Raw genomic sequence first — 131,459 nt, forward strand, 5'->3', positions numbered from 1 at the left:
TCCAACTAAATGAGAACCAAATGCCCTAGGTATTTGTTATAGAGACGGGCTTGCCCTTGGTGTAGACACTTGCCTCAAACCCCATTGGCACATGCTAGCCCTTGCTATAAGCTATTCCCTCGAATGCCATCGAAAGCATCTGGCCCTTGGTTAGTGTAGGCAATCGCATCCAACACCATCGATAAAGGTTAGCTCGTTGTTGCCTCGTATACCATTAGTATATGTTGGCCCCTTGGTGTAGGATGTTGCATTAGACACCATAGCTATATGTAGCACTTACTGTAGGTGTCACAGTCTAAGAAAAGACCAGGCCTAGGGGTCTTTGCCAAAAGAGGGAATGGTTTTAAGACCACCAAGACCAAGTTAGAATGCAAGGGAGACCATGTCCAAAGACGTAATTGCAATGCTAGGGGCAGAACCATGACCCAAAATGGATGCATGGGTGCTAAAACAAGCTTAAGAAGCTTAGGCTAGGGGATGTAGTTTGACAACTTCAGACAGACCCAAGCGTAGGCACAGGAGTAAGCCTAGGCGTGGGCAGAATCGATCTAGATGATGGCTTAGGGTGTGGCCTCACACATGCACTAATGAAGAAGGTGTTTAAGTTGGTTCAAACTCTTTTCCTGATAGAGTCCATGTAAAATCAAAATCTCCAATGTAATTTTATTGTAATCTTCTATATATATTAGACTCTTAGTGAGCCCTAAGATAAGGAAAAAATCAACCATTGATTCAAGGGTGCCTTAGCTATAAATAGGAGGTGCCCCCACCCTCATTGTACACACCACAACTTGAGTAATACAAATTTACTCTTGCCTATCTTTGTTGTTCTCTTTAGCTTTCCATCAAATAGTTTATATGTAGCCTTGTCTAGTAATAGCTTAGGGTGGTTGGCCTTGGAGCGTTGAGTTTCTATGCACTGATCTAGTTGAAGGCTGATTTGGGACATTGAATGAGTCCATTCTTGGTCCTTGGGCCACATGAGTTGGAGCTTGAGTATCAATCCATGACAAGTGGTATTAGAGCATGTTTGAAGCTAGTTCAGAGTTGGCAAAAGTTGTTCTAAAGGAGATGATCAGTGTTGGGTGCTATTGGAACTAGAGTTAGCCTGAGGAAAGGGATTGAACATATTGGTATAGGCATCCTAGGTTGTTTATATGCTTGTGTACTGGTGGGATGGCCCTTAGTGTACAAGGTGTGAGTTTTCAAGAGTGTGATCAGATGTTTGACTTATTGCTCTTGTGGTGCTGTGGGAGTGCTAGAAGTGCTATGCAGGTGTACAGATTGGTGCATGACTGAAAGTGCAAGGCATGTTGAACCAGTGTGTAGGTTGGTGCCTAACAATATGTGCGTACTGGTGTGTTGTGCCGATAGATAGTTTTGCTAGTTCGTGGAGATGAGGACTAGATCATTGGAGTACGTAAAAGGTTAAGGTAATCTCTTTGGTTTTTTGCATTCATGATTGATAGTGTGCTTTAGGTCTATGGCTTGGCTTGGGATAACCACACCAAAGGACAAACCAAGGGCCTTGATAAGTGCCTACCTACTAACAAAAGAAAAAAGGCTAGATCGAGATGCATGGTGATGCCCTTAGAGACCCGACTATACAAGTGCGAGGTGACTATTGCTAATTTGAGGAATGGGTTTGAAGACAAGGAAAGACCCTTGAACAAGGCATTGGAGGTGCTTATGCAGTAAAATGAGGCATTGGAAGCCATGGTGTTAACATTGCAAAAAGAGCTGGCAAAGCTCAGGGTTGATCACGCTGCGTTGCAAGTTATGATAGTTGCTGGTGTGGGCTTAGGACCCAAGGTAGTTGTACCTAAGCATATTTTATATGGTCAAAAGTTGGGAGTAAAAACCATGCTACAACAGAATGGTGAGCAAAAGTCAAGTTAGGCTAGTATTACTGCAGAATCAAACAATCAAGCTGAGTGCACCAAGTCTCCAAGGCCAAGGGGAAATGGCCAGAGTGAGGGAGACATCGGTGTTTGCTCCTCTGAGAAGGGGCTGGGGGAAAGCCTATATTTTGCAAGGCCAATAACATTAACAGGGGCAAGGAGAAAAAGCCCATGGTTGCTTTTTGTGTGGCTATCAGCATAGGGTCAAAGAGTGCCTAAGGCATGCAAGACTTTCAACCATCAATTAGGTGGAGAAGTTATCTGTTGATAAGAGTAGTAATGGTGATGAGCACTAAGAGGAGCCCAAGGCAATGCGGCTTGGTGGCTTTTGATTCTATCAAGAGGGCTGAACCTCTCTAAGAAATGAGGGCAAAGTGGCAATGGAGTGCCATAGCATGAGTCCTATTATGTAGCCAGATCCTTTTCAAAAAGAGTGCATAGTGAGCAACTTAAAGGAAGTAGTGGAAACATCAAACATGTAGGTTAAAAGGAGTAGTGTAGCACGGGGCTAATGATACTTAAGAGAACAACCAACAAAGTATTTATTCGAGTATGGGACTGACATATGGGAAATATAGTTTGAGGGGCAGAAGATGAAGTAGACGTGCATAGAGGCATACAGTCTGGGCGTAACATCCCTTAGCAACGGGGATGTTACCAAAATGAGTGGGAGAGAATGTAATGGTCTACGAGAAGACCAAGCCTAAGAGTTCCCATTAAGATAGGGAACAATTCCTAGGCAACCGGGACCAAGTTAAAATGCAAGGGAGACTGAGTCCAGAGGTGTAATGGCAGTCCTAGGGGTAGAACCATGACCTAGAATAGGTGTACGTGTGTTAAAACAAGCTAAGAGAGCTCAAGCCAAGGGATCTAGTTCAACAGCTTTTAGATAAACCTAGGTGCAGGCACAAGAGTAAGTTTAGGCACATGCCTAGGGCAGGGCGTCGTACAAGCACTACTAAAAAAGGTGTCCAAGCTGGTTCAAACTCCTTTCCTGATAGAGTCCATGTAAAATTAGAACTCTTCAATGTAATCCTATTGTAATCTCTTATATATATTGGATTCTTTGTAAGCCCTAAGATAGGGACAGAGTCAGCCACTGATTTAAGGGGGCCTTAACTATAAATAGGAGGTGCCCTTACCCTCATTGTACACACCACAACTTGACTAATACAAGTTTACTCTTACCTATCTCTGTTGTTCTCTTTAGCTTTCAATCAAACAGTTTATATGCAACCTTGTCTAGTAGTCGCTTAGGGTGGCTGGCCTTGAAGCATCGAGTGTCTATGCAGTGATCCGGTTGAAGGTTGAACTATATGCTGAATGAGTCCATTTCCAATCCTAGAGCCATATGAGCTGGAGCTTGAGTCTCAACCCATGACAAGTGGTATCAAAGCAAGTTTGAAGTTGGTTTAGAGTTAGCAGAAGCTGCTCCAAAAGAGGTGATCAATGTTGGGTGCCACTAAAACCAGAGTTAGCCTCCGGAGAGGTTGCAGACGTGTTGGTGTAGGCATCTTACATTGTTTCTATGCTCATGTGCTGGTGTATGCCCTTTAGTGCACAAGGCGCAAGTATGTAAAAGTGTAGACTAAGTGTTCAACTAATTGTTGTCGTGGTGCTACAAGAGTGCTGGACGTGCTGTGTAGGTGCATAAACTAGTGCTTGACTGAGAATGCAAGGCATGCTAAACCAATGTGTAGATTGGTGCTTGATAGTGTGTGTGTGCTAGTGTGTTGTGCCGGCAAATAGGTGTGCTAGTTCATGGAGACCAGGATTGGATCATTGGAGTATGTAAAAGGTTGAGGTAATCTCTTATTTTGTGCATTCATGATTGATAGTGTGCTTTGGGGCTATGGCATGGATAGGGATAACTACACTGAAGGCCAGACTGAGAGCCTTGATGAGTGCCCATCTACAGACAAAGGAAGAAAGGCTAGATCAAGATGCATGGTGATGTCCTAGACATTTGAGTATACAAGTGCAAGGTAACCATTGTTGATTTGAGGGATAAGCTTGAGAACAGGGAAGGATCCTTGAATGAGACATTGTAGGTGTTTATAGAACAGAATGAGGCATTAGAGGCCATGGTGTCAACCTTGCAAGAGGAACTAGCAAGGTTCAAGGTTGATCATGCTATGTTGTGAGCTACCGTAGTTGCTAGTGTGGGCTTAAGACCCAAGGTAGTTATGCCTAAGCATTTTTTAGATGGTCCCAAGTCCAGAGTAAAGATCATGCTACAACAAAGTGGCATGTAGGAGTCACGTTAGCCAGTATTGCTGTAGAATCAAACACTTAAGCCAAGTGTACCAAGTCACCAGGGCCTAAGGGAAATAGCCAAAGTGAGGGAGGCATCAGTGTTTGCTCCTTAGAGGAGGAAAAGGCTACGAGAAAGCCTATATTTTGTAAGGTCGATAGTGCCACCAGTAGGGGTAAGGAGAGAAAGCCATTGAGTAGCTTTTTGTGCGGCAGTTAGCATAGGGGTAAGGAGTGCCCAAGGCATGCAAGGCTTTCAACCATCAGCCAGGTAGAGAAGCTATCCATCAACAAAAGTAGTAGTGGTGATGAGCACCATGAGGAGCCCAAGGCGATGTGACTCAAAGCTTTTTGATTTTGTTGAAAAGGCAGAACCTTTCCAAGAGATGATGGCAAAGTAGCAATGGAGTGCCATCGTATGAGTCCTATTATGTAGCTAGATCCCTTCAAAATGAGTGTGTAGTGAGCAACTCGTGGAAACAGAGGAAACATCAAGCATGTCAGTGAAAGGGACCAGTGTAGCATGAGGTTGATGATACTCGATAGAATAACCAATAAGTACTTATTTGGGTTTGGGACCGACATATAGGAAATCTAGTTCGAGGTGTAAGTGATTAATTAGATGTGCACATGGATGTGTAGTCCAGGTGTAGCATCCCCTAGCAATAAGGGCGTTACTAGAATAAGTGGGGAAGAACATCACAGTTCGCGAGAAGGACCTGGCCCAAAAGTTCTCGCTAAGATTGGAAGTGATTCTAAGGCAACCGGGACCAAGTCAGAATGCAAAAGAAACCAAGCCTAGAGGCATAATGGTAGTCATAGGGGTAGGACCATGACCCAAAATGGGTGTGTTGGCACTAAAATGAGCTTAGGAAGTTTTGACCAGGGGATCTAATGTAACTTTTAGACAGACCTAGGCATGGGCGTAAGAGTAAGCCCAAGCGTAAGTGGAATCGATCTAGGCACGGTCTTAAAGAGGGGCCACATGTAGGTACTATTGAAGAAATAGTCCAAGCTAGTTCAAACTCCTTTCCTAATAGAGTCCATGTAAAAGTAAAACTCTCCAATTTAATCCTATTGTAATCTCTTATATATGTTGGACTCTTTGTGTGCCCTAAGATAGGAACAAAGTTAGCCATTAATTTAAGGGGGCCTTAGCTATAAATAGGAGGTGCTCATATCGTCATTGCAAACACCATAACTTGAGTAATACAAGTTTACTCTTGCTTATCTCTATGGTTCTCTTTAGTTGTCCATCAAGCAGTTTATGTACAGCCTTGTCAAGTAACAGCTTAAAGTGGCTGGCCTTGGAGTTTTGATTATCTAATCATCGATCATTTTAAAGGCTAATTGGGATACTAGATGGGTCTCTTTGTGCATCTTGGAGTCACACAAGTCTCAACCCATGACACAGGCACTTACCTTGACCACTATCGACACAAGTGGGCCTTTAGTGCAAGTTGTTACCTTGGACACCGCTTTGGCAGATGTTGACACTTGTTATAGGTTGTGGACTCGGACACCTCTTTGGTAGCTTCTGGTGTCATGGGCTTAAGACTTATGCTAACTCTCTATATGGCCTTAGGCTGGACTCTCTCTTTGTATGCCTAAGTTAGTTTGAAAGCACCCTAAAAAAATGAGCACTCAAAAGAACACTAAAAGGCGCTCTAAAGCTAGAAAGGGTAGAAAACAAAAGATGCTTGGAAATGCTGTAATTTGTATTCACTTAAGTGTTTTTGTACATCAAATGAGGGTTGGGAGGCCATCTATTTATAGTTGAAGCCCTCATAAATCAATGGAAAAGATTGACTCAATCCAATGGCTATTATAGAGTTCAAGATTATAAAGAGATTAGATGAGATATACATCAGGAGTTCAACTTAGACAATGAACTATACTATCCTTGGGAGTCTTCAAATCCTTCTAGAAAGTTTATCTATTGGGTTTACTTGGGCCTGGTGCTCTATTAGGTCTACTATGGCCTGGTGTGCTCACACCTGGTTCTGGTCTGCCTGTTCTAGGGCCTGGTCTATTTAAGGCCCTTCTAGAAGTGTTAACCTTGGTCTTGATTGCACTCATGTAGGCTGTGACACTCTCCCCAACTAATTTTATGATGCCCTCATCATGTGCTCAAAATGAAATTGGTTGATTTGGTCCTCAAACTGCCAAAGATCTTTAGCTGGTTCCAAACTTGCCTCATTGTTGGAAAGCCCCTTCCACTGCACTAAATACTCATGCCTTGACTTGTAATTCTACCACCTCAGATCCCTATCAACTAAAATGCACATATCGCTTTGTCATATGAGGCCTTTATCCCCATAGGTGCACGTTGTGACTCTGCCCATGTTGGATCCTCTTAATCTTTGTGAAATGGCTTTAACATGCTGACATGGAAAATTAGGTGTACCTTGGGCTTTGGTGGCATTTCCAGCTTGTAGGCTACATTGACTCCTCTATTTAAAACTCTAAAAGGTCCATCATATCTTTGGACAAGGCCTTTATACATGCCTTTATGGCACAAGATTGAGTGCAACTTCACCATCACCAAGTCTCTAACCTGTTGTTGCACATCTCGTCTCTTTTGATCTGCCCACTTCTTACACTTCTTGGCTTTTTAGTGTAGATAGATTCTTGTAAGGTCTACTTGCTCCTACCAAGCCTTGGCAAATTATAAGCTATTGGATTAGGTCTAGCGTAGCTTGTTTTAATAGCTCCTGGAGTGAGTGTTTGCCGGCTTGTCACTATCTCAAATGGACTCTAGTTTATTACCTCACTCCATTGCAAGTTATAAGAAAACTGGGTAGCATCCAACAACTTGGGTCAGTCTTGCTATGTTACACTAACATAGTGCCTAAGGTAGAGCTCCAACAAACCAATAACTCTTTCAGTCTGCTCATCAGTTTGTGGATATATGCTAGTGGAAAAGTTTAAGTCTGACCTTAATAGCTTGAACAACTTTACCTAAAACTACCTAGTAAAACACCTATCTTGATCACTAATTATGGTTTGTGGTATGCCCCCAATACTTCACCACATTTTTTAGGAATAAGAGGGCTACCTTCTCAGTTGGGCACTCCTTGGTTGTTGGAATGAATGTACCATACTTGGAAAATTTGTCCACCACTACCATGATGCTCCCAAACCCATCTGACTTAGGTAGTTTGATTATAAAATCCATGGAAAAGCTTTCTATGGGTGCTCCAGTATAAGCAATGGCTCTAATAGATCAACTGATAACTTCTACTCCACCTTGTCCTGTTGGTAGAGAAGACAAGTTTGACATAGGCCTCAATGTCATCCTACATGTGAGGCTAATAATATTGATCCTGCACTAGTGCTAAGGTGCAGTGCACTCTAGAGTGGCTAGCCCACCTTGAGTCATAACCTTCCAACATAACTTCCTTATGGAGTTTCCTATGCTGTGACACAAATATCCTGTTCCCCTTGGTGAAAAGTAAGTCTTCTTGCAACAAAAAATGTCTAGTTTTATCTTGTTGGGTAGACTCAATAAGCATTTTGGCTATAAGGTCATAGGCCAATCCTTTTTTAATGTGCGGCACTAGGAACTATCAAGTCAGTTGACGGTAGCAAGCATCACCTTCCTAGTGAGTGCATCAGCCACTAAGTCAGCCTTCCCAGACTTGTACTCCATGCTAAAATCAAACTCTACAAGGAAATCCTACCATCTAGCCTACGTAGGAGATAGCTTTTTCTAAGTCTAGAAATAGCTTATCACAACATTATCAATTCTAAGCAAAAATCTGGATCTCAGCAAGTAATGTTTCCATGCGCACAAATAGTGCACCATCGCTATCATCTCTTTTTCTTGGATCGTGTACCTATGCTTAAATGCAATCGGATGGTTTTTCTGCACCAACACCCTTCCAATGGCAAAGTCTAATGTGCTTGTATACACCTCATGCAGCATAGTGTGATCCTGCAAAGCAAGAATAAGCTCTTAGTCACTGCATGCTTCGATTGATCAAAGGCTTGCTAGCACTTCTGACTCTAATCCCACAATCTCCTTTTCTTAAGCATGTCTGTCAATGGTATGGTGGTGGTAGAATGGCCTTTGATGAAGCACTCATAGTAGTTCACCAATCCAAGGAATGATCTTAGCTCCATGACCTTTGTTGGTGGCTCCCAATCTAGTATGGCTTGGACATTGCATCCATCCACCTAGATCTTGCCACCTCTAGCAATGTGGCCTAAGAATGGCACTTTCATCCGAGCAAAGGAACATCTCTCCTTCCTTATGAATAGCTCATTTTCCTATAATAATTGGAACACTTGCCTAAGGTGCTCTACATGCTCCTCCAATAACTGATAGTAAATCACAATATCATCAAGATAAACCACAACAAAACGATTTAAGAATGGCTATAGTACTTTGTTCATTAAGATGCAAAATGTTACCATCACATTGGTCAAGCCAAAAGGCATGACCAAGAACTCATAAGATCTATAGTGGGTAACACACGCTATCTTGGGCTCATGCCCCTTAGCAATTCTAACTTGGTAGTACCCTGACTGCATGTCTACCTTAGTGAAACACCTAGCATCTCCAAGCTAGTAAAAAAATCTACAATGAGTGGGATTGGGTACTTGTTCTTCACTGTTAGCTTGTTTAGTGCCTTGTAATCTATTCATAGTCGCAAGCACCCATCATGCTTCTATTACAACGACATTAGGGCACCAAATAGGGCTTTTGATCATTTGATGTAGCCTACATCAATAAGCTCTTTAAGCTATTTTCACAACTCCTCCAACTCCAAGGCTGACATTTGATATGGGGCTTTAGCTAGTGGGATAACATTCGACACCAACTCGATTATGTGATCCACCTCTCTCTTTAGTGGTAGCCTTTTAGGTGATTCAGTGGGCATCATGTCTTTGAATGACTCTAGCACCTCTAATACTTCTAAAGGGGTGTCAACACTGCTTTGCTTGGACTCTTCCATCTTCAAGGTTGCAAAGAAAGTGTTTTCATTTATGCTCACTCTCTTGGCCAACTATATAGTCGACAACATCTTGGTCTTTGACCTCAATTCTCATCTCATCAACACAATGCATAGGTATCAGTTGTCCAATATCCAAATACAATTGGTAAAAGACACCACAAGTGCACTAATATGGTCAAGGAATTCTAAACCAACAATAAGATCACAATCATCTAGACGAATTACCTTCACTGATTCCTTGCCTTTCCACTCACCAAGTTGTAGCTCCACTCCATGTGTTATGCCAATTGTTGGGACCTCTTTAGAGTTTACTGTTTGGATCATACTAGCCCCTATCAACACTTTTAGGTTTAGCTTCTAGGTAGTATCTCTAGATATGAACAAGTGAAATGCTCTTGTGTCCACAAGTGCATTTAATTTTTTTCCCCTAATCATCATGTCTACAAATATTAGTCATATCTGCTTGTGGTACCTTTTGGCCTAGACTAAATTTGGCACAATTGAGCCAAGCTTCATGGTCTCCTTCTCTGACCCCTCACCATCCTCTTTGTTGATGGTAGATAGCTTGGTTTTCTCAGGGTAGTCTCTTGACATGTGTGGACCTTCACAAATTAAACAAGCTAATGGCTCGTGATCTTTATTGTTCCACTACCTTGGCTTTTTTTTCCCAGATGGTGGCTTGCCTTAACCATTCTTGGTCTGTTGACCTTTTTCCCCATCCTTGGACTATCGATCTTTATCTCTCTAATTGAACTATTAGTCTCTATCATTACCTTTTGGCTTGAATGACTTAGACTTTTTTTATAGCTAGATCTCCACCAAGGATTCAACAGCTATCATAGCTTTGGCCAAATCTTTGACACCCTTTCACTGCAACTCAATCTTAGCCCATGGTTTGAGACCATCCATGAAACAAAAGAGATCTTCCTCCTTTCCAAGGTTTAAAATCTAGAGTATCAGTTATAAAAACTCATGAACATACGCTCGTACCTCAGCTCTTTGACTGAGTCTATGAATTTTCACCCTTGCCTCATCATTACCATACTTAGGCTAGAAGTACTACTTAAACTCTGTCTTAAACTCCTCCCAAGTCCAAACAATAGCTTTACCATGGCTCACATCATTACACATATCTCCACCATAATAGTGTATTGTCAACCAAATAAATTGAGGCTGTGCTTACCTTAGTGGCATCTTAGTTGATGCCCATGGCTCAGAAGTACTGCTCCATTCCCTACAGTACTCATTTGAGCTTGGGAACTTCCAATCGAGTCTTAGTTGTTATAGCTAACACACCATTTCCAATGGTTGCCTAGCATGCCATGAGCTCCCTTTTGAGCTCATTCATTTTCTTGTGCATCGCCTTAACCAAGGCCCCTAAGGCTACATTCTTTTAGGTGAACATGTCAATGGTTTTGTTGAGGGCACAATGGAATCCTTTCTTGATCTCCTTTTCAGTCTCTTTGAACCTTTTCCTAAAGTCTGACATTGTCACCTCCACTTTGGCTAAGTGGCCATCCAAGGTTGACATATTATCCCTTGAGGTAGCCTTCTTTCCCTTTCAATGGGCTAGCTCCTAGACGTCTAGCTGTTGGCTACCAAAATCACTTTGAGATGTCATTTTCTCAAACACCTTGAGTGCGAATTAAACACAACTTGCTATGATACCAATTGTCATGGGCCTGAGACTTAGCCAACGCTTTGTGTGGCCTTAGGCTGGACTCCCTCATTGTATGCCTAAGTCAGCCTAAAAACACTCTAAAAAAGTGAGCACTTAAAAGAATAATGAAAGGCCTTCTAAAGCTAGAAAAGGCTAGAAAATAAGAGATGCATAGAAATGCTGTAACTTGTATTCATTCAAGTGTTTTTATACATCAAATGAGGGTGAAAAAGCCCTCTATTTATAGTTGAAACCCCCATGAATCAATGCCCAGGATTGAATCAACCCAATGGTTATTACAAAGTCCAAGATTACGAATAGATTACATGAGATATACATTAAGAGGTCAAATTGTATAGGGAATTATACTATCCTTAGGAGTCATTATATCCTTCTAGAAAGTTTTATTTATTGAGTATGCTTATGCTTGGTGCTCTATTGGGTCTACTATGGCCTGGTATGCCCACACCTGGGCCTAGTTTGCCTACACTAGGGCTTGGTCCATCTAGGACCCTTCTAGAGGTGTTAACCTTAGTCTTAGTTTTACTCGTGCGGATATGACATTGGCACTTGGTGTGGCATGTGTACTGTGACCGTTCCACCTAATGCACCTATCAACCTCTCGATCATCATTGACACTAAATGTTGCTCAGTACATGTGTCATGGGCTCTAATCTTAAGCGAAACTCCATGTGGCTTTGGATAAGGGATTGACTTTGTCTGCCTAAGTAAGCCTATGGAACTCAAATGCTCAGCATAATTCTAACTTGTCAAAGATTGTGTTACAAGACTAGGCCTTCTAGAAGCCCACAAATTTACTCCTTTCAGGACGTGTATAGGTGTGTTTGCACCTGTACCTCGATCATTAGTGTTTGCACCTGGGTCTGATTGTGTGCTTACACTTAAGTCTAATTGTGTGCCCACACATCACTCACCAATGCTCGCACCTGACCTCGATTCAATTATGCCAAACCTGAACACCATGCTTTAGTCTTGGAGTCTTAATCACTGCCCATAGCACTATTCTAGGCTAATTCCCTTCAACTTAGGATTCCAGTAGGCCCCAAGGCCTAGTCCCCTTGGCTGTCAGGCCTTGTTCTACTAGAACTAGAACTGCTTCTTACTTAGAGAGAACCCCTGAGCTTGAACCAACTTTCAGACTATGACACATGCACATGCCTCGACCACCATTGGGACAAGTTGGCCCTTGGTTCGACAGATGCTTTGACCACCATCGACACATGCTGGCCCATTTTGAGGATAGTTTCCTTGAACACCATCGACACATGCTGGGCTACACACCATGTGCGGGTATCTTGGTCCTACGTCATGCACCATCAGCATCATGATTAGGCAACAGGTGGGTTCAGGTAGATCTACATATTTCTATCATGCCAACGCCATTTTTATGTCTTGTAAATTTATATAAATGCTCATCAGTGCTCATACTCGGGCCTAGCTTAATTCTACCAAACTTGAATACCGTGCCTATGCCTTTGGAGTCTTATCACTACCCATACCATTGTTCTTGGCTAGTTCCTCATGACCTAGGCCTCCAGTAGGCCTCAAGTCCTGGTTGCGCTAGTAGTCAGACCTTGTCCCGTAAGAATTGAAACTATTCCTCAACTTAGAAAGAACCTCTGGCTTAGACTAGCTTGTGGATCGTGACACATTCACATGCATCGACCACCATTGGGACATGTTGGCCCTTGGTCTTGGCGTATGGTTCGACCACCATCAATAATGCTAGCCCTTTGTGGGTGTAGTTCCATCAAATAGCATCGACACATGTTAGGCCATGCGCCATGCATGAGTATCCTAGCCCGAGCCCTGTACCATGCATGCCATGATCGACAATAGGTGGGTTCAAGCATATTTTCATATTTCTATCATGCCAATGCCATTTTTATGGCTTCTAAATTCATATAACGCTCACCAATGCTTGCACCTGGGCCTAGCTCAATTTTATCAAACTTAAACACTAGGCTAGAACCTTTGGAGTTTAATCACTGCCTATACCACCGTTTTGGGTTAGTTCCCCTATGACCTAGACCTCCAGTATGCCTCAAATCTTGGTCCCCTTGGCTGTAAAACTTGATCTTGCTAGAACTTGAAATGCTCCTTGACTTAGAATGAACCTTTAGGCTTGAACCAGTTTATGGATCATGTCACATGCACATGCCTCAACTCTATCATGCTAGAACTGTAACTACTACTTGACTTAGAGAGAACCCCTATGCTTGGAGCAGCTTGTAGACCATGACACATGTACATGCCTCGACCACCATCAGCACATGCTAGCCCTTGGTGTGGGCAATCCCTTCGAACACCATTGGCACATGTTGGGCCATGTGCCATGCATAGGCATCTTAGGTTCAAGTCGCACACCATGTGCACCACTTTCGAGTAGTAGGTAGGTTCAAGCATATCTTCATATTTTTGCCATGCCAATGCCATTTTTATGGCTTCCAATTCCATATAATGGTCCCCTAAGCCTTTATGTGAAGATTCATGGCAAGATGACTCATTTTCTATTTTTCACAATTTTTCATGGCATGCCTTCTAGCTATTTTTTATTTTTCATGGCATGCCTTCTGGCCATGTTGTTCGGTGACTTGTTGCTTTGGTGTGGCCTCGATCAATTGGTGTGCTTGCAGAAAAAGGGAGCTAAACTCAAACACGTGCCTATAGTTGATGTTGCCCTAAACCCTAGACCAAATCCCTGAATTGGACAATAGCTCCCTGCAGTGATGCAAGCAGAAGTTGTAGTCACTAGCTTGGTTTGGCCAAGTCTCTCAGGTATTTGGCAACTTGTGGTCCTTTCTCATCGACAAAAAAAAGCCTTGGCTTGGCAATGCTCGTGCATGCAGTCGATGTTGCCTAAAACCCCAGGAACAAGTCTCTGAATTGGGCAACGTCCCCTTGGGGAGGTGACAATAGAGTTTGCTTGTACAATCCTGACTAGACCAAACATTGTTGGTGTCATACCATTGTTGCCTATTGGATGGTAGGGGCAATCTCTTGGCCCTTGTGTTTCTCCCATGCCAAGCAATTATGGTGTGGCCACGTACATCGTTTCCTATGCTTGCTCATTGAGTAATCAATTGGGTGGGTTGTGGACTGGTGTCCATGGATGCTACCACTTGTATGCAATGGGCATATAAGTGGTGCTATGGTTGTGCATGTTGGTAGGCTCCATTCTTGATGCATCAAACTATCAACCCATCGTCCTCTTTAACCTCCCTTTATGTGGTCATCATATGGGGGGTTCAATCAAGATCCTATGCCACATACCTAAATCAATAGAAATCAAATGTCTTGCCATCCTGCATCTATCTTGTGTCCTTAAGGGTTACGATTTGGACCTCAATCATGCCCTGTGTCCCATGTGTCCCACCCAAAGCTCAGGGGTTGCATGGGTTCATTAGTGTTCGATCGTGCTCTTGGACATGAAATGTTTTATAGGTACGAGCTCTTCTCCTTTGTTCATTCCATGCTATGCATTTTACGTGCTCGACACAAACAACACTTGTGTTCCATGTTTGCTCTCTCCACCTTTCAGTTGGTGTGTTGAGGCCCATACGGTGCCAATGTCCTAAAGGAATGCTACCTAGTTGATTCCACTTGTCATCATATGCTTTTCTTAAAGATTAAGCCATGTATGTGTAAGTATGAACTAATTCAAATTATGAAACTATGAATGGCTTATTAAATTGGTTATAGTTTGTTTGATGGTATCGCTTCTTAGATAACCATAGTAATTCTAAAGCTAATATGTGTAACAAACCTCGACTTCTGGAAGGGATGCATTTATTAGATAAAAGGTCAATGCTTTGATGATTCATGATAACTCGTTGGATCACACGTCCTTTGTGCCAAAGATGCATCATTCAAATTTCTACCCTATCAACTTTCAGTAGTAAGATAGTGGCCTCCTATAGTGGTGACTGGTGATGGAGAATTAGGGTCTGATTCCAAAAAGAGAGCTTGAAAAATGGCTACCACACCTAATGAAGGTAGTAAGCATGCAAATTACCCAATCCTGACATGGGGAAGTAATGATAATAAATAGCAATACTAAGCTCTATGAGTCTGTAATTGGAATGAGTACAATCTAAATCCCTTAATGAAGATCCATTAGAGGGCAAGTTTGGTCCCAAAAGCCACAGTTATTCCAACTCCAATAGCATATATTTAAGTTGTTATAGTTAAAAAGCTTGTAATTGAAAGTAGGGTAGTGTCATCTAGTCCACCTTACGATGAGCACTACTATACTCATCCCTACTGCTGATGATCCATTCCTGGCCTTAACTGACTGGGTTGTTACTCCGATGTTGTCACTTTGAAGAAATTAGAGTGCTCAAAGTAGGCCTATGCTTGTATACATTAGCATGGGATAACATCATAAGATTTTGGTCTTATTGTGCTAGCCTTTAGGATTAGAGTAATGATTAATAAGGATAGTCGAGGACATTTGTATTTCATAGTTAGAGGTGAAATTCTTGGATTTATGAAAGACGAACAACTGCAAAAGCATTTGCCAAAAATGTTTTCATTAATCAAGAATGAAATTTGGGGGCTTAAAGTCGATCAGATACCATCCTAGTCTCAACCATAAAAGATGCCAACTAGGGATCAATGATTGTTACTTTTAGGACTCGGCCTACACCTTCTAAGAAATCAAAGTCTTTGGGTTCTAGGGGGATTATGGTTGCAAGGCTGAAACTTAAAGGAATTGATGAAAGGGCACGACCAGCAGTGAAACCTATGACTTAATTTGACTTAACACTAGGAAACATACTAGGACTAGACATAATGAAGATTGACAGACTAGGAGCTTTTTCTTGATTCTATGGATGGTGCTGCATGGGTATTCTTAGTTGATGAAGTGATTTGCCTAGTTAATTCCATTAACAAAAGAGACCTTAACCTACTAACTAGTTACACAAAGGTGATCCTTCATGGCTAGCATTTTAGAGGGGTTATGGCCACTTAGGCCAAGGAAGTTTGAGGTAATAATAGGTTTGTGCTGCCCTTAGATGTTATAGGCTACAGTGCGCTACACTGATGCATTCAATGAGTCTATAGCCTAGGTCGACAAGCCTAGGTAATCTTTGAAATTACATTATGATGGGGATAAATCATTGCAATTGTTGGTTTTCAATAAGGAATTCCTAGTAAGCATCAGTCATTAGCTCATGTTGACTACATCCCTACCCTTCGTACACACTGCTTGTCCCTCTTATTAATTGAATGGTTTGATGAAGTATTTGGATCACAGTAATGTGGATTGTTTGCTACCCGTGACATCACGAGAAGTCCACTAAACCTTATCATTTAGAGGAATGAGAATTCATAACAAGATTTTTATAGGTGAACCTATGAAAGGATCATTGTCAAAACCCATTCAATGAATGACCCACAAACACATTAATGAAACACCAATGGGATAAGGGTGCCTCCATGCCTCGAGCCTTTTCTGGCCCCGAATGGGTGCGATGGTCACTTCATTTTGCCTCTTAGGTGGGTGAAACAATTGACATCATCACCCATGACCAAATAACAAATCCCAGGCATGAATTACAACAAGGAATAGGAATGTAAAAGACCACTTGTGCCATCACCATCTCATTTATGGTGCATGTGTGGGTGTCACCGTGACTTCTTTTGTCATGAAAACCAAAATGACTCTTGGCAATGGATATCTTGACTCTCACATCAATGAAGAACATAGCAAAATGCGATAATTGGTGTGTATTGTAGAATCCCATGAACTGTTGAGTCTTTGAATGCAAGTTGAGCCCCAAGCTATTAGGCCGAAGGCATGCCTACCTGAGTGTCATGCATCGTTGCCTCTTTCAACCACTCATCCATTAAACTTTAGGTGAAGGGGCAGAAGATGGCCTCCTATGATCTCATCAATCATGGTTGGCCCAAAAGTGAGTTGCTGGCAATAATAGTGCCATGACTGTTTGTGGTAAAGCTCCCAACATGCCTCGTCTTTAGTGACGCATGCTCATTGTCCATTCGGACCCCATTAGACCACCCATTGCACTCGATCGATGCTTATATCATGAACCTAGGTCAGGTAAGATCACCCATTGAGCTTAAGCATATCAGTAAGTAGAGGAAAAGAAACTTACCAAGATTCCCCTAGTAATGATGAGTGAACCAGAAAAAGCCAAGCTTGAGAATTGGGCACCCACAGCATTCAAATTATAGTCTGGAAAAGCATCCTTAGTGGTGGATCGAGCCCAAGTCCCCTAGAAAGGGAGTCCCATTGTGCCTGGAACTTGTCGTACCATTACATACTGTCTACGAGTTGGGTTGTATGGAAATATAGCCCTAATCAGTTGGTAAATTCCATCCAAGGTTGAATATGGGCGAAAGACCAATAATGAACAAGTATTACGAGGGAAAGATGAAAAAAACTTTGAAAAGAGAGTCAGAGAGTACATGAAATTATCAAGAGGGAAGCAGATGGGGGCCAACAATACACCCTAATGGGATGTGGAATGGTGATAGTCGATCCGTCGATCAACTTGAGGCATGGATCAACGGATATGACCCAAGCTTGGGCTTTTGATATACCTATAGAGATGTCATCATTGTGATTATGGAATGCAGCACGTACCATCTTGGCATGCTCTTGGCATCAGCCTACGGGTTCCCTATTGGGCTCATCTTGAAATAAGACTAAGAAGTCTAACATATGTGTAAGAGAATGGGTAAAAAAATGTATAAGGTAGAATAAAGCTAATTAGTAGGATCCCTTATGGGTGAACCACTGATCGACCTTGATATTTTGAGAAAGGTTTGAGTGTGAGCATGCTTGTTAGGACCTGAAAGATGGTGAACTATGCTTGAGTGGGGCATAGCCAGAGGAAACTTTGGTGGAGGCCCATAGTGATACTGATGTGCAAATCATTCGTCTAACTAGGTATAGAGGCAAAAGACTAGTCGAACTATCTAGTAGTTGGTTTCCTCTGAAGTTTCCCTCAAGATAGCTAGAGCCCTTAGTGAGTTCTATCAAGTAAAGCCAATGATTAGAGGCATCGGTACCGTAATGTCATCATCCTATTCTCAAACTTTAAATTGCTAGGATGGCATGGCTACTTCATTAAGCCACACTAAGGAATCGAGAGTTTCAAGTGTGCCATTTTTGGTAAGCAAAATTGACGATGTAAGATGATCTAAAAGTGGGGCTATGATCCCTAACAATATGCTAACCTAGAACCCATAAAAGGTGTTGGTCGATTAAGACAGTAGGACAGTGGTCATGGAAGTCTAAATTTGCTAAGTAGTGTGTAACAACTCACCTGACAAATCAACTAGCCCAAAAAATGGATGGCACTTAAGAGCGCAACCTATACCCGACCATTGGGGCAAGGGCTAGGCCTCGATGAGTAGGAAGGCATGACAGTCACTACAAAACCTAAAACCTAAGCCTAGGCAGAGTAGCCGTTAATACAGATCTTAGTGGTGTAGCAAGTGTTCATGAGAACTTTGAAGGTTGAAAAAGGGAAAGGTTCCATATGAATAGCACTTATACATGGGTTAGCCGATACTAAAAGACGAGGCAAGCTCATTCGATAGTGCGTCTATCATGAGCTTCGAAAAGGAACTGGGTTAAAATTCTTGAACCAAGATGCAGTGGCTAATGACAATGTTAAGGATTTTAGAGACTTCGGTAGGAGCCATAGGAAGAGTTATCTTTTCTATGTAAGGCCTGCCTACCGTGGAAATAGCTCAGTTAGAGATAGGGTCCAATAGTCGAAAGAGCACCACATGTCACATGGTGTTCAATGAGCCCCTGATTACCCCTGAAAATCTAGAGATTTAAGTGCCGTTTGTGCCTAGTCATACTCATAACTGCATCAAGTCTCCAAGTTGAACAGCCTCTGGTTGATGGAAAAATATAGGCAAGGAAAGTTAAGAAAATGAATCTGTAACCTCAGAAGAAAAGATTGGCTTTGAGGGCTAGGCATGGGGGTCGTAGTCTCGAACTCATTGGCTATCGATGCATTGCTTAAGCTACTCCTAGGATGAGAGTGAGTCACCATATGTTGGCTAAGGGACGGACTGGGAATGGCTTCATTAAGGGCCTTCCCCATATGACAAATAATTGACTCAAAATCGATATAAACAAGGGAATCTGATTGTTTAATTAAAACAAAGCATTGCAATGGTCTTGCGGATGGTCATGTAATGTGATTTCTGACCAATGCTTTGAATGTTAAAGTGAAAAAATTCAACCAAGCGTAGGTAAATGGCAAGAGTAACTATGGCTCCCTTAAAGTTGCCAAATGCCTCATCATCTAACTAATGATGAGTATGAATGGACTAATGAGATTCTCAATATCCCTATCTACTATCCAACGAAACCACAACCAAAAGTATGGGCTTGACAAAATCAGTGGGGAAAGCAGACCCTATTGAGCTTGACTTTAGTCCAACTTTGTGAAATGACTTGAAAGGTGTAGGATAAGTGAGAGCACTTGGGTGAAATTGAAATACCACTACTTTTAATGTTATTTTATTTATTCCATGAATTGAAGGTAGGGCATGGCCTTTTTTTTTAGACCTAAGGTAGGCCTCAATTGATTGTTCTGGGTAAAAGACATTGTTGGGTAAGGAGTTTGGCTGGCATAGCATATCTGTTAAAAGATAATGTAGATGTCCTAAGATGAGCTTAACGAGAATGGAAATCTCATGTGGAATAAAAGGATAAAAGCTGGTTTGATTTTGATTTCTAGTACAAATATGAACCGTGAAAGCATGGCCTATTGATTTTTCGGACCTCTAGAATTTGAAGCTAGAGGTGTCACAAAAGTTACCACAAGAATAACTGGCTTGTGGCAACCAAGTGTTCATAGTGATGTTGCTTTTGGTCCGTTGATGTTGGCTCTTCCTATCTTTATGCAGCAGAATTCACCAAGTGTTGGATTATTCATCCACTAATAGGGAACATAAGCTGGGTTTAAACCATCGTGTGATAGGTTAGTTTTACCTTACTAATAGTAGCATCATAATAGTAATTCAACCTAGTATTAGAGGAACCATTGATTCGCATAATTGGTCATTGCGCTTGGCTGAAAAGCTAATGCATGAAGCTACCATATGTTGGATTATGACAGAATGCCTCTAAGTCAAAATCTAGGCTAGAAGTAATGCATATGCTTATTGCCTGATTGCTAACCATAATTGGGGCCCATCGCCTCTAAGGGCATGTGTCATAGGTGCAGCCCTCGTGATGGACAAGGACATGTGTCACAGGTGCAGCCCTTATGGCAGACAAGCATACGGGCTTCGTTGGAGCTCAATTCCTATTGAGCAGGGGTTAAAATCCTTGGCAAATGACTTAAATACACAATCGGGTATTATAAGTGGTAGAGTGACATTGCTGCCATAATTGACTGACATTAAGCCTTTTATCGCTTCAATTCATCCTTCCCCCGAACACTCACTGAAGTCCTCTCACTTTATTTTTTTACACTACACACCCTAAGGTTGAGGATGAATGGTGTTCTCCATTGTAACCAATTCGATCAAGCGATGACATCCCTCCCTTGAGCCCTTAACTAAACGACAAACAAATGTCCTTAGTATTTGTTATAGGGATGGGCTTTTTCTTAGTACGGGCACTTGCCTCGAACCCTATCGACACACGCCGGCCTTTAGTGTATGCTATTGCCTCAAATGCCATCGACAGCATCAGGCCTTGGTTGGTGCAGGCAATCACATCCAACACCATTGATAGATGCTGGCCCATTGTTGCCTTAGACACCATTAGCAAATGTTGGCCCCTTGGTGTAGGATGCTGCCTCGAACACCATTGCTAGATGCTGACATTTGGTGTAGGCACTTGCCTCAACCACCATTGGCACAAGTAGGCCCTTGAGGTGGGTTGTTACCTCAAACACCTCTTTAGTAGATGCTTGTGTCATAGATTGTGCATGAGTTTGAGACCAAAAAGGTCATGTGAAGAGACTTGCTTGAGATGGTATGGGCAATAGACCATGAAAGATGAAAATTGAATCCTTCAAGGCAAACGCTTTACCTAAGTGTCTAGGACAAGGCTAAGGTTGGAGTGTAAGAGTATAGCTAAGGTGAGCTATATGGTGCCAAGGATGAGGACAGCTCGTTGGAATGTTCTGGAAAGCCCTAGGATGTGGTGTGGGTAGTTAGGCGTAGAAAGGCCTAGAATAACTTGCAGATAGGCTAGGCACAAAGGCATGAATGGGTCTATAAAAACCTAGAGGTAGGTAGGCATGTTGATGTAGAAGAGTCTAAAGAAGCCTACAGGTAGGCTAGGTGTAGGGGCATTAAAGGTTCCAAAAAGGCCAGGTCCAGGCACAATGATGGGCACTATTGCACTCAGACAAAGAAGCCTTTAGAAGACCCTAGTTGTGGGTAGAGTGGCACCAAAATGGAGAAGGCTCTAAAACCTACTAGGCTTAGGCACTTAGTGGAAGTGCCTAAGCTCTTCAAGGCCTAAGGCTCGACAAGGAGCCTAAAACCAGCAAAAATCTAAAGAGGTCTTAATTGAGCTTGTTGGAGCTTGGGCACCCTAGAAGTAGAAAGCCCTTAATGGCCATATACTTGGATTCATTGTAGCCATAAGTACCAAGGGGGCTCAAATAACAAATGATAATAAGGGCTCAAATAACAAATGATAATAAGTAAGGGAAGCAAGAGTGTAAAGCATTAGGGACTTAGGCCTTGAGAGCCTTTGTAGAGAACACATAGGGACTGCATTCCAAGAGCAAGTGTACATACCCCATTAAGTAAATAAACTACTCTTGCCTTAACCATTTCCCTCCTAGCTTTCTCCTAAACTCCTGGTAGGTTAGTCGAGTTCTAGCACAAGTGCATGATACAATCAGTTAGTGCATGACATAGAGTCTGTTTAAAGGCTAACTTAAGCATATGGATTGTAGTTTCTTGCCTAAGGCCGCATGATAACTAGGCTTAAGCTCCTAGCCTATGATAATTGGTATCAAATCCAATTCCAATCGGAGTTGGTATTAGAGCAAGTTCTGACTATGGTAGGCTTCGAACCTTGGTGATAATCGATGTTGGCATTAGTTTGACGAAGCATGCGATTTGCATGCTAGTGTGCCAGTTATGCTATTGACTTGCAGTAGGAAGTGTTATGTAGACGATTGTTGGTTCTCGGTGCCAAGAGTAGGGCATAAAGATGCTTGAGTGCTCCTAAGAAAATTATGGGGAAATCCTTAGTTCAAGCTTTGTGATTGTGGTAAGTGTGCAAAAGCATGGCTAGTAACCTTCAGGCAGAGTGCATGAGTGACGTGTAAGAGGGCCACCCACCCACAGGCATAGGGAGAAATGATAGTTCAAAGGATCTGTTGTCATCCATGGACTCTTGGTTTGCAAAATGTGAGTTAGCCATGGGAGATTTGAGGTATCGATTTGAGGACGTCAAGGATTGCACCTAAGAGTTGGACTCAGTGCATGAAGAGCTCAAAGAAAAGATGCGTAGTGCCTGGACTTGAGAGATGGAAGTGCTCATGCAACACAACAAGGCTCTAGTGGCTCAAGTTTTAGCCTTGCGGGAAGAGCTAAAGCAATTCAAGTAGGAGTTTGCTACGTTCCAAGCTACCATAATTGTAAATAGGGTTAGGGACTGAGGGTGAAGGTACTGAAACCAAAGCCATTCATAGGAAGCCACTTTGCCAAAGAAGTTGACAACTTCATGTAGGACATAGAGCAGTATTTTTGAGTGGCTAGTACAATGGAAGAAGCCAAGGTAGCCATCGCTGCCATGTACTTCACCAATATGGCCCTGTTATGGTAGTATTGAAGGTGAGATAGCATGCAACAAAGGGAGACTACAATCATCACATAGGATCAATTTGTGAGGGAACTAATGAGATAGTTTAAGCCAAAATATGTAGAAGAAAAGCTCAATCGAAGCTTCACTAGCTCATTAAAAAGGGAAAAGTGTGAGACTATTGTTAAGAGTTCTCAAAACTATTACTTATAGTTCCCAGCATGGGCAAGTAGGAAGCCTTGTTGTACTTTCTTGACGGGTTGAAGCCATGGGCAAGAATCTAGTTGAAATGGTAAAGGGTTAAGACTTGAGTTAGGTAAGTGTGATTGCTAAATCGTTGGTCGAGTTGAGCGCACTATGTCTCCCTAGCCTAGGGATAGCGGCTTAAGTGGGGAAGAGGTTATGATAGTAACCACTCTTCATTAGAGGATGAGGTTAGGAAGAAGCTCTAACATCACAAGGCGAGGGTCGAGAAGCCTAGAATGGATAAATAAGAAAGACATTACCTTTAGTTGCTTCTTATGTTTGAGATATCATAGGCCTAGGGATTGCCTAAAATAGAAGAAGCTTGTAGCCATTGTGAAGAATTATGAGGAGTACAATGGCAAGAATAGCGATAATCATCAGCACCTTGAAGACTCTACAAGAATGTTAAGGCTAGGTGCTACTTGGTTGAGCCAAGATGAGTGGACCTCTCAATCTTCTAATGAAGGCGATAATGATGTGGCCATGTAGAGCCACTAGTTAAGCCAACAAGATCAAAGAGGTGTGGCCATGAAGAGCCACCAACCAAACCAAAGAGATCAGCTAGATCCTTCTCATTAGAGTGTGCAGTAGGTAACTCTTAAAAGGAAATCAGTTTGGTAGCAGACACATTGGTCTCAAGGTAAGAGAAAAAGATGGTCACTAAAGCATGCCACAAACCACCAAGATGAGGGACGATCATCAATCCAATGTGCACTTGTGATGAACGATCGACATTCCCCTAGCAACAAGGCACTGCCAGAACTAGTGGGGGAGAATGTCATAGACCGTGTATGAGTTTGAGACCAAAAGGGTCATATGACAAGACTTGCTCGAGATGGTACAGGTAATGGATAAAAAAAGATCAGAACCAAGGCCTTAAAGGCATGTACTTTACCCAAGTGTGTGGGCCATGGCCAAGGCCAAGTGCAAGAGTACACTTAAAGGGAACTACAAGGTGCCAGGGAAGTGGACTACTTATTGAAAGGTTTTAGAAAGCCCTAGGACATTGTACGGGTGGTCAGGCACAAAAAGGCTCAAAACTACTTAGAGCCAAGCCAGGCACATGGGCATGGAAGGGTCTAGAGAAGCTTGGAGGTAGGCCAAGTGATCATGCATAGAAGACTTTAAAAAAGCTAAGAGGTAGGCCAGGAGCACGAGGATTGAGGTTCTAAAAAGGCTAGGCACAAGTATAGTGATGGGCATTGTAGCGCACAGATGAAGAAGCCTTTAGAGGACCCTAGTTGCTGGCAAAGTGGTGCCCAAATGGAGAAGGGTTTAGAACCTACTAGGTGTGGGCACTCAACAAAAGTGCCCCAACTCTTCAAGACCCCTGGCTTAGTAGGGAGCTTGAAACTAGCAGAAATCTAGAAAGGTCTTAACCGACTTTGTTAGAGCCTGGGCACCCTTGAACTATCCAAAAGGCCTTTAATGGCCATACACTTGGATTAATTGCAACCATAAGTACCAAGAGGTCTCAAGAATAAATAGTAGAGCCTCCCCCTCATTCATACATAAGCAATAAGTTGCAACAAGTAAGGGAAGCAATAGTGTAAAGCATTAGGGACTTAGGCCTTGAGAGCCTTTATAAAGAACACATAGGGACTGTGTTCCAAGAGTAAGTGTACATGCCCCATCAAGTAAATAAACTACTCCTGCCTTAACCATTTCCTTCCTAGCTTTCTTCTAAACTCATAAGAGGTTAGTCGAGTTCCAGCACAAGTGCATGACACAATTGAATAGTGCATGGCACAGAGTTGGTTTAAATGCTAACTTAGGCATGTGGATGGTAGTTGTTGCCTAAGACTGCATGGTAGCTAGGCTTAAGCTATCGACCCATGACATTAGCACTTGGTGCAGCAAGTGTGCTGCGACCCTCCCACTTAAGGCATTTGTCTACCCCTCAATAGCCATCAGCACCAAATGACGTTCGATGCAGGTGTCATGGGTTTCGGTCTTAAGCCAAATTCTGTGCAACCTTTGATAGGGAATTGGATCTGTCTACCTAAGTCAGCTTATGAAACTCAAGTGCTTAGCATAATTCTAGCTTGTCAGAGATTGTGCAATAGTACTGGGCCTTCTAGAAGCCCACAAATCTGATCCTCTCAAGGCTATATTCAGGCATACCCACACCAATGTCTAAGCATGCACTCGTACCTTAACAATCAATGCCTGCACCTAAGTCTGACTATGTGTTTGCTCCTTAGTCTAATTATGTGCTCGTGTATCCCTCACTAGTGCCTACACCTAGGCTTGGTTTAATTCCTCCAAACTTGAACACCATGCCTGAGTCTTTAGAGTCTTGATCATAGCCCATACCACTGGTCTAGGCTAGCTCCCCATGACCTAGGCCTTTAATAGGCCTTATGGCTTGGTCCCTTTGTCTATCAGACCATGTCCTACAAGAACTAGAATTGTTCTTTGAGTTGGAGAGAAGCCCTGGGCTTGGGCTAGCTTGCAGACTATGACACATGCACATGCCTCGACCATAATTGGGGCATGTTGGCCTTTGCTCTTGGCATATGCTTTGACCACCATTTGCCTATACTAGCCTATTGTGTGGGCAGTTCACTCGAACACTAGTGGCACATGCTAGGTTACACACCATGAGCAGGTATCCTAGGCTCAAGCTACCCACCATGTGCACCACAACTGGGCAATAGGTAGGTTCAGGCACAACTTCATATTTCTATCATGCCAATGTCATTTTTATTGCTTGTAAATTCATGTAAATGCTTACCAACACCTGCACTTAGGCCTCGCTCAATTATGCTGAACCTGAACACTATGCCTGAGCCTCTAGAGTCTTGATCACCACCCATACCACTATTCTATGCTAGTTCCCTATGACCTGTGACTCTAGTAGGCCTCAAGGCATGGTCCACCTAGCAGTTAGACCCTGTCTTGCTAGAACTAGAATTGTTCCTTGATTTAGAGAGAACCCCTGGGACTAGACCAACTTATGGACCATGACTCATACACATCCCTCAACCACCATTAGGACATGTTGGCCATTGGTCTCAAAAAATGCTTTAACTACCATTAGCACATGCTTTGACAACCATTAGCACATGTTGGCCCTTTGTGCAGGCAGTTCCCTTCAACACCATTAGCATATACAAGGCCATGCACTAGGCACGAGTATTGTAAGCTTGTGCCAGCACCATGCATGCCACGATAAGTAGCAGGTGGGTTCAAGCACATCTTCATATTTCTATCATGCCAATGCCATTTTTATGGCATGTAAATTCATATAATGTTCACTAGCATTCTCACCAAGGCTTGGCTTAATTCTACTGAACTTGAACATTGTACCTAAGTTGTTGGAGTCTTGATCACTGCTTGTACCATTATTTTGGGCTAGTTTCCCGTGACCTGGACCTCCAGCATGCCTCAAGGCCTGGTTGCCCTAGTTGTCAAATTTTATCCCATTAGAATTACAAGTACTCTTTGACTTAGAATGATTCACAAGGCCTAGACTAGCTTTCGAATCATGACACATGCACATGCCTTGATCACCATCATGACATGTTGGACCTTGGCCTCAACACATGCTTCAACCACCATCCACACATGCTGGTCCTTTGTGTGGGTAGTTCCCTTGAACACCATCAATACATGCTTGGCCATGCACCAAGCACTAGTATCTTGGGCTTAGGCTATGCACCATGAATACTAAAATCGAGTAGTAGGTGCGTTCAAGTACATCCTCCTATTTCTGTAATGCCAATGCCATTTTTATAGCTTGTAAATTCATATAACACTCACTAGCACCTGGACCAGGGCCTAGCTTAATTCTACCGAATGTGAACACTAGGCTTAAGCCTCTAGAGTCTTGATCACTACTCGTACTATGGTTGGGGCTAGTACTTTGTGACTTGGACTTTTAGTATGCCACAATGCCTGGTCCCCTTGGTTGTCAGACTCTATCCCACTAGAATTGGAACTGCTACTCAGCTTGAAGAGAACGCTTAGGCCTAGACTAGCTTATGGATTATGTCATAAGCACATGCCTTGACCCCTATGAGGACATGTTGGCCTTTGGTCTTGGTACATGCTTTGACCACCATCGGCACATGCTAGCCCTTTGTGTGGATAGTTCCCTCAAACACCATTGGCACATGCTGGGTAGCACACTACGTACGAATATCTTAGGCCTGAACATGCACTATGTGCAACATGATCGGGCAACAGGTTGTTTCAGGCACATCTTCACATTTTTGCCATGTCCATGCCATTTATGGCTTGTAAATTGATATAACACTCACCATCGCTTGCACTTGGGCCTAGCTCAATTTTGCCAAACCTAAACACTGTGTTTGAGTTGCTAGAGTCTTGATCATTGCTTGTACCACTATTTTGGGCTAGTTTCTATGACTTGGACCTCTATTATGCCTCAGAGCCTCGTCCCCTTAGTTGTTAGACTTTGTTTTGCTAGAACTGGAACTACTCCTTGACTCAAAGAGAACTTCTAGGCCTAGACTAGCTTGGTGACTGTGACACATGCACATGCCTTAACTACCATTGGAACTTATTAAGCATTGGTATTAGCACATGCTTCGACCAACATAGGCATATGGTGGCCCTTTATGCGGATAGTTCCCTTGAACACCATCAACTTTTGTTGGGTCACACACTATGAGCACTGTGATCGGACAGTGGTGGGTTCAAGCACATTTTCATATTTTTGCCATGCCAATGCTACTCTTATGTTTTGTAAATTCATATAATGCTCACTAGTGCTTGCACTTCGATATGGCTCAATTTTGTCAATTGTGAACGCCAAGATTGAGCCTTTGGAGTCATGATCACTGCTTTTACACTATTCTGGACTACTTCCCCATGACCTAGACCTCCAGTACGCCTTAAGGCCTAGTCCCCATTGAGGTTAGACTTTGTCTTACAAGAACTAGAATTGCTAGTCGACTCAGAGAGAACCCTTAGGCCTAGACCAGCTTACAAACTGTGACACATGTACATGCCTTGACTTCATTAGGACATGTTGGCCATTAGTCTTGGCACATGCTTTGACCACCATCGACTCATGTTAGGCCACACACCAAGAACGTGTATGTTGGGTCTAGCTTGAGAATCTGTCACCTTCAGCTTCCTAATTGTAGTATGGAGAAGTGGCCCTAATGGTGAATCGAGCCCTAATCCCTTGGAAAGGGGTGCCAGAGAGGGTGAGAGCCTTGTTGTGCTTGGACTTGTTGCATGCACCATAAGGCACTACCTATGAGTTGGGTTGTTTGGGAATTCAGCCTTATTTAAGTAATAAATTTCATCCAAGGCTGAATAAAAGCAAGAGCATGATAGTGAACAAGTATAATAAGGGAAAGATGAAAAGGACTTTGGAAAAAGAGTCAAAGAGAGTTTGAAATTGTCAGAAGGGAAGTGGATGGGGGTCAATGATGCACCTCGATCAGATGTGAAATGGTGAGAAATGGTTAGCCAATCAGCTCGAGGCATGGAACAACGCAAGTTGCAATGATGGTCCAAGCCTAGGCTTTTGATATGCCCACAATGATGTGATCATGATGATCATGGAATACAACACACATCATCTTGGCATGCCTTGGCATTAGTGTGCTCCTAGCATTAGTCTGTGGGCTCCCCATTGGGCCCATCTTGAAACATAAACCAATGAGCCTAACATGTGCATGAGTCAACGATCTAGATAACCTATATGGTGCAAGAAAGCTGATTGGTAGGATCTCTTGTGGGTGCACCACCAATCGACCTTGATCTTTTGAAAAAGGTTCGAGTGTGAGCATGCCTGTTAGGACCCAAAAAGATGGTGAACTATGCCTAAGTGAGGTGAAGCCAAAGGAAACTTTGGTAGAGGCCCGCAATGATATTGATGTGAAAATCATTCATTTGACTTGGATATAGGGGTGAAAGACTAATTGGACCATCTAATAGCTGGTTCCCTCCAAAGTTTCCCATAGGATACCTGGAGGCCTTAGCGAGTTCTATCGGGTAAAGCCAATGATTAAAGGCATTGGAAGCGCAATGCCTTTGACCTATTCTCAAACTTTAAATAGGTAGGATGATGTGACTTCTTTATTGAGCCATGCCATAGAATCGAAAGCTCCAAGTGGGCTATTTTTGGTAAGTAGAATTGGTAATGCAGGATGAACTGAAAGCTGGGTTACGGTGCCTAGCTGCACGCTAACCTAGAACTTATAAAGGGTGTTGGTCAATTAAGATAGCAAGACGATGGTCATGGAAGTTGAAATCCACTAAAAAGTGTGTAACAACTCACCTACCAAATCAACTAGCCTCGAAAGTGGATGGCATGACGGTCAGCACAAAACCCGAGGCATGACTCCGATGAGGCAACCATTAGTGCAGATCTTAGTGGTAGAAGCAAATATTCAAATATGAACTTTGAAGGCCAAAAAGGAGAAAGGTTCCATGTCAATAGCACTTGCAGATGGATTAGTCAAACCAAAGAGACGCGAAAAGCCTATTCGATAGCACATCCAATGTAAGCTTCGAAACCTAATTAGGGTAAAATTTTTGAACCAAGATGGGGTGGCTGATGAAAACATTAGGCAGTTTGGAGACATCGCTAGGGACCTCGAGAAGAGTTATTTTTTCTATTTAATAGCCTACCCATCCTAGAAATATCTTAGTCAAAGGTAGGATCTAGTGGCTTGAAAAGCACCACACATCATGTGGTTTTTGGTGCACCCTTGGTGGCCCTTGAAAATTTGGAGGTCCAAGTGCCACTAATGCCCAACTGTACTTATAACTTCATTAGGTCTGCAAGGTGAATAGCTTTTGGTCAATGGAACAATATAGGTAAGGGAAATGACAAAATGGATCTGTAACCTTGAGAAAAGGATTGGCTCTGAGGATTGGGCATAGGGTCCCAGTCTTGAACCCATTGACTGCTAGTGCACTACTTGAATTGCTCTCATGATGAGAACAGGTCACCGTGTGCCAACCAGGGGATGGACTAGAAATGGCTCTCTCAAAGGCCTTCATTGGGTGAGGAACAATCAGCTCAAAACTAGTATGGACAAGGGAAATCTAATTGTTTAATTAAAACAAAGCATTGCAATGGTCCTTGCGGATGGTCACACAATGTGATTTTTGCACAGTGTTCTAAACGTCAATGTGAAGAAATTTAGCCAAGTAGGGGTAAATGGCTAGAGTAACTATGACTCTCTTAAGCTAGCCAAATGCCTTATGACTACTATCAAACAATCAGTGATGCCCATGAATGGATTAATGAGATTCCCATAGTCTTTATCTACTATCCAACAAAGCCAAAGCCAAGGGAATGAGCTTGGTAGAATCAGTGGGGAAAGAAGGCCTTTTTGAACTTGACTCTGGTATAACTTTGTGAAATGACTAGAGAGGTGTAGGATAAGTGGGAGCCCTGGTGCAAAATTGAAGTAACACTACTTTTAAGGTTATTTTACTTATTCCATGAATTGCAAGTGGGGCATTTCTCTTTCTTTTGGACTCAAGGTCAGCCTCAGTCAGTTGATCTAGGCAGAAAACAATGTCAAGTGAAGAGTTTGGTTGGGGCGGCATATCTGTTAAAAGATAATGCAAGTGTTCTAAGATGAGATCAACAAGAATAGAAATCTCATGTGGAACAAAAAAGGTAAAAGCTTGTTTGATTTTGATTTCAGGTATGAATAAGAACCGTTAAAGCATGGCCTACAGATCTTTTAGACCTTCAAAATTTAAAGCTAGAGGTGAAAAGTTACCATAGGGATAACTAGCATATGGCAGCAAAGCATTTATAATAATGTTACGTTTTGATCCTTCGATGTCGACTCTTCCTACCATTGTGAAGTAAAATTCACCAAGAGTTGGATTGATCACCCACTAATAGGGAATGTGAACTAGGTTTAGATCATCATTAGACAGGTTAGTTTTATCCTACTAATGGTAGTGTCACAATAATAATTCAACTTAGTATGAGAAGAACAGTTGATTCGCACGATTGGTCATCGCCCTTGGTTAAAAAGCTAGTGGCACGAAGCAACCATGCCCTGCATTATGACTAAATGCCTCTATGTCATAATTTGGGCTAGAAGCGATGCATGTGCCCATCGTCTAATTGTCAACCTATAGTAAGGGCCTATGGCCCCTAAGGGCATGTGACGTAGGTGCAGCCACCGTGGTGAACAAGCCACGTGGGCCTTCTTAGAGCTCAATTCCCACTAAGCGATGAATAGAATCCTTCACAAAAGACTTAAATATGCGATGGTGTATTATAAGTGGTAAAGTGGCCTTGTTGCCATGATCCATTGAGATTCAATCATTTGTCACTTTGATTCATCCCTTCCTTCTTACATCCACCAAGTCCCTTCACTTTATTTTTTTATATCGCACCCCCATAGGGTTAAGGATGAATGGTGTTTTCCACTCCAACCAATTCGATTGGGTGATGACATCCCTTCTTTAAGTGTCCAAGTAAACAACAACCAAATGCCCTTGTGCAACTAAACAACTAAACACACGCTGACCCCTTATGGAAGCTATTGCTTCGATTGCCATCGATAGCATCTGGCCCTTGGTTGGTGTAGGCAATCTAATCCAACATCATTGGTAGATGCTGGCCCGTTGTTGCCTTAAACACCATCAATAGATGCTGGCCCATTGGTGTAAGATGCTACCTCAGACACTATTGCCAGATGTTGGCACTTGGTGTGGGCACTTGCCCTGACCACTGTTGACCCAAGTGAGCCCTTGGAGTGGGTTGTTGCCTCGAACACGTCTTTGGTAGATGTTGGCACTTAGTATGGGTTGTTGCCTCGGACACCTCTTTGGCATATGCTAGCACTTGGTATGGGTTGTTTGCCTTGGACACCTCTTTGGTAGATGCTGGCACTTGGTATGGCATGTGTACCATGACCTTCCTAACCAAGGCACTTGTCCGCACTTTGATCACCATTAGCACCAAATAACGCTTGGTGCATGTGTCATGGGTTCCGTTCTTAAGCTAAACTTTTTATGGCATTGGATAGGGAATTGACTCTGTCTGCTTAAGTTAGCCTACAAAACTCAACTGCTCAGCATAATTTTGGCTTGTCAAAGATTGTGCTACAATATTGGGTCTTCTAGAAGCCCACAAATTTGATCCTCACAGGACTCTATTCAGGCCCACACTTAGGCCTGACCGTGGCCCACACCTCGATCATTGGTGCTCATTCTTAGGTTTGATTATGTGCTTGCGTAAAGCTCACTAGTGCCTGTACCTAGGCTTGGCTCAATTTTGCCAAACTTGAACAACACGCTTGAGTCTCTAGAGACTTAATCACTGGATATAGCATTGTTTTGGGCTAGTTCCATGAACGGGGCCTTTAGTAGGCCTCATGGCCGAGTCCTATTGGCTGTCAGACCCTTCCTGCTAGAACTAGAATTGCTCTATGACTTAGAGAGAACCTCTGGGCCTGGACCAGCTTATGGATTGTGACACATGCACATGGCTCAACCACCATTAAGACATGTTGGCCCTTGGTCTCGACACATGCTTTGACCACCATCGGCATATGCTAGCCCATTGTGCGAGCAGTTCCCTCAACATCATTGGCACATGCTAGGCCACACACCACATTGGGTATACTAGGCCTTGGCCACACACTATGCATACTACGATCGGGCAGTAGATGGGTTTAGGCACATCTTCATATTTCTACCATGCCAATGCCATTTCTATGGCTTGTAAATTCATATAAGTGATTACCAGTGCTTGTACCTAGCCTTGGCTCAATTTTATAGAACTTGAACCTTGTGCCTAAGTCTCTAGAGTCTTGATCACTACCATACTAGTATTCTAGGTTAGTTCCCCTTGACTTGGACCTTCAGTACACCTTAAGTCTAGGTCCCTCTGGTTGTCAAACTTTATCTTACTAAAATTGGAACTGCTTTTTGAATTAGAGGAAAGCCCTAGGCTTGGACCAGCTTGCAGACTGTGACACATACACATGCTTCAACCACCATCGAGACAAGTTGCTACTTGATTTTGGCATATGCTTCAACCACCATTGGCATATCCTGGCCTTTTGTGCCTGCAGTTCCCTCAAACCTCATCGGCACGTGCTGGGCCATGCACCAAGCATGGATATCCTAGGCTCAGACCATGCACCATGCACACCACAACTAGGTAGTAGTTGGGTTTAGGCACATATTTAGATTTCTATCATACCGATGCCATTTTTATGGCTTGTAAATTCATATAATGCTCACCAGTGCCTGCACTTGGGCTTGGCTTAATTCTACCAAAACCTTAACTCTGGGCCTAAGCCTTTGGAGTCTTAATCGCTGCCTATAAAGCCTTTGGAATCTTAATCACTGCCTATAAAGCCTTTGGAGTCTTAATCACTGCTTATACCACTATTTTGGGCTAGTTTCTTGTGACCTGGACATCTAGTGTACCTCAAGGCCTTGTCTTCATGGCTATCGAACTTTGTCCTGCTAGAATTGGAACTGTTCTTTGACTCAAAGAAAACCTTTTGGCTTGGACCAACTTGCAAATTATGACACATGCACGTGCCTCTACTTTGTCCTGTTAGAATTGGAACTTCTCCTTGACTCAGAGACAACCCTTAAGCCTAGACCAACTTGTAGACTGCATCACATGCACATGCCAAGACAATAAATGGGACAAGTTGGCTTTTGGTCTCGGTACATGCTTTAACCACTATTGGCATATGCTGGCCCTTGGTGTAAATAGTTCCATCGAACACCATTGGCATATGCTGGGCCACGCACCATGTGCATGTATCTTAGGCCTGGGCCACACACTATGTGCACCCTATCGGGCAACAGGCGGGTTTAGGCACATCTTTATATTTTCGCTTTACCAATGCCATTTTTATGGCTTGTAAATTCATGTATTGGTCCTCTAAGCCTTCATGTGGAGTTTTATGGAAAGTTGACACATTTTCAATTTTTCATGATTTTCAAAATTTATTCATTCAAGATTTTTCAAAATTTTTTTAGAAGGGGTTTTAGCCCCAAATTTGGTATACGTGATCGTTGTATTTTTATTGGCATCCACAAAAACATTTAGCTAAAAAATCAAAGTGTAGAAGATTTTGTGGCCATTTAAAAATAGCATCCCTATTTCAAACACTTGAATGGCTACTGGCTATGAATCTATAAAAGCTTTTACGCTTTTTAAGAGGGTGTGAGTTGTTGAGGTTCCTTGGAGGATAAAAGGCCAATATAAGGGCCAAGGACCAGCACCCATTGCACATCATATGTGCATACCCCCTGGCCCCCTCCTCTAATCACTGGAAGCCCCAATGTTACCGATCAAATTCTTCGGTGATGCTCTAGTGATGGTGCCCTAGGCAAAAAAATGCAGCTTTAGCACATGCCCAAGCGTCACATGCACACCATCGCCTAGAATGAAACTTCAACCAAGGCCTCAAGCATTATCATCATAAGCTGGCCTTTGGTATGGGCATCTACCTTAACCACTATTGGCATAAGGGGGACCTGGCTCAACCACCATTGGCACATGCTGGTCCTCGATGTGGGCACAATGCTCGATAAGCATCAAAATAATCTAAGCCTAGTGTGGGCACTTGCCTTAATCAACATTGGCAAAAGATGGCTCTTATTATGGGTGTTGCCTCAAATACTATCAATTGGATTATTCAGCCATCAATAGAGAATGTGAGCTGGGTTTAGACTATCATGAGACAGGTTAGTTTTACCCTACTGATGTAAGCATCACAATTGTAATTCAACCTAGAATGAAAGGAATTATTGATCTGCATAATTAGTCATCGTTCTTGGTTGAAAAGCTAGTGGCATGAAGTTACTATATGCTAGATTATGACTGAATGCCTCTAAGTAATAATCCAAGCTAGAAGTGAAGCATGTGCCCATCACTCAATTTTTGACTAGTAGTAGGGGCCCATGGCCCTCAAGGGATGTACCGTAAGTGCTACTCCCATGGTAAACAAGCCATGTGGGCCTCTTTGGAGCTCAATTCCCACCAAGTGATGGTTAGAATCCTTTACAAATGACTTCAATACGCAACGGGGTATTGCAAGTCACAGAGAAGCCTTGCTACCATGATCCATTAAGATTCAGCCCTTTGTCGATTCAATTCGTCCCTCCACCCCCACACCTACCAAATTCCTCTCACATCATTTTTTTATACCACACCCCTTGGGGTTAGGGATGAATGGTGTTCTCCATTTCAACTGATTTGGCTAGGCGATGACATCCCTCCCTCGAGCATCCAGCTAAACAAGAACCAAATGCCCTTCGTATTTGTTTTAGGGACTACTTGCCCTGAGTGCGGGCTCTTGCCTCAAACACCATTGACACATACTGGCCCTTGGTGTGGGTTGTTGTCTCAAACGCCATTGATAGCATCTGGCCTTTGGCTGGTGTCGACAATTGCATCCAATTCTAATAGATGTTGGCCCATTGTTGCTTTGGACACCATCAACAGATGTTGGCCCTTGGTGTGGGATGTCACCTTAAACACCATCACTAGATGTTGGCACTTGGTGCAGGTGTCACGCCCTGGGCGGGCATGCCAGGCACATCAAGTGCACCAGCACGCGAGGCAGAGGTTGAGGCCTGCACACCAGGCGCGCTGGCGGGTATTTACGCGCAAGGCCTAGGAGACAAGGTCAGAATGCCCGGCCAGCTTACAGGCCAGCCCATGAGGCCAAGGCCTAGCATGCAGGCTGCCCGCACCATATCCAAAAGAGCCCAAGGTGCTAGATAGGCAAGTGAAGCTTCTGGAAGCTTGTAGGATCAGCAGGAGCCTCCTGGTAGATTTGGTTGACCCTAAAAATCAAGAGTTAAAATCCTGATTGATTGTAATCTGTGTAATCTCATGATTTTAGCCTTTATTCTAGGGATATTGCCATTAAGTGTAGCTAGAGCCTCAACTATAAATAAAGGGTTGCTCCACCCTCATTTGTACACCATCAAACACTTCCGTTTCAATGAATACAGAGCATATTCTAGCATTCTGCCTTGTTATCATGTTTCTCTTTAACTTACGTAATCAGCCCTTCCCATTGTTCTAGTGCCTGCACGCTTATGTTTTAGGCTGACTTAGGCATCAATGAAGAGATTCCAAGAGTAAAGCCGCACGGATTCTGAGTCTAAGGTCAGAGTCTGTGACAGTTGGTATCAGAACAAGGTCGATTCTGCATGTTTGTGTTGTGCAGGTTAGATCGTGATTAAAGAGATGGCATCCCAAAGTGACGTTGCTAACCAATAACCAGAGGCACAAAAACAGGGGCATGGAAGAGGTAGGAAAGCCAGTTCAAGAGATATATGGTCTACCATGGACGGTAGGCTGGCCAAGGTGGAGGTGACCATGGGCGACATAGGGGAGAAGCTTAAGGAAGTGGAGACTCACATTGCATCGCTAGACTCCATGGGGGAGGAGAACCAAGGTAAGCTACAAGCTGCTCTCAATAAAGGCATGGACGTGATCACCCAAAAGAATGAGGCCTTGGAGGCTGAAGTGCTGACCTTGCATGATGGCATGGAGGCCATGCGCCAACAAATGGAGGAGCCTACCAGTGAGCTCGTTGCTTGCAAGACTGCCATTAGGAATGGCATGCTTGCTGGACTGTCCAAGTCCAGAATGGATGTCCTCAAGCCTAAGGAGTTCAAGGGGACTAGGGCGGCCAAGGAAGTAGACAACTACCTATGGGGTATGGAGCAGTACTTCCAGGCCATGGGCATGCAGGACGAGACCATAAAGGTAAGCACCGCTGCTACGTATCTCACTGATGTAGCCCTATTATGGTGGAGGTGCAGGTGTGATGATGTCAGGCGTGGGAGTGCCAAGATTGGAACCTGGGCAGAGTTCCAAAAAGAGTTCAGAGAGCAATTTTACCTGGAGTATGCCGATGATGAGGTACGGGCAAAGTTATGCAAGCTGAGCCAGTAAGGGGACATAAGGGAGTATGTCCAGAAATTTTTTGAACTAATGCTACAGATATCGGATCTAGGCGAGAAGGATGCCTTATTTGCTTTCACGGAAGGGCTGAAGCCATGGGTGAAGCATGAGCTACAATGGAGGAGAGTTCATGACTTGGCTAAAGCCATGATTACTACTGAGTCCTTGATAGAGTTCAAGCCTCTGAACAAGTTCGAGTCTTCCAAGCCCAAGTGCAAGGGCAGGGATGATAGGGATCGGAAGAAACAGTCCAAGTGGAAAGATCGTGACCAAAAGTCCAAGGATGGGGATTGAGACCGTTCAACCAAGGATGGCGAAAGAAAGCCACCAGCAGGCAAGTGAAAAGCAAAGGGGGACCGAGAGCCACTAGTATGCTACCTATGTGGAGGGAGCCACATAGCGTGTAATTGCCCGTAAAAGGGCAAGCTAGCTACTATAGACAAGGAGTCTGACGAGGAGCCAGAGACAGGGGCAGTAAAGCTTGGGTCATTGGTGCTCAATGCTGTCCAGAGTAAAGGGAGCCGCAAGCCAAAGGGCTTGATGTTTACGGATCTGATGGTTACAGGTCAGAAGGTAGGCGCACTGGTGGACACAGGTGCCTCATATCTTTTTATTTTAGGCGATGGAGCCTGGAAGCTCGAACTAAAGGTGCAGAAAGGGACTGGTACCATTAAAACGGTGAACTCCAAGGAAGTTCCAGCCATTGGAGTAGCACAGGGAGTGGAGTTACAGCTTGAAGATTGGAAAGGTAAAGAGACCATAGAGGTTATACCCCTTGACGACTATGAGTTTGTGATTGGGTTGGATTTTTTTGTTTGGATTAACGCCCTTCTTGTGCCTTTTGCCAATTGCATTTGCATCTTTGATGCACGGTGCCAATGTCTAGTACCATTGAAGAGAGGGTCTGGAGTTGGGTCGTGGGTGGTGTCAGCCATCCAATTTGCCAAGGCGGTAAGCACAGAAGAAGACACCTTCTTGGCAGCCCTGAAGTATGAAGAACCAAGGGAAAAAGAGATCGAGTCACCTTTGAAGGTGCTAAAGGTGCTAAAGACCTTTAGTGATGTGATGCCCATAAAGTTGCATAGCCAACTACCACCTAAGAGGGAAATGGACAACAAGATCGAGCTGGTGTCTGAGGCCAAGCCACCAGGTAGAGCCCCTTATCGAATGTCCCTACCAGAGTTGGAGGAGTTGAGGAAGCAGCTCAAAGAGTTAGTTGATGCTGGCTTCATCAGGCCATCAAAGGCTCCATATGGTGCACTAGTTCTATTCCAGTGCAAGCATGATAGGTTGTTGCAGCTATGCATAGACTACCGAGCTTTGAACAAGCTTACCATCAAGAACAAGTATCCTATCCCACTCATTGCAGACTTGTTCGACCAACTTGGGAGCACAAGGTGGTTCACCAAGCTGGATTTGAGGTCGAGCTACTACCAAGTCAGGATCGCGGAGGGAGATGAGCCAAAGATAGCATGTGGCACTCGATATAGTTCGTATGAGTTCTTGGTGATGCCATTTGGACTCACGAATGCCCCAACAACATTTTGCACCCTTATGAACAAGGTACTTCAGTCATTCCTTGATTGGTTTGTTGTGGTTTATTTGGATGACATTGTGATCTATAGCCAGAATTTAGGAGAGCATGTAGACCACTTGAGATAGGTGTTCGCAGTGTTGCGGGCACACAAGCTGTTTGTCAAGAGGGAGAAACGCTCATTCACCCAACAGGAGATCCCATTCCTAGGCCACATAGTGGGAGGTGGCAGGATATGCATGGATGAAGGCCAGGTGCATGCCATCCTGGAGTGGCAACTGCCAGCCAAGGTCACTGAGTTGAGATCATTCCTTGGGCTGGTTAACTACTATAGGTGCTTCATCAAAAGTCACTCAGTAGTAGCCATGCCATTGACTGACTTGCTCAAGAAAGGGAGAGCATGGGAATGGAGTGCAGGGTGCCAAGAAGCCTTTGACAGGTTGAAGTAGGCTATGATCGAGGAGCCAGTCTTGGCCTTGCCAGACCATGCCAAGCTATTTGAGGTGCATACGGATGCATCAGACTTTGCCATAGGGGGCATGTTAATGCAGGAGGGACATCCAATCACGTTCGAGAGCAGAAAGCTGAATGAGACTAAACGCAAGTACACGGTCTAAGATAAGAAGATGACTGCAGTGGTGCACTGCTTGTGCACTTGACTCCATTACCTATTGGGGTCAAAGTTCATGGTTAGGATGGACAATGTGGCAACCGGTTACTTTCAGATGCAGAAGAAGCTATCCCCTAAGCAGAAGAGATGGCAAGATTTTCTTACGGAATTTGATTTCCAGATGGAGTACAAGCTGGGGCAGGTGAACCTGGTGGTAGACGCCCTGAGCAGGAAGGCTAACCTTATTGCCATTAGCCAAACAGAAGGGTCACTGGTGCCATGCATCAATGAGGGACTTGTGCATGATCCTACAGCCAAGGCTCTTATGAAGTATGCCAACAAGGAAAGACTAGGCGATTTTGGGTGCAGGATGGTTTGTTGTACACCAGGGGTAGTAGACTATTTGTATCGCAGCATGGAAAGCTTTGCAAGGAAGTTTTGCAAGAGTGCCATGATTCAAGGTGGGCTGGACACCCAAGAGTGAGCCATACCTTGGCATTGATTAAGGACCGACACTACTGGCCACACATGAGGGATGATGTGGAGGCCTATATGAAGACTTGTCTTGTGTGCCAACAGGACAAGGTGGAGCTCAAGAAACCAGGCGGTCTCTTGGAGCCATCGCCAATGCTAGAGCGACCATGGGAGAGTGTTCTCTAGACTTTATAGTCGGTCTACCCAAGACAGAAGGGTTTGGAAGCATCATGGTAGTGGTGGACAGGTTTTCCAAGTATGGAATCTTCATTCCAGCAACCAAGGAGTGCACAGTTGAGGAAGTAGCTTGATTGTTCCTGACGAACATGGTTAAGTACTGGAGAGTGCTGAAGACCATTGTTAGTGATCGGGACGGACGTTTCACGGGCAGGTTTTGGACTGAGTTGTTTAAGCTGTTGGGGTTAGACTTGAACTTTTCCACCAGCATGCATCCATAGACCGATGGGCAGACAGAACGTGTGAATGGACTATTAGAGGTCTACCTCAGGCACTATGTGAGTGCCACACAAAGGGATTGGCCAAAGCTGCTAGATGTTGCACAATTTTCCTACAACTTGCAAAGAAGCGAGGCAACGAACCAGAGCCCATTTGAGGTTATGACAGGGCAGCAACCATTAACACCCGGTTCGATTGCTATAGGTTATACAGGGCCGAATCCAATAGCATACAAGTTTGCCAAGGGATGGCAGGAGCAAACTGACTTGGCTAGAGTCTATCTACACAAGGCGGCAAAGAGGTCGAAGAAGTGGGCAGACTAGAATAGGCGGGACGTGCAGTTCCAGGTTGGAGACTTGGTGTTGGTGAAGCTGCATCCCATTGTGCGCCACAGGGGGCTGTACAAAGGCCTAGTCCAGAGGTATGAGGGACCTTTCTGAGTAGTCAAGAGGGTAGGCAAGGTTGCCTACAAGCTAGATATGCCACCCAAGCCGAGGGTACACCCGGTGTTCATTGTAAGCATGCTTAAGCCATTCCATGAGGATGAGGGAGATCCAGGACGAGCAAAGTCAAAGCTTACGCCTTTAGGAGCAAAGGCCTCATATGAGAAGGAGGTTCACAGCATCATAGCTGATCGAGAGGTGAGACAAAAGAACTACCAACCAAGACAAGAGTACTTGGTGCGCTGGAAGGGACTTTTAGATAGTGAGGTGAGCTGGGAACCAGTAGAGGACTTATGTCAGTTCGGGGACCAGATTAGGCAGTACCATGCAGAAGATATAACAAAGGCATTGTACAATCAAGTGGGGGAGAATGTAACACCCTGGGTAGGCGCACAAGCACATCAGACGCACCAGCACGCGAGCCAGAGGTTGAGGCCTACACACCAAGCGCGCTGGCGGGTATTTACGGGCAAGGCCTAAGAGACAAGGTCAGAACGCCCGCCTAGCTTGCAAGCCAACCTATGAGGCCAAGGCCTGGCACGCAAGTTGCCTGTACCACATCCAGAAAGGCCCAAGGTGCTAGATACACAAGTTAAGCTTTTGAAAGCTTGCAGGATCAGCAGGAGCCTCCTCGCAGATTTGGTTGACCCTAGAAATCAGGAGTTAGAATCCTGATTGATTGTAATCTGTGTAATCCCATGATTTTAGCCTTTATTCTAGGGATATTACCATTAAGTGTAGCTGGAGCCTCAACTATAATAAATGGCTGCTCCACCTTCATTTGTACACCATTAAACACTTCTGTTTCAGTGAATACAGAGCATATTCTAGCATTCTACCTTGTTATCCTGTTTCTCTTTAACTTGCGTAATCAACCCTTCCCATTGTTCTAGTGCCAGTACGCTTGTGTTTTAGGCTGACTTAGGCATCAAAGAGGAGATTTCAAGCCTAAGGTCGCATGGATTTTGAGTCTAAGGTCAGAGCCTGTGACACAGGTACTTACCTCAACCACCATTGGCATAAGTAGGCCCTTAGGGCTGGTTGTTGCCTCAGACACCTTTTTGGTAGCTATCGGCACTTCTTGTAGGTTGATGCTTCAAACATTTCTTTGGTAGATGCTATGGCATGTATATCGTAACCCTTCCACCCAAGGTGCTTGTTTGCCTTTCGATCGTCATTGGTAGCAAATAATGCTCAGGGCATGTGTCGATGGCCATACGTAGAGACTTGGGGATAGTCATAGGATTCATTATAAGGACGATGAGCAATTGTATATAGCATCAACTAAATAGAAATTACAATTGATTTAACTCTCCTTCCTAGCTTTCTCCTAAGCTCATAGGGAGACAAATGACTACATAGCACAAATGTTTGGCACATAATCCAAAAAGAGGCTAACTTAGGCACATGGACAATTGTTTCCAGCTTAAAGGCACATGGATGCTAGGTTTAAGCTCCCAGCTCGTGATAGAGGCAAGTGCGTGTGTCATAGTTTCATAAGTTGGTCTAGGCCCAGGGGTTCTCTCCAAGTCAAGGAGCAATTTCAGTTCTAACAGGATAGAGTCAAGGTAAGTGCAAGTGTCATAGTCTACAAGTAGGTCCAAGCCCAAGGATTCTCTCTAAGTCTAGGAGTTGTTCTAGTTCTAGTGAGACAGAGTCTAACAGCCAAGAGGACTAAGTCTTGAGGCATACTGGAAGTTCATGTCATGGGGAACTAGCCCAAAATAGTGGTATGGGCATCAAGACTCTAGAGGCTTAGGCCTAATATTCAGGTTTAGTAGAATTAAGCCAGGCTAAGGTGCAGGCACTGGTGAGCGTTATAGGAATTTACAAGCCATAAAAAATGGCATTAGCACGATAAAAATATGAAGATGTTCATGAACCCACCTACTGCCCAATCATGGTAGGTCTAGTGAGTGGCTCGAGCCCAAGATACCCATGCTTGGTGCACAGCCCAGCACGTGCTAAATGTCGTCGAAACATGTGCCAAGACTAAGGGCCAATATGTCCTAAAGGCAGTCAAGGCATATGCATGTGTCACAGTCCACAAGTTAGTCTGGCCTGGGGGTTATCTCTGATTCAAGAAGCAGTTCCAGTTCTAGTGGGATAAAGTCTGATAGCCAAGGCGACTAGACCTTGAGGCATACTAAAGGTATAAGTTGTCAAGACTAGCATAAAATAGTGGTATGGGTAGTGATCAAGACTCCAACGGCTTAGGTACAGTGTTCAAGTTTGGAAGAGCTAAGCCTAGCCCAGGTGCGGGTGCTAGTGAGTGTGAAATGAATTTGCAAGCCATAAAAATGGCATTGGCACGATAGAAATATGAAGATGTGCCTGAACCCACCTAATGCCCAGTCATGGTGTGCATGGCCTGCATCCCAAGCCTAGGATACTTATGCTTAGTGTGCAACCCAGCATATACTGATGGTGTTTGAAGGAACTACCATAAACACCATGCCTGAACCCTTAGAGTCTTGATCACTGCCTATACCACAGTTTTAGGCTAGTTCCCCATGACTTGGGCCTCCAGTTGGCCTCAAGGCATGGTCCTCCTAACATTCAGACCTTGTCCTACTAGAACTAGAATTGCTTCTCAGCTTGAAGAGAACCTTTGAGCCTGGGCCAGGTTGCAAACTGTGCCAACTTGCAAACTGTAACACATGCACATGCCTTCACATTGTCTCGCTAGAACTAGAACTGTCCCTCAACTCAATGAGAACCCCTAGGCTTGGACCAATTTGTGGACCGTGACACATGCACATGCCTCAACCACCATCGAGACATGTTGGCCCTTGGTCTCGACATATGCTTTGACCACCATCGACACATGCTGGCCCTTTGTGCAAGTAGTTCCCTCAAACACCATTAGTATATGCTGGGTTGCACACTAAACATAAGTATCCTAGGCTCGGGATGTAGACCATGCACACCATGACTAGGCATTAGGTGGGTTCAAGCACATCTTCATATTTCTGCCATGCCAATGCCATTTTTATGGCTTGCAAATTCATTTAACAGTCACTAGCATCCACACCTGGGCTAGGCTTAGTTCTTCCAAACTTGAACACTGTGCGTAAGCCGTTGGAGTCTTGATCACTACCCATACCACTATTTTAGGCTAGTCCTGACAACCTATACCTCTAGTATGCCTCAAGGTCTAGTCCCCTTAGCTGTCAGACTTTATCCTACTAGAACTGGAACTACTTCTTGAATCAGAGAGAACCCCTAGGCCAGGACCAACTTGTGGACTATGACACATGCATATGCCTTGACTGCCATTGGGACATATTGGCCCTTAGTCTCGGCACATGTTTTGATGACATTTAGCACGTGCTGGGCTGTGCACCAAGCATGGGTATCTTGGGCTCGAGCCACTCATTAGCCAACCATGATTGGCTAGTAGGTGGGTTCATGCACATCTTCATATTTTTATCATGCTAATGCCATTTTTTATGGATTGTAAATTCCTATAATGCTCACCAGTGCCTGCACCTTAGCTTGGCTTAATTTTACTGAACCTGAATATTAAGCCTAAGCCTCTAGAGTCTTGATGCCCATACCATTTTTTTGGGCTAGTTCCCTATGACATGAACTTCCAGTATGCCTCAAGACTTGGTCCCCTTGGCTGTTAGACTTTATCTCACTAGAACTAGAACAACTATTAGACTTAGAAAGAACCCTTTGGTTTGGACCTACCTGTAGACTATGGCATTTACACTTGCCTTGACTCTATCCTGCTAGAACTGAAACTGCTTCTTGACTTGGAGAAAACCCCTGGGCCTAGACCAGCTTATGAAACTATGACACACGCACTTGCCTCTATCACGAGCTGGGAGCTTAAGCCTAGCATCCATGTGACTTTAAGCTGGAAACAATTATCCATGTGCCTAAGTTAGCCTCTTTTTGGATTATGTGCCAAACATTTGTGCTATGTAGTCATTTGGCTCCCTAGGAGCTTAAGAGAAAGCTAGGAAAAAGAGTTAAATCAATTGTAATTTCTATTTAGCTGATTCTATATACAATTGCTTAATTTCCTTATAATGAATCCTATGTCTATCCCTAAGTCTCTATGTATGGCCAAGTCTATGACTTGGCTCCTCTTACTTTCTTCTTGTTGCTTTTAACTTTTTACAAATGAGGGGGAGGGCCCTTATTTATAGTTGAGCCTCCCCAGCACATATGGTCCTTATTGATCCAAGTCAGTGGCCCTCATAGGCCTTCTAAACCATTTTATGGTCCATAGACACTACCTAGGTTGGCTAAGGCCTTTGTAGAATCCAGCTTGTTCCATGATCCTAACTGAGCCTCAAGTTTGGAAAAGTTTGGTAATCCCATTGAGTGCCCATACCTAGTGGGTTATAGAACCTTCCTCGTCTGGTCGCTGCTATGCACGTAGCTAGGGCCTTCTAGAGCCTTTCTTGTCTAGGCACTATAATACTTGCTACTATTTTTGGAACCTTTAGTGCCCATACACTAGCCTACCTCTAGGTTTCTCTAGACTCTTTTGCACCTACATGCCTGGTGTCATGGGTCGTATGTTCCTTAGACTAAAACCTCACATTCATGCAACACTAAGATTACTCTTAGTCAAGGTCAGCCTTTTTGAAGTCCATTTCTCCATGGATAGGTCACTTTTGATCCTTCAAGTAGTATACTTAAGAGCCCTTCTTACCTTGAACCCCGTAGAGTCACACACAACATTCTCAAACTAGTAAGGAGAAACCTAACTCCCATAATCATAATCAGCCTATGATTCTCAGGGTGGTGTCAAGCATCCATCTTTGCCCATAGGCATCAAGGTCCCAAACATCGTGCCGAGCGCTGACCCACCTTGCTCATAGGGGCACATAGCTGTAATTTTCATATGATTATCCCATTTTAGAATAGTGAAACCCAACACCCTACTCCTCTGGATCATTCGTAAGTTCTCGTGCCTAGATCCCGAAAGCACAACATAGATGCTAATTAAAAGCCAGTTCAGAGCCGCACTAAGCTTATCTCATCCCATGATACTCATATCTCAGGGCCTCAACCCTTAGCCACATTCTAGGCTACCCACATGCATGATGGATAGTCAACATCATGTCCATCCCACCTCAAGGACTCGGGTGTGCTACTCTAGTTGTAGCACACCTCTATTGATTGGCCACAAGGGTCAACAATGTACCTACCTGCTAGCCCACTCATGTCTCTGGCTTGTTAGTGTCTTTTCTTCATAAACACCATCTTATGATCCTTTTGGCTCAAGGAGAAAAAATCGAGGGGCATAGTGAATGCTTTCACCTAACCTTAGGGTTAAACACAAAGGCACGATATGAGGCTTGCTAGCCTTAACATCCCCAGGTTTACCATGACCTAAGGAAACATTATGCCACACACATGACTTCATGATGCCCACCCACCTAGACACCAGTGCCTAGGAGTAGCCCCTACCTTTACTCTAGACAAGAGGTGGTGGAGAGTTGACACTAGTCATCCGGTATAAAGAGCATAAGAAATTTCCCAGCCATCCTACCAGGAATCATAAGACTATCTAAAATGGGGACACTTGTCTCCCTAACCATCCAAGGCCTTTCTTTAACCAATTCAGGGCTCGATTACTTGTTTCTTGGTCACCACAATTCTGACATTCAATTCATTGCTCCACCAACCCACTCGAGGGTGTCTACACATAGCTTTGATCGATAGCACATGATTGGGTACCTAGCTCTAGGGTGCCCACCCATTGGCTCACACTTGCTCAAGTATCTTGTGGCTAGGGCTCATATTGCTTGCACACACTATCCATAACCTATTCCTAAGCTTACACTACCCATGCACAGCTCTAGGACCACTATCATGACCATAAGGCCTTGTTTGCTGCTTAACTTAGTGTTAGTCATGCTAGGACTAAGGCACACCAAGGCCTGACCATCCCCAGTTACTATGTCGATGCCCTCATTGACCCCAAGACCACACCTAACTCTCTTGTTGCACATAGTTGACATTTTCTCATATGTTCCTCACTTATGCCCTCAAGGATTGAGTTGTGACCTTGTCTAATAAGGCATCGCCAATAGTACTCATTCATTGCCAATGTAGAGGGATCCTTTTAGCTTCACTGCATCTCCGTGCTATCTTCACATTTGACCACTAGACTTAAACTATTGCTCAATAAATGTAAGTGCACTACTTCCCCCATGATCATATCATCTTACGACCGCAAGGTACTTTCATTAATCATGACCTTTCGTCAAATAAATGACAACTTGCTTTGCTAGACATTGGTCACCTCATTGGGGGTGATCCATCAAACCAATTACACGCCTATGGCTTTGACTCTTTGATGCCCCCCTTTAGATGTGGTGCTTAGGTCAATCGTACTCATGTGGCACCAATCACAATAGACTAGCATGGTGGCATTCAAACACTTCGATCATCTCACAATTTAGGTCCTCTTGGCCTGTACAAGGTCATCTCTCTAGGTGTGGCCCTTTAGCAAACTACCCTCATAATGGCACCTTAATCCTCGCTATCTCAAACTCAACTCATGCTTCATAAACTCATAGGCTTCATTGCTGTGGCTCAATTCCATAGGGAATCACAAGTCTCCCTTATTTTTACTCAATCTCACTTGGTTTTGCATGCAACCATGTCTCCATAAAGGTTCCACATCTTGTCTGCCTTGACTCAACATATCACAAAGGGCAACAAAAGCCCACACAATGCTCAAAGATCCACCGATCCACTTGATCACATTGTTTACTAACTGCTTAATCTCAAGGTTCACCAACCCACTTGATACTCAAGGTCCATTGACCTACTTAGACTCAAGGCCAACCCAATCAACTTAATTCTACCTTGCCCAAACTCATCTAGTCTGCTAACTGAATGTGGCTCTAATGCCTATACCATTGACTTACTCAACTCAAACAATCCTCTGACAACACAACTTAAGGTCTTGTCAACTAACCAATTCTTACATACTTATCACACTAAACTGCACACTATTGTGGTCCACTGACCATCACATCTAATAAAGCTTTTTCTCTCAGCCAACATAAAGTAGGGTCCACTGATCAGCATAATCTTGTAATTCTCTGACCACAAGAACTTATGGTCCACTAAATATCACAATTCATGGCTTTAATCCTTGGCCAACTCAAACTCATCTACCATCATAGAATGGCTCCATGCTTGGAAACAAAAAATACTTAGTTCATGCCCCTACTAGGGCACCTACACCACACAACAAGTGCACATGTTAGTAATTAATCTCAATACACATGACTCATGTTCCTCAAGACAAAACTCACTTCAGCCCTCATGGCCTTACTCAACACTATTTCATGGTGTATGCTCCATTTCTATTTTAGTCTTAACATGATTTTCCCCACTGTAAAGGCATCACATGCTGCATGCACCAACACCTTTCACTAGGTGAGGTTGGACTCCTGTGCTCATTCGTTTGGCATCTAAAAGTCCACTTGAAGGCCTTTCACCTAGGCCAATACTTCCCACATCACACATCAATGCCTCATTCTCAAGTCCACATAGCCATATTATCATAATCACATCTCGATAGCTCTTTTTGAGCTTAGCATTGCCTTGATTTCTCATTATCATGCCCACACTTGAGGTCGCATTAGTCTCACCACTAAGCCAAACATGGCTCTGATACCACACCTCATAGGCCACACATTCATTAGATTAAAATCATGTATTCATGCGGCACTAGAACTGCTCTTAGTCAAGGTTAGCCTTTCTTAAGTCTACTTTTCCATGGACAGATCATTTTTTATTCTTCAATTTGTATACTCAAGAGACCTTCTTAGCTCAAATCCCATTAAGGTCGCACACAACATTCTCAAACTTGGTAGGGAGGAACCCAACTGCCATAATCATAATCAGTCTATGATTTTTAGGGTGACCTCAAGAATCCATCTCTACCCGTAGGCATCAAGGTCTTAAACACCAACTGGCCTTGCTCATAAAGGTACATAGCCCTAATTCTCATACTATTATCTCATTCTAGCATGGTGAGAACCCAACACCATGCCCACCTGAATCATCCACAAACTCTTATGCCTAGATTCAGAAGGCACAACATAGATACTGCTAACAGCTAGTTCAGAGCCACACTAGGCTCATCTCATCCCATGAAACTCATATCTCAAGGCTTCAGCCCTTAACCTTAGTCTAGGCTACTCACATGCATGATGGACATTCAACATCATGCTCGTCCCATTTTGGAGACTTGGGTGTACTACCCTAGCTATAACACACCTCTATTGATTGGCCATAGGGGTCAGCAGGATGTCTACCTATGAGCCTATTAATCTTTTAGGCCTAATGGTGTCCTTCTTACGCAAACACCATATCATGATCTTTTTGGCTCGTGGAAGGAAAATTAAGGGGCACAGTGAATGCTACTACCTAACCCTATGGTTCAACACAAAGGTGCAATACAAGGCCATTAGCCCTCATTATCCCCGAGTTTACCATGAATGAGGAGACATTATGCCACACTTGTGACCCAGTGATGCTTACCCACCTAGACACTACATATGCATAGGAGTGGCTTATTTCAAACTAGCCAAGCCCTTGCTTGCCCGATAGCCAAGGGGGTGGTAGAGAGCTAGCACTAGTCATCTCCTTATAAAAAGCGTAAGAGATTTCCTAGCCATCCTACTAGGAACTATAAGATTATTGTAAATAGGGACACTTTTCTCTCTAATCATCTTGGGGCTTTTCTTCAAACAGCTTAGGGGTAAGTGACTTGTCTCTTGGCCACCACAAATTTGGCATTCCACTCATCACTCCACTAACCCACTTGAGGGAGCCCACACATAGCTTTGATTGATAGCGTTCAACTAACTACCCGACTCCTGGGTGCTCATCCACTGGCTCACACTTGCCCATGCATCTTAGGACTAGTGCTCACATTGCTCACACCCACTATCAGCAACATGTTCTTAGGTTTACACTACTTGGATGTAGTTCTAAGACCAATCTCCAAACCATAAGGCCTCATCCACTACTCAGCTTAGGGTTAGTCATGGTAGGGGCAAGGCACACCAAGGCCTAACCATGACACCTAGCCGATCTTCAGGGTAATCTAGAGCCTTCTATGCCTACCTACCCATGCCACTCTTTTGGGGCAACGTAGGTTCTTCTAATGAGTAGTCCTCATTCTTGGCACTAGGTTGTTCACCTCTCCATGCTCTTGCACCTTAGCCTAGGCCCTACTATGCACACTCGGGCCATGTATTTGCCTTCAGGACCTTGGTCTCGATCTTTCTCAATCTTTCTCCTGTGCCAACTCGAACAAGCTATGTTTCTCAACCTACTTGACTTAAGACTTATGCATAGACTGTGACATTCTCCCCCATTTATTTTAGCAATGCTCTCATTGCTAAAGGATGTCATTTTTTCACCATACACTTATACCAAATCAATGTCCCACTCTCATCCCAATGGTCCTTGGCACATGATGGTTTTTGGTACATTTTCATAGTCATCCCTTATTCTGATTGTGATCCCATGTGACTCCCATGAAACTAATGTTTATTAAAGCAAGTAGTGCCTTAGCTGGTGATGTGCCATTACTTTTTCTTCACACTCAACGGGCCTTTCAATGTTTGTAGCATCCACATCATGTAGATTTCCATGATCTTGGGTTGTTAAAGCATACAGTGCCTTTATGTTTAAAGTGCCATTACCCTTTCCTTTACACCAGGAGGTCCTTACCCTCTTCCCATATTCAACGGGCCTTTTAGGGTGCACACGGCATGTAATGCTCACATCTGGGCCATTACCTATTCTTTGACAAATCATCCATTTTTACGATAGGTAGCTCTTCGCAGCTACATTCACTTTGCCCTCATCAGAAGCTTGAAAGATCCCTTCCTATTAGCTTAATCACCATCATGACTCTTACCATTGGACTCTCTCTAAGTCTTCACAATGGCTTTGAGCTTCTTTTACTATGGGTGTTCCCTGGCCTTATGTTGTCCTGAGCATAAGAAGCAGTTAAAAGACATGGTCACTATACCTTTGTCCTAGACTGAACCCTTGGCCCTCGCCTTTCAATACTACGGTTCTTCATTGGTCTCCTCTTCCCTTGAAAAACTACTACTCTTATCTCACCCACTCAAGCCCTTACCCGTGGGCTTAACCCTTACCCTTAGGCTATGGAGACTTAGTGCACTCAACCTTAAGCACTGACTTAGCAATGCTAATACTTTTGTTTCAAGTCTTGTACCCTACCACTTCACTCAGCTCTTACCCATAGCTTTTACCCTTTCTTGGATTCCTTCTGTATGTAGTCTAGCACTTGTATATGATATTTGGTGGCCTCGAACTGGCTTTCATGGATGACCATCTCTCTTTTGAACTAGCCTTTCTCTCCTTATGCTTGGGTGGGTCGTTCTCATGCACATCACTCGTGCACTTAACCACAAATGAGAAGCTTGAACTAAAGATCTCTTTCACGTCCTTAGGAGCACTTAAATGTCCTTGTGCCCTATTTTTGACACCTATGACCAACAATGCCCACAACATGCAATCCCAAGTGCAAGTTAATAGTACAAGCTACACATTAGCATGTAAGCTACCTGTATTCACTAAACTAACACCAATTCCAGTTTGTAACAAAGGTTATGATCTCATCATGGTTGAAACTTGCTTTGATACCAACTCTAGTTGGAATTGGCTTTGATATCAACTATAAAGGGCTGAGAGCTTAAGCCTAGCACCCATGTGGCCTTAGGTTGGAAACTACCATCCATGTACCTAAGTCAACCTCTTTTTTTACTCCATGCCAAACACTTATACCTTGCAGTCAATTAGCTTCTTAAGAGCTTAGAAGAAAGCTAGAAAAAGAGTTAAAATAATTGTAATTTTTATTTAATTAATGCTATATACAATTGCTTAATGTCCTTACAATGACTCCTATGTCTATCCCCAAGTCTCTAAGTATGGCTAAGTCTATGACTTGGTTCCTCTTACATTCTTTTCGTTGCTTCTAACTTCTTATAAATTAGGGGGAGGGCCCTTTATACTTGACCCTTCTAGGCACACATGGCCCTTATTGATCTAAGTGTGTAGCCCTCATAGGCCTTTTAGACCTTTTCATAGTCCTTAGACACTTTTTAGGTCACCAGTTTATTCTAAGCTTCCTACTAAGCCTCAAATCTAAAAGAGTCCAGGTGCTCCCACTGAGGTCTCATGCCTAGTAGGTTTTAGAACCTTCCTTGTCTAGTCATTGCTACACATGTAGCTAGGGCCTTCTAAAGCCTTCCTTGTCTAGGCACAACAGTACCCTTACTATTCTCGTACTTGGACTTTTTGAAACCTTCAATAACTGCACACCTGGCCTACCTTTAGGCTTTTATAGACTCTTTTACACCCATATGCCTAGCCTATCTCCAAGCTAATCTAGAGCCTTCTATGCCTGTCTATCTACACCATTATTTTAGGGTGCTCTAGATCCTTCTAATGAATAATCCTTATTTTTGGCACTAGAATGCTCACCTCACCATGCTTTTGCACCTTTGCTTAAGCCCTAGTCTATACACTCCAGCCTCTTAATGCCTTTAGGACCTTGGTCTTGATCCTTTCTGATCCTTTGCTTACACCAAATTGAACAAGCTATATTTCTCAACCCACTTGGCTTAAGATTTGTGCATGGACTGTGACACCTTTACCATCATAGGGGCATATTAGCCCTTGGTCTTGGCACATGCTTTGACCACCATTGGCACATTCTAGCCCTTGGTGTGGACAATTCCCTCAAACACCACCGACATATGCTAGGCCGCACACCACACACAGTTATCCTAGGCTTGGGCTATGCACCATACGCACTATAATTGGGCAGTATGTGGGTTTAGGCATATTTTCATATTTCTAGCAAGCCAATGCCATTTTTATGGCTTGTAAATTTATATAACAGTCCCTCAAGCCTTCATGTGAAGTTTCATGGCAAGATGACATATTTTATATTTTTTACAATTTTTAAAATTTTTTGCTATTCAAGATTTTTTAAAATTTTTTTAAGAGTTTTAGCCCCAAAATTTGGTATACGTGATCCTTGTATTTTTGTTGGTATTCACAAAAAGATTTAACTAAAAAATTGATGTGTAGAAGACTTTGTGGACATTTGAAAAAAATGTCCCTATTTTAAACACTTGAATAGGTACTAGTTGCAAACTTGTAAAAGCTCTTATACTTTTTATGTGAGTGTGAGTTGCTAAGGTTCCTTAGGGGATAGGGGCCAATATAAGGGCCAAAGACTTGTACCCATTACACATCATACGCATACACCTTTTAGACCCCTCCCTCAATCATTGAAACCACCAATGCCACCAATCAGGTTATTCAGTAATGCTCCAACGTTGGTGTCGTAGGAAAAAAATGTAGCACCAGCACATACTCGAGCCTAGCATGTGCATTGTAGCCCATGATTAAACTTGGGTTAAGGCCGTGACCATTATCATCATATGCTAGAGCATGGTGTGGGCAAATTTGGTATGAGAACTTTCCTTGACTACCATCGACACAAGCTGGCTTTTAGTATGGCCACCTACCTTGACCACCATCGACACATGCTGGCACTTGGTACGAGCACATGCCTTAGTCAACATTGACATAATTTAGACCTGGTGTGGGCATATGTGTCGATCAACATCGGTAAAAGATGGCCCTTGGAGTGGATAGTTGCGTCGAACACCATTATCACATTTTGGCCCTTACTACTAGCACTTTCCTCGAACATCATCGGTAATTGTTGGGCCTTAGTTTGGGCACATGCCTCGACCACCATCAGTACCTATGGACCCTTGGTGTGGGATATGGTTGTTTTAAAAAAGTGTCCCCATTATAGACACTTTAATGTCTACTACTAAAAAATTTGTAAAATTTCTTATGCTTTTTAAAGGGTGGTTGTCTGGGCCCCCTCTCTGCTCCTTATGGGAGGAGTGGGTGTTCATGATGGCCCTACCATTGTGTAGATCTATGCAACATCCTTGGTCTAAAATCCAGGTTGTACATGCCTTTCAACTATGTTGCTCGATGATTGGTTGCTCTTGTGACCTGTAAGCACCCATGGCCTCGATCGATTGGTATGTATGTAGAGAAAGGGCTCAGCTTTATCGAGCTAAAGCCTGTGCAATGGTTGATGCTGCCCTAAACCCCAGACCAAGTCCCTAAATTAGGCAATGGCTCCCTATAGTGGTGTAAACAAAAACTACGATCGCAAGCTTAGTCTTGCCAAGTATCTTAGGTATTTGGCAGTCTTGTCATCCCTTTTTGTTGACCGCAAAAATACTATAGCCTAGCCAAGCCTGTGCATATAGCTAATGCTACCCAAAACCCTAGGAACAAGTTCTTAAATTAGGAAATGTCCTTTTAGGGCAGTGATAGTAAAGTTTATAGTAAAGTTTATGTGTGTGGCCTTAGCTAGACAAAGCATTGGTGGGGTCATGTCATTGTTACCTATTTGATGGTAGAGGTAGTCTCATAGCCCTTGCTTGTGTTTTTCCCATGCCAAGTGATTGTGGTGTGACCTCGTACATCATTTCCTCCACTCACTCATCGAGTGATCAATTAGGTGGGTTATGGATCGGTGTGCATGGATACTACCACTTGTACGTAATGGGCATATGAGTAGAGCTAAGGTTGTGCTTGTTGGCAAGCTCCATGCTCACTGCATCAAATTGTTACCTATCATCCTCTTTAATCTCTCCTTATGTGGTCATCATACCCCGAAGGCACAATCAAGATCTTATGCTATGTACCTAAATAGATAAAAATAGATGTCTTGCCATCCTTCATCCATCTTGTGTCCTTAGAGGCTATGGGTTAGAACCCAATCATGCCCTGTGTCCCAAGTATGCCACCTAAACCTCCATGGCTGTATTGGTGCATTGGTGTTTGATTGTGCTCTCAAATGTAAAAACATTTTGTGGGCATAGGCTCTTGACCCTTGTTCGTCCAATGCTAAGCATTTTATGTGCTTGACACAAATGATGCTTGTGCTTTGTGTTGGTTCTCTCAGTCACTCTGTCCATGTATTGAGGCCCATGTAGTGCCAACATCTCAAAGGAATGCTACCTGGTTGATCTTACTAGTAGTCATATGCTTGTCACAAAGATTAAGCCATACATGTGTAAATATGGACTAATTCAGACTATGAAATTGTGAATGGCTCATTAAATTAGTTATAGTTTGTTTGATGGTATCTACTACTCGGATAACCATTGTAATTCTAGAGCTAATATGTGCAACAAACCCTAACTTCTTGAAGGGAAGCATTTATTAGTTAAAGGTCAATGCGGGCTTTGCCTGTTACTTTATTGGTTCATAATAACTTAATGGATCACATGACCTTTGTGTCGATGATGCATCATTCAAAATCTTGCCCTATCAACTTTTGGTGGCAGGATAGTGGCATACTATGGTGGTGATGGGCGAAGGAGAATTAGGGTTTGAATATGGTAAGAGAGCTTAAGAAACAATTACCACATCCAATTAAGGTAATAGGCGCACAAATTACCTAATCTTGACATGGGGAGGTAGTGACAATAAATAACAATGCCAAGCTCTATGAGTTTGGTAATTGGAATGAGTACAATCTAAATCCCTTAACAAGCATCCATTGAAAGCAAGTTTGGTGCTAGCAGCCATGGTAATTCTAGCTTTAATAGTTATATTTAAGTTGTTACAGTTAAAAAGCTTGTAGTTGAAACTAGGGTTAGGTCATCCGATCTACCTTATGGTCAACATTGATCTATTCATCTTTAATATTAGTGATACACTCTTGGCTTTAACTGGCTAGGTCATTCCTTTGATACATTACTTTAAAGAACTTAGAGTGCTTAAAGCAAGCCTACGCTTGCATACATTAGCATAGGATAACATTATAGGATTTTGGTCCTATTATGTTGGCCCTTAAGATAGGAGTAATAATTAATAATGACAATCGGGGCATTCATATTTCATAGTTAGAGACGAAATTCTTAGATTTATGATAGACGAACAACTATAAAACCATTTACCAATGATGTTTTCATTAATAAAAAATAAAGACAATCAGATATTATCTTAGTCTCAACCATAAATGTGCCAACCTAAGATTGGCAGATGTTACATTTTCAAACTTCACTGACACCTTATGAGAAATCAAAGTATTTGGGTTCCAAAGGGTGTATGGTCACAAGGCTTAAACTTAAAGGAATTGATGGAAAGGCACCACTAGGAGTGGAGCTTGTAGCTTAATTTGACTCAACATGGGGAAACTTACCAAGTCTAGACATAGTAAGGATTGATAGGCTAAGAGCTCTTTCTTGATTTTATAGGAGGTGGCACATGGCTATTCTTAGTTGGTGAAGCACTTTGTCTAGTTAATTCTATTAATGAACGAGGCCTTAGCCTGCTAACTAGCTATGTAAAGGTGATCCTTCATGGCTAGCTTTATAGAGGGACTATAGCCACTTAGGCCAAGGGAGTTTGAGGTAATAATAGGTCTGTGATGCCTTTTAATGTTCTAGGTTGCATGCACCCTACACTGATGTATTCAATGAGTTTATAGCCTTGGTTAACAAGCCCGAGTAATCTTTGAAATTTCATTGTGATGGGGAAATATCATTGCAATTGTTGGTCTTCAATAAGAAATTCGTACTAAGAGCGAGAAGTCTACTGAACCTTATCATTTAGAGGAAGGAAAATCATAGCAAGGTTTCATAGGTGAACCTATGGAAGGATTATTGTCAAAACCTGCTCAACAAATGACCCATGAATGTGTTAACAAAACATTGAGTGGGCGAGGCTGCCTCAAAGCCTTGAGCCCCTTTCGACCTTTGGCAGGCACAATGGTTACTTCATTAAACAATCAATATTGTCACCTATAGTCAAATAATGAACTTCCATCGTAAGTCATGCCAAGGAATCAAAATGAAAAAAAGTGCATGTGCCATTGCCATCTCATTTGTAGTGCATGCAAGGGTGGTACCTTGAGTCCGTTTGTCATGAAAAACCAAAATGACTCTCAGTAATAGACATCTCAACTCTTCCATCGATAAAGAATGTAGCAAAATGCTATACTCAATGTGAATTGTAGAATCCCATGAACCATTGAGTTTTTAAGGCAAATTGTGCCCCAAGCCACTAGGCCAAGGGCGTGCCCACCTAGGTGTTAGCTATGCATCACCAACCCCTCTAACCCCCCACTTATCAAGCTCTAAGTGAAAGGGCAAAAGATGGCTCCCTAGGATCTCATCAATCATGGTTGGCCCAAAAATGAGTCATTGGCAATGATAGCACCGTGATTGTTAATGGTAAAGCTCTGGTGCACCTTGCCTATGGTAACGGGCGCTCGTTGTCTAGTCAAATCCTATCAGACCCCTTGCATCACTCGATCGATGCTTGCATCATGACCTCAGGCAAGTGGGATCACTTACTAAGTTTAAGCATATCAATAAGCAAAGGAAAGAAACTTACCAGGATTCCTCTAGTAATAGCTAGCAAATCGATAAAAGCCCAGCTTGAGAATTGGGTGCCCTTGGTGCCTGATTCGTAATCTAAAGAAGAGTCTTCAATAATGGACTGGGCCTAAGTCCCCTAAAAAGGGGCACCATAGAGGGTGAGAGCCCCATTATGCCTGGACCTTATCACACCATGAGGCACTATCTGTGAGTTGAGTTGTTTGGGAAGCAACCCTAATCGGGTGGTAAATTAGGTCTAAGGTTGAATACAGGTGAGAGAGGGACTGATAGTGAACAAGTTCCATCAGATAAAGATGAAAAAGACTTTCAAAGATTCAAAGAGTGCTTGAAATTATCATGAGGGAAGTGGATGGGGCTGATGATGCACCCTGGTCAGATGTGGAATGACGAAAGCCAATCCACTAATCAGCTCGGGGCATGGATTGATACGGCTTGCGATGGTAACCCAAGCTCGGGCTTTTGATATACCCATGGAGACGTCATCTCTACAATCATGGAATGTACCGTGCATTATCTTAGCTTGCCTTAGAATCGACATGCTCTCAGCTTCGACCTGTAGGCTCCCCGTCTGGCCCATCTTGAAACATGGACCATGGAGTCTGACACGTGTACGAGTAAACGAGCTAGAAAACCCATAAGGTGCAAGGAAGTTGATTGGTGGGATTCCTCAAAAATGCACTGCTAACTGACCTTGACTTTTAGAAAAGGGTTCAAGTGTGAGCATGCCTTTCGGGACCTAAAAAATGGTGAACTATGCTTGAGCGAGGTAAAACTAGAGAAAACTCTGGTGGAGGCCTATATCAATACTAACGTGCAAATTGTTCATCTGACTTAGGTATAGGGGCAAAAGACTAATCGAACCATCTAGTAGCTAGTTCCCTCTAAAATTTCCTTCAGGATAGCTAGACCATTAGTGAGTTCTATTGAGTAAAGATAATGATTAGAGGCATTGAGGGTGCAATCCCTTCAACCTATTCTTAATCTTTAAATAGGTAGGATGATGTGGCTGTTTCCTCGAGCCATGGCATGGAATCGAGAGCTCAAAGTGGGCCATTTTTGGTAAGCAAAACTAGCAATGCAGGATAAACCAAAAGCTGGGTTATGGTGCCCAAATGCGTGCTAACCTAGAACCCATAAAGGGTGTTAGTTTATTAAGACAGTAGGAGGGTGGTCATAGAAGTTGAAATCCACTAAGGAATGTGTAACACCTCACCTGTTGAATCAACCAACCCTAAAAATGGATGGCATTTAAGTGCGCAACCTATACTTGACTATCGAGGGAAGGGCCAAGCCTCAATGAGTAGGAGGGCATGGCAGTCATCATAAAACTCAAGGCACAAGCTCAGATAGAGTGATTATCGGTGCAGATCTTGGTGGTAGTAGCAAATATTCAAATGAGAACTTTGAAGGTCGAAGAGAAGAAAGGTTCCATGTGAATGGCAATTGCACATGGGTTAGTTACTGGGGAATCATATTCGATAGCACAACCAGTACAAGCTTTAAAATAGAATCGGGTTAAAATTCATGAGTTAGGACATGACAACTGATGATAATGTTAGGGAGTCTGAAGATGTCGACAAGGGCCTCAAAAAAAGTTATCTTTTTTGTTTAATAGCTTGCACACCTTAGAAATAGCCTAGCCAGAGGATAAGTCCAATGGCCAGAAGACTGAGTGCTATCCATGCCCAGTTGTACTCATAATCGTATCAAGTCTTCAAGGTGAATAACCTTTGGTCTATGGAATAATGTAGGCAATAGAAATCAATAAAATAGATCTATAACCTCTAAAAAAGGATTGGCTCTGGAGACTAGGCACGATGGTCCCTGTCCCAAACCCTTGACTATTGGTGCAATACTTGAGTTGCTCCTGTAATGTGAATAGGTCACCACATAATGACTATGGCACAAACTAGGAATGGCTCCCTCAAACAATGAATAGTCAACTCAAAATTGGTACAAGCAAGGGGAATACAACTATTTAATTAAAACAAAGCATTGCAATGGCCCCTGTAGATGCTCACACAATGTGATTTTTGCCCAGTGCTTTGAATGTCAAAGTGAAGAAATTCAACCAAGCATAGGTAAATGGAGGGTGTAACTATGACTCTCTTAAGGTAGCCAAATGTCATAGGGTTGATGATCAGTACATGTTGGCGTATGGTGTGGGCACATGCCTCAACCATCATCAACACAGGTTGGCCTTTGGTACGGCCACCTACCTCAACCACCTGGGCACAAGCTAGCCTTTGGTACGAGCACTTGCTTCGACCACCATCGACATAATTTGGCCTTTGGTATAGCCACTTGCCTCAACCACCATCAACACATGCTCACCATTGGTATAGGCACATGCCTTGATCAGTGTCGACACAATCTAGACTTGGTGCGAGCACATGCTTCGATCAACATCAACAAAAGATGGCCCTTGGTGTGAGTGGTTACCACAAACACCATCGGCACATTCTGGCCTTTGTTATAACCACTTACCTCAAACATTATTAGCATATGCTAAGCCTTGGTGCAAGCATATGCCTCGACCAGCATTGGCACTTGTAGATCCTTGGTGTAAGATATGCTTGTTTAAAAAATATGTCCCCGTTACAAACACTTTAGTGTCTACTATTAGCATATCTATAAAATCTCTTATGCTCTTTAGAGCATGTTTGTATGGCCCCCTTTCTCCCCTCTATGAAGAGAGTAAGTGTGCGTGATGGGCTTATCCTTGCCTACATCCATGGTAACATCCCAAGAGTAAAATCCATGCCATATATGCCTTCTGGTCATGTTGTCCAATAACTGGTTGCTCTAGTGACCTGTAGGCACCTATGGCCTTAATCGATTGGTGTGCATACGGAGAAGAGGCTTGACTTTACTAAGCTTAAGCTCATGCCTACGGTTGATTATCCCTAGACCCTAGACCAAGTCCCTGAATTAGGTAATGGCATGGTGCAAGTAGAAGCTATGGTTGAAGGCTTAGTCTGGCTAAGTCTTTCAGGTATTCGGTAGTCTCAAGATCCTTTCTTGTCGACCACAAAACTGCCATGGCCTAGCCAAACCCGTGCATATAGCTAATGCTGCCCAAGACCCTAAGAACAAGTCCTTAAAGCAGGCAATGTCCCCCTGTGAGTTTGTGTGTGTAATCTTAGCCAGACCCAACTTGGTGGTGTCATGCCATTGTTAGCTGTTGGATGGTAGGGGTAGCCTTGTGGCCCTTGCTTTTATTTTTCTCATGCCAACCAGCTATTGTGTGGTCTCATATGTCATTTCCTCTACTAGCTCATTGAGTAATTAATTGGATAGGTTATGGATTGGTGTGCATAGATGCTATCATTTGTACGTAATAGGCATATGAGTGGTGCTATGGTTGTGCATGTTGGTAGGTTCCATGCTCAATACATCCAACTGTCAACCTGTCATCCTCTTTATTCTCCCTCCATGTGGTCATCATACCCTAGGGCTAATCTTGTGCTACATGCCTAATTTGATGGAAACCAGATGTCTTTCCACCCCTCATCCACGTTCTATTTTCAAGGGTTGTGAGTCAAACCTTAATGTGCCCATTGTCCCAAGTGTTCCACCCAAACCTCCATGGCTATATTGGTGTACTAATGTTTGATCGGTATTGTTAGTTGTGGTCAAACAACAAACCCCCAATGTGAATCGTGCCAAAGAAAAGAATGAAAAAGAGCGTGTGTATCATTACCATCTCATTCATAGTATATGTGTGGGTGGCATTGTTACTCCCTGTTTCATGAAAAACCAAAATGGCTATTAGTAATGGATATCTCAACTCTTGTATTGATGAAGAATGTAGCAAAATGTGATACTTGATGTGAATTGTAAAATCTCATGAACGATCGAGTTTTTGGATGCAAGTTACACCGCAAGCCATTAGGTCAAGGGCATGCTAACCTAGATGTAATGCATGATCACCCCTTCTAACCCTTCACCCATTAGGCTTTGAGTGTGGGGGCGAAAGCTTGTCTCTCATGATCTCGTCAATCATGGTTGGCCCAAAAGGTAGTCTTCTGCAATGATAACACCATGGCCATCAATGGTAAAGCTCTTGGCATGCCTCATCTCTGATAATGGATACTTATTGTCCATTTGGGCCCCATCATGACCCCAAGTTAGGTGGGATCACTCATTGAGTTGAAGCATATTAAACAATAGAAGGAAAGAAACACACTAAGATTCCCCTAATAATGGTGAGAAAACTGAGAAGAACCCAACCTGAGAATTGAGCACCCTCAACATTCAAATTGTAGTTTGGAGAAGCGTCCTTAGTGACGGCTAGGCCAAGTCTCCTAGAAAAGGGCACCAAAGAGGGTGAGAGCCATATTATGCCTGGAGCCTATTACGCCATGAGGCACTATCTTTGAGTCAAGTTATTTTTGAATACAGTTACAATTGGGTGGTAAATTCCATCCAAGGTTAAATATGGGCGATAGACTAATAGGGAACAAGTACCGCAAGGGAAAGATGAAAAAAACTTTGAAAATAGAGCCAAAGAATACTTGAAATTATCAAGAGGAAAGCAGATAAAGGTTGGCAATGTGCTTCAATTGGATGTGGAACTGTGAGAGCCAGTCTATCGATCGGCTTGGGGTGTGGACTGATACAGGTTCTGGTGGTAGCCCAAGCCTGAACATTCGATATGCCTATAGAGACAATGTCACTATGATCATGGAATGTAGCACACATGATCTCAACATGCCTCAGCACTGGTATGCTCTCAATTTATGTACAAGTCAGCAGTCTAGATAACCCATAAGGTGCAGGGAAGCTAATTAGCAAGATCCCTATTGGGTGCACCACCGACAAACCTTGATCTTCTAAGAAGGGTTCAGAGTGAGCATGCTTGTCGAGACCTGAAAGATGATGAACTATGCCTGAGTGGGGTAAAGACAGAGGAAACTCTAGTGAAGGCTTATAGCAATACTGACGTTCAAATCATTCATCTGACTTAGATTAAGGGTGAAAGACTAATTAAATCATCTAGTAGCTAGTTCCCTTCAAAGTTTCCCTCATGATAGCTAGAGTTCTATCAAGTAAAGTTAATGATTAGAGGTATCAGAGACATAATGCCTTCAATCTATTCCCAAACTTTAAATAGGTAAGACAGCATGGTTACTTCGTTAAGGCACACCATGGAATCAAAAGCTCCAAGTGGGCCATTTTTGGTAAGTAGAATTGGTGATGTAAGATGAACTAAAAATCAAGTGATAGTGCCCAACTGTGTGCTAACCTAGAACTAACAAAAGGTGATGGTCGATTAAGACAATAAGATGGTGGCTAAGGATGTTAAAATCCACTAAGGAGTGTGTAACAACTTACCTGCCAAATCAACTAGCCCTAAAAATGGATGGTACTTAAGTGCACGACCTATACGAAGTTGTTTGGGCAAGGGCCAGGCTTCAATGAGCAGGAAGAAGCATCAATTGCCATAAAACTTGAGGCATGAGCTTGGGTAAAGTGGCTGTCAGTGTAAATTTTGGTGGTAGTAGCAAATATTCAAATGATAACTTTGAAGGCTAAAGAAGGGAAAAGTTCCATGTGAACAACACTTGCACATGGGTTAGTCAATCCTAAGAGATAGGGGAAGCTAGTCCAATAGCATGTTTAGCATAAGCTTTAAAAGGGAATTAGGTTAAAATTCCTAAACAAAGACACGGTGGTTGATGGCAATGTTAGGGATTCTAGAGACATTGGTGGAGGCCTCGACAAGAGTTATCTTTCCTGTTTAATGGCCTGCCCACATTGGAAATGACTCAACCAGAGGTAAGGTCTAGAGGTCAGAATAGAATTACACATCACGTGTGTTCAGTATGCCTCAAGTGACCCTTGAAAATTTAAAAGATCGAGTGCTGTCTATGCGCGATCACATTCATAATTGCATTAGGTCTCCAAGTTGAATAGCATTTGGCTGATAGAATAATGTAGGCAAGGGAAGTTGACAAAATGGATCCATAACCTTGGGAAAAGGATTGGTTCTGAGAGCTAGGCATGGGGGTCCCAATCTTGAACCTATTGGCTGCTAGTGCCTACTCGAGCTACTCCAATGACGAGAATGGGTCACCCCATGCTAGCTGAAGGATGGACTGGGAACAGCCCCGTCATGGGCCTTCCTCAGGCAACGAATAGTCAACTCAGAATTGGTATGCATAAGGGGAATTTGACTACTTAATTAAAACAAAGCATTGTGAAGCTCTTTATGGATGCTCACACAACTTGATTTCTACCCAGTGCTCTGAATGTCAAAGTAAAGAAATTCAACCAAGCACAGGTAAATGGTAGGAGTAACTATAACTCTTTTAAGGTAGCCAAATGCCTTGTAATCTAATTAGTGATACACATGAATGCATTAATGAGATTTCCACTATCCCTATCTATTATCTAGTGAAACCACAGCTAGCAAAATGAGCTTGGCAAAATCAGTAGGGAAAAAAGATCCTATTAAGCTTGACTCTTAAATGACTTAAGAGGTGTAGGATAAGTGAAAGCCCTAAGGTGAAATTAAAATACCAATACTTTTGACATTTTTTTACTTATTTCGTGAATCAGAGGTAGAGCATGACCCATTTTTTTGGACCTATGGCCAACCTTGGTCAATCGATCTAGATGGAAGACATTGTTAGGTAGGGAGTTTAGCTGTTAATTCGTACAATGCATCCTTACACTTGGTTGAAAAGCTAGTAGTGTGATGCATGACTCTCGGTTAGAATATGGGCTAAAAGTGATGCATACGATCGTCTTTCGATTGTCGACCTGCAATAGGGACCCATGGCCCTTAAGGGCATGTGTCATAGGTGTAGCCCTATGGTAGACAACCATGTGGGCCTCCTTGGAGCTCAATTCCCACCAAGCGGTGGGTAAAATCCTTTGCAGATGATTTAAATATGCAATGGGGTATTGTAAATGGTGAAGTGGCCATCCTACCATGATCCACTAAGATTCAACCCTTTATCACTTTGATTCATCCCTCCCCCTACATTGTTGATATCCTCTCACCTTTTTTTTTTTTTTGCACTACACCCTCTAGGGTTGGGGATGAATGGTGTTCTCCATTGCAATTGGTTCGATTGGGTGATGACATCCTTCCCTCAAGCATCTAACTAAATGACAACCGAATGCCTTGGGTATTTGTCACAAGGATAGGCTAGCCCTTAGTGTGTGCATTTGCCTCAAATGTCATCGATAACATCCGGCCCTTGGTTGGTGTAGGTAATCACATTTGACACCATCGACAAATGATAGACCATTATTGCCTCAAACACCATTAGCAGATGTTGGCCCCTTGGTGTGAGATGTTGACTCAAACACCGTCACCAAATGCTAGCACTTGGTGCAAGTGTCACGCCCTGGGCGGGCGTGCCAAGCACATCAGGCGCACCAACATGCGAGCCAGAGGTTGAGGCCCGCAGACCAGGCGCACTGGCGGGTATTTGCACGCAAGGCCTAGGAGATGAGGTTAGAACGTTCGCCCAGCTTGCAGGCCAGCCCGTGAGGCCAAGGCCTGGCATGCAAGCTGCCCGCACTACATCCAGAAGGGCCCAAGGTGTTGGACACGCAAGGGAAGCTTCTGGAAGCATGCAGGATCAGCAGGAGCCTCCTAGCAGATTTGGTTGACCCTAGAAATCAGGAGTTAGAATCCTGATTGATTGTAATCTGTATAATCCCTTAATTTTAGCCTTTATTATAGGGATATTGCCATTAAGTGTAAGCTGGAGCCTCAACTATAAATAGAGGGCTGCTCCACCCTCATTTGTACACCATCAAACACTTCTGTTTTAGTGAATATACAGCATATTCCAGCATTCTGCCTTGTTATCCTGTTCCTTTTTAACTTGCATAATCAGTCCTTCCCATTGTTCTAGTGCCCGCACACTTGTGTTTTAGGTTTACTTAGGCATAAAAGAAGAGATTCCAAGCCTAAGGCCGCACGATTTTTGAGTCTAAAGTCAGAGCCCGTGATAGTTGGTATCAGAGCAAGTTCGGTTCTGCGTGTTTATGTTGTGCAAGTTAGATTGTGATTGAGGAGATGGCATCCCAAAGTGACGCTGCTAACCAATAACCAGAGGCCTAGGAGCATGGGCATGAAAGAGGGAGGAAAGCCAGTTCTAGAGATATCTGGTCTACCATGGACGGTAGGCTGGCCAAGGTGGAGGTGACCATGGGCGACATAGGGGAGAAGCTTGAGGGGGTAGAGACTCACATTGCATCGCTAGACTCCATGGGGGAAGAGATGCAAAGTGAGCTGCAAGCTGCTCTCAACAAAGGTTTGGACGTGTTCACCTATTGAGGAGAGGGTCTGGAGTTGGGTCGAGGGTGGTGTCAGCAATCCAATTTGCCAAGGCGATAAGCAGGGAAAAAAACACCTTCTTGGCAGCCCTGAAATATGATGAGCCAAGGGAGAAGGAGATCGAGTCACCCTTAGAGGTGCTAAAGGTGCTGAAGACCTTTAGTGATATGATGCCCGTAAAGTTGCCTAGCCAGCTACCACCTAAGAGGGAGGTGGACCACAAGATCGAGTTGGTGTCCGAGGCCAAGCCACCAACTAGAGCCCCTTACCGAATGTCTCCACCAGAGTTGGAGGAGTTGAGGAAGCAGCTCAAAGAGTTAGTTGATGTTGGCTTCATCAGGCCATCGAAGGCACCCTATGGTGCACCGGTTCTATTCCGGCGCAAGCATGATGGGTCGTTGTGACTGTGCATAGACTATTGAGCTTTGAACAAGCTGACCATTAAGAACAAGTACCCCATCCCACTCATTGCGAACTTGTTTGATCAACTTGAGAGCGCAAGGTGGTTCACCAAGCTGAATTTGAGGTCAGGCTACTATCAAGTCAGGATCACGGAGGGAGATGAGCCAAAGATAGCATGTGTCACTTGATATGGTTCGTATGAGTTCTTGGTGATGCCTTTTGGACACATGAACGCCCCAGCAACATTCTGCACCCTTATGAACAAGGTACTTCAATCATTCCTTGATCGATTTGTTATGGTTTATTTGGATGACATTATGATCTACAGCCAGACTTTAAGAGAGCATGTAGACCACTTGAGACAGGTGTTCGAGGTGTTACGGGCACACAAGCTATTTGTCAATAGGGAGAAGTGCTCATTCACCCAGCAGGAGATACTGTTCCTAGGCCACATAGTGGGAGGTGGCAGGATACGCATGGATGAAGGCAAGGTGCATGCCATCCTAGAGTGGCAACCACCAGCCAAGGTCACTAAGTTGAGATCATTCCTTGGGCTGGTTCACTACTACAAGTGCTTCATCAAAGGCCACTTAGCAATAGCCATGCCATTGACTGACTTGCTCAAGAAAGGGAGGGCATGGGAGTGGAGCGCAAGGTGCCAGGAAGCCTTTGCCAGGTTAAAGTGGGCTGTGATCGAGGAGCCACTCTTGGCCTTACCAGACCATGTCAAGTCGTATGAGGTGCATACAGATGCATCAGACTTTGCCATAGGGGGCGTGTTGATGCAGGAGGGACGTCCAATCGCGTTCGAGAGCAGGAAGTTGAACGAGACTGAACGCAAGTACACGATCCGAGAGAAGGAGATAAAAGCAGTGGTGCACTGCTTATACACCTGGTGCCATTACCTATTGGGGTCGAGGTTCGTGGTTAGGACGGACAATGTGACGACCAGCTACTTCTAAACGTAGAAGAAGCTATCCCTCAAGCAAGCGAGATGGTAAGATTTTCTTACAGAATTTGACTTTAAGATGGAGTACAAGCTAGGGCGGGTGAACCTAATGGCAGACGCCCTGAGTAGGAAGGCTAACCTTGCTACCATTAGCCAACCAAAGAGGTCACTAGTGTCGCACATCAAGGAGGGACTTGCGCATGATCCTACAGCCAAGGCTCTTATGGAATACACCCAACAAGGTAAGACTAGGCAGTTTTGGATACGGGATGGTTTGTTGTACACCAGGGGCAATAGACTATTTGTACCGTAACACGAGAAGCTCTACAAGGAAGTTTTGTAAGAGTGTCATGATTCAAGGTGGGCTGGACACCCAAGAGTGAGTCGTACCTTGGCGTTGATCGAGGACCGGTACTACTGGCCGCACATGAGGGACGATGTGGAGGCCTATGTGAAGACTTGTCTTGTGTGCCAACAGGATAAGGTAGAGCTCAAGAAACCAAGGGGTCTCTTAGAGCCATTGCCAGTGCCAGAGCGACCATGGGAGAGTGTTTCTCTGGGCTTTATAGTTGGTCTACCCAAAGCAGAAGGGTTTGGAAGCATCATGGTAGTGGTGGACAGGTTTTCCAAGTATGGAATCTTTATTCCAGCAACCAAGGAGTGCCTAGCCGATGAGATAGCTCGATTGTTCCTGAAGAACATGGTTAAGTACTGGAGAGTGCTGAGGACCATTGTTAGTGATCGAGACGAGTGTTTCACAGGCAGGTTCTGGACTGAGTTGTTCAAGCTGTTAGGGTCAGACTTGAAGTTTTCCACCAGCATGCATCCGCAGACCGATGGGCAGACAGAATATGTGAATAGACTATTGGAGGTCTACCTCAGGCACTATGTTGTGCCACACAACGGGACTGGCCAAAGCTGCTAGATGTTGCACAATTTTCCTATAACTTGCAAAGGAGCGAGGCAATGAACCAGAGCCCATTTGAGGTTATGACAGGGCAACAACCACTAATACCCAATTCGATTGCTATAGGTTATACAGGGTTGAATTCAGCAACATACAAGTTTGCCAAGGCATGGCAGGAGGAAACTGACTTGGCCAGAGCTTGTCTACACAAGGTGGCCAAGAGGTCAAAGAAGTGGGCAGACCAGAATAGGTAGGATGTGTAGTTCCGGGCTGGAGATTTGGTGTTGGTGAAGCTGCATCCCATTGTGCACCATAGGGGCTGCACAAAGGCCTAGTTCAGAGGTATGAGAGACCTTTTCGAGTAGTCAAGAGGGTAGGTAAGGTTGCCTACAAGCTGGATATGCCACCCAAGCTGAGGGTACACCCGATGTTCCATGTGAGCATGCTCAAGCCATTCCATGAGGATAAGGGAGATCCAGGATGAGCAGAGTTAAAGCGTGCCCCATTGGGAGCCAGGGCCTCATATGAGAAGGAAGTCCACAGTATCATAGCTAACCGAGAGGTGAGATGGAAGAACTATCAACTAAGACAAGAGTACTTGGTGTGCTAGAAGGGACTTCCAGATAGTGAGGTAAGCTGGGAGCCAACAGATGACTTATGGCAGTTCAAGGACCAGATCAGGCAGTACCATGTAGAAGATGCAACGAGGGTGTTGCACAATCAGGTGAGGGAGAATGTCACACCCTGGGTGGGTGCCCTAGGCACATCAGGCGCACCAGTACGTGAGCCAGAGGTTGAGGCCCGTAGATCAGGTGTGCTAGTGGGTATTTACGGGCAAGGCCTAGGAGATGAGGTCAGAATGCCCACCCAGCTTGCAGGCCAGTCAGTGAGCCCAAGGCCTACCATGCAAGCTACCTGCACCACATCCAGAAGGGCCCAAAGTGCTGGACACGCAAGGGAAGCTTCTGGAAGCATGCAGGATCAGCAGGAGCCTCCTGGCAGATTTGGTTGACCCTAAAAATCAGGAGTTAGAATCTTGATTGATTGTAATCTATATAATCCCTTGATTTTAGCCTTCATTCTAGGGATATTACCATTAAGTGTAAGCTAGAGCCTCAACTATAAATAGAGGGCTGCTCCACCCTTATTTGTACACCATCAAACACTTCTGTTTCAATGAATATACAGCATATTCCAGCATTCTGCCTTGTTATCCTGTTTCTCTTTAACTTGCATAATCAGCCCTTCCCATTGTTTTAGTGCCCGTGCACTTGTGTTTTAGGCTGACTTAGGCATAAAGGAGGAGATTTCAAGCCTAAGGCCACATGGTTTCTGAGTCTAAGGTCAGACCCCGTGAGACAAGCACTTACCTCGACCACTATCGACATAAGCAGGATCTTGGTGCAGGTTGTTACCTCGAATACCTTTTTGGTAGATGCTAGCACTTGGTGCAGGTTGTTGTTTTGGACACCTCTTTGGTAAATGCTAGTTTCATGGGCTTTGGTCTTAAGCCTTGCAACCATGTGGCCTTAGGTAGTAAACTACTTCTCGTGTATGCCTAAGTTAGCCTTTAACTGGGTTGAATGAGTGTGCCACTCACCAAAGACTAGTCAGACCCTAGAAACAATTGAACACTCTAGCACACTAAAAAGACATTAGTGAAGGAATACAAGATCCTTTCTATTGCTAAAACAATATGGCTATAGTCAAATGTGCTTGAGTAGCTTGTTGGTTCACAAGTTCATAGGTTCATAAGTTGGTCTTATAAGGGAAAAGGCACCCTTATTTATACTTGAGCCCCCATAGCCTATATGGTCATTATGAAGCCATGTGTGTGGCTCTTATATACATTCTAAAGGGTTCCAAAGCCTTTAGACACATACAAGGTTGGTTAGGAAATTTTTAGAAAGGAGTTGGTTTTAGATACTCTATATTGCATCATGTCTAGAATGTTCTAGGCTCTTTCATAGAGTGCCCATGCCTCGAGCCTTTTAGAACCTTTCTTACCTAGGTGTTACAGTACCCTTGCCATTTTCGTATCTAGCTCTTCTAAGAGGTTTTACACCTACATGCCTAGCCTGTGTCCAAGCTTCTTTAGAGCTTTTATACCTATAGTACTTACACCACCTTTCTATGGCTTTTTAGAAGCTTCTCTTAAATGGTCTTTAGGTTTAGCATTAGGTAACCCTTATAAGGACTCATTCTCATGAACTGGTGCTTGAGTGAGCATCTGGCCTTCATGCACTGGTGCTCGGGCCTTAGCCTTACTGGTGCTCACATAAGGTGTGATATTCTCCCCCACCTATTCTGTCAATGCCCTCATCGTATCTTCTTTGTGGAACCTGTCACTTTGATCTTGGAACTATGACAATGCCTCAGTTGGCTCCCAGCTTATCTCACTATTTGGCTGGCCTTTCCATTATACGAAGTACTTACACCTACGTATTTGTTGCCTCTATCGCACTATGTAGTTAGCTAAGATGCACTCGACCTCTTGATAGTAAGAGGCCTTAATGCCCATTGGTACTATCTTTAATTGGCTTCGAGAAGGATAATCTGAGTCTTCGATGTAAGGTTTAACCATTCTTACATGGAAGACCAAATGTATCTTGAGCCTTGAGGGTAGCTTAAGCTTGTATGCAGCTTTGCCTTCTTGTTTAAAAACTCTAAAAAAACCTTTATCTTGCAAGTAAAATGCTTATGCATCCTTGGACACTGTAGCACCAAGTGTAGCTTGACTAGTACCAAGTCCCTTACTTGCTACTACACATCCTATTACTTTTGATCAGCCCACTTATTCGGTCATTTTGCTACCTTATGTAAACTTGACAAATTTGTAAGCAATTGGGTTTGGTCCCATAATATGGCCTAAGAATGAGACCTCGTGCTAGGTGAATGAACATTTCTCCTTTTTTACGTATAGTTCACTCTCCCTTAGTACTTGGAACACTTTTCGCAAGTGATCCACATGTTCCTCGAGCATTTAGCTATAGATAACAATATTGTCAAGGTATACAACAACAAATCGATCAACAAAAGGTTGTAGTACCTTGTTAATAGTGTGCAGAATGTTGTGGGCACGCTCGACAGATTGAAAGGCCATATTGTGGTCTTAGCTCTAGCTTGATAAAACATCATGCTCTTCCTAACTGGTCAAACAAGTTAGCAATAAGGGGAATGGGATACTTATTCTTCACTGTAAGCTTGTTTAATGCCCGATAGTCGATGTACATCCATAAGGACCCATCATCATTTTGCTAAAATAGTTAGTGCACTATATAAAACTTTAGAGGGCCTAATGAACCCTATATCTAGAAGCACCTTGAGCTACCTCTTTAGCTCCTCAAGCTTTAGGGGTGACATCCTATAAGGGGTTCGGGCTAGTGGCTTGGCATGAGGCACCAGCTTGATCTTGTGGTCTACTTCCCTCTGAGGTGGTAGTCTCTTAGGCACTTCTGCTAGCATGACATCCTTGAAGGACTCTAACACCTCTATCACCTCCAAAGGGTGTTATCCTTTAGATTTTTAAGCTCGTCCTCCTTTAGGCTCTTCTTTCTGCATGCCCTTAGCGAGCTGAATGGCTGACAGCACCTTGGTTCTGATCCCTTGCTCTTATTTCACAAGGACAATGCATTGGCACTGATGGTGCATGATGCAAATGCAATTGGCAAAAGGAACAATGAGTGCATTGATCCTATCATAGAAATCTAAACCAATAACAAAGTCATAGTCATCGAGAGGGATTACCTTGATGGATTCCTTGGTTTTTCATGCTTCAAGTTGTAAGTTGACTCCTTGTGCCATGGCTACAATCAGAACCTCTTTGGAGTTGGCAATCTTGATCCACCTAGCCCCTTTCTCAACCTTGAGCACTAGTCTTTTAGCCATTACCCTTTGGACATAAAGAAATCAGACACACCTATATCCTATAAGGCATTCAAGCACTTGCCTACAATTGAGATTTTAACAAACATGAGCCCCTTTCTCTTACTCCCCTTCTTTGCTAAGACAAAACATAGCATGATCAAACTAAGCTTCAGTTTCTCCTTTTCGAGTTGTTCCTCATACCCCTTGACAAAGGCCATAAGCTTGGCTCAATTGGGATAGTCCTTGGCTCAGAGTTGACCATCACAAAGAAAATAGGTCATAGGTCCATCCCTAGTCACTGGCAATTTGTCCTTATTCTTATCTCCCTCCCTAGAGGACTTTCATATGAGCATTGGTGTCCTGCCACTGTTACTTTTGTCCTTGTCTCCCCCACCTTTGTATTTGCCTTTGAGCTTGAAAGACACATACTTGTCCCGTTTCTTGAATTCCACTAAGGATTCAATGATGGTCATTATTTGGGTGAGGTCTTAGGTACCCATCCTCCTTAGCTATTGCTTAGCCCATGGCTTGAGCCCATCCATAAATGTTTAAAGGCCTCATCCTTCCTAAGGTTGGGAAATTGGAGCATGAGTTTTGAGAACTCTCGAACATAGTCTTGCACCTCTCTATGTTGGGTAAGCCACTGTAACTTGGAGAGTGCCTCCTCTTCAGTGTATTATGGGTAAAATTATTACCTAAACTCCCTTTGGAACTCATTTCATGTTTCAATGGTAGCACCCTTACACCTGGCCTACTCAAACCTGTGAAGCCACCAAGGAAGTGTGATGTCTATAAGATATATAGAGGCAATGCTTACCTTAATAGCATCCTCCTTAATACCCATTACATGAAAATACTACTCCATGCCTTATAAAAAGTTATCTACATCCTTTGCAAACTGTGTCCCCTTGAAATCCTTTAACTTAGGATCTTTCACCTAGTTCTAGGAGCAATTGTGAGTATGCCTCCCCTTACGGTTGCCTCGCATGCAGAGAGCCTCCTTTTACACTACTCCATCTCTTTCTTCATGGCTTTCACCTGGGCCTCTAGGGCAAAGTTCTTATGGGTAAGGCTTTTGATCTCTTTGGAAAGAGTTTGCCTTAACTCTTTCATGATCTTCTTTCCAACCAAATCCAATTCCTCCATTTGGTCTTTGTACTTGTCCCATATTTTAGCCATGGCCAACTCCACCTTGGCCAAATAGGCATCAAAAGTCAAGATCATGTCCTTATTAGGGCCTTTCTTGCCTTTTCTGGCAGTGCGTGTCTTGCGACCATTTTGCCCCTCAGCGTGCTGATGGCTCATTTTTAAAGAAGATATCATCTTGAATTGGGGTTGCACACTAAACTGTGCTCTAATACCAATTGTCATGGGCTTCAATATTAAACCTTGCAATTGTGTGGCCTTAGGTGGGAAACTACCTCTCACAAATGTGTAAGTCAGCCTTTAATCAAGTTAAGTGAGTGTGCCATTCACCAGGGACTAATTGGACCCTAGAAACAATCAAACACTATATCACACTAAAAAGGCACTGGTAAAAGAATACAAGATCCTTTCTATTGTTAGAACAATAGGGATATGTACAAATATGCTTGAGTAGCTTATTGGTTCATAAGTTCATAGGTTCATGAGTTGGTCTTATGAGGGAGGCAGCACCTTTATTTATACTTGAGCCCCCACAGCCTATGTGGTCACTAAAGGTTCAAGTGTGTGGCTTTTATATAAATTTTAGAGGGTTTCAAGGCCCTTAGACACATACAAGGTTGGTAAGGGAATTTCTAGAAAAAAGCTAGTTCCAAACACTTTGTGGCACATCAAGTCCAAAAAGTTCTAGGATTTCTCATAGAGTGCCCATGGCTTGGGCCATTCAGAAGGTTCCTTAACTTGGTGCTGTAGTACCCTTACCCATATTCATATCTGGCTCTTCTAGAAGGTTTTATGCCCATACACCTAGCTTGTGTCTAGGCTTATCTAGAGCTTTCACACCTACAATGCCCGTACCACCTTTTTAGGGCTTTCTAGAAGCTTTTCCCAAATGTTCCTCAGGCGTAGCATCAGTTAACTCTTGCAGGGGCTTGTTCTTGTAGCCTGCAACTTGAGCCAGGGTCTGGCCTTTGTGCATTGGTGCTCAGGCCTTTGCTTCAATGGTGCTGATGCAGGGTGTAACACTGGCACTTGGTATGCATGTGTACCATGACCCTCCCACCTAAAGCACTTGTTGCCCTTTGATTGCCATTGGCACCAAATGATGCTCAGTGAATATGTCATGGGCTTCGATCTTAAGCCAAACTTCATGTGGCCTCGGATAGGGAATTGACTTCATTTACCTAAGTTAGCTTATGAAACTTAAGTGCTTGTCATAATTACAACTTGTCAAAGATTGTGATGCAATATTGGGCCTCCTAGCAACCTATAAATCTGATCCTCGTAGGATTATGTTCAGATGTGCCTACACTTAGGTCTGATTGTGTGCCTACACCTCAATCATTAGTGCCTACATCTAGGTCTAATTGTGTGCTCGCACATCACTCACCAACTCTCACACTTGGGATTAGCCCAATTCTTCCAAACCTAAGCAACATTCTTAAGTCTTTGGAGTCTTGATCACTACCTATACCACTGTTTTAGGCTAGGTCCCAATGACTTGGGCCTCTAGTAGGCCTTAAGGCCTAGTTCCCATGGCTACCAGACCTTGTCTTGCTAGAACTAAAACTATTTCTCAACTTAGAATGAACCACTCGACTTGGACTAGCTTGCAAATTGTGACACTAGCACGTGCCTCAACCACCATCGAGACATGTTGGCCCTTGGTCTTGGCACATCCTTTGAACACCATCGACACATTTTGGCCCATTGTATGAGTAGTTCTCTCAAACACCACTGACATATACTGGGCCACGCATCACTCATGGGTATCCTGGGCCCAAGCCGTGCACTGTGCATACCACATTGGGCAGTAGGTGGGTTCAAGCACATTTCATATTTTTGCTATGCCAATGCCATTTTTATGGCTTGTAAATTCATATAACCACTCACCAGTGCCTATACCTAGGCCTGGCTCAATTCTACTAAACTTGAACACCATGCTTGAGCCTTCAGAGTATTGATCACCACCTATAGCACTATTCTAGGCTAGCTCCCTATGACCTGGGCCTCCAATAGGCCTCAAGGCCTAGTCTCTTTGGTAGTCGAACTTTGTCCCACTAAAATTAGAACTACTCATTGACTCATAGAGAACCCTTGGGCCTAGACTAGCCTTTTAATTGTGACATATGCAAATGCCTCAACCACCATTGGGACATGTTGGCCTATGGTCTCAAAACATGCTTCAACCACCATCGACGCATGCTAGCCCTTTGCATGGGTAGTTCCCTCAAACACCATTGGCACATACTAGACTGTGCACCATGCGTAGGTATTCGATGCTTGAGCCATGCATAATGCACACCATGATCAGGTAGTAGGTGGGTTTAAGCACATATTCATATTTCTACCATGCCAATTCCATTTATATGGCTTGTAAATTTATATAAGTGCTCACTAGTGCCTGCACCTAAGCTTGGCTCAATTCTGCCAAACCTGAACACCATGCCTAAGCCTTTGGAGTTTTTATCACTACTCGTATCACTATTTTAGGCTAGTTTCTTATGACATGGGCCTCTAGTACCACTTAAGGCCTAATCTCCTTAGCTATCAGACCCTGTCCCACTAGAGTTGGAACTACTCTTTGACTCAAAGAGAACCCCTAGGCCAGACTAGCTTATAAGCCATGACAATATACATGCCTTGACTGCCATTGGGACATGTTAGCCTTTGGTCTTGACATATGTTTTGACCACCATAGCACATGTTAGGCCATGCACCAAGCATGGGTATCCTAGACCTAAGCCATGCACCATGACTTGGCAGTTGGTGGGTTTAGGCACATCTTCATATTTCTACCATGCTAATGCTATATTTTAGGGCTTGTTAATTCATATAACGCTCATTAGCACCTACACCTAGGCCTAGCTTAATTCTACTGAGCCTGAACAATAGGCTTGAGCCTCTAGAGTCTTGATCACTACCCATACCATTATTTTAGGCTATTTCCTTTCAACCTTAACCTTTAGCATGCCTAAAGGCCTAGTCCCCCTAGTTGTCTGACTTTGTCTTGCTAGAATTGGAACTACTGCTTAACTCGAAGAGAACCTATGGGCCTAGACCAGCTTGTGGATTGTGACATAGCACATGCCTCGACTCTATCCTACTAGAATTGGAACTGCTCCTGGACATGTTGGCCCTTGGTATCATCACATACTTTAACCACCATCGGCACATGCTGACCCTTAGTGTAGGCAGTTCCCTTGAACACCAATGGCACATACTAGGTTGCACACCATGCATGGGTATTTTGAGCCCGAGCCATACACTATACAGTCCATGATCAGGTAGTGGGTGGGCTCAGATGCATCTTTATATTTCTACCATGCCAATGCATTTTTATGGCTTGTAAATTCATATAATGATCCTTTAAGCCTTCATGTGAAGTGTCATAGCAAGATGACTCATTTTCTATTTTTCATGATTTTTGAAATTTTTTGCTATTTGAGATTTTTTGAAAATTTTTTAGAAGCAATTTTGACCCTAAATTTGGTACACGTGACCCTTGTATTTTTCTTGGCATCCACAAAAAACTTTTGCTAAAAATTTGAAATGTAGAAGATTTTATAGCCATTTGAAAAAAGCAACCCTATTTTAGACACTTGAATTGCTACTGGCTGCAAACCTATAAAAGCTTTTAGACTCTTTAAAGGGGTGTGAGTTGTCAAGGTTCCTTGGGGATAGGGGGCCAATATAAGGGCCAAAGACTAGCACCCATCACACATCATGTGCGCACACCCCTCGGCTCCCTTCCTTAATCGCTAGAACCCCAATGCTATCAGCCAAGTCCTCTAGTGATGCTCTAGTGACGGTGCCCTAGGCAAAAAATGTGGTGCTGAAACATGCCCAAACCCAGTATATGCACCGTGGTCCAAAACCAAACTTTAGCCAAAGCCTTGACCATTATTGGCATATGTTGGTGCATAGTGTAGGCACATGTCCTGATCACCATCAACATAAACTGGCCTATGGTGGGGGCACTTGACTCAACCAACATCAGCATAAGCTAGCCTTTGGTACAACCACCTGCTTTAACCACCATCGACATATGCTGGCCCTTGCTATAGGTATTTGCCTCAAACACTATTAGCACATGCTGGGCCTTGGTATGGGCACATACCTTGACCACCATCAGTACTTACAAACCGTTTAATGTCTAATGCTAGCATATCTATAAAATCTCATATACTTTTTGGGTAACGGTTGTCTAGGCCCCCTCTTGCGCCCATGAGGGAAGTAAGTGTGTGTGATGGGCCTGTCATTGTGCACACCCATGGCAACAACCCTAGAGTAAAATCCAGGTCGTACATGCCTTCTGGTCATGTTGTTTGGTGACTGGTTACTCTAGTGACTCGTGAGCATTGACGGCCTTGACTAGTTGGTGTGCATACAAAAAAAAGGCTTAATTTTACCACAATCAAGCTAGTGCCTATGGTTGATGCTACCCCAGACCAAGTCCCTAAATTAGGCAAGAACTCCCTGGGGTGGTGCAAGTGGAAGCTACAATCATGGGCTTGGTCTGGCCAAGTTTCTTAGGTATTTAGTAGTCTTGTAGTCCCTTCTCATCAACTATAAAAATGCCTTGGCCTAGCCAAACTCGTGCATGTCTCATGGGCTAGGAGCTTAAGCGTAGCTACCATTTGGCCTTAAGTGGGAAACTACTATTTGTATGCTTGAGTTAGCCTTTAAATTGACTCAGTACTGTGCACTTATGCTGGAACTTCACTAACCTCCTAGGAGTTTGGGAGAAAGGTAGGAAAGAAATGGTTAAGGCAAGAGTAGTTTATTTACTTGATGGGGTATGTACATTTACTATTTGAACAAAATCCTTATGTGTTCTTTGCAAAGGCTTTGAAGGCCTAAGTCCTTAATGCTCACACTCTTGCTTCTCTATGTTGTCACTTGGTTATGGCTTATGTATAAATGAAAGGAAGGCACTCTTATTTTATACTTAAGCCCCTTTGGTACCCATGGTTACAATAAATCCAAGTGTATGGCCATTAAGGGCCTTTTAGATAGTTTTAGGGTGCCCAAGCTCCAATATGGTCAACTAAGGCCTTTTTAGGGATATGCTAGTTTCAGCTTCCTTGCCAAGTCCCTAGGTCTAGAATAGTCTGAGCACTTTCTTTGAGTGCTTATGCCTAGCAAGTTCTAGAGTTTTCTCCATTTAGGTGCCACTCTACCTACCGTTAGGGTCTTCTAAAAGCTTCTTCATTTGGGTGCTACAGTGCCTATCACTGTGCCCATGCCTAGCCCTTCAGGAGCCTTTGGTGATCATGCACTTAGCGTGCATGCAGGCTTCTCCAGACCCTTCCATGCCTATGCACCCGGCCTATCTCCAGGCAATTCTAGGCCTTTCTATGCCTGATTACCCATGCCACATCTTAGGGTGCTCTAGAGCCTTCTAATAAGCAGTTTTTATGCTTGGCACCATGCAGCTCACCAGTCTTGTCCTTGGCCCATACACTTAGGTAAAGTATGTGCCTTTAGGACCTTGGTTTTGATCTTTCCTAGTGTTTCACCTATACCATGTCGAGCAAGTCCTATCACATGACCTTTTTTGTCTAGGACTCATGCGTACTCTGTGACATACTTTCCCACTTATTCTAATAACACCATCGTTGCTAGGGGAGTGTTGATCCTTCACTGCATGCACACGCTGGATCTATTATCCTTGGCACTTGATCATGATCATCCTTTTCTCTCGCCTTGATGTCGATGCATTTGCTATCAAACCAACTTCCTCTTAAAAGTTGCTTGTTGTGCACTATAATTAGAGGGTTTGGTTGATCTTTTTGGTTCTACTAGTGGCTCTTTGTGGCCACACCCCACTAGTCCTGTTACCCCACTAGTCCTGTTGGTTTGACTGGTGGCTTTTTGTAGCCACACCATTATCACATTCATTAAGAGCTTGAGAGGTTCACTCTTTTCAGCTTTATCGAATAGCACCAAGCCTCAACACACCATTGAAGTTTTTAAGGTGCTAATTGTTACCATTATTCTTATTATTGGACTCATCATAAGTTTTCACAATGGCTATAAGCTTCTTCTATTATGGGCAATCCCTAGGCCTATGTGATCCTGAACACAAGAAGCAGCTAAGGTAATGGCTTTCTTACTTTTGCCCTTGTCAAGCTTTTTAACCTTTGCCTTATGATGCTGGGGTTTTTCCTCAGCCCTGTCCTCAAATCAAAAGTGGTTATTCTTCTCTCCCCCACTGAAGCCACTATTTTTAAGCTTGAGAGACTCGGTGCGCTCATACTCGACTAATGATTCAGCAACCACAATTGCCTAACTCAAGTATTGAACCCTACACTACTTAAACTTGATTCTTGCCTATAGCTTTAATCTATCGAGGAAGTAAAAAAAAGCTTTTTGCTCGCCCATACTGGGAACCATAAGCGACAGTTTTAAGAACTCCCAACAATAGGTTTGAACTCTTCCTCTTTGACTGAGCCGATGAAGCTTTGCTTAAGCTTATTCTTTTGCATACTCTGGCTTAAGCTATCTCATCAGTTCCCTCATAAACTGATCCTATGTGGTGATTGTAGTCACTTTTTGCTACATGCTATCACACATTTAATGCCACCATAATAGGGCCACATTAGTTAAGTAAATGGTAGTGGTGCTTACCTTGGCTTCTTTTGCTATACTAACCACTCAAAAGTACTGTTCCATGCCCCACACGAAGTTGCCAACTTTTTTGGTCGAGCAATTTCCCGTGAATGGCTTTGGCTTTGGCATTACCACCCTCTGTCCCAAACCCCTATTTGTAACTATGGTAGCTTGAAACACAATATACTCCCACTCAAGTTGCTTTAGTTATTCCTATAAAGCTACCATTTAGGCCTTTAGAGCTTCATTGTGCTGCACAAACATTTTCATCTCTCTAGTCAAGGCATCAAGCATCATTTTTTTAAGCTCTTCCTAAGCCGAGTCTAACTTTTGGATGTGATCCTTGGTGTCTTTGAACCGATCCCTCAAATCTCTCGTGGCTAACTCATACTTTGAAAATTGAGAGTCCATGGATGACAATAGATCCTTTGAACTAGCCTTTCTCCCTTTGCTTGTGGGTGGGTAGCCCTTTTACACTTCACTCATGCACTCCATCTGAGGGTTACCGACCATGCTTTTGAATGCGTACCATAATTGCAAAGCTTGGACTAAGGATTTCTCATAATTTCCTTAGGAGCACTCAAGAGTATTTATGCCCTACTCTTGGCATTGACAACCAGCAATCACTTGTACAATACTTCCCACTGCAAGTCTATAGCACAACTAACACACTAACATGCAATATGTCTATGCACTTGAGCTGACACCAACATCGATCATAACCAAAGTTGAAAACCTACTCTGATACCAACTCTAGTTAGAACTACCTCTGATACCAACTGTCATGGGTCAGGAGCTTAAGCCTAGCTACCGTGTGACCTTAGGCAAGAAGCTACCATCTCTATACCTAAGTTAGCCTTTAAATCAACTTGATTATGTGCAGTAATCGATTATGTCATGCACTTGTGCTAGAACTTGACTAACCTCTTAAGAGTTTAAAAGAAAGCTAGGAAAGAAATGGTTAAAGCAAGAGTAGTTTATTTACTTCATGGGTATGTACACTAACTCTTAAAACACAGTTGCTATGTGTTCTTTACAAAGGCTCTCAAGGCCTAAGCCCTCAATGCTTTACACTCTTGCTTCCCTTACTTGTTGTCACTTGTTGCCACTTGTTGCTTATGTATAAATGACTAGGAGCCCTAGGTTTGGAAGAGTTCGGGCACTTCTATTGAATGCTCATGCCTAGTGGGTTCTAGAGTCTTTTCTATTTGGGTGCCATTTCGCTTTCAGCTGGGGTCTTCTAAAGGCTTGTTTTTCTAGGTGCTATAGTGCCTATCACTGTGATCGTGCCTTGTCCTTCTAGAACCTTTGGTGCCTATGCACCTGGCCTACCTGTAGGCTTTTCTAGACCTTTATATGCTCACACGCCTAGCCTATCTCCAAGAAGCTTTAGTTTTTTTTGTACTTGACTACCCATGCCAAATCCTAGGGTGTTCTAGAACCTTTAAGAAGTAGTCCTCATACCTAGCACTGCGTAGCTCACCATAAGTGTACTCTTACACTCTAGCCTTGACCTTGCCTTGTACACTTGGGTAAAGTATGTGCCTTTAGGACCTTGGTCTTGATCTTTCCTAGTGTTTCACCCGTACTATCTTAAGTCCCATCACACAACCCTCTTTGTCTAAGACTCATGTGTGGTCCATGAAATATGCAGCCAATGTTGTCTAAGACCTAAGAAAAAGTCATTGAATTAGGCAATGTCCTCCTAGGGTGGTAACAATAGAATTTATGTGTATGGTCCTAGCTTTACCAAGTATTGGTGGTGTCATGCCATTGTTGCCTATTAGATAGAAAAGGCAATCTCAAGCTCTGCTCATGTTTTTCCCATGCTAGATGGTTGTGGCATGGCCTCATACATCATTTCCTTCACTCACTCATCGAGTAATCGATTGGGTGGGTTATGGACTGGTGTGTATGGATGCTGTCACTTGTATGCAATGGGCATATGAGTGGTGCTATAGTTATGTATGTTGGCAAGCTCCATGCTTAATGCATCTAACTGTCGGCCCATCATCCTTTTTAATCTTTGCCCCATATGGTAATCGTAACCTGGGGGTATAATTGATATTCTGTGCTACATACCTAAATTGATGGAAACTGTATGTTTCTATCCTTCATCCATCTAGTTGCCTTAGAGGCTATGGGTCAGACCTCAATTGTGCCCTATGTCCCAAGTGTGCCACCCAAACCTCTGTGGCCACATTAGAGTACTGGTGTTCAATCGTGCTCTCAGATGCGAAATGTTTTGTTGGTATAGGCTTTCAACCTTTGTTCATCCAATGCTATACATTTTATGTTCTTGACACACACAATGCTTATGCTCTGTGTTGGCTCTCTCTATTGCTTAGTGGGTATGTTGAAGCCTATTCAGTGCCAACATCTTGAAGGAATGCTACCTGATTGATCTTGCTAGTAGTTATATACTTGTCTCAAAGATTAAGCCATGCATGTGTAAGTATAAATAAATTCAAGCTGTGAAATTGTGAATGGCTCATTAAGTCAATTATAGTTTATTTGATGGTATCTATTACTCAAATAAGCATAGTAATTCTAGAGCAAATACTACAACAAACCTCAACTTCTGGAAGGGATGCATTTAGCGTAAAACATCGATGCTGGCTTTGCTCGTTGCATTAATGATTCATGACAACTCGGTGGATTGCATGACCTTTTTGTCGACTATGCATCATTCAAAATTTTGCCTTATCAACTTTCGATGGTAGGATAGTGGCCTACTATGATGGTGACAAGTGATAGAGAATTAGGATTCAATTCTAAAAAGGGAGCTTGAAAAATGGCTACCATATCCAAGGAAGGCAGTGGGCATGCAAATTACCCAATCCTAACATAAAGAGGTAGTGATGATAAATAACAATACCAAGCTCTATGAGTCTGATAATTGGAATGAGTATAATCTAAATCCCTTAATGAGGATCCATTAGAGGGTAAGTTTAGTGCCAGCAACTATCGTAATTCCAGCTCTAATAATGTATATTTAAGTTGTTGCAGTTAAAAAGCTCATGGTTGGAACTAGGATTAGGTCATTTGGTTTGCTTCACGATGAGCACCGGTCTACTCATCCCTACCATCGATGATGCACTCCTAGCTTTAATTAGCTAGGTTATTCCTCTAACACTATTACTTTGAAGAAATTAGAGTGCCCAAAGTAGGCCTATGCTTGTATACATTAGCATGGGATAACATCATAGGATTTCAATCCTATTGTGTTGGCCATTAGGATCAGAGTAATGATTAATAGGGATAGTCGAGGGCATTCATATTTCATAGTCAGGGTTGAAATTCTTGGATTTATGAAAGATGAACAACTATGAAAGCATTCGCCAAGAATCTTTTCATTAATCAAGAATAAAAGTTGAGGGCTAAAAAATGATCAGATACCATCCTAGACTCAACCATAAATGATGCTAACCAAGGATTGATGGATGTTACTTTTAGGACTTTGTCAACACCTTATAAGAAATAAAAGTCTTTGGGTTTTGAAAGGAGTATGGTCACAAGGCTAAAACTTAAAGGAATTGCTGGAAGGGCACCACCAGAAGTGGAGCCTACAGCTTAATTTTTTCAACATGGGGAAACTTACCAAGTCTAGACTTAATAAGGATTGACAGACTGAGAGCTGTTTCTTGATTCTATGGGTGGTGCTACATGGTTGTTCTTAGTTGGTGGAGTAATTTGTCTAGTTAATTCCATTAATGAGTAAGACTTCAACTTGCTAACTAGCAATGTAGAGGTGATCCTTCTTGGCTAGCTTTTTAGAGGGACTATGGCTACTTAGGCTAAGGAAGTTTGAGGCAATAATAGGTCTATGATGCCCTTAGATGTTATGGGCCGCACATGCTCTACACTGATGTATTCAATGAGTCTATAGCCTTGGCTAATAGGCTCAGGTAATCTTTGAAATTTCATCATGATAGGGATAGATTATTGCAAATGTTGATCTTCAATGAGGAATTCCTAGTAAGTAAAGTCATCAACTCGCATTGACTACATCCCTGTCCTTTATAACACCATCCGTCACTCTTACCAATTGAATGGTTAGGTGAAGCATTTAGATCATGGTGATGCAGATGGTTCATTGCCCTCATGTCATAAGAAATCCACTGAAGCTTATCATTTAGAGGAAGGAGAAGTCATAACAAGGTTTCCATAGGTGAACCTACAAAAGGATCATTTTCAAAACCCATTCAATGAATGACCTATGAATGCGTTAACGAAACACTAAAAGGGTAAAAGTGCTTCTGTGCTTGGAGTCCTGAGCCCTTTTGGCATTGGGTAGGTGCGATGGTCACTTCATTCCACCTTTTGGGTGGGAAAAATAGTCAGCATCATCACCCATTGCCAAATAACAAACACCCAGCACAAATCATGCCAAGGAACTAGAATGAAAATGAGTGCATATGCCATCGCCATCGTATTTGTAGTGCCTGCATGGGTAGCACAGTGACTCAATTTGTCATGAAAAACCAAAATGACTCTCAATGACAGATATCTTAACTCTTGCATCAATGAAGAACATAACAAAACATGATACTTGGTGTGAATTGTAGAATCCTGTGAACCATGAAGTCTTTGAACGCAAGTTGCACCCCAAGCCATTAGGCCAAGGGCACACCTCTCTAGATGTCATGCATTGTGGCCTTTTCCAACCCCCTACCCATTAATCTCTGAGTGAAGGGGTGGAAAATGGCCTCTTGTGATCTCATTGGTTATGGTTGGCACAAAAGTGAGTCCCCGATAGTGATAAGACTATGATCATCAGTGGTAAAGCTTCTGACATACCTTGTTTCTAATGACACATGCTCGTTGCCCATCTGGACCCAATTAGACCCCCCACATCACTCGGTCGATACTTGCATGGAGACCTTAGGACAGGCGAGATTACTTGCTAAGTTTAACCATATCAATAAGCAAAAGAAAATAAACATACCAGGATTCCTCAAGTAACGATGAGCAAACTAAAAAAAACCCAACTTGAGAATTGAGCACCTTTGGCATCTGAATTGTAGTGTGGAAAAACATCTTTAGCAATGGACCAAGCCCAAGTCCCCTAGAAAGGGGCACAAGAAAGGGTGAGAGCCCTATCGTGCTTGGATCTTGTAGCACCATGAGGCACAGTCTGCGAGTCAAGTTGTTTGGGAACGTAGCCATAATCAGGCGATATATGCTGTCCAAAGCTATATACAGGCAAGAGATCAATAACAAACAAGTACCACAATGGAAAGATGAAAAGGGACTTTGAAAAGAGAGTCAAAGAGTGCTTAAAATTATCGGGAGGGATAAGGGTGACGATATGCCCCAATCAAATGTGAAATGGCAAGAGTTGGTCTGTTGATCAACTCGATGCATGGACTAACGTGGGTCACAGTAGAGGCCTAAGCTTGGGCTTTTAATATGCTCATGGAGTTGTCATTGTCGTTATCATGGAATGCAGCACATGCCATCTTAGTGTGCTTTGGCACCAACATGCTCCCATTAAGCCCATCTTGAAACATGGACTAAAGAGTCTAACATGTGTGTTAGTCAACGAGCTATAAAACCTATAAAGTGCAAGGAAGTTGATTGGTGGGATCCCACACAGGTGCACTATGGATTAACCTTAATCTTCTAACAAAGGTTCAAGTGTGAACATGCTTGTGGTGACCCAAAAGATGGTGAACTATGCTTAACTAAGGGAAAGCTAGAAGAAACTTTAGGGGAGGCCTATAGCGATAGTGACATGCAAATCATTCATTTGACTTGGGTATAAGGGTAAATGACTAATTGAACTGTCTAGCAGCTGGTTCCTCAAAAGTTTCCCTTAGCATAGCTAGAGCCCTTAGTGAGTTCTATTGGGTAAAGCCAATGACTAGAAACATTGGGGGGTGCAACACTCTCGAACTATTCTCAAACTTCAAATAGGTACGATGGTGCGACTGCTTCATTGAGTTGCACCATAAAGTTGAGGACCCCAAGTGGGCCATTTTTGGTCAACAAAATTGATGATGCAGGATGAACCGAAAGCTAGGTTATGGTGCCTAATTGTGCGCTAACCTAGAACCCATAAAGGGTGTTGGTCAATTAAGACAGTAAGACAGTGGTCATTTTGAAATCTGCTAAAGAGTGTGTAACAACTCACCTGCTAAATCAACTAGCCTTAAGAATGATGGTGCTTAAATGCATGACCTATAGCCAATCGTCAAGGCAAGTGTTAGGCCCTGATGAGTAAGAAAGCGTGATGGTCACTTCAAAACTCGAGGCATGAGCTTAGGCAAAGCCACTATCAATGCAGATCTTGGTGGTAGTAGCAAATATTCAAATGAAAACTTTAAAGGACAAAAAAGGGAAAGGTTCCATGTGTATGACACTTACGCATGGGTTAGTCGATTCATAGAGATGGGGGAAACCCATCCGATAGTGCATCCAGCATGAGCATCAAAAGAAATCGGGTTAAAATTTTTGAACCAGGATGTGGCAGCTAACAACAACATTATGCAGTTTGGAAACATTGACGGAGGCCTCAGGAAGATTTATCTTTTCTGTTTAACGGCTTGCCCACCCTAGAAACGACTTAGCTAGGGTAGGGTGCAATGGCCAGTAGAGCACCGTACATCATGTGTTATTTGGTACACCCCTAACAAACTTTGAAAATCTAAAGGACTAAATGCCATCTGTGCTCGATCATACTCATAGCCACATCAGGTCTCCAAGGTGAATAACCTCTGGTCTATTGAATAATGTAGGCAAGGGAAGTAGGCAAAATGGATCTATAACCTCAAGAAAAGGATTGGCACTAAGGGTTAGGCGTGGGCATCGACTACTAGTGCACTATTTGAGTTGCTCTCACAATAAGCACAAATCATCGAGTGCTAATAAATAGAAGGACTAGGAACAACTCCTTTAAGGGCATTCTCAAAGTGATGAACAGTCGACTCAAAATAGGTATAGATAAGGGGAATCTAACTGTTTAATTAAAATAAAGCATAGCAATGGTCCCTACGGATGCTTACATAATGTGACTTTTGCCCAATGCTCTGAATGTCAAATTGAAGAAATTCAACCAAGTGTGGGTAAACAACGAGAGTAACTGACTCTCTTAAGGTAGCCAAATGCCTTGTCACCTAATTAGTGATGCACATGAATGGATTAACAAGATTCCCACCATCCTTATATACTATCCAGTGAAACCATAGCTAAGTGAATGGGCTTGGTAAAATCAGTGGGGAAAGAAAACCCTATTGAGCTTGACTTTAGTCTAACTTTGCAAAATAACTTGAAAGGTGTAATATAAATGAAAGCCTTCCAGCAAAATTGAAATACCATTGCTTTTAACATTATTTTACTTATTCTATGAATTAGAGGTAAAGCACGACCTCTTCTTTTAGACCTAAGGCCAACCTTAGTTGGTTGATCCTAGTGAAAGACATTGTTAGGTGGGAAGTTTGGCTAGGATGGCACATCTATTAAAAGATAACACAGGTGTCTTATGATAAGCTCAATGGGAACAGAAATCTCATGTGGGACAAAAGGGTAAAAGCTCATTTGATTTTGATTTCAAGTACAAATATAAACCATGAAAGCATGGCCTATTGATCTTTTAGACCTTCAAAATTTAAAGCTAGAGGTGCCAAAAAAGTTACCACAGTGATAAATGGCTGTGGCAACCAAGCATTCATAGTGACGTTACTTTTTGATCCTTTGATGTTGGTTTTTCCTATCATTATGAAGTAGAATTCACCAAGTGTTAGATTGTTCACCCACCAATATGGAACATAAGCTGGGTTTAAACCAATGTGAGACAAGTTAGTTTTGCCCTACTGATGGTAGCGTTGCAATAGTAATTTAACCTAGCATAAGAGGAATCATTGATTTGCATAATTGGTCATTATGCTTGGTTAAAAAGCTAGTGACACAAAGCTACTGAGTGTTGGATTATGACTGAATGCCTTTAAGTCAAAATTTGGGCTAGAAGTGATGCACATGCCCATCACCTGATTGCCAACCCACAGTAGGGCCCCATAGCCCTCAAGGGAACATTTTATAGGTGTAGCATTTGTGGTAGACAAGCCTTGTAAGCCTCTTGGGAGCTCAATTCCCATTAAGCAGCGAGTAGAATCCTTTGCAAATGGCTTAAATACTTAATGGGGTATTGTAAGTGGTAGAGTGACCTTGCTGCCACGATCCACTTAGATTCAACCCTTTGTCGGTTTGATTCGTCCCTCTACCCCCACAACTACCAAAGTCCTTTCACTTCATTTTTTTGCACTGCACCCCTCTAGGGTTAGGGATAAATGGTGTTCTCCACACAACCTATTTGGCTGAATAATAACATCCCCCCTCGAGTGTCTAACTAAATGACAACCAAATGCTCTTAGTATTTGTCAAAGGGATGGGCTCGCCCTTGGTGAGGGCACTTGCCTCAAACCTTATTGCACACGTTGGCCTTTGGTGTGGGCTATTGCCTCGAACACCACCGATAGCATCTGGCCTTTGGTTAGTGTGGGCAATTACATCCAACAACATTGGTAGATGCTAGCCAATTGCTGCCTCAGACACCATTAGCAAATGCTAGTGTGGGCACTTGCCTTGGACACCATCAACAAATGCTTAGTGCAAGATGTTGCCTTGGACACCAATGCCAGATGGTGGCACTTAGTATAGACACTTGCCTTGACCACTATTAGCACATGTAGGCCCTCTGTGTAGGTTGTTGGTTTAGACACCTCTTGGGTAGATGCTGGCACTTGGTGTGGGTTGTTGCCTCAGACACCTCTTTAGTAAAGGTTGGCACTTGGTGTGGCATGTGTACCATGACCTTCCCACCTAAGGCACTTGTCTACCCCTCAATCGCCATTGAAGCCAAATGATGCTCGATCATGTGCCACGAACTATGGTTTTAAGCCAAACTCTGCATGGCCTTGGATAGGGAATTGACTTCGTTTGCCTAAGTCAACCTATGAAACTCAAGTGCTTAGCATAATTCTAGCTTGTCAACGATTATGCTACAGTATTGGGTTTCTTAGAAGCCCACAAATTTAATCATCCTAGGAATGTGTTTAGGCATGCCCATTCTTAGGTCTGACCATGCTCTCGTACCTTGATCATTAGTGCCCACACTTGGGTCTGATAGTGTGCCCATGCATCTCTCACTAACACTCGTACCTCGACTAGCTTAATTTTGTCAAACTTGAACACTATGCTTGAGCCTCTAGAGTCATGATCACTACCCATACCACTCTTTTGGGCTAGTTTACTGCAACCTAGGCCTCCAATAGGCCTCACGAGCTAGTCCCCCTAGCTGTCAGACCCTATCCCATTCAAATTGGAATTGCTCTTTAACTTGAAGAAAACCATTGGGCTTGGACCAGCTTGCAGACCATGACACATGCACATGCTTCGACAACCATCGAGACAAGTTGGCCCTTAGTATTGGCTACCCATTGTGTGGGCAGTTCCCTCAAACACCATTAACACATGCTAGGTCACGCACTACGTGTAAGTATCAAGGGCCCGGGCCATGTACCTTGTACACCACGATCGGGCAGTAGAAAGGTTTAGGAACATCTTCATATTTTTACCATGCCAATACATTTTTATGGCTTGTAAATTCAAATAATGGTGCCCTAAGCCTTCATGTAAAATTTCATGATAAGACTCATTTTCTATTTTTCATGATTTTTGGAATTTTTTATAATTCAAGATTTTTTGAAGTATTTTTAGAAGGCATTTGACCCCAAATTTGGTATATGTGATCCTTGTATTTTTGTTGGCATCCATAAAAAATTTAGCTAAAAAATCAAAGTGTAGAAGATTTTACGGCCATTTGAAAAAAGCATCCCCACTTCAGACACTTGAATGGCTACTAGCTGCGAACCTCTAAAAGCTCTTTTGCTCTTTTGTGGCCATTTGCACATCATGTGCACACACCTTTGGCTCCCCTCCCCCAATCATCAAACCCTTATTGGCATTGGTCAAGTTCTCTAGTGATGCTTTAGCAATGGTGCTTTAGCAATGGTGCCCTAGGTAAGAAAATGTAGCACCAGTACATGCTCGTGCCCAATATGTGCATTGTGTCCTAAAATCAAACTTTGGCCAAGGCTTCAACCATCATCAGCACATGTTACATGCCTTAACCATTGATGACACAACTGGCCTTTGATATGGGTATCTACCTTGACTACCATCGAGTCAAGCTAGTTTTTGGCATGCCCACCTACCTCGACCACTATCGGCACATACTGGTCTTTGGTGCTGAGCATATGTCTTGATCAGCATGGGCATAATTTAGACCTAGTGCGAGCACATGCCTCAATCAACATTGATAGAAGATGGCCCTTAGTGTGGGCAGTTGCCTTGAACACCATTGACACATGCTAGCCCTTGCTACGGGTAGTTTGCCTTGAACACCATTGTCTCATGTTGGGCCTTAGTGTAGGCACATGTCTGAACCACCATCGAGACTTTCAAACCCTTGGTGTGGGATATGCTTTTTTTTTAAAAAGGGCCCCCATTAAAGACACTTTAATGTCTTCTTCTAGCATATCTGTAAAATCTTTTATGCTTTTTAGAAGTGGTTGTCTGGCCCCCCTCTCCCTTTCATAAAGGGAGTAAGTGTGTGTGATGGGCCTATCATTGTTTACATCTACGACAATGTCCCTAGAGGAAAATCCAAGCCATGCGTTCCTTCTAGCCGTGTTGTCCACCAACTGGTTACTTTTATGACCCGTAGGCACCTATGCCCTCGATCGATTGGCATGCATGTGAAAAAAGGGCATGCCTTTGCTAAGCTCAAGCCCTTTTTTATGGTTATGCTACTTCAAACCCCAAACCAAGTTCTTGAATTGAGCAATAACTCTCTATTATAGTGCAAGCAGAAACTGTAGTTACGAGCTTGGTCTAGCCAAGTCTCTCAGGTATTTGGTAGTCTTGCAGTTCCTTATCATTAACCACCGAAATGCCTTGGCCTGGCCAAGCTCATGCATCTAGTCAATGCTACCTAAGACCCTAGGAATAATTCCCTGAATCGAGCAATGTTCCTTTAGGGTGGTGATAGTAGAGTTTACATATACAGTCCCAGCTTGACCAATCAATGGTGGTATCATGTGCTGCATACCTAAATCAATGAAAACTAGATGTCTTGCCATTCCCCATCCATCTTGTGTCTTTAAGGGCTATAGGTTTGACATCAATCATGCCCCTATGTCCTAAATGTGCCACCTAAACCTTCATGATCATATTGGTGCACTAGTGCTCGATCGTGCTCTTGGATGTGGGGCATTTTGTGGGCACAAGCTCTTGGTCCTTGTTCATATGATTCTATGCATTTTACGTGCTCGACAAGCATAATGCTTGTGCTTCTTGTTAGCTCTCTTTGTTACTCAATTTATGCATTAAGGCCCATGTGGTGCCAACGTCCTAAAAGAATGCTACCTGGTTAATCCACCAATAGTCATATGCTTATCCTAAAGATTAAGTCATGCATGTATAAGTATGAACTAATTCAGATTGTGAAACTTTGAATGGCTTATTAAATTAGTTATAGTTTGTTTGATGGTATCTACTGCTTGGATAACTATTGTAATTCTAGAGCTAATATGTATAACAAACCTTAACTTCTAGAAGGGATACATTTATAACATAAAAGGTCAATGTAGGCTTTGGCCATTGGTTTGATGATTGATGATAACTCGGTGGATCACATGGCCTTTATGCTAGTGACGCATCATTCAAAATTTTACCCTATCAACTTTCGATGGTAGAATAGTGGCCTACTATGATGGTGATGGGTGATAAAAAATTAGGGTTTGACTCCAAAAAAGGAGCTTAAAAAATGGCTACCAAATTTGAGAAAGGAAGCAGGAATGCAAATTACCCAATCCTGACAAGGGGAGGTAGTGAAAATAAATAACAATATTGGGCTCTATGAGTCAGTAATTGGAATGAGTACAATCTAAATCCCTTAATGAGGATCCATTGGTAGGCGAGTCTAGTGCCAGCAATCATGGTAATTCTAGCTATAATATTTAAGTTGTTATAGTTAAAAAGCTTGTAGTTAGAACTAGGGTTAGGTTATTCAGTTTGCCTCATGGTAAGTATCAGTCTATTCATCCATATTACCGGTGATACACTCCTGGCCTTAACTGGTTAGGTCATTCCTCTGGTATTGTTGTTATGAAAAAATTAAATTGCTTAGAACAGGCCTACATTTGTATACATTAGCATGGGATAACACTATAGGATTTCGATCCTATTGCGTTGGCTTTTAAGATTGGATTAATCATTAAGAGGGACAGTTAGAGGCATTCATAATTCATAGTCAAAGATGAAATTTTTGGATTTATGAAAGATGAACAACTACGAAAGCATTTGTTAAGGATGTTTTCATTAATCAAGAACAAAAGTTGAGGGCTCAAAGATGATCAAATACCATCTTAGTCTCAACAATAAATGATGCCAACTAGGGATCGACAGGTGTTACTTTTATGACTCTGTCAGCACCTTATGAGAAATCAAAGTCTTTGGGTTCTAAGGGAGTATTGTCACAAGGCTGAAACTTAAAGGAATTGATGAAAGGGTACCACTAAAAGTGGATTTTGTGGCTTAATTTGACTCAATAAGGGGAAACTTACCAGGTTCAAACATAGTAAGGATTGACAGACTAAAAGCTCTTTCTTGATTCTATGGGAGATGGTGCATGGTCATTCTTAGTTGGTGGAGCAATTTCTTTGGTTAATTCCTTTAACAAATGAGAGCTCAGCCTACTAACTAGCTATTCAAAGGTGATCTTTTATGGCTAGCTTCTTAGAGGGACTATAGCCACTTAGGCCAAGGAAGTTTTAGGCAATAATAGGTCTGTTATGCCCTTGATGTTTGGGTTGCACCCTCGCTATACTGATGTATTCTACGAGTCTATAAACTTGGCTAATAGGCTCAAGTAATCTTTGAAATTTTATCGTGATAGGCATAAATCATTACAATTGTTGGTCTTCAATGAGAAATTCCTAGTAATCGTAAGTCATTAGCTCACATTGACTACATCCTTACCCTATGTACACACCACCTATCGCTCATACTGATTGAATGATTTAGTGAAGTGTTCAGATATGGCAATATGGATAGTTCATTACTCATAATGTTATGAGAAGTCCACTTAACCTTATCATTTATAGGATGGAGAAGTCATAACAAGGTTTCCATAGGTGAACCTATGGAAGGATCATTGTCGAAACCTGCCTGACGAATGACCAATAAATGCATTAATGAAACATTGAGGGGGTGATGGTGCTTCTGTACCTTAAGCCCCTTCTAGCCTCAGACGGGCACGACAGTCACTTTATTCTACCTTCTGGGTAGGCAAAATGATAAGTATCATCGTCCATTGTAGAATAATAAACCCCCAGAGCGAATTGCACTAAGGAACTAAAATGAAAAAAAGCTTATATGCCATCACCATATCGTTCATAGTGCATGCACGAGTGGCATCGTGACTCCTTTTGTAATGAAAAAACAAAATGACTATCAGAAATAGATATCTAAGCTCTCACATAGATGAAGAACATAGTGAAATTTGGTACTTAGAGTGAATTACAGAATCTTATGAGCCATCAAGTCTTTGAATACGAGTTACACCCCAAGCCATAAAGTCGGGGGCATGCTTGTCGATGTGTCATGCATTGTCACCCCTCTAACCCTTTACCCATCAAGCTTTGAGTGAGGGGGCAGAAGATGGCCTTTCGGATTTTGTCAGTTGTGGGGCCCAAAAATGACTCCCCAGTAGTGATAACTCTAGGACCATCAGTGGTAAAGCTCCCCGTGTGCCTTGTCTCTAGTGACGTGCTATCATTGTCCATCTAAACCCTATCGGATCCTTAGCATCATTCAGTCGATGCTTGCATCGTAATCCAAGTCATGGTGATCTAATTGGGAAGAGCTTAGCTTGAGAATTAGGTGCCCTCAACGTCAGAATTGTAGTCTAGAGAAGCACCATCAATGGTGGACCAAGCCCAAGTCCCTTGAAAACAGGCATCGAAGAGGGTGAGAGCCCCATTGTGCTTGGACCCTATCACACAATGAGGCACTGTCTACGAGTTAGGTTGTTTGGTAATGCAACCCTAATTGAGCAATAAATTCCATCTAAGGCTAAATACAGGGTAGAGATTGATAACGAACAAGTACCGCAAGGGGAAGATGAAAAGCACTTTGAAAAGAGAATCAAGGAGTGCTTGAAATTATCAGAAGGGTAACAGATGGGGGCTGACGATGCACCCTAGTCGAATGTGGAATGGGGAGAGCTAGTTTGTCAATTAACTCAGGGTGTGGAGCAACACAGGTCATGGTGACAACCCAAGATCAAGCTTTTGGTATGCTCACGAAGATGTCATTGTCGTGATCATGGAATGCAGCACATGCCATCTCGGCATGCCTTGGCACTAGTGTGCTCCTAACATCATCCTGTGGGGTCCTATCTAGCCCATCTTGAAACACAAACCAAGGAGTCTAAGATGTGCATGAGTCAACAGGATGGAAAAACTATAAGGCTAAGGAAGTTGATTGGCACGATCCCTTATGGGTGCACCGCCTACCAACCTTGATCTTTTGAGAGAGGTTTGAATGTGAGCATGCCTGTCAGGACCCGATAGATGGTGAACTATGCCTGAGTAAGGTGAAGCCAAAAAAATCTCTAGTGGAGTCTCGCACTAATATTGACATGCAAATCATTTGTTTGACTTGGTTATAGTGGTGAAAGACTAATTGAACCATTTAGTAGCTGGTTTCCTTCGAAGTTTCCCTCAGGATTGCTGGAGCCATTAGCGAGTTCCATCAGGTAAAGCCAACGATTAGAGGCATCAGGGACACAATGCCCATGACCTTTTGTCCAACTTTAAATAGGTAGGATGGTGTGGCTACTTTATTGAGCCATGCCACGAAATCAAAAGCTTTAAATGGACCATTTTTGGTAAGTAGAACTAGTGACGTGGGATAAACCGAAAGTCAAGTTACGGTGCCCAATTGCATGCTAACCTAGAACCTACAAAGGGTGTTGGTAGATTAAGATAGTAGGACGATGGACATGGAAGTCAAAATCCACTGAGGAGTGTGTAACAACTCACCTATAGAATCAATTAGCCTTAAAAATGGATGGCATTTATGCACACAACCTATACCTGACTATCAAGGCAAGGGCCAGGTCCCAATCAGTAGGAGTTTATGGTAGCCATCATAAAACCTGGGGATCAAGCTTGGGTAAAGTGACTATCGATGTAGATCTTGGTGGTAGTAGTAAATATTCAAATGAAAACTTGGTAGGCTGAAGAGGTGAAAGGTTCCATGCAAACAGCACTTGCACATGGGTTAGTCAATCCTAACAGATGGGGGAAGCTTGTTAAATAGTGCATCTACCATGAGCTTGGAAAGGGAATTAGGTTAAAATTCTAAAACTCAGGCATGGTGACTGATGGCAATGTTAGAGAGTCCAAAGACATAGGTGGAGGCCTTAAGAAAAGTTATCTTTTCTATTTAACGGCCTACCCACCCTAGAAACGGCTCAACTAGAGGTAGGGTCCAACACACAAAAGAGCATCACACGTTGTGTGGTGTCTAGTGCACCCTTGGTGGCCCTTGAGAATTTGAAGGATTAACTAGCTTCTATGCTCAATGGTACTCATAACCGCATCAAGTCTCCAAGGTGAACAATCTCTAGTTGATGGAACAATGTAGGCAAGGGAAGTTGGAAAAATGGATCCATAGCCTTGGGAAAAGTTTGGCTTTAAAGGCTGGGCACAGAGGTCCTAAACCAAAACTTGTTGACTATCGATGCATTGCTTGAGTAGCTCTTACAATGAGAGTGGTTCACTACACGCCAACCAATGGATGGACTAGGAATGGCTCCCTCAAAGGCTTATCCTTAGCGACAAATAGTTGACTTAGAATTGGTATTGGCAAGGGGAATCTGACTGTTTAATTAAAGAAATATTGTGATGGTCCCTATAGATGCTCATGCAATGTGATTTTTGCCTAGTGGTCTAAATGTCAAAGTGAAAAAATTCAACCAAGCATGGGTAAATAGTGGAAGTAATTATGACTCTCTTAAGATAGCCAAATGTTTTGTCATCAAATTAGTGATGCACATGAATGGATTAATGAGATTCCCACTATCCCTATCTACTATCCAGCAAAACCCAAGCCATGGGAACGGGCTTGGCAAAATCAGTAAGGAAAAAAGATCCTATTGAGCTTGACTCTAGTCAAACTTTTGTGAAATGACTTAAGAGGTGTAAGATAAGTGGGAGCTTTGAGTGAAATTGAAATACCACTATTTTTAACATTATTTTACTTATTCCATTAATCGAAGGCAAGGCATGACCCTTCTTTTGGACCCAAGGCTGGCCTCGATCGATCGATCTGGGGGGAAGACATTGTTAGGTGGGGAGTTTGGCTGGGGTGGCACATTTGTTAAAAAATAACACTGGTGTCCTAAGATGAGCTCAACGAGAATAGAAATCACATGTGGAACAAAAGGGTAAAAGCTCATTTGATTCTAATTTCCAGTACAAATATGAATCATGAAAGTATGGCCTATCGATCCTTTAGACCTTCAAAATTTAAAGCTAGAGATGTTAAAAACATTACCACAAGGATGATTGGCTTTTGGCAGCCAAGCATTCATAGCTTTATTGCTTTTTGATCCTTTGATGTTGGCTCTTCCTATTATTGTGAAGCAAAATTCACCAAGTGTTGGATTGTTCACCCACCAAAAGGAAACATAAGCTAGATTTAGGCCATCATGAGATAGGTTACTATTATCCTACTAATGGCAACATCACAATAGTAATTCAACCTAGAACCTTTGATTCACACAATTGGTCATCGTGCTTAGCTGAAAAGCTAGTGGCATGAAGCTACCATACGATAGATTATGACTAAATGCCTCTAAGTTAGAATTCAAGCTAGAAGCAATAATGCACCCATTGCCCGATTGTCAACCTGTAGTAAGGGCTAATGGCCCTTAAGGGCAGATGTCATAAGTGCAGCCTTCACGGTGGACAAGTTATGCAAGCCTTCTTGGAGCTCATTGAGTGGTATGTAGAATCTTTTATAGATGACTTAAATATGCAATGAGGAGTTGTAAGTGACAAAATGGCCTTGCTATCACAACCCACTGAGATTCAATCTTGTCATTTTGATTCGTCCTTTTGCCTCACACCCACTGAAGTCCTCTCACTTCATTTTTTTATATTAGCCCCATTAGGGTTGGGGATGAATGGTGTTCACCATTGCTATTGATTCGATCAAGTGATGACATCCATTGTTTGAGCATCCAACTAAACGACAACCAAATGTCCTTGGTATTTGTTATAGGGATAAGCTCACCCTTAGTGCGGGCAATTGCCTTAAATGCCATCAGCAAATGCTGGCCTCTAGTGTAGGCTATTGCCTTGATGCCATCAAGAGCATCTGACCCTGTGTTGTTACAGGCAATCGCACTAACACTATTAGTAGATGTTGGCCCCTTGGTGTCAGATGTTGCCTTGGACACCATCACCAGTGCTGGCACTGGGTGTGAGCACTTGCCTCGACCACCATAGGCACAATGGTACCTTGTATAGGTTGTTAGCTTAAACACCTCTTTGACAAATGCTAGTGTCATGGGTCAAGGCTCAAGCTCCAACTCATACAACTCCATGACTTGAGAATGGACTCATATAGCTTCCTAGATCAGCCTTCAACCACATCAGTGCATGAACACTCAAAACTCTAAGGCCAGCTACCCTAAGCTGCTACTAGATAAGGCTACACATAAACTATTTGATGGAAAGCTAAAAAAAACAATAGAGATAGGCAAGAGTTAACTTGTATAATGAAGGTGGGGGAACCTTCTATTTATAGCTAAAGCACCTTTAAATCAATGGCTGACATTGCTTCTATCCTAGGGCTCACAAAGTGTCCATTATATATAGGAGATTACAATAGCAATACATTGGGGAGTTCTAATTTTATGTAGACTTTATTAGCAAAAGAATTTGAACCGAGTTGGACTCCTACATCATTAGTGCCCATGTGGGCTCTTCTCTGGGCCCATGCCTGGATTAGTTCTGTCTACGAACGTATTTGGATCTGTCTGAAAGCTGCTGAATCAAATCCTCTGGCCTGAGTGGCCTAAGCTCCTTAAGCTTGTTTAAGTGCCCGTACACCTATTTTAGGTCACGGTCCTATTACTAGGACCTCAATTGCGCCTCTGGGCCTGGTCTTCCTTGCATTCTGACTTTGTTTTAGTTGCCTTAGAACCACCCCTTATCTTAGTGAGAACCCTTAGGCCTGGTCATTCTTGCAAACTATGACATTCTCCCCCACTCATTCTAGCAACACCCTCATTGCTTATAGGATGCTGCATCTAGATTGCATGCCCCTATGCACGTCAACTTTGTCTTCTACCCCTCGAACCAGATTTCCCTTGCATCACTTCTATTCTCGAATAAGTACTCTGCTAGTTGTTCTCCTGAGTATCATTAGCCATATGCTACACTAGTCCCTTTTGCCTACACATTCGATATTTCCTCTACTTCCTCTGAGTTGCTCACTACATACTTTTTTTTGAGGGATCTAGCTGCACCTCGGGACTCATGGTATGGCACTTCATTGCCACTTTACCCTTATCTCTTAAAAAGGTTTCACCCACTTGACAAAATCAAAATGCACTAAGTAGCATCGCTTTGTGTGCCTGTTAGTGCTCCTTACTGCTACTACTCATGCCTACTAACAGCTTCTCTACCCGGTTGATGGTTAAAAGCCTTGCACGCCTTGGGCATTCATTGACCATTGTTTACCATGACAAAAAAAGCAACTTAAAGGCTTCTTCTCCTTGCCCCTGTCGGTGGCACTATTGACCTTGTGAAATCTAGGCATTCTCGTAGCCCTTTCTCTCTTAAGGAACATACATCGATGTTTCCAATACTCTGGCCAATTCCCCTAGGCCTTGGAGACTTGGTGCACTTAACCTGAGTCTTTGATTTCGTAACAACACTAGCTTGACTTGACCCCTGCATGCCACTTTATTGCAGCATGATATTTACTCGTGACTTTTGCCCATCTAAAAAATGCTTAGGCACTACTACCTTTGGTTCTAAGACCACACAAACAACTATGACATCTTGCAACATAGCATGATCAACCCTGAGCCTTGCTAGCTCCTCTCACAAGCTTGACACCATGGCCTCCAATGCCTTATTCAAAGATCTTTTCTTGTCTTTGAACTTGTCCCTTAAATCAACAATAGTAACCTAATAATTTTATAGTTTAGTGTCCAAGGACATCACCATGTCTCTTGATCCAACCTTTTTTTTTTTTGTCTGTAGGTGGGCACTCATCAAGGCCCTTGGTTTGTCCTTTTATCTAGTTATCCCTAGCCATGCCATAGCCCTAAAGCACACTGTCAATCACAAATGCATAAAACCAAAGAGATTACCTCAACTTTTTATGCACTCCAATCATCCAATCCTAGTCTTTACGAACTACTACACCTATCTGTCAGCATAGCACACTAGCACACACACACACACTGTCAGGCACCAATCTGCACAATGGCTCAACATGCCTTGCACTCTCAGTTAGGCACCAATTTGTACACTTACACAACATATCCAACACTTCCACAGCACCATAGCAACAATTGATCGACCACTTGGTCTGCACTACACACTCGCACCCTGTGGACTATGGGGCATATCACCTGCACACAAGCGTAGAAACAACCTAGGATGCCCACACCATATAATTAAATGCTCACACCAACATGTTGACACCTCCCTCAAGGCTAACTATAGTTCTAGCAGTGCCTAACACTGATCACCTCCTCTAGACCAACTTCTATCGACTCTGAAATCGCTTCGAACCTATTTGATACCACTTGTCATGGGCTGAGACTCAAGCTCTAACTCATGCCGCTTTAGGACCCAGGAATGGACTCATCCAACTTTCCAAATCAGCCTTCAATTGGATTGGTGCACAAACACTCAAAACACCATGGCTAGCTACCCCAAGTTAGTGTTAGACAAGACTATACATAAACTGTTTGATGAAAAGCTAAAGAGAACAATACAGATAAGCAAGAGTAAACTTGTAATACTCAAGTTGTGGTATGTGTACAAATAGGATGAGGGCACCTCTTATTTATAGCTAAGGCCTTCTTGAATCAATCGTTGACATTGTTCCTATCCTAGGGCTCATAAATAGTCTAATATATATAAAAGATTACAATAGAATTACATTAGGAATTTCTAATTTTACATGGACTCTATTAGGAAAAGAGTTTGAACCAAGTTTGATTCCTTCATCAGTAGTGCTTGCATGGGGCCCCTACCTGGGCCCATGCCTAGATTGATTCTACCCATTCTGGGCTTACTCTTGCACCAACGGCTAGGTATGTTTGAAAGCTACCGAACCAAATCCCTTGGCTTGAGCTCCCTACTCTTGTTTCAGTGCATTTGCGCCTATTTTGGGTCATAATCCTACCCTTAGGACCTCTATTACACCTTTGGGCTTGGTCTCCCTTGCTTTTTGACTTGGTCCCCATTACCTTAAAACTACTTCCTATCTCAGTCAGAAACCCTGGGCCTGGTCCTTCTCATGGACCATGACACTAGCACTTGTTGCCTTGGACACCTCTTCGGTAGATGCTGGTGTCACAGATCGTGCATGAGTTTAAGACCAAAATGGTCATATGATGAGACTTACTGGAGATGGTATAGACTATAGACTAGAAATGATCAAAACCAAGGCCCCAAAGGCACATACTTTACCCAAGTATGTGGGCTAAGGCTAAGGTCAAAGTGTAAGAGTACACTCGAGGTGAGCTGCATGGTGCCAGGGATAAGGATTTCTTGTTAGATGGTTCTAAAAAGCCCTAAGATGTGGTATGGGCAGTTTGGCATAGAAAAGCCTAGAACTAACTAGAGATAGGTTAAACACGTGGGCATGAAAGAGTCTAAAAAAGCTTAAAAGTAGGTTAGGTACACGGGTGTCATGGTCCATGCGTAAGCCTTAAGCCAAAAGGGTTAAGCGACACAGCTTGTTCAAGTTTGTATAGGTGAATGATCATGATGGATTGAGACCAAGGTCCTAAAGGCACATATGAGTCCAAGTGTGTAGACTAGGGCCTTGACTAAGGTGTAAGAGCATGGCAAGGTGAGAAGCCTGGTGTCAAGAATGGGGACTACTTGTTGAAAGGATCTAGAACACCCCAGAAGAGTGGTATGGGTAGACAGGCATAGAAGGCTCTAGATTAGCCTAGAGACAAGCCATGTGCATAGTTGCAAAAGAGTCTGGAGAAACCTAAAGGCTAGCCAGGTGCAGGAGCACCAAAGGTTCTAAAAAGGCCTGATGCTAGAATAGTATAAGTACTATAGCACCTAGAAGAGAAAGGCTTTAGAAGTCCCTACCGATAGGCAAAGGAATGACTAGATGGGAAAGGTTTTAGAACCCACTAGGCATAGACACTCAGTAAGAGTGCCCACATTCTTCCAAACTTGAGGCTTAATAGGGAGCTTGGAGCATGCTGGATTCTACAAAGGCCTTAGCTAACCTAGGAAGTGTCTAAGGACCATGAAAGGTTCTAAAAGGCCAATAAGGGCCATGCACTTGGATCAATAAGGGTCGTACGTGCTTGGGAGGCTCAAGTATAAATAAGGGCTCTCCCCCTCATTTATAAGAAACAAGAAGGAAGGAAGAGGAACCAAGTCATAGACTTAGCCATACTTAAAGACTTGAGGATAGACATAGGAGTCATTATAAGATCATTGAGCAATTGTACATAGCATCAAGTAAATAGAAATACAATTGCTTTAACTCTCATTTCTAGCTTTCTCCCAAGCTCCTAGGGAGCCAACGGAATGCACGGCATAAGTGTTTGGCACATAGTAAAAAAAGAGGCTGATTTAGGCACATGGATGGTAGTTTCTAGGCTAAGGCAGCATGGATACTAGGCTTAAGCACTTGGCCTATGATAATTGGTATTAGAGCTAATTCCAATAAGAGTTGGTATCAAAGCCAGTTCTAACTGAAGTTGGTATGAAAGCACATTTCAAACTTTGGTGACAACTAATGTTGGTGTCAATTAGAGTGCACATGTAGCTTATGTCCTTGTGTGTTGCTTGTGTTGTTAACTTGCATGTGAGGTTGCATGCTGTGGGCATTGTTGGTCATAAGTGCCAAGAGTAGGGCACAAGGACACTTGAGTGCTCTTAGGAATGTGTAGGAGATCCTTTGTTTGAGCTTCACATTTGTGGTTAAATGCATGGGTGATGTGCATGAGAGCCACCCACCTATATGCAAAGAGGGAAAGACGAGTTCGAAGGAGAGAGTGTCATCCATGAAAGCTGGTTCGATGGCACCAAAGATCATATACGAGTGCTAGGCTTTGCGTGGGAAGAGTATGAAGAAGGGTCAAAGTTGTAGGTAAGAGCCAAGTGAAGCAATAGGGTACAGGACTTAAAGTAAAAGTATTACCATTGCTAAGTTGGTGGTCGAGGTTGAGTGCACTAAGTCTCCACAACCCCAACGTAAGAGCTATGCCTAAAGGTAAGGGCTTGAGTGGGGGAGACGAGAGTAGCAGTTCTTCAGAGGAAGAGGATACCGATGAAGAACTATAGTATCAAAAGGCAATGACCAAGGTTTGATCCAAGATGAAGGTACAGTGACCATGTCTTTTAACTGCTTCTAGTGCTTAAGACCACAAAAAGCCTGGGAACACCCACAACAAAAGAAACCTAAAGCCATTGTGAAGATTTCAAGAGAGTCCACTAACTAAGGTTGCAATGGTGGTTGAGCCAAGAAGAGGGGATCTCTCAGGCATTTAATAAAGGTAAGGTGAGTGTGCCTTTAGAGAACCATCGACTCTAGGGATGGATAATTTGTCAAGCAAAGGGTAATGGCCTAGATGTCAACATTGCATGCCTACACCTATATGTGCTGCACACCCTAAAGGGCCCAATGAGTGTAGGAAAGGGTAAGGACCCCTTAGTGTAGAGGAGAGGGTAATGGCATATCAAACATAAAGATGCTGCATGCTTTGACAAGCTAGGATTGTGGAAGTCTATGTGACATGAATGCTACATGCCTTGAAAGGCCCACTAAGCACTATAAGAGGGTAATGGCTCATCACCAGCTAATACACTACATGCTTTGATAAGCTTGGTTTCATGAGGAACCGCATTGGGATCACGACCAGAATAAGGGATGACTGTGAAGGTGTACCAAGAATAATTGTGTACCAAAAACCATTGTGTGCCAAGAACTATCGAGATAAAAGTGGGACATCATTCTAGCATGCGTATATGATGAAGAAATGGCATCCCCTAGCAATGAGAGCATTACTAGAATGAGTGGGGGAGAATGTCATAGTCCATGCATATGCCCTAACCAAGAGGGTCAAGAGACACAACTTGTTCAAGTTAGTGCAAGCGAAAGATAGGGAAAGATCAATACCAAGGTCTTAAAGGTACATACGAGGCCTAAGTGTGTGGACCAGCACCAAGGCTAAGGTATAAGAGCATAGTGAGGTGAGCAACTTAGAGCCAAGAATGGGGACTGCTCATTGGAAGGATATAGAACACCCTAAAAGAGTGGTAGGGGTAAATAGGCTCAGAAGGCTCTATATTAGCCTGGAGAAAAGCCATGTGCATGGGTGCAAAAAAGTCTAGAGAAGCTTAGAGGCTAGCTAGGCATGCCGGCACTAAAGTTTCTAGAAGGGACTAGTGTGGGAACAATAGTGGGTATTATAGCACCCAGACAAGGAAGGCTCTAAAAGGCCTAAGTTATAAGTAAAGCAGCAACTAGATAGGGAAAGTTTTGAAACCCACTAGGCATGAGCACTCAGTGAGACTGACTGAACTTTTCCAGACCCGAGGCTCAATGGGAAGCTTGGAACAAGCTAGATTCTTCAAAGGCCGTAGCCAACCTAGGAATGTCTGGGGACAAAGGAAGGGTCTAGAAGGCCTATGGGGGCCATGCACTTAAATCAATATAGGCCATATGAGTCGGGGAGGCTTAAGTATAAATAGAGGCCCACCTTTTCATTTGTAAGAAACAAGAAGAAAAGAAGAGGAACCAAGTCATAGACTTGGCCATACTTAGAGACTTGCAGATAGACATAGGAGTCATTGTAAGGTCAATGAGTAGTTGTATATAGCATCAAGTAAATAGAAATACAATTGCTTTAACTCTCCTTCCTAGCTTTTAGGGAGCCAATGGAATGCATGGCACAAGTGTTTGGCATAGAGTCAGAAAAAAGGTTGACTTAGGCACATGGATAGCAGTTTCTAGCCTAAGGCCATATAGGTGCTAGGCTTAAGCTCTTGGCCCATGACACAGGTGTAAAAGAGTCTACAGAAGCTTAGAAGTAGGCTAGGTGCATGGGCACCAAAGGTTCTAGATGGGCTACGCATGGTCACCAAAGTTTCTAGAAGGGCTAGGCATGGGCATAATGATGGATACTATAGCACCCAGACAAAGAAACCTCTAAAAGACCCTAGCTATGGGTAGAGTGGTACCCAAATAGAGAAGGCTCTAGAACCCACTAGGCATGAGCACTCAGTTGAAGTGCTCGAACTCTTTTATACTTGGGGCTCGATAGGGAGCCTAAAACTAGCAAAAATCTTGAGAGGTCTTAATTGACCTTATTAAAGCTTGGGCACCCTAAAACCATCCAAAAGGGCCTTAATGGCCATACACTTAGATTCATTATAATGACAAGTACCAAAGGGGCTCAAGTATAAGTAGCAGAGCCTTCCCCTTATTTGTACATAAGCAACAAGTGACAACAAGTAAAAGAAGCAAGAGTGTAAAGCATTACGAACTTAAGCCTTGAGAGCCTTTATAGAGAACACATAGGGACTATGTTCTAAGAGCAAATGTACATACCTCAACAAGTAAATAAACTACTCTTGTCTTAACCATTTCTTTCTTAGCCTTTACCTAAACCTTAAAGGCTAGTCGAGTTATAGAATAACTACACAACATAGTTGGGTAGTCAATGGCACAAATTTAGTTTAAAGGCTGACTTAGGCACAAAGCTAGGTTTAAGCTCTTGACCCATGACATTGACGCTTAGTCTAGCATTTGTATCATGACCCTTCCACCCAAGGCATTTGTCTACCCCTTGATTGCCATTAACACCAAATGATGCTCAGTGCATGTGTCACAACCTTTGATCTTAAGCCAAACTTCATATGACCTTTGATAGGGAATTGACTCTATCTAAGTCAACCTATGAAACTCAAGTACTCAACATAATTCTAGCTTGTCACAGATTATGTTACAGTACTGTGCCTTTCAAAAGCCCACAAATTTGATCCTTCTAGGATTGTGTCTAGGCATGCTTTCACCTAGGTCTGACCATGCACTCATACCTTAATTATGAATGCCAACACCTAGGTCTGACTGTGTGCTTGCACATTGCTTGCTAGTGCCCGCTCTTGGGACTGGCTCAATTCTATCAAACTTTAACATAGTGCCTGAGTCTCAAGAGTCTTGATCATAGTCCATACCACTATTCTGGGCTAGTTGCCCATGACCTGGGCCATCAGTAGGCCCTAAGGCCTAGTCTCTCTAGTAGTCGGACCCTATGCCACTTGAACTAGAATTGCTTACTGACTTGGGAGAACCCCTGAGCCTAAACCAACTTGTAGATTGTGACACATGCACATATCTCGACCACCACTGGTACATGTTAGCCCATTGTGCAGGTGCTTCCCTCAAACACCATCAGCACATGCTAGGCCACACACCACATGTGGGTATCCTAGGCCTAAGCTGTGCGCCATGGTCACCACGACTGGGCAATAGGTGGGTTCAAGCACATCTTCATATTTCTACCATGCCAATCCATTTTTATGCCTTGTAAATTCATATAAGCGCTCACCAGCACCTACATCGAGGCTTGGCTCAATTTTACCAAACATGAACATCGTGCTTAAACCTTTAGAGCCTTGATCTCTACCCATACCACTATTTTGGGATAGTTTTCCATGACCTAGGCCTCCAGTACACCTCAAGGCCTAGTTTCCCTAGCTATCAGACCCTTTCACACTAGAGCTAGAACTGTTCCTTGACTCAAAAAGAACCCTTAAACCTAGACCAGCTTGTAGATTGTAATGCATGTACTTGCCTCGACCACCACTGAAACATGTTGGCCTTTGGTCTTGGCACATGTTTTAACCACTATTTGCACGTGCTAGCCCTTTGTGCAGGTAGATCCCTCAAACACCTTCGGTATATGTTGGGCCTTGCACCAAGCATGGGTATCCTAGGCTTGAGCCATGAACCATGTGTACCATGACAAAGCAATAGGTGGGTTTAGGCACATCTTTATATTTTTACCATGCCAAAGCCATTTTTATGGCATGTAAATTCATATAACACTCACTAGCACCTGCACCAAGGCCTGGCTCAATTTTATTGAACCTAAACAATATGCTAGAGTCACTAGTGTCTTGATCACTACCTGTACCACTATTTTGGGCTAGTTCCTCGTGACTTGGACCTCTAGTAAGTCTTAAGGCCTGGTCCCCCTAGCTATCAGACTTTATCCTACTAGAACTAGAACTACTCATTGACTCCAAGAGAACCTCTGGGCCTAAACCAACTTGTAGATAGTGACAAATGTACATGCCCCAACCACCATCGGGATATGTAGGCCCTTGGTCTTGGCACATGCTTCAACCACCATCGGGACATGCTGGCCTTTTGTGTGGCCAATTCCCTCAAACACCATCTACACATGTTAGGATATGCACCAAGCATAGTATTTTAGGCTTAATCTACTCACCATGCATACCATAATCGGGTAATAGGTGGGTTTAAGCACATCTTCACATTTCTATCATGCCAATGCCATTTTTAATGCTTTTAAATTCATATAATGCTCACTCGCACTTGCACTTTAACTTGGCTTAATGATATCGAACGTAAATACTGAGTCTGAGCCTCTAGAGTCTTGATCATTGCTTATACCACTATTTTGGACATGTTCCCCATGATCTAGATCTCTAGTATTCTTTAAGGTCTAGTTTCTTTAGCTGTCAGACTTTGTCCTACTAGAACTAAAGCTACTCATTGACTTGAAAAGAACCCTTAAGCTTGGATCAACTTACAGGTTGTGACATATACACATGCCTCAACTTTGTCTTGTTAGAACTAGAACTACCCCTTAAGAGAGAACCCCTAGGCTTAGATTAGCTTACAAGCTATGACACATGTATATGCATTGACCACCATTGGGACATGTTGGTGCTTGGTCTTGGCACATGCTTCAACCACCATTAGAACATGCTAGCCCTTGGTATGGGTAGTTCCCTTGAACACCATCAGCACATGCTAGGTCGCACACCACACATGGGTATCTTGGGCTTGAGCTATGCACCGTGCACACCATGATAGGGTAGTAGGTGGGTTCAGGCATATCATCATATTTCTACCATGCCAATGCCATTTTTATGGCTTGTAAATTCATATAACAATCCCCTAAGCCTTCATGTGAAGTTTCATGCAAGATGACTCATTTTTTATTATTCATGATTTTTAAAATTTTTTATGGTTTAGGATTTTTTGAAACTTTTTTAGAAGGAGTTTTAGCCCTAAATTTGGTAGACGTGATCTTTGTATTTTTGTTGGCATCCATAAAAAAATTTAACTAAAAAATTGAAGTGTAGAAGATTTTGTGGCCATTTCAAAAAAGCATCCCTATTTCCAACACTTGAATAGCTACTGGCTACGAACCTGTAAAAGCTCTTATGCTTTTTAAGGGGGTGTGAGTTGTTGAGGTTCCTTAGGGGATAAAGGCCAATATAAGGGCTAAAAACCAGCACCTATCATACATCATGTACGCACATCCCCTGGTCCCCCTACACCAATCACCAAAACCCCTAATACTACCAGTCAGGTTCTTTGGTGATGCTTCAATGATGCTCCAATGATGGTGCCCTAGTTTAAAAAATATGACTCTAGCAAATGCATGAGTTGAGTGTCATTGTCAAGCCTTGGTATGCCTCGATCCCACTATGATTGACCCTTAACTGAGTAATTGTTGAGGCCTTGTGGTTGGAATAGTGGTCCTAAAATTGTGCATGTGTAGTATGAGCAAAGAAACATGATGTTGATAGAGTGTGTAGGTAGTGTGTACCCTAGTTACAAGATGGGCAGACAAGTGCAAGCTAGTGTATGGGCACCTTAGAGCCTAGTAACCAATCGAGTGCTATCAATCAAAGCCATATGCATGCATCCTTGAGTAGGTTGGTGAAGCAATGAGTAGAATCTGGGAATCATGGTGACCAAGAAGAAGGTCACTTGGCCCTAAGTTGGCTAAAAAAAGGCCTTGAAATTGCTGGGAAGAAAAGTGCCCCTATTTTAGATAGTCTTACGGCTTCTAATAAGATGGTTGGAAAATCTCTTACTCTCTTTACAAGGGGATGGCTAGTGTTAGCTCTCCACCACCACCTCGGTTAATAGGTAGAAAGGCCTTTACTAGTCTAAAGTTAGCTACTCCTAGGCACATGTGATGTCTAGGTAGGTAAGCATCATCAAGTTAAGACTGTGGCATGATGTCTCCTTGGGTCAAGGTAAACCCAATGACAGTCGGGGCCGGTATGCCACGTATCATACCATTGCATTAAACCATAGGGTTAGATGCTAGCATTCACTATGCCCCTCAATTTCCTCTCCTTGAGCCATATTGATGAGTAACCAAGGATCATGAGATGGTGTTTATGTTGGAAAGGCACCATTAAGCTTGAGGGATGAGTAAGTTAGTAGGGAGGCACACTCTAAACCCTTATGGTAATTTGATGAAGGTGTGCTATGCCTAGAGAAGGACACTCAAGTTATATAAGGTGGGATAGGCATGATGTAAGGTCTCCATCATGCATGCAGTTAGCCTAGAATGAGGCTAAGTCCTGAGGCCTTTAGATATGAGTTTCATGGGATAAGACGAGCCTAGTCTAGCTCCAAATAGGCTGCGGACCAACATCTATGTTATGCCTTTAGGTTCTAGGCATGAAAACTTGCAAATGATCTAGGTGGGCATCGTGTTAGGTTCTCACCATGCTAGAAATAAAAAATATCATGAGAACTAGGGTTGTGCTTCCTTATAAGCTAGGCGGGTTAATGCCTGAGACCTTGATGCCTACTGATAGAGATAGGTGCTTAAGGCCACCTTAAGAATCGTAGGTTGGTTATGATGATAAGAGTTGGGTTCTCACCCCACCAAAATTGAGAATGTTGCATGTGACCCTACAAGGTTCAAGCCAAGAAGGGCTCATGAGCATATGGCTTGAGGGATAAAAAATGACCTGTCCATGGAGAAATAACTCGACAAAAGGTTGACCTCGACTAAAAGTAGTCTTAATGTCACACGAACATTGGTTTTAGTTTAAGGAATGCACGACCCATAACACATGGAATCAAAGCCTAGTTTGGCATGGAGATGGGACTAACATGGCCCCAAGTGTGGGCATGATATTGAGAAATTAAGGTAGTGATAAGCTCAAAGAAAGCTATAGAGATTGAAAAGTGATATCATGGCTATGTGGGCTCGAGAATGAGCCATTAAGGTGATACATGATAAAAATTGGCTTAGGTGGAAACCTTTCGAGTTGACTTTTAGATGCCAACCAAAAGGGCATAAGAGTCTAGCCTCACCTAGCAAAAGGTGTTGATGAATGTAGGCAAGTGATGCCTTTATAGTGGGAAAAATCATGTGGAAACTATGGTTTGAAAGGGGCATACACCATGAAATAGTGTTGTGTGAGGCCATGTAGACCAAAAGAGTCTTATCTTGAAGGACTTGAGTTGAGCTTATTGAGATTAGTTACTAACATGTGCACTTGTTGTGTGGTGCAGGTGCCCTAGTAGAGGTACAAGCTAAGTATTTAAGGTCCAAACGTGGAGCCATATGGCAAAGGCAAATGAGTCTAAGTTGGCTAAAGATTGAAACCTTAAGTTTGTGATGGGCAATGGACCATGAGTTTTAGTGATCAATGGATCACGAGATTGTGTCGATCAGTGGACTGTGCTTGTGTTGGGTGAGAAAGAAGGCCTTATAAGATGTGGTGGTTAGCAAACCATGACAGTGTTCAGTGAACCAAGCAACTAAGTATTGGCCAATTGACAATGCCTTGAGTTGTGTAGGTCAGAGGACCAATTGAATTGAGTAAGCTAATGGTATTGGTGTTCAAATGGATTTGGTCAGTAGACTAGGTAAGTTTGAGTTGATTGGGATTGTAACAGTGCCTGCATGCTTGCGTATTAGGTTGACTTAGGATAAAAGGAGGTGATTCAAAGCCTAAGGTCACACAGATTCTGAGTCTTAGGTTAAAGCTTGTGACACTCGTACCAAAGGCCAGCTTGTGCCAATAGTGATCGAGACAAGTGCCCATACCAAAGGCCAGCTTCTGTCAATGATGGTTGAGGCATGTGCTCGCACCATGTGCTAGCATGGGCTATTGATGGTTGAGGCCTTGGCCAAAGTTTGATTTTGGGCCACAATGCACATGCTGGGCTTGGGCACATGCTAGTGCTGTATTTTTTTGTCAAGGGCACCATCGTCGAAGCATCAGTCGGAGAACCTAACCGACAACATCAGGGGTATTGACGATTAAGTGTGGGGGGCCGAGGGGTGTGTGCATAAGATGTGTGATTGGTGCTGGTCCTTGGTCCTTATATTGGCCCCTTATCTCTAAAGGAACCTCAACAACTCATACCCCCTTAATGAAAATAAGAGCTTTTACAAGTCTGCAACTAGTAGCTGTTCAAGTGTTTGACATGGGGACGTTTTTTTTCAAATGTTCACAATATCTTCTACACTTCAATTTTTTAGCTAAATTTTTTTTTGTGGATGTTAAAAAAATACAAGGATCACATATACCAAATTTGGGCCCAAAACTGCTTCTAAAAATATTTAAAAAATTTTAAACTGTAAAACATTTCAAAAATCATGAAAAAAAATGAGTCATCTTGCCGTCAAAACTTCTCATGAAGGCTTAGGGGACCATTATATGAATATACAAGCCATAAAAATAGCATTGGCAGAATAAAAATATGAAGATGTGCTTGAACCCACCTATTACCCAATCATGGTGCACATGGTGTGCAACTTGTGCTTAGGATACCCATGAGCGATGTGTGGCCCAACATGTACCGATGGTGTTCGAAGGAATTGCCCACACAAAGTGCTAGCATGTGCCGATGGTTGTTGAAGTATGTGCCAAGATAAAGGGACAACATGTCCAAATGGTGGTCGAGGCATGTGCATGTGTCATAAAATGCAAGCTAGTCCAGGCCCAAGGGTTCTAGTAGTATAGGTTCTGATAACTAGGGGGACTAGGCCTTGAGGCCTACTAGAAGCTGAAGTCATGGGGAACTTGTGCAAAACAATGGTATAGCTAATGATAGAAATTTAAGAGGTTTAGGCATGGTGTTCAAGTTTGGCAAAATTGAGACAAGCCAAGGTGCAGGCACTGGTGAGTGCTTATATGAATTTACAAGCCTTGAAAATGGCATTGGCATAGTAGAAATATAAAGATGTGCTTGAACCCACCCACTGCCCGATTGTGGTGTGCATGATACGTGAACTGAGCTAAAAATTCTATGCTTTATGAGCACCCCAGCATATGCCGCTAATGTTTAAGGGAACTGCATACATAAAGGGCCAGCATGTGCCAATGGCGGCCAAAAGTTGTGTCAAGACCAGTGGCCAATACATCCCGACGATGGTCAAGGCATACATATGTGTCACAGTCTGTAAGCTGGTCCACACCCATGAGTTCTAGTGAGATAGGGTAACAACCAGGGGGACCGGCCTTTAGGCCTATTGGACGTCTAGGTTATGGGGACGTAGCCTAGAAAAGTGGTATGGGCAGTTATCAAGATTCAAGAGGCTCAAGCATAGTGTTCATCATCAGTAGAATTGAACCAAGCCTAGGTGCGGGTGCTGGTGAGCACTTATATGAATTTACAAGCCATAAAGATTGCATTAAGGCAAAAATATGAAGATGTACCTAAACCTACCCACTACCTGTCATGGTGCGATAACTGCATGGCTCAAGCCTAATATACCATGCTAGTGTATGCCCTAGCATGTGTCGAAGGTGTTTAAGGGAGCTACCCACACAAAGGGCTAGCATGTGCCGAGACCAAGGGCCAATATGTCATGATAGTGGTCAAGGCATGTACTTGTGTCATAATCTACAAACTAGACCACGCTTAAGGGTTCTAGTAAGATAGGTTCCAACAGCTAGAAGACTAGGCCTTGAGGCCTATTTGAGGCCCTGGTCATAGGGAACTCTTGAAATAGTGGTATGGCTAGTGATTAGGACTCAAGAGGCTCAGGCATGGTGTTTATGTTTAGCAAAATTGAGCGAAGCCCAGGTGCAGGTGCTAGTGAGCTTTTATATGAATTTACAAGCCGTAAAAATGGCATTGGCATGGTAAAAATAAGAAGATGTGCCTAAACCCACCCACTACATAGTCATGGTGTGCATTGTACATAGCCCGAGCTTAGTATACCCACACATGGTACGTAGCCTAGATGTGCTAGTGATGTTAGAGGGAACTACCTGCACAAAGGGCCAACATATGCCAATGGTGGTCGAAGCATGTGCCAAGATCAAGGCCAACATGTCTCAATGGTGGTCGAGGCATGTGTATGTGTCACAATCTACAAGCTAGTCCATGCTTAGAGGTTCTTGTAGGACAAGGTTCGACAACTGGAAAGACCAAGCCTTGAGGCCTGCTCAAGGTTGAGTTGTAGGGAACTAGCCTAAAACAATGGGATAGGTAGTGATCAATACTCCAAATTCTCAGGCATGGTGTTCAAGTTTGACAAAATTAAGCCAAGCCCAAGTATGGGCACTGGTGAGCAATGCATGAGGGCACAATTGGATTGAGGTACAAGCACTAATGATCGAGGCATAGGTGCATGGACAGACCTAGGTGTGGGCATGCCTAAACATAGTTATGGTTTAGGTTAAATTTGTGGGCTTCTAGAAGGCTCAGTACTATAGGACAATGTCTGATAGGCTAGAATATGCTGAGCACCTGAGTTTTATAGGCTAACTTAGGCAAATGAAGTTAATTCCTTATCCAGGCCACACAAAGTTTGGGATTAGACCAGAGTCCACACATGCACTGAGCATCATTTGGTGCTAATGGCAATAGAGGGGCAGACAAGTGCCTTGGGTAGGAGGGTAATGGTACACATGCCACACCAAGTGTCAATATCTACCAAGGATGTGTCTAAGGTAAAAACCCATATAAAGTGCCAACATCTGCAAAGAGGTGTCCAAGGCAATAACCCATGCCAAGGGCTTATTTACATAAATGATGGTCGAGGCACATACCTACACCAAGTGTTGGCATCTAGTGATAGTGTCTGAGGCATCATTATGCCTGTACCATAAGGCTAACATCTGCTGATGGTGTCTGAGGCAACAACAGGCTAGCATCTAGCGATGGTGTTCGAGGCAACAACCCATTTACACCAGGGGCCAGCATGTGAGGGCAGGAGTTTGAGGTAAGTGCCTACATCGAGGGTGAGCTCAACCCTATAATGAATACTAAGGGCATTCGATTGTCATTTACTTGGATCTTGAGGGATAGATGTCATCACCCGGGTGAATCGATTGCAACAAAGAACACCATTCATCCCTAACCCCAGAGGGGTGCAGTGTAAAAAAAATGAAGTGAGCGGGGCTTTGGTGGGTATGGAGAGAAGAGGGATGAATCAAAGTGATAAGGGCTGAATCTCAGTGGATCAAGGCAACAAGGCCACTTTGCCACTCACAATACCTCATTGTGTATTTAAGTCATCTACAAATAATTCTACCTACCACTTGGTGGGAATTAAGGTCAAAAGAGGCATGCGCTACTTGTCTGCTGTCGGGGTTGCACCTACGGCACGTGCCCTTATGGGCCATGGGCCCCTATTGCAAGTTAACAATTGGATGGCATGCATGTACATTGCTTCTAACTTGAATTCTAACTTAGAGGTGTTTATTCATAATCTAGCATGTAGTAGCTTCGTGCCCATGGCTTTTCAACCAAGTGCAATTATCAATTGTGCGAATTAATTGTTCCTCTTGTACTAGGTTGAATTATTATTGCGATGCTGCCATTAGTCGAGTAAAACTAACCTGTCTCATGACAGTCTAAACCTAGCTAACGTTCCCTATTGGTAGGTGAACAATCCAACATTTGGTGATTCTACTTCTTAATTATAGGAAGAGATGACATTGAAGGATCAAAAAGCAACATCACTATGAAAGCTTAGCTACCATAAGCCAGTTATTTTTGTTATAGCTTTTTTGAACCCTTTAGCTTCAAATTCCAAAGGTTTAAAAGATTAATAGGCCATGCTTTCATGGTTTGTATTCATACTGGAAATCAAATTCAAACGAGCTTTTACCCTTCTGTTACACATGAGATTTCTATTTTCGTTAAGCTCATCTTAGGACACCTATGTTATCTTTTAATAGATGTGCCACCCCAGCCAAACCCCCTACCTGACAATGTCTTTCACTTGGATTGACCAACCGAGGCTAGCCTTGGGTCTGAAAGAAGGGGTCATGCCTTACCTCTGATTCATGGAATAAGTAAAATAATGTTAAAAGTAGTGGCATTTCAATTTTGCCTAAGCTCCCACTTATCCTACACCTCTCAAGTCATTTCACAAATTCATACTAGAGTCAAGCTCAATAAGGTCTTATTTCCATGCTGATTCTGCCAAGCCTATTCTTTTGGCTATGCTTTTGTTGGATAGTAGACAGAGATAGTGGGAATCTTGTTAATCCATTCATGCAAGTCACTAATTAGATGACAAGGCATATGGCTACCTTAAGAGAGTCATAGTTACTCTTGCCATTTACCTGTGCTCGGTTGTATTTCCTCACTTTGACATTCAGAGCATTGGGTAGAAATCACATTGTGTAAGCATCCGTAGGGATCATCGTATTGCTTTATTTTAATTAAACTGTTAGATTTCCCTTGTTTATACCAGTTTTAAACTGACTGTTTGTTGCCTGGGGAAGGCCCTCGAGGGAGCCATTCCTAGTCCATCCCTTGGTTGGCACGTAGTGACTTACTTTTACCATGGGAATAGCTCGAGTAGTGCAAAAATAGTTGATGGGTTTAAGACTGGGACCCCTTTGCCCAACCCTCATAGCCAATCCTTTTCCCTAGGTTATGGATCCATTTTACCAACTTCCCCTGTCTACATTATTCCATGGAGCAGAGGCTATTCACCTTGGAGACCTGATGAGGTCATGAGTATGCTTGGCACTTGGTCTTTTGGATTTTTAAGAGCCATTGGGGGCATACTAAACACCACGTGACATGTAGTGCTTTTCTAGTTGTTGGACCCTACCTCTGATTGAGCTATTTCTAGGGTAGGCAAGCCATTAAAGAGAAAAGACAACTCTTTCCAATGCCCTTAATGACATCTTCGGATGCTCTAACATTGTCGTCAATCATCGCATCCTAGTTTAGGAATTTTACCCTAATTCCCTTTCTAAGCTTGCTCTATGTCCAAGTGTCGTTCACAGGGAATATTTCCCCTTTTTGGCCTTCAAAGTTCTCATTTGAATATTTGCTACTACCACCAAGGTTTGTTTTGATGGCTGCTCTACCTAGGCTCATACCATGGGTTTTGCAGTGATTACCATGCCTTCCTACTCATCGAGGCCTGGCTTTTGCCCTGATGATAGGGTATAGGTCATTCACTTAAGTGCCATCCATTTTTGGGCCTAGTTGATTCTATAGGTGAGTTATTACACATCGCTTAGCAAATTTTGACTTCCATGAACACCATCCTGCTGTCTTAATCGACCAATAAGCTTTGTGGGTTCTAGGTTAGCACATAGTTGGGCACTGTAACCTGGCTTTTGGTTCATCCCACATCACTAGTTTTGCTTACCAAAAATGGCCCACTTGGAGTTCTTGATTTCATGGCACAGTTTAATGAAGTAGCCATGCCATCCTACCTATTTAAAGTTTGAGAATAAGTCAAGGGTGTTGCACCCCTAATGCCTCTAATCATTTTCTTTACTTGATAGAACTTGCTAAGGGCTCTAGCTATCTTGAGGGAAACTTCAGAGAGAACTAGCTACTAGATGGTTCGATTAGTCTTTTGTCCTTATACATAAGTCAGATGAATGATTTGCACGTTAGTATTGCTGCTAGCCTCCACGAGAGTTTCCTTTGGCTTTACCCCACTTAGGGATAGTTCACCAACTTTCAGGTCCCGACGACCATGCTCACACTCGAAGCCTTATTAGAAAATCAAGGTTGGTCAGTAGTTCACCTGTGAGAGATCCCACTAATCAACTTCTTTATGCCTTATGGGTTTTTCAGCCCATTGACTTGCACACATGTTAGACTCTTTGGTTCAGGTTTCAAGATGGGTTGATGGGGAGACCACAGATTGATGCTAAGAGCAATACGATGCTGGGGCACACTAAGATGGCATTTGCTGCATTCCATGATCATGGCGATGACATTTCTACAAGCATATCAAAAGCCCAATCATGGGCCACTGTCGTGACCCACATAGGTCTATGCCCCAAGTTGATCGGTGGACCAACTCTCACCATTCCACATCTGATTGGGGTACATCATTGGCCCCTATCCATTTTTCTCCCTACAATTTCAAGCACTCTTTAATGTTTTTTTGAATGTGCTTTTCATTTTTCCCTTATGGTACTTGTTGGCTATCAATCTCTTGCTCGTATTTAGCCTTAGATGGAATTTACCACTTGATTGGGGCTATATTTTGAAACAAGTTGATTTGCAGATAGTGCCTTATGGTTTGATAAGGTCCAAGCACAATGGGGCTCTCACCCTCTCTGGTGACTTTTTCCATGGGACTTAGGCCTAGTCTACCATTGAGGATGCTTCTTTAGATTACAATTCAGATGCTAGAGGTGCCTGATTCTTAAGTCGGGCTCTTCTCGATTCGCTTGCCATTACTAGGAGAATCCACGTAAGTTTTTTTCCTTTGCTTATTGGTATGTTTAAACTTAACAGGTAATCCCACCTGCTCTGGGGTCACAATACGAACGTCAACCAAGTGATACGAAGGGTCTGATAGGGTTTGGATGAACAATGATCGTGTGTCACTAGATACGAGGCATGCTAGGAGCTTTACCACTAACGATCATGGTGCTATCATTGCTGGGAACTTGATTTTGAGCCAACCATGACTGACGAGATCATGAGAGGCCATCTTGCACTTCACTCACCCAAAGCCTAATAGGTGGGGGGTTGCAAAGGCTGACGATGCATGACATCTAAGTAGGTAGGGCCCCACCCTAATGGCTTAAGGCATAACTTGCATTCAATGGCTCAATGGTTCATAGGATTCTACAATTCACACCAAGTAATGCTTTTTGCTACATTCTTCATTGATGCGAGAGATGAGATATCCATTGCCAAGAGTTGTTTTGGTTTTTCATGACAAAAAGAGTCACAATGCCGCCCACACACACACTGTGAATGGAATGGCAACGATGTATACATTCTTTTTCATTTTGATCCTTTGGCATGATTAGTGACTGTCATTTAGCTATGGGCAATGATGCCAATCATTTCACCCACCTAAGAGGTAGAACAAAGTGACTATCACACCTACCCAGGGTCGAAAGGGGCTCAATGCATAAAGGCACCCTCACCCCCTTGGTGTTTCATTAACATGTTTACGGGTCATTCATTGAGTGGGTTTTGACAATGATCCTTCTACAGGTTCACCTATGGAAACCTTGTTACAACTTCTCTTTCCTCTAAATGATAAGGTTCAGTGGACTTCTCATGACATCGTGAGTAGTGAACCATCCATATTGCCATGATCCAAATACTTCACTAGACCATTCAATCGATAGGAGCAATGATAATGTGTATAAAGGGCAGGCATGTAGTCAACATGAGCTATGACTCGTGCTTACTAGGAATTCCTCATTGAAACCAACAATTGTAATGATCTATCCCTATCACAATGAAATTTCAAAAATTACTCGGGCTTGTTAGCTAAGGCTACAGACTCATTGAATACATCAGTGTAGTGCACGTGTGACCCAGAATATCTAAGGGCATCACAGACCTGTTATTACTTTAAACTTCTTTGGCCTAAGCAGCCATAGTCCCTATAAAAAGCTAGCCATAAAAGATCACATCCACATAGCTAGTTAGCATGCTAAGTTCTCATTTGTTAAAGTAATTAACTAAACAAATCGCTTCACTAACTAAGAAAAGCCATGCACCATCACCTATAGAATCAACAAAAAGCTTTCAGTTTGTCAATCCTTACTATGTCTGGACCTAGTAAGTTTCCCTGTGTTGAGTCAAATTAAGCTATAGGCTCTACTCCTGGTGGTGCCCTTCCATCAATTCCTTTAAGTTTTAGCCTTGTAACCATACTCCCTTTGGAACCCAAAGACTTTGATTTCTCATAAGGTGTTGGCAGAGTCCTAAAAGTAACATCCGTCGATCCCTGGTCAGCATCATTTATGGTTGAAACTAGGATGGTATCTGATCATCTTCAAGCCCACAACTTTCATTCTTGATTAATGAAAACATCCTTGGCAAATGCTTTAATAGTTGTTTGTCTTTCATGAATCGAAGAATTTCACCTCTAACTATGAAATACGAATACCCCTGACTGTCCCTATTAATCATTACTCTGATCCTGAAGGCCAACACAATAGGACCAAAATCCTATGATGTTATCCCATGCTAATGTATACAGGTATAGGCTTGCTTTGAGCACTTTAATTTTCTCAAAGTAACAGCATCAGAGGAATGATCTGGCTAGTTAAGGCTAGGAGTTTATTGTTAGTAGTAGGGATGAGTAGACTAGTGCTCACCATGAGATAGATTGGATGACCCAACCCTAGTTCCAACTAATAGCTTTTTAACTACAACAACTTAAATATATACTATTGGAGCTAGAATTATCACGGCTATTGTCACCAGACTTGCCTTCCAATGGATCCTTGTTAAAAGATTTAGAGTGTACTCAGTCCAATTGTAAGACTCATAAAGCCAAGATTGTCACTACCTCTCTGTGTTAGGATTGGGTAATTTGTGCATCAACTGCCTTCCTTAGATGTGGTAGCCATTTCTCAAGCTCCCTTTCTAGAATCAAACCCTAATTCTACATCACCTATAACCACCATAGTAGGCCACTATCTTACCATCAAAAGTTGATAAGGTAGAAATTTGAATGATACATCACTGGCACAAAGGCCATGCAATCTATCAAGTTATCATGAATCATTAGAGCAATGGGCAAAACCCTCATCAACCTTTTACCTAATAAATGCATCATTTCCAGAAGTTGGGGCTTGTTGTATGTATTAGATCTAGAATTACTACAATTATTCGAGTAGTAGATACCATGAAACAAACTATAAATGATTTAATGAGCCATTCATAGTTTCACAATCTGAATTAGTTCATACTTACACATGCATGGCTTAATCTTTGAGACAAGCATATGACTACTAGCAAGATCAACCAAGTAACATTCCTTCAAGACATTGGCATCGCATGGGCCTTAATGTACCAATTGAGCAGAAAAGAGAGCCAACAGGGATCACAAGGGTGAAGCACGTGAAATGCATGGCATTAAACAAACAAGGGTTAAGAGCTTACACCTACAAAATGTTCTACATCTAAGAGCATGATCTAACACCGATGAGCCAATATGGCCACGAAAGTTTGGGTGGCACACTTGGAACATAGGGCATGATTAAGGTCGACTCGTAGCCCCTAAGGACATAAGACGGATAAGGGATGGCAAGACGTTCATTTCCATCAATTTAGGTTTGAAATATAGGATCCCAATTGCACCTCTGGGGTACGATGACCAAAGAGGGTAGATTGAAAAGGATGACAGGTTGATAGTTCGATGCATCGAGCATGGAGTTTGCCAACACACGTAACCATAGCACCACTCATATGCCTATTGCATACAAGTGGCAGCATCCATGCATACCGATCTACAATGCACTTAATCGATTACTTGATGAGCAAGTGGAGGAAACGATGCACAAGGCCATGACACAATGGCTTGACAAGGGAAAAACATAGGCAAGGGCCATGAGACTGCCCCTACCATCCAATAGGCAACAAAGCATGACACCATCAATGCTTGGTTTGGCCAAGACCACGCATGCAAACTCAACTGTCACCACCCTAAGGGGACATTGCTTGATATAGAGACTTGCTCCTAAGGTCATAGGCAGTATCAGCTGCGTGCATGGGCTTGGCTAGGCCAAGGCATTTTTGTCATCAATGAGAAGGGACCATGAGACTACCAAATACCTGAAAGCTTGGCCAAGCCAAGCCCACAACCACAATTTCTGCTTGCATCATCCTATGGAGCTATTGCCCAATTTAAGGAATTGGCCTGGGGTTTAGGGCAGCATTAGTCATAGGCATGGGCTTGAGGTTAGCACAGCTAAGCTACTTTTTTACATGCTGCCAACCAATCGAGGCCATAAGCACCTATGAGTCATTGGAGGAACCAGTCATTGAATAAAATGCCAGAAGGCATGCATGACCTAGATTTTGCTCTAGGGATGTTCCTATGGATATATGCAATGATAAGCCTATCATGCTAGCATTATAGATTTTATAGATATGCTAGTAGTAGACATTAAAGTGTTTGAAATAGGGACATTCTTTTCAAACAACCATATCCCACATCGAGGGTCCACTGGTACAGATGGTGGTTAAGATATATACCCATACCAAGGCCTAACATACGGTGATGGTGTTCAAGGCAACTGCCCTTACCAAAGGCCATCTTCTAGTGATGTTATTGAGGCATATGCCTACACTAGGTCCAGATTATGTCGATGCTAATTGAGGTATATGGCTACACCAAGAGCTAGGATGTGCCAACGGTGGTTCAGGTAAGTGCCCGTATTAAAGGCCAATATGTGCAGATGGTGGTCTTGCATATGTTGATGGTAGTCGAGGCAAGTGCCCATACCAAGGGCTTGCTTAGGTTGATGGTGGTTAAGGTAAGTGCCCATACTAAATGCCAGCTTGTGCCGATAATGGTTAAGGCATGTGCTTGTATCATGACCAGTGTTCTAAAGGGGAGTAGACAAGGTACTCCAATCCCACATCAGACATAAAAAAGGGGTCACTGGGGCATAAAAGTGTTCATACCACCTCTTCCTTACGAAACACCTTTTGTAAGATAACACTATATGGCCAAGGGGGCCAGGGTGAACAATACCTCATAAGGGTGTAAACTATGATAGGTAGATTGATCTAGGATGTTGGATGGTTGCATGCTCGAGTCTTGGAGTTACGCTGGCCTAAAGGTTGAGTCTCGGCTCATGACACCTGCACCATGCATAGTGTCACACCAAATGCTTTAAGAAAGAGTAGACAGGGTACTCTAATCCGACATCGAACATAAAAAGAGGGTCACTAGGGTAAAAAAGGGTTCACCCCTCCTCTTCCTTGTGAGGCATCTTTCGTAGGACAAAATTGTGATGCCAAGGGGGCCAAAACAGAAAATACCTCACAAAGGTGTGAACCATGGCCATTAGGTTGATCCAAAACACTAGATGAGTACATGCTTGGGTCTTAGAGCTGTATGAGCATAGAGCTTGAGTCTCAACCCATGACAAGTGGTATCAGAGCAGGCCCTAAACCATTCAACCCATGCCAAGCACCTTAAAGGAGGTAGGTAGTGTGGCTAGCCCTTGTAACGAGGGCATCACGAGGTTAGGTGGGAGAAAATGTCATGCCAAGGGCTCCAAAAAAAAGTAATAGGGTACTTCAATCCCACATTAGACATGAAAAGGAGGTCACTAGGTTATAAAAGGGTTCACACTACCTCTTCCTTTTAAGGTGCCTTTTATAGGACAAAATCATGAGGCTAAGGGGGGCAAAGTAGATAATACCTCATAAGGGTGTGAACCGTGATCGTTAAGTCGATTTGGGACACCAAATGAGTGCATGCCCGGGTCCTAGAGCTACATAAGCCTAGAGCTTCAGTTTGTGACACTAGCACGAGCTGTTGTTGGTTAAGGCCTTAGCCAAAGTTCAATTCTGGGCCATGGTGTACATGCTAGGTTCGAGCATGTATTGGTGCCACTTTTGTTTGCTTGGGGCACCATCACCGAAGAAATAGACCAGTGACATTGGGGGTACCAGTGATTGGGGGTCAGGGGCCTAGAGGTGTGTGCACATTATGTGCAATAGGTGCTAGTCCTTGGCCCTTATATTGGCCCTTTATCCCTAAGGAACCTTGGTAACTCAAACCCTCTTAAAGAGCATAAGAGCTTTTATAGGTTAACAGCTAGTAGCCATTTAAGTGTTTGAAATGGGGATGCTTTTTTCAAGTGGCCACAAAATCTTCAACACTTTATTTACGTATACCAAATTGGGGCCAAAACTCCTACTAAAAAAATTTAAAAGAATAATCTCGAATCGTAAAAAATTTTGAAAATCATGAAAAATAAAAAATGAACCATCTTGCCATAAAACTTCACATGAAAGCTTACGATGCCATTATATGAATTTACAAGCTATAAAAATGGCATTGGCATGGAAAAAATATGATGATGTGCCTAAACCCTCATGCTACCTAGTTGTGGTGCACATAATGCATGGCCTGGGCTCAGGATACCTACATATGGTGTGTGGCCTAGCATGTGCTGATGGTGTTTAAGGGAACTGCCCACATAAAAAGCCAGCATGTGTCGATGGTGGTTGAACCATGTGTCGAGACCAAGGGCCAACATGTCCTGATGGTGGTCGAGACATGTGCATATGTCATGGATCGCAAGCTAGTCCCAGCCTAGTGGTTCTAGCAAGATAGGATCTGATAGCTAGGGGAACAGGCCTTGAAGCCTACTAGAGGCCTAAGTCACAAGGAACTAGTCCAAAATAATGGTATGGATAGTGATCAGGACTCAAGAGGCTCAAGCATAGTGTTCATGTGTGGCAAATTTTAGATAGGCCTAGGTGTAGACAGAGTCAACTCCATGTCCAAGATCGTACAGAGTTTGGCCTAAGATTGGAGTTGGTGACACATGCACTGAACATCATTTGGTGTCGATGGCAATTGAAGGGTAGACAATTATTTTGGGTGGTAGGGTCATAGTACACATACAGCACCAAGAGCCAGCATCTACCAGAGGGGTATTCGAGGCAACAACCTACACCAAGTATCGACATCTACCAAAGACGTTTCTATGGCAACAACCTGTGCAAAGGCCTACTTGCACTAACGGTGGTCGAGGTAAGTGCCTATGCCAAGTGCCAGCATTTGGTGATGGTGTCTAAGGTAACATCTTGCCCATACCAAAGGGGTAGCATCCATTGATGGTGTTTGAGGCAACAGTGAGCCAACATCTAGCGATGGTGTCAGAGGCAACAACCGTCATATACTAGGGGCCAGCTTGTAAGGGTAAGAGGAGTTTGAGCCAAGTGCCTCTGCTGAGGGCAAGCTTGTCCCTATGATGAATATCAAGGGCATTCAGTTGTCATTTACTTGGAAACCTAAGGGAGGGATGTCATCACCTAGGTGAATCAGTTGTAACAGAGAACACCATTCAACCCCAACCCTAGAGGGGTGTAGTGTAAAAATATAAAGTAAGAGGGCTTTGGTAGGTATAGAGGGGGGAGAGACGAATTGAAGTGACAAAGGGTTAATTCTTAGTGGATCATGGCAGTAAGGCTAGTCTACCACTTACAATACCCCATCACATTTTTAAGTTGTCTACAAAGATTCTACCTACTACTTAGTGGGAATTGAACTATAAAGAGGCTCGCATGGCTTGTTTGTTGCTAGGGCTACATTTTTGACATGTGCCCTTAGGGGCCTTGGGCCCCTAATGTGAGTTGGAAATCAAGTGGCAATGGTGTGCATCACTTCTAGCTAGAATTCTGACTTAAAGATGTTCAATCATAATGCAACACATGGTAGCATTATGCCACTGGCTTTTCAACCAAGCATGATGACCAATTGTGTGAATCAACGGCTCCTGTCACACTAGGTTGAATTACTATTACGACACTACCATCAGTAGGGTAAAACTAACCTATCTCATGATAGTTTAAACCCAGCCCATGTTTCCTAGTGGTGGGTGAACAATCTAATACTTGGTTAATTCTACTTCATAATGATAGGAAAAGCTGACATCGAAGGATTAGAAACTAACATTGCTATGAACAGTTGGTTGTAACAAGCCAGTTATCACTGTGGTAACTTTTTTAACACCTCTCACTTCAAATTTTGAAGGTCTAAAGGATTGATAGGCCACACTTTCATGGTTCGTATTCATACTATAAATCATAATCAAATGAGCTTTTACCCTTTTGTTCCACATGAGATTTTTGTTCTCTTTGAGCTCATCTTAGACACTTATGTTATCTTTAAACAAATGTGCCACCCTAGCCAAACTCTTCACTTGACAATGTCTTCTAGCTAGATTGATTGACTAAGGTCAACCTTGGGTCCAAAAGATGGGGTTGTACTGCTCTTTGATTCATGGAATAAGTAAATATCATTAAAAGTAGTGGTATTTCAATTTTGCCTTAGCGGTCTCACTTATCCTACACCTATCAAGTCATTTCACAAAGTTGGACTAGAGTCAAGCTTAACAGGGTATTCTTTCCTTACTAATTCCACCAAGCTCATTCTCTTGGCTATGTTTTCACTGGATAATAGATAGGGATAGTGGGAATATTGTTAATCCATTCATGTGCATCTCTAATTAGATGATGAGGCATTTAGCTACCTTAAAAGAGTCATAGTTACTCTTGTCATTTACCTGCATTTGTTTGAATTTCTTCGCTTTAACATTTAGAGCGTTGGGCAAAAATCACATGGCATGAGCATCTGTAGGGACCATCACAATGCTTTGTTTTAATTAAATAGTTAGATTCCCTTTATCTATACCACTTCAAAATCGATTGTTCATTGTCCATGGAAGCCCCTCGAGGGAGCCATTCCTAGTCTATCCCCTGACCAACATGCGATGATTCACTTTCACCACGGGCATAGCTCAAGTAATGTATGGGTGGGTGGGGGTTTGGAAAGGGTGACAATGCATGACACTTGTGCAGGCGTTCCTTTCGCCTAATGGCTTAGAGCATAACTTGTGTTCAAAGACTTGATGGTTCATGGGATTCTATAATTCACACCAAGTATTACATTTCTCTACTTTCATCATCGATGCCGGAGCTGAGATATCTATTACCAAGAGTCATTTTGGTTTTTCATAAAAAAATGAGTCACAATGTCGCAAGTGCATGCACCATGAATAGGATGGCAATGGTGCACAAACTATTTTTCATTATGGTTCCTTGGTACAATTGGCACCATGGGTTTATTATTCAGCCATGGGTGATGATGCTGATTGTTTTGCCCACTTGGGAGGTAGAATGAAGTGATCGTCATGCCTGCTCGAGGTCAAGAAGAGCTTGGGGCATGAAAGTACCCTCTCTCTCTTAGTGTTTTGTTAACATGTTGATGGGTCATTTGTTGATCATTTTGTAGGTTCACCTACAGAAACCTTGTTTTGACTTCTCTTTTCTTTAAATTATGAGGTCTAGTGGACTTCTTGCGACATCGTGGGTAGCAAACCATCCATGTTGCCTTCATCTGAACACTTTACCAGACTATTCAATCATTAGAAGCAACAGGCAACGTGTACATAAGGCAAAGACATAGTCAACATAAGCTACTGACTAACGCTTACTAGGAATTCCTTATTGAAGACCAAGAACTGCAATTGCAATAATTGTAAGCATAAGTGTCGAGCATATGAAATGCATGGCATTGGATGAACAAGGGTCGAGAGCTTGGGCCCACATAATGTTTCGCATCTAAAAGCATGATCGAACATAGGTGCACCGATATGGCCATGGAGGTTTAACTGGCATACTTAGGACATGGGGCACGATTAAGGTCTGACTGTAGCCCCTAAGGTCACAAGATAGATGCAGAATGGTAAGACATCTGGCTTCTATTGATTTCAATATGTAACATAAGATCCCAATTGCACCCCTAGGGTACAATGACCACATAAGAAGAGATTGAAGAGGATGATAGGTTGACAGTTCAATGCATCAAGCATATAGCTTGCCAACATACACAACCATAGCACCACTCATATGCCCATTACATACAAGTGGTAGCATCCATGCACACTGGTCTATAATGCACCTGATCGATTACTCGATGAGTGAATGAAGAAAATGATGTATGAGGCCACACCACAAACACTTAGCATGGTATAAACATAAGCAAAGGCCATGAAATTGCCCTTACCATCCAATAGACAACAATAGCATGACACCACCAATGTTTAGTGTAGTCGGGACTACACACGTAAACTCTACTGTCACCACCTTAGAGGGATGTTGCTTAATTAATGGACTTGTTCCTAGGGTCTTGGGTAGCCTCGATTGCGTGCATGGGCTTGGCCAGGCCAAGGCACTTTTGTGGTTGACAAGAAAGGTTTACAAGACAAACCAAATACCTGAGAGATTTGGCTAGGCCAAGCTAATAATTGTAGCTTCTGCTTGCACCAACCCGTGAAGCCACTGCCTGATTTAGAGAATTGGTCTAGGCTTTAGGGTAGCATCAACCGTAAGCACAGGCTTGAGGTTGGCACAACCAAGACCCTTTTCCATATGCACACCAACTGATTGAGGCCATGGGTGTCGATGGGTCACCAAAGCAACCAGTCACCAGACAAAATGGCCAAAAGTCATGCACCACCTAGATTTTGCTCTAGGGATGTTACCGTAGATGGATGCAATGATAGGCCCATCACACATACCTACTTCCCCCATAGGGGGAGAGGGGGCCTAAACAACCGCCCCTAAAAGTATGAGAAATTCTACAGATATGCTAGCAGTAGACATTAAAGTGTTTAAAATGGGGTTATTTTTTTTAAATAGCCATATCCCACATCAAGGGTCTGTAGGTGCTGATGGTGGTCAAAGCATGTGCCCACATTAAGGCCTAACATGTGGTGATGGTGTTTAAGGCAATTACCCACTTCAAGGGTCATCTTTTACTAGTGATGATCAATGCATGTGCCTGCACTAGGTCCAGATTGTGTCAATGTAGATCGAGGAATGTGCCCATACCAAGAACCACTATGTGTTAATAGTGGTTAAGGTAATTACCCATTCCAAGGGCCAACAAGTGTTGATGGTGGTCCAGCTTGTGCCGATGGTGGTCGAGGTAAGTGCCCATATTGAAAGACAACTTGTGCTAATGGTGGTTAAGGTAAGTGCCCATACCAAAGGCCAGTTTGTGCCAATGGTGGTCAGGGCATGTGCCTGCAAAATATGCCAGCATGGGCTGTTGATGGTTGACATCTTGGTCAAAGTTTGATTTTAAGCCACAGTGCACATGCAATGTGGCATTTATTTACCTAGGGCACCATCATCATAGCATCATCAGAGAAACTAATCGGTAACATTAAGGGTTCTGACAATTAGGGGTAGGGGGTTAGGGGTGTACCCACACGTTGTGCGATGAGTGCTGGTCCTTGGCCCTTATATTGGCCCTTTATCTTTTAAGGAACCTTGACGTCTCACACCCCCTTACAAAGCATAAGAGCTTTTATGGGTTTGTAGCCAATAACCATTCAAGTGTTTAAAATAGGATGTTGTTTTCAAATGGCCACAAAATCTTTTGTACTTTGACTTTTCAACTGAATTTTTTTATGGATGCTAAAAAAAATACAAGGATCATGTATACCAATTTTGGGGTGAAAACTCCTATAAAATAAAAAAAATTCCTAAATTGCAAAAACTTTTAAAAATCATGAGAAATAAAAAAATGAGTCATCTTGCCACAAAACTTCACATAAAAGCTTACGGGACCATTATATGAATGTACAAGCCATAAAAATGACATTGGCACAGCAAAAATATGAAGATGTGCCTAAACCCACCTACTGCCCCATCATGGTGCACATGGTGTGTAGCCCAGGCTCAAGTTACCCATGCATGGTGCACAACTCAGCATGTGCCGATGGTGTTCGAGGGAACTACCAGTATAAAAAGCCATTATTTGCTGATGGTGGTTAAATAATGTGTCAGGACCAATGGCCAACATGTCTCAATTATGGTTGAGGTATGTACATGTGTCACAGGCTACAAGCTGGTCCTACCTAAAGTTTCTAGTTAGATAGGGTTTGATAGCCATGAGGACTAATCCTTAAGGCTTACTAAAGTTCGAGGTCACAAGAAACTAACTCGAGACAATGGTGCGGGGATCACACCAATTGCCAATGTCACAGGCTTTGGTCTTAAGCTAAACTTTGTATAGCCTTAAACTAAGAGTGGACTCCGTATGCCTAAGTCAGACTATAAAACAAGTGTGCAAGCATAAAACCAACACTAAAAGGTAGAATACGCAAGCTTAAGAACATAAGGGAATGCTAGAATGCTTTCTATAATACTTAATGGTGAATGCTTACAAATAAGGGTATGATGGCCCTCTATTTATAGTTAAGGCCCTAGCTTTGGTATGGTAGTTCCTAATATCAAGGGATTGCAATTTTAAATTAAAAAATATAGACTAAATAGATTACATCCTAATCATAAGGATTAACCTAGTCCCCTTTTGAGTGTTGCAGATCTTGGAGGCTTCTAGATGGTTTTGGGTCGACCCCACTCTCTGGGCCCACTTGGGTGGTGTGCAGACATGTTACAGGCCTAGTCCTAGTGCTACAGGTAGGCCTACTTATTGGCCATGCAATCTAGATGCTTCTACCATGATTATTGAATAAACCCATGGTTATATCTTTAGTGCTTGAGCCTTGGCAACTAGGGTGCAACCTCAGCTCTTAGTGTAGCTACCCAAGGCATGGCATTCTGTTCCATCTAATCTTGTGACACCCTTGTCATATTCTCTATGTAGAACTACTTGATCTATCCTAGAACTAGCATAAGTCTTTTACTAGTTCCCAACTAGCTTCACTATCTAGAAGCCCCTTCTATTGCACTAAGTACTCTTGTCTTGGTTTATAACTTTGTCACTTTATAATCCTATCAGTAAGAATGCATTGGACCTTCTTCTTATATGAGGTCCTAGCTCTTAATGGTGCATGCCTTGACTCTACCCATCCTAGATCCCTCTGGTCCCCATAGAATGGCTTGAGCATGTTAACATGGAAAACTAGGTGTACCTTCAACTTTGGTGGCATATCCAACTTATAGGCAACCTTGCCTACCCTTTTAAGAACTTTGAAAGGTCCCTTGTACCTTTAGACTAGGCCCTTATGTAGATCCTTATTGCACATGATGGGGTACAGCTTCACCAAGGCCAAGTCCCTCACTTGGAACTGCACGTCCCTCATTTTCTAATCTTCACACTTTTTGGACTTCTTTGTTGCTTTGTGTAGATAGACTCTGGCTAGGTTAGCTTGCTCTTACTAAGCCTTGGCAAACTCATATGCTGCTAGCTTAGGCCCTGTATAACTTGCTATAATTAAAATTGGTGTTAGTAGCTACTGTCGAGTCACAATCTCGAAAGGGCTCTGGTTCGTTGCTTCAATATATTGTAGGTTATATAAGAACTGGGCAACATCAAGTAGCTTAGGCCAATCTCATTGTATGGCATGACATAGTGCCTGAGGTAAAGCTCTAACTATCCATTTGCTTATTTAGTCTATCCGTTGGTCTAGGCATGCATTCTAATGGAAAAAGTTCAAGTCTAACCTAAACAGCTTGAACAACTTAGTCTAGAACTGCTTTGTGAATTGCCCATCCCAATCACTAACAATGGTCTATGGTACTCCCTAGTACTTCACCACCTTCAAGAACAAATAGGCTACCTCCTCAGCTGGGCACTCATTGGTTGCTGGAATGAAAGTCCTATACTTAGAAAATTTGTCCACCACTACTATAATGCTCCTAAATCCATCCATCTTGGGTAGAATAACTATGAAATCCAAAGTGATGCTCTCCCATGGTTGCTCTAGTATAGGCAATAACTCCAAGAGACTGGCTAGTGGCTTGAGCTCTACTTTGTCCTACTGGCACATAAGATATGTTTTCACCTAAGGTTCAACATCATCCTTCATGTATGGCTAGTACTATCGATCCTTTAGCAAGGCTAAGGTGCAGTGCATGCTTGGGTGACCAACCCACTTTGAATCATGGCACTCTTGCATAACCTCCTTGTGGAGCTTCATATGTTATGACACAAACAACCGACTACCCCTAGTGTATAATAAATCATCTTGTAGCCAAAATCATCTAGCCTTACCTTGCTTGGCATAGTTGATGATACTTTTTGCTATAGGATCATAGGTTAGCCCTTCTTTAATATGTGGCACTAAGGACCCTTCTTGTTGGCTGATGGTAGCAAGGCTCACCTTTTTGCTAAAGGCATCAGCCACTATGTTTGCATGCCTAGGCTTGTACTCCAACCTATAATCAAATTCTACAAGGAAGTATTCCCAATTGGCCTACTTAAGGGATAGCTTTTTTTATGTCTAGAAGTAGCTAGTTCCAACATTGTTGATTCTGACCATATACCTTAACCCTAAGGGTAGTGCCACCAAGTGCAAAGTAGTGCACCACTATTGCCATCTCTTTCTCCTGGACCATGTGTTTGCACTCATCTCATTGAGCTTCTGACTCTCAAATGCAATCTGGTGGTTCTCATGTATCAACATACCCCCTATCGTAAAGTCTAATCCATCTGTATGCATCTCATACAATTTTGCATGGTTTGGCAAGGCTAAGATTGGCTCTTTAGTCATTGCTCACTTCAACTGATCAAAGGCCTGCTAGCACTTGGTGCTATAATCCCACACTCTTCCTTTCTTTAGCAAGTCAGTCAATAGTGTGGTGATGGATGAATGGCCTTTGATGTAGTGCTAGTAGTAGTTAACTAGACTAACGAATGATTTTAGCTCAGTGACCTTGGCTGGCAATTACCAATCGAGAATTGCATAGACCTTGCTAGCATCCATGCATATCTTGCCACCTCCCACTATGTGGCCTAGAAATGGTTCCTTTCACTGGGCAAATGAGCACTTTTCCTTCTTTGTGCATACTTTGTTCACCCATAGAACTTGGAACATCTGCCTCAAGTGGTCTACATGCTCTTCTAGTGTCTTGATATAGATCACAATATCATTAAGATAAACCACAACAAAACAATCAAGGAAAGGTTGCAATACCTTGTTCATGAGCATGTAGACTTTTATTAGAGCATTGATGAGTCCGAATGGCATGACCAAGAACTTGTAAGAGCCATAATGGGTGATAAGTGGTTTTGGGCTCATCTTTCTCTGTAATCCTAACCTAGTAATACCCTGATCGTAAATCCAGCTTGGTGAACCATCTTACATTTTCAAGTTAGTTGAACAAGTCAGTAATGAAGGGGATAGGATACTTGTTCTTGATGGTTAGCTTGTTAAGAATGTAGTAGTCAATACACAACTACAAAGACCCATCATGCATGCGTTTGAATAGAACTAGGGCCCCAGATGGGGCCTTAGATGGTCTGATATAGCCAGCATCGATTAGGTCCCTAAGTTATTTCCTTAGCTTCTCCAACTCTAAGGGTGACATTTGATAAGAGGCCTTGGCTGATGACTTGGCCCCAGGTACTAGCTCAATCTTATGGTCTACCTTTCTCTTGGGTGGTAGCTTACTAGACAACTATGCGGGAATCATATCACTAAAGGCTTCCAGCACCTCTAGCACTTCTAAGGGGCTATCAATTTTTGGCTCATTCGGTTCATTAGACTTTAGGGTAGCCAAGAAGGTGTCTTCATTCTTGCTCACCACCTTGGCAAATTGAATGGTCGATAGCACCTTGGTCCTAGGCCCAGACCCATGCCTCAATGGTACAAGGCATTGGTACCATTGGTACCATGCATCCAAAATGCATATGCAGTTGGTAAAAGGCATAAAAAGGGTGTTAATCAGAACAAGGAAATCTAAACCAACCATAAACTCATAATCATCTAAGGGTATTACCTCAATGGTCTTCTTGCCCTTCAAATCTCCAAGTTACAACTCTACCCCATATGCCACTCCAATGGTTGGGCCTTCCTTAGAGTTGACTGTCTTGATGGTACCAATCCCCTTGTGCATCTTCAAATTGAGTTTCTAGGCTCCATAACTAGATATGAACATACGTAAAGCTCCTGTGTCCACCAGAGCATTCATTTTTTTGCCTGCAACCAATAGATCCATATACATCAATCCTTTTGGCTTGTGGCTCCCTTTACCTTGGATTTGCATTGAGCATGATTAAGCCAAGCTTTGTAGTCCCCCTTTTCTGGCTCTTCATTCGACCTTTTATTTATGGTAGCCAGCTTGCCCTCATTGGGGCAGTCTTGTGCTACATGTGGCCTTCCACATAAGAAGTAAGAGACCAACCCTAGTCTCTCCTAGCCTTCCATTTCCTTGCTAGTGGCTTCACTTGGCCATGCTTGGCTAAACGATCTCGATCCTTGTCATTGGCTTACCAGTCATAGTCTCTACCCTCAAACTG

At 43.0% G+C, this 131,459-nt stretch overlaps 5 non-coding genes and 15 pseudogenes across 5 annotated transcripts; 15 read left to right on the top strand and 5 right to left on the bottom strand.

Annotated features, from left to right (window-relative positions):
* The first annotated feature begins 14,382 nt into the window (after positions 1–14,382).
* Positions 14,383–16,171, top strand: LOC149516083 (18S ribosomal RNA; annotated as a pseudogene).
* Positions 16,172–16,461: 290 nt separating this feature from the next.
* On the top strand, positions 16,462–16,617 carry LOC149516084 (5.8S ribosomal RNA). The gene has a single exon (XR_016346713.1). It is a non-coding gene; the product is annotated as a 5.8S ribosomal RNA (ribosomal RNA).
* Positions 16,618–16,849: 232 nt separating this feature from the next.
* LOC149516085 (25S ribosomal RNA) lies at positions 16,850–20,223 on the top strand. Its single transcript, XR_016346722.1, has one exon. It is a non-coding gene; the product is annotated as a 25S ribosomal RNA (ribosomal RNA).
* On the bottom strand, positions 18,943–20,722 carry LOC149516086 (uncharacterized; annotated as a pseudogene).
* A 7,122-nt stretch (positions 20,723–27,844) lies between these two features.
* Positions 27,845–31,117, top strand: LOC149516087 (25S ribosomal RNA; annotated as a pseudogene).
* Positions 31,118–54,338: 23,221 nt separating this feature from the next.
* LOC149516088 (18S ribosomal RNA) lies at positions 54,339–55,996 on the top strand (annotated as a pseudogene).
* Positions 55,997–56,269: 273 nt separating this feature from the next.
* On the top strand, positions 56,270–56,424 carry LOC149516089 (5.8S ribosomal RNA; annotated as a pseudogene).
* Positions 56,425–56,681: 257 nt separating this feature from the next.
* Positions 56,682–58,467, top strand: LOC149516090 (25S ribosomal RNA; annotated as a pseudogene).
* Positions 58,468–60,497: 2,030 nt separating this feature from the next.
* LOC149516091 (5.8S ribosomal RNA) lies at positions 60,498–60,653 on the top strand (annotated as a pseudogene).
* Positions 60,654–60,851: 198 nt separating this feature from the next.
* Positions 60,852–63,711, top strand: LOC149516092 (25S ribosomal RNA; annotated as a pseudogene).
* A 17,598-nt stretch (positions 63,712–81,309) lies between these two features.
* Positions 81,310–83,110, top strand: LOC149516093 (18S ribosomal RNA; annotated as a pseudogene).
* Positions 83,111–83,407: 297 nt separating this feature from the next.
* LOC149516094 (5.8S ribosomal RNA) lies at positions 83,408–83,563 on the top strand (annotated as a pseudogene).
* Positions 83,564–83,795: 232 nt separating this feature from the next.
* LOC149516095 (25S ribosomal RNA) lies at positions 83,796–87,130 on the top strand. Its single transcript, XR_016346727.1, has one exon. It is a non-coding gene; the product is annotated as a 25S ribosomal RNA (ribosomal RNA).
* Positions 87,131–90,340: 3,210 nt separating this feature from the next.
* Positions 90,341–92,135, top strand: LOC149516096 (18S ribosomal RNA; annotated as a pseudogene).
* A 291-nt stretch (positions 92,136–92,426) lies between these two features.
* Positions 92,427–92,582, top strand: LOC149516097 (5.8S ribosomal RNA; annotated as a pseudogene).
* Positions 92,583–92,749: 167 nt separating this feature from the next.
* On the top strand, positions 92,750–96,101 carry LOC149516098 (25S ribosomal RNA). Its single transcript, XR_016346724.1, has one exon. It is a non-coding gene; the product is annotated as a 25S ribosomal RNA (ribosomal RNA).
* Positions 96,102–112,674: 16,573 nt separating this feature from the next.
* On the bottom strand, positions 112,675–115,999 carry LOC149516099 (25S ribosomal RNA). The gene has a single exon (XR_016346721.1). It is a non-coding gene; the product is annotated as a 25S ribosomal RNA (ribosomal RNA).
* Positions 116,000–116,232: 233 nt separating this feature from the next.
* LOC149516100 (5.8S ribosomal RNA) lies at positions 116,233–116,388 on the bottom strand (annotated as a pseudogene).
* Positions 116,389–116,672: 284 nt separating this feature from the next.
* Positions 116,673–118,466, bottom strand: LOC149516101 (18S ribosomal RNA; annotated as a pseudogene).
* A 4,137-nt stretch (positions 118,467–122,603) lies between these two features.
* On the bottom strand, positions 122,604–123,602 carry LOC149516102 (25S ribosomal RNA; annotated as a pseudogene; the record flags this gene model as incomplete).
* Between the last annotated feature and the right edge of the window lie 7,857 nt (positions 123,603–131,459).

Source organism: Durio zibethinus, chromosome 11, assembly GCF_047325235.1.
Source record: "Durio zibethinus cultivar Kanyao isolate XHJ-2024 chromosome 11, ASM4732523v1, whole genome shotgun sequence".
NCBI lineage: Eukaryota > Viridiplantae > Streptophyta > Magnoliopsida > Malvales > Malvaceae > Durio > Durio zibethinus.